Below are 144,179 nucleotides of genomic sequence, written 5' to 3'. Positions count from 1 at the left end.
TATTTTGTTACTCCCGGGTGTTCTTGTTTCCGCTTCCTGTCTCCTCTCCAGCTTAACAGGCAACGCAGCTGGCGCTCATCTCCTCATCTGTCCTTCCATGGATATATTCCCTCCGACGCCAGCTCCGTTTGCCAGATGGTTGCTTCTTGCTCCGTTTTAAAACGTATGTGTTCTCTCTTTCCTCCCTGATCTTTTCCAGATTCTCCCTGCGCACTTGAATTTATTTTCAGCCGTATCCTTAGTTCCGTGTTCTTCCTCGCTCCCCTTTTGTTTTATTCCCTGACTCCATTCATTCCACGCGTGAGCTGTTATTTAAAGTCTCACTTTTTAGTTATATCTCCGAAAAGTTTTCTCCTCGTGTGTGTGTGTATATCCCCATCACCGAGTGCTTTCAGTTTATTGCCACCTCGTGAGCTTAACTCCGAGCGTGTTTTCTGTTCTCCCAGTTTTAGGCTTGCAATTGTAATTCGCCACTCTTGTGTTTCAAATTCTTCTCCAGTGCCTGCGTGTTGTTTCTAGTCCGCATTTTTGTCCCGGTGTCCTGAATTATTGTTACTTGTCTGTTAATTTATTGCTTATTAAATCAATTAAATGTTGTAAACTACTCTCGTGTCCCATGCCTTTTGTCGACCAACACATCCTACACTTTGGTCCATTCATCCGCCATGATGACATTTAAAGTATTACAATTCATTGCTTCAATTTCATTGTGGACTTGAACTGTTCATCCTCATTTTAAAAGTCTTAGTTTGTACAAAGAACACCCCTCCTCCCTTGCTTTAATATGTCGATTAGTCGTATTTACATCTGTACTGTATCTTGTTATCCTGTTCTTATTTCATAGGCCCATTTAACCGTTTACAGCATTGCCTTAGCAGAGTCCACAAAATCAGCATCAACCAAGGAGTATTTAAAAAAAAAAGAAAATCAAATTGGCAGTTCAGCATTTGCAAAGAATATTGTGGGTCACTCCTGCTAAACATTTGTACGTGTTCCGTTGGCATTTTCTCGCTCATGCAAAAGATGAAACGTTGGCTTTACTCTTCATTTGCGTCAAAAGTGTCTGCATGATATTTCCCTTCATTACTAGCAGCAAGCCCTTAACATCATTTAACAAGAAGGTGAACCTGTGACCCCAGCTGTCAGGAGAGAAGTATTTCCACACCTTTTATCCACGGCTCAACCTCATAACCCTCCATCATGCCTCCACAGCAGAGTCAACGTCTCTTCTTCTACAGGCTCTGAACTGAGCAGCCCATTTTAAGAACCAAGCTGGAGTGTATCCATCACATCTCCGGTGTGGGATGAGGTATGGCCCACCGTGCATCAAACTAATAGTCTCAGCCGTCACCGGTGGTACGAGTTCAGGTCTCCCCCACTTGAGAACAGTCCAGGCTAAATGCTCAGGAAAGTGATGGAGAACCGTTGTGTGCAAATGCATGCCATGCCTAATGCTCAGCACCGCATCAGAATCTACCCATCCGTCATTTCCTGGCTGTCATCGAGGTGGAGAAGGTGAAGAGTTGTCCTATCAAATCTCATCCAATTACACCACTATCACCTTCATGATTGCGCCCAATACTATTTGCTGAAAGACGTCAGGTATTGAGACAGGTAGTTCAGGGACATTATTCTTTTCTTTCTTTCTTTCTTTCTATTTTTCTGGAAGGAGAGACATCTTCAACCAGCTTCGCTAATGTCTCGGACATTGATGTTCTTTTAACAAATTAAAAGAAGCCCCACATTTATGTTACTTTTTGTTCACCAGTGCCTTGGTATTTAACAAGATAGATCCTTGAATTCTAAAGAATTCAGGTCCGACTGAAATGAAAACACAGTCTTCAGTATGGCCGATCTGTTCACCCATCCCATCAGACATTTTCATTTGGTTTCACACCACATTACTGAACTATTCCCAAAAAATGTTACAGTCCACAGTGGAAATGCAAACTCCAGACTGTCACCTGGATTCCCCTTATGGTCTTTTCTGATGGAACCAGAAGTAGGTTGATGGCAGAAGTAGGTTTTACTTTGTACCACTGCCCAAGTCATTGCTACTAGCCTCTGAGAAGCACACTTGAGTTCTTTTTGAATCCCCTTTCCACTGAGGCAGCTCTTCAATGCCGACGTATGTTTGTAACTCTACTTCACGCCACTTTAAAGGCCATATACCTACAGCCATAATATAACATTTCTGCCTTGAATATACCACAGTTGCTATCTCACTATGGTAATATATTCCTACCATCGGAAAGGCTGACCAGAAACTTACTATTGCTGTGGCACAAGTCCTTGGATTTCCACTTTCCCCAACACAAGGAATTGGAAATGTACTCCAAAGTGAATGCTCCATCCATTCTGTCATTTTCAATGACACTTGTGTTGATAACACTTTGCAACCACTTGGTATAACTCTGGCCTTTAAAGTGGCTTGTTGCAAGTCTGCCTTGAAGTCCCCAGAATACATTCATGACACAGATATTGGAGAAGCATGACACAGAGCTCTATGGGTCTTCATTATGCCATTGCAAAGAATCTAACTGTCAAAGTAGTCAAAATATGTTCACTTAACTGCCCTCTTGCTTGACCGCCTGCTCTCTGCAGTCCCTTACCCATGACATCTTAACACATGAAAACACTTTGTCTGCACACGCAGAGTGATGCTGCATACTCTTTTTACATGAAGCATGCAGCGATTGGATTGAGACAAGGCAGCAACTTGACAACGTAAATCTGATTTGCTGGAATTGAAAGATTACTCTTGGTGGCAGATGGAAACGAGGGACTGGACCGCTGTGTCAACGCGTCAGCTGCGATAATTTCATCTGAATCCAATTCTAAATGACAGCTTTTCATGAAGTAGGGAGTTTAAAATCATTGCAGTGCTAGTCTTCAAAGGGCAATACGCACCAGTCAACGTTTGAGTTAATGTGTCAGTGACTATGTTTCCATGACAGCTGAGAAGACCAAATTGTTGTACGACAATTTCGGAGTGATGTTAAAACCAAATCAGAATAAAAGTAAACAGATTCATATAGCAGATTGCATCGGCTATATGATGGTCCCTTAGTAGTACTGTGCATGAAACACTTTTCAATGAGACGCCATATTTGGACCTCCTCCGAAGAACTAGCTTTTTATTTAGGTAAAGTTAAAGAAAGGAAACAAACAGAGCACACTAATAAAACAATGTTGGACAATACATCAGCAGGGATGCAGAAAAATGCAGTACCAAAAAAACAACATTCTTAGGTAACCAAACCAGACATCAAAAGCACAATATTAAAAAATTCGGTGTTGACTGAAGTAAGAGGTGCACATTCTGATGTGTTTAGGGAGCGTGTTTAAACTATCTTATCTGTAGGGCAGACCTCTTATACATTATACCACAGGCTCAGCACCGGCACATCTCGAGGAAAACCATGGCATATTTTCACCCGAGCCATGGCACTGAAAGGTACAACTGAGAAGGAAACGATTGAACCCACCACAGCTTTGTGTTGGATGCTGTGTTCATTTACACATTGATTGTGTATACGACACTTGCATCCGGCAACTATCGAAAACAAGGTCCAGAATGGGAAGTTTAAACGACGATGCCAGTCTGTTTTGTCTGGTCCACTGCAGACGGTGCTGGTGTTGAAGAGTTTGTTAATCCATGTCAATCTTCCTGTACCTGCACAGCATTTCAAGATGTAAGCAATAAACTGAGTTGAAGTACTGTAACAGAGTGTTGATACTCCACCGCTGCTAAGAAGGATTCATTTTCATTCATGCGGGGATTTGGAAAAACATTTTGATTTAATGTCATGACTATGAGGCATGTAACTACTTGAGTAATGAGAGAGAACAATGCTTTATTATTTTTTCACGTATTTATTTTTATTATTATTTTAATAAAGACTCATATAAAGTAGCCCAGTATGCCAGTACAACTCTGTCAACAATCCCAGGGTGCCAGTACCTCACTGAACTGTACTCTTGCCTTCTATTAGTTGTAATCCGTGGTGTCTGAAGATGCTATGGTCAGTACATGGCTGTGACACAGAGCTGGAACTCCTTGCTGCTCAGTTAAGGTCCTCATAATTATTTACACTTGTAAGTTAAAATCACATGCAGCAAAAGTCTCACTTTCCTCGCCATCCAATTGAACTGACGTATGTGATCTTCTCGCCTTCTATGTTGTGTATTCTGGCATGAATATACGCAGAGCCACAACTTCGATGCTGCATGCACAGTGTGCTGCCTGCAGTGACTTCAATAAAAACACACTGCCACTCAACAACCAGGCAGAGTTACCACAGTACAGCGGCATCACACATTTTCACCAGAATCAGTGAGGTACAGTGTTGCAGTGTAAATGGTGGCATGGAGAACATTTCCACAAATGTGGTTGATGAACATGTCTGAAAGTTTTTACCAGATTTCCATTTCATGCTGTCCCTTTATACTACAAGACAAAAGAACACAAGGATGTTCTACTGAGTGCAAGTGTGAAATTGAGTGTGCCTTTGTAGTTGTTTGCTACAGTGAGGCATCACCACTTACAGGCATGGTTCCACTGGTTCTGGCTGTCAGAAAGTGTACAGTCCAGACAAAGTTAATAAAAACAGAAGCTATCAAATTTGTGTGCGTGTGTGTGTGTATATATATATATATATATATATATATATATATATATATATATATATATATATATATATATATATATATATATATATATATATATATATATATATATATATATATATATATATATTATAATTAACAAATTTTAAGTAAAAAAAAAAAGTGGGACACCAACGGTGCATTTTGAAGAGCAATCACACCATAACTTAAAGTATTCTGGGGGAAAATAAATGCAATCAAAGATTCTTACACAGCATCACTTTTGTGCTTTTCTTGTTTCTTATGTCTCTTCTGAGCTTGTCGCCCACCAGCACTCTTATTGTCGAGGGAAATTAAAGCTCGCCAAACAGATTAGATGTCACTGCGCTCAAAACGCAATTCTTCATCTTTACCCACCACTAATCTCAAAGGGAGAAGGGGGATCTTTAAACACGGGATAAAACACATGAACTAGTTTGTGTGTGTGTGTGCGTGTGTGTGTGTGTGTAGGGGAATGTGTGTCAGCAGAGTATTAGGTGGCTATAGAACGAAAACTACAGTTGTTTTCCTCGTCACTGTCAATGACTGTCATGGTTGCTCGAAGGGGTGGGGGGCACATGAAGCTTATAGCCTGGATGTGACACTGTGTGTTGGTCCTGTGTGTGAGAGATGAGCTATATCTGAAGGGAAGTATAACACATACTGTCCGGATACATCTTTGGGGAGGCGGAGGAAATATGGCTCACCATGGATAAGCCTCGCTGTCACTCACCGTTGACGGCTATTAGACCTGGCAATTCTGGTAGGCTTTTCCGGCATGCCTCCTCCTTGTCACCACGCAGTGACGGCGGGCGGGAGCTTGTCCAGTGGGGTAGAAAAGATGCATATTGATTTCACCAGTTTTATATGTGGCTTGACCTGAGGGACAAGCTCTTAAGGTTGCTGGTGAGAGACTGTCTGCTGTTGCTACTGAAGCCATCTGCTTGTAAATACAGTTTAGAATCAATGAATATTTACTCACCCATGCTTTGCAGATGTAACTTTTTTTTCTTTTTTCCAATAAATCTCCCATCAAGTTATTCTCTATCAGGGCTATTGTGTTACTGACTTCCTTCATGAGTCAAACAGAAATTCAATTCTCAATGTAAGTAACAAAGTGATCGAGTCAGCCTCAAAACAATAAAGAACATGACTCACTATGGACCACAGGACTTATTGAGAGCAGACCAACTGCAACATTTGGCCCTCCATTTTATCAGTGTCAAAAAAACACCCTTTAATAACCCTAATGCTGGACCAACCTCTAGCTTGATCTGGGATGTCATTTGTGTCCTGTTGGAAAAGGCTGACATTGAACGCCTTGATTTTTTTACGTGCTTTTTATATATATATTTTAAGCCACACCATTGATACAAAATGTCTTTAAGCCTCATAGGTTACCTTGGTTTTGTCCTCTATTCAGTTTGTATTATGCGCCATTGGATCACTCTGTTGCTCCCACACTGTTGAGAAATTAAGAAAACCCAAACAGGTGCAGCACCTGTTTTGGAGAGAGTACAAATATCCAGCCCACATTTGTGAACTCCTTCATAGCTGCTGCCACAGCAGCACAAGCCATAGAGCACATAAATCAGTCCAGAGACCACATCCATCTGTCGCATGGGCACGGATCCCTGCATGCAGTAGCCCCAAGCTTTTGGCACCGCCTGTGTTGTCTCTCATTACTTCTGCCCGTTTTGACGGTGTTACCAATAAGGCAGGCTGGAGAGAGGAAGTGACAAACCTGGAAAGATTCTGGATGTACTGACAAGGGATATCTGTTTGGTGGTCAGGTCACTGGTCCAAAGTAGGATTGACAAACGCACACACATGTAGTATCAATACTAAAGTCACTGAATGTTTATTATTATCATTAGACATACTATTATTATACCAACATCTCTGCTTTTACTCTACATAGCGATGGACAAACTCTCCCTCGCAAGGCAATGCATCCTCACTTCTATGGCATGATATACTGAAGATTTAAGTTGCAGGTGTCCATCATTTGCATGAAGTTGTAACAATGTAGTAGTAGTGTGATGTTCATGTGATTTGGTCTAAAGGATTACATTGGCTCATTATTACTGTCTTTGTTTCGGTTGCATATACATTGTAAGAGCCAATGTAACATCGTTTTGTATTGTGCATTGTTTACACAATTGGTGCTTTTGTTTCTTTCGTGTATATGCATACTGATTCATTTGAAAGCCATTGCTGTGGTAGTGGTTGACAACATTGTGTAAAGAGTCTTTGGATGTTCAAGGACAAGAATAGATAGATAGATAGATACTTTATTAATCTCCCAAGAGAAATTCCCAAACGCAAGATTTTGAGCGTAAAATTTGTAACATTTGTGATATTCATGAGACCCTGAGAGTGTGCGGATTACAATGAAGAAGACTTACAAGTTCCACTGTACAGGCTTGAGTTTGACTTATTGTTGGATTCCTGACAGAGAGAAGCTTGAGGGAAAGGTTCACACAGCTGTACTGTTGACCGCAACCGAACAAAAAGTGATAAAGTTAGTACTGTCAAACATTCAGAACAGGTCAGAGACAAATCATCGTCCTCAACAACAAGGGTGGAAACTATGGGAGTTTATCATGGCACATATGCATCTGTTTGGGGGTCATCCGAGATGCGTAGGTCAATCCCAAGAGACAGAACTAAAGAAAAGCAAATAAAGTAAACTAGCGCCATGACGTTCACGCTACCGCGTACCATCACGTGTGAAACATAATCCCAGTTCATATCAGTCTGATTTCAAATGGCCGGAAATATTTCACTGATCAGATTCGACTAGCTCAGTCTTTGAGACAGAACTTTCATACAAGCTCGACTTCTTAGTAGCAACCATGTTTTTGAGTGACTCCTATTTATAAATAAAAAGAAATAGACATTTAAACAACAAAGATATCGGAAATCATTTGACCAATGTCAGATAACTGCTTGAAAGGCATGAAAATACCAATAAGACAAGTGCATCATGTGAATATGAACATGTTATTCCCATATCATTCAGCAATCACATAGGAGGTGACTTGTCAATTTTGTCTATGTCATGTTTCATATAAGCAAGTGCTGGTGGTGTATGCACAAACACATGGCAGGAACTCATTGTATTGCTGCTTATGGTGCCAAAATATCAAAAGAAAACAATGTCCAAGTTTATTCAAAGCTTTCATGTTTTCACTTTTCTAAATTCAGTGTATTATTAAAGTGACTGCCAGCGTCTTATGATAAAGTATTTCTCCTGAAGTAGATGTTACTGAGGGAAAGGTCACACCAGCAAGTATGTAGCAGGTATCGGAATTCCGGAGCACTTCATCTAGCCCAGGAGCATCCGTTGGAAGATTAATGAGCTGTTTGGGCAGAGTTCAGCTATTTTACATGCAAGGGGTTCACATTAGTGATCAGATGAATTCCACAACATTGAGGTGTTGACATCCCATGATAGCACGCCACGCCACTCAGACAAGCATCCTGTAATTAAATAGCTCCAAAATAAAACATGAAAGGTAAAATAAATTAAAAAAATAAATAAGCTGCAGGGAATTCTCTGCCGCAGAAGTCAATATCCCCAAGCTGTTGGACATCTTTACATGACTTTAGCTTTGTCTAGAAAGCCTTAATTGGATGAATATTGATTTCAGTGTGTGCCGGACAGAAATTCTACTTTCTCACACGGGAAACCAAACACGGAATATAAACACTATGGAATCACTCTTTGTCAGGTGCGTTTAAGTGCAGGTTGCAAAGCCCGCATCACATCAACGTACACCAGTGACACAGAGGAAGGTGTTATGCAAATCCTCTCCCACATATCGCACAGACAACCTTGACTGCTCAGCTTTCATGCACTCCGGGATTTAACTTGGAATCGATGAAGATGAATAGAATGACTAATTCAAAGTTTGTTGTTTCATGTTTCACAAAATGCCACGGGAACTTTTTTGCATTTATTCCAGGTTGGAATGTATTTGTTTATTTTTTTCAACAGCTACTGTACATGGCAGCCAGTGCACCATCACGAGTTTAGAATTCCTGAAGCAACAGCTGTGTGTTGACCTGCACACATGTATACGTATTTGAAGAATGTGCCACCTATGCTTGGTGTGAACAGCCCACGCAGGATTGGCAGTGTGCAAAGCTTCCCACTGTGTTAATACCACTCTCTATCATAGCGTGATCCAAACATCACAAAAATGTTTTCATTTGTAATTTTTGCACTGTTTTTCCATACTTCGACAGATACAAATGTTTGCTATTCAAATGGATTAAATATTGTTCTTTATCTCTCGATGAAAAACATGGACATTGTTTACTAAACTGGCTTCATGAGGTTGTTTTTTTCCTTTTTTTTCTTTCTTTTCAGGTGAATTGAGTCATACAATGACACAATGTTTTCATGTCCTATTTGGTAATGGGGTTGCCGTCAAGGCCAGACTGTTGAGTTTCAGCTCCACAATTCGCCCTGGCTTGAAGGCACGCGCACGAAGGTTAGCCGAACGCAAATAGACATGTTTTGTCTGCAAAATGTTTTTGATTACATTTTTTGTTGGGTTTTTCTGTCATTGTATTTCATTAGCAATGTATCCCACTAAATGTAGTACTGTAGGCCCCTGGTCTGAAATGAGGAAATGTTCATCTCAGTTGCTCTATTATTTCTAGAAATAGAAATAATAGTCGTAATAAGCCTGCTTTCTGTAGTAGCTGTGATTAACAACCAGCTGTTATTTCCAAGGCAAATTGCACTGGAGCGTGTACACCTGACACACACATGACACATGTAACACCTACATTCATTGTAAATCTGAAACATGACTGAAAGTCTTAGTATCTATAGCTTAATGGAGACAGAATATTAGGTCTGGAAAAAGAAAAAAGTGTCCTTCAGCCCCACAATCTACACCAATTACAATAGTAATGTCACAAACCCCCTCCGTCTAGTCATATTGTTTTGGACTGCTTCCTGCTTCCGCCTTCCTCCTCTGGTCCAGGATCTTCTTCCCACCATGCAGGTGTCACACACACACACCTGATATTGTGCATGAATCCTCTCCTGACCGTGGACCGTGGAGTTTTTCCTGATCCATCTCCTTTGTTTTTTCATTGTGTCTGTGCCCGTTCTTCGTGGCGTACGATGTGACTAAGCAGTGGAGGCAGCAGGGGTGTTCACCTTCCCACCATAAACTACAACAATGGTGCCCAGCCATCATCATCAATGTTGTTGCTTGGGAGATGAGGAAGGGTATTATCAGTGGACCAGATTTCTTTTGCCTGACACGTTGCCCATGGCATCAAGACAGGATGGATGAGACTCCAGAAGTAATGTAAAATAAACGGCTCAGCGTTTCATCCTGAACACACCCTAGCAAGTTACTGTCAAAATTTGTAATCGATTTGCATTAAATCCAATTTGCGAAACATGGCTCTCATCATATCAGCATCAACTTTTGACTGATCAAAGATTAGTTATTGCTCGTTCAGACTACAGAATTGTCATGTAAACAGAGCGAACCGGAAGAAGTAGTTGACTATGTTACTGCATTTTGAATTCTGCAGCATCTCGGCAGCAGAGTTTGTTCTCAATGATCGATGTCCCTGTGGAGAACAAGGGCTGGTCCTAATTCTGTTCCTAAATCTATTAAATTGTTCATTTGGGTTGGACACAAGTGACTGTGCATTCTGTTGGTTTAAATTTTCCAGGACTGAGTATTGTGTTTTCAGAAACAGAAAGATACAGGAGTCTGAAAACTGGAATGAATTCATCACATTTATTGGTGTCCTCCATCTCCATCTGCTCGGCACGCAATGTCTCCTACCTTTCCTGCACTATTTTTACCTACGCCTGGATACCGTCTCCCTGCAGGTGACGTCAGTGCCTGAAGTGGGAAAGAGTTGTTCTGCTTTGTCTACAGTGAGGTCTGATTCTCTCAATGCTCCCTCATGCTAATCTGCATCAGATGGAAAACTGAGACATGTACAGTACTCATGGAGGATGGATCACAAGACTCAAGCTTTAATGCTCCATTTGCAAATGGGCTTGTTAGAACATAGTGTATGTCCCATAAATCATTTAACAAATGCAAATAAACGCTTAACAGTGGCTTAAAGAAGGGTGTAACACCCCTTTCATTGCACGCAGCCTATCTCTAGACTGACTTTCATATTTTAAATTGAATATATTCATAAATGCAAATACTTGAATGCAATGTTTGCTTCATATCCCGTCAGTGTCATGAGGTGCAGAAACCCTGAACGCTGCTGTGAGGTATAAGAGCTCACTGTCCAAGAACTCGGGGCCTCTTTGTCAGTTCTGATGTGATGCCGATATTGCAGCCCAGAGAATCGTCAGGTACCAATTTCATTCCTATAAGATCTCAGCACTAACTTAGCCTACTTTCACCACTTATTCTGTGGTGTGAAATGTTCTGAGCGAATACTATACATAGTCATTACCAATGTGAGAAAATCAGAATCAGAATCAGAATCAGAATTTAATTTATTGCCATGGTCAGTGGGGAGCCTACCAACTAGGGAAGTGTTTTGGAATAAAGTGCTGACAAAAAAAATAAAAATAAAAATAAAAAATAATAACAAATAAAATAAAAATTAAATAAATAAATAAATAAAATAACAACAAGGCTGTTCACGAATTCAACACTCTGACGGCCGAGGGGAAGAAGCGGTTCCTGTGACGGGAGGTTCTGGTCTGGATGGACCGTAGCCTCCTGCCAGAGGGAAGAGGAACAAACAGTCCACGTCTCTGGGTCCTAGAGACATACAGGTCCTGAAGAGGTGGCAGGCTGCAACCGATCACCTTCTCAGCAGAACGTACGATGCGCTGCAGTCGGCTCTTGTCCCTGGAGGTGGCGCTGTTGTACCAGACGGTGATAGAGGAGGTGAGGATGGACTGGATGATGGCCGTGTAGAACTCCACCAGCAACTTTGTTGGTAGTCGTAGTTTCCGTAGCTGCCTTAGGAAGAACATGCTCTTTGCTGGGCCTTCCTGATGAGAGACCTGATGGTTGGCTCCTATTTGAGGTCCTCAGTGATGGTGGTTCCTAGGAAGCAGAAGGAGTCCACAATAGGAATGGGTAAAGCCAGCCAGTCAACATGAGAGGGGACAGGAAACTGTTACTCTCCTGAAGTCTATGACCATCTCCACTGTCTTCCGGGCGTTGAGCTCCAGGTTGACCATTTATTCTAAACATGCAGGTTATATGAATGAATTATTAGATATACGAATGTACTGATTAAAAAGTCAAAACCTAAATAAAGTTATTAAAAGCAAATAGAATGAAGAATGAAGTTCTTGTTTTATATCTTCATTGTACGCTCCATCATTTAAGTGTATAATGTTATGCCCCAAGAAAAGGGAAAGGTGGACACAACACCATTTCCTCAATTTCACACTTAACTCAGCACTGGCCACACGCATCATTCACACATTGCAGAGGAGGCAAAACTGCATTCTTTGTTTCCCTCGCCAACACAGCCATTATGATCACGTGTTCTGCGACAGCCATTGGAGTGTGTATATCCAGGATTTTAGACAAAGCAGGATATAATCTGATACTGATCTTGTTCACAATATCAGACCGGTATTCGATATTAATCGGATCGAGACACCCCTCTGTGGAACTCGGGGACAAATGAGCGGGAAGACGGCTAGGCAGCCCCATATCCGGTAAAAACAATCCTGCTCTTAAAACACGGTGTCAACCCACCTCTTAACATGCATTATTCTTTACTCCAACCAATATCTTGAATTTTGTTGGCTGGTCTCTGTGCAGAATGAGATTCATAGACTATGCATTTGTCTTTTTTTTTTTTTTACTTCCAAAAGCAAATAAAAAACAAAATCATCCATTTTACAACTTCTTGGTGTCGCGCACCATTACAACAAGGTTCTCATCACTGCTGTTTCTGTAATTCCAATGGCATTTTACGGGTGCTTGTGAAAAGTTCTTCAGAAAGAATGAGATTCTGTTCTCACTCATCATCTCAACAGTGTCAGAGACTGAAAAAGAACAATGCTATTTTGATCTGCTGTAAAGGCCACATGACAGCCATGACATTTATTTCATGTCGCCAACACAGTTTGAAACTTTCAGGCATAAATTCAATAAAATAAGTTCCCAAGAAAAGACTCACCCAGGGAACGACTTGACTGATGAATCATCAATTGTTGAGACAAGTTAGAAGCCCAGTGTGTAATTAAGTGAGCTGCTTTTTGTATGCAGGCCCACATGTTTGTCTTTAAACAGTGTGAAAGCCTCTTTTGTCTTTGAGCGTGCTGGCTGCTTTATTTATTTATTTTGACTTCAGCTCAGCCCGGTGCTCGCCGCCTGCACACAACATAAACGCTCAACCTTTTCCAAGGTTAATCTGTCACTCTTGCTGTATATTCACATTTATTCTTATCTGCACCACGCCACTCAAGTCTATCTGCCCTGGTCTGGTCAAACTTAATCGCCTTTGTACATTATAGATGAGCCTCCAAAAAAAGCTGTCCCAGAGCAATCTCCCACCGTGGGTGAGACACTGCTTCTTATTCAAAAACACACCTATGACACCGATTCCCTGGCTGTCAATGTTTGCTTTTATATTTTTGTCTTTGAGCCATTAAGTTGGTTACATCTCAGAAATAGAATAATAAATATATATTCACGGCTGCGTGCGCAGTATCTCTGCTTCCCTAGGCGGCACGAGCTTAACACTCCTGCAGAAGCAGCACAGGATTGAAACTTCCATAACTGGGGTAGTTGTTTCTCCACCTTAAGACACAAAATCTTCACTCTTAATTAATGTCTCAGAGTTTTTCCTGCGTTTGTAATTATAGATGAGGATGAGACTTTGCGAACACACAGTATCGATTTCTTCCCCCTGCTTTCTGTTTACACGGCACAAAGAAGGCTTCAAGAAAAATGTATAACCAACCAAAATAGCTGCACTTTAGACTCTCTTTTCAGACCATATTGGATTGTACTCTTAACTGCGTAGTGAAGACACATATTGCTGCTGACCTCTATACTAGTAGCCAGGGTTTCCTCCTGATTTTTATTACATCTTTTACAGAATATTTCTTTGATTCTTCCCATTATTGCATGGCCACTTTTGCTGCCTCTTTATTAGTCACTGCAGATACCTTCTTCCCTTAGTGTAAATGACATTTTATTTATTTCTTTTGTAAAGCCTGTGTTACTGTTCAATACACAAAATCCATACTGATATCAGCAAATATATATGGACGACACCTGATCAAGCGCGATGTCTATCTAACAAGAGTTGTCTCTGTATCAGTTTCCAACGTACACCAGGCTGAAAAAAAAACAAACAAAACAACAAATCGCAATAAATAAGCCAAATACTTGGGAGAGGGTGAATGTTCTGAGAAAGAAGGGGGCAACTGCCGCTGAAGCGAAATACATGCTACAGAGATACAGAGAGAAAATTTCAAGAAATGGTCAGTCAGGGGAAACAGGTGCATCGTGGCTGGAGCCTTCGGAATCACTAGGTCTTTGACAGTCAATGACAAGTGCAGAGCTATCAGAGGATGGAGCACAACACCCCGGAGCAAGAGGAAACCTGTCAATGTCTTTGTTATTTTGACAGTACGGACGTACTGCTTACTTAGTGTATATGCATTTCGAGTTCAGTCTGTGATCATGTGGATTGTCATTGGCATTTTTATTTATGCATTTCAAAGCCATTGGTTTGTCTTTTTCTTTTTAACACAACTCAAAAATCTTGATTCAATACGGGAGGAATTTGGAATAACTGATGACATTTTTGGTTGAATCTGTTGGTTTGTATGGATGATTTGTCTCCATTTTTTTATACCACCTGCAGCACAAAATAATTGTTTAAATAAATCAACATTCACAACTCATTCTTACTCCTGAGACGTCAATCATCGACTATTCTCAAGAGGACTTTAGTGTACAGTAGGGATGTAGAAGCCAACAGACCACATTGCATGTTGATGCCCAGGTGTTTCATTGGAGTGAAAAGTGACATTCAAATTCACTAGGTGAAATGAGCGGCTTGGCTGCAGTGGCAGAACATATAAATGGAATTTGGCCGGCTCCTTAAAAACTCAAGAAGGCTCATTGTTATGAGTGCTCACATCTATAGGTGTTTGGGGACTTATCATCATAAGCCAATTGACAGTCTACCACAAATTCAACGTCTCCAATTGTGGCATCAGAGTTGGCAGGTCCGAATCAGTGCTTCAATGAAAGAAAAAAAAAAAGGTTTCACATTCTAGTTTTCCTTTTTCTTCCACCCTCTACACAATAATGTGTTGTTCCACTTCCACATGTGTGCACTGCATTCCACAATCCACAATCCAAGTTGTGGCATGAAGGCATGACTGGTTGTTCCCCAGAATGCACCTGGAGGACAAGTCAGCGATCCACTAGTGCGGCTCTTTTCCCAGTTTCATGCGTCTCTTCACCAAACTTTGTCATTCCCTAAACTAAACGTATGGCATGTGTTTCACCTGTTATTCATTGTCCTTACATGTTTGTAGGATGTGGCTCTTTTCAGCAACAAAGTAAAACAATGTGGCTCTTAGCCTCTGACTGGTTGGCCACCCCTGCACTAGTAAAAGGCTACTAAGTTAAAAAAGCCAGTCTTATCGCACAACATTGCATTCAACAGAGCACTCTATATAATGGTTGGCAAAGATGACTGAACTTTCATTGAAATGGTTGTTCAAATTCAATAATCTCAGAGCCTTCTAGTCGACTCTTTAATGTCATGGGTTCATGAAGCCACATAAGCTCGTCCCTAACTGCCACTGCTGGGTGAAAGTATGCGCTGTCCCAGTGCTATTCTTGTCAAAAAACGCCACTACTAAGCATGGTATTGAGCAAGCCAAGTAATTATCACTGACAGGTTTTGCTCCACTTTTAATGTCTCATCAGTGTCAAGGACAATCACCTTGCATTTTCTTTTATAGGAGCTGGATCCCAAAGGAACAATTTTCTGGTCAGAAATAATATTAGGTCTCAATCAAAAATAATCCTGAATGATAGATTTTAGAAAGACTTGTTAGCCAGACTGAAAGTATGTCTGAAGTTTTTTATTTAAAAACATTCACGCTCAGGCAGCTGGTCGCACAGGTGAAAAGATAAATAAATAAATAAATAAAGTGACATAAATAAAAGCAAAATAAACTCTTACTTCCTCAAACTTGGAACACTTTTACTTAAAATCAAGAGTACTTTATTAAAGGAAGGGATTCTTGTCACATTCATTATTCAACATCACTTTAAGAAGAAACGTCATCCCACAGGAATTACCATCTGAGCAGTCCTCTGAGGAAACTTGCCCATGTGTTTTGTACACAACAACGCGAAAACCCTTTTGCAACTTCTTACCTTTCAGCTTGTTTGCTTACAAATGTTTGTACAAATCTTTAGAAGCTCACATTATGCATCATTACCGCTGTCTTGGGACTCAATTCACGTGCCAGGAAAAACATGGTTTGAAAAGACAGTGGTTTGTTTTCTTGTCAAAGTCTTATACCGAGCACAAGTATGGTGCATTTGATCTATTGTTCATCCCAGTGAATGTTTATACATTTTTATTTCAGTGCCACTAGCTGAGAAGTATGCAGCGGTAGTATTAAGCTAAGTTAGCTTAAGCTACTATTTAAAATCACCCGTCATCTGGATGTGGAAAAGAGAGGAGACACAGCCTGTGAGATAGTGATTGTGTAAGGTGGACTACGCCTGGACAAGCTAAACAATCATAGTTAAGTCGTTTTGCTTGCGGGTCTGGAAGCTGACAGAACTAGGAGAGATGCATACTTCTTTACATGGACTTCATAGTTGACCCCCTAGTGTCTGTGTCCCTCTTGTCACGGATCATTCGCGGAGGATTGCCTCTGACTGCTGCTGACTGTCGCTGTCCATGGTCCTACACTCTCCAGTGTCAGGCTGGTTCATGTCCAAACATTGGCCAGAGACCTGGTTTTAGTACGTAGCGACCTGCTTGTGAAGCACTTTCTAAGTCTCCGGTTGCCATTGAGATTGTTGAGTCCACAGTGGGATCTTCGGTTTTTGCTGGATCCTGTCAAGGGTCCCTGTTTCAAACCCAGCGAGCAGGTTTCTTCAACAAGTTGTCTTATTAGGTGGCCCTGCTGTTGCCTCTTATGTGCAGGCGCGCTGTGCTCACTGTCCACCAGCCCTGACGGTTTGGTGTAGAGGAATCCTCTGTCACTCTGCAAAGCAATGTCTTCTCCTCAGTCATATGTGAGGAGCTTTAACTCCAGGCATTCTACCCGCCTCCTCATCCTTTGGGACTGGCACAAGTGGCTCTGCAGTGCCCATTTTGGGCTCTCACACATTATCTGACAAATGTTTCGGAGATTAGGCGACACAGACAGAGTTTTTGTGTTTTTTGGTCTGGGCCACTTGAGGGTTGGTTTGCTCAGGGCTGCTGTGTTGACAGCATCTTAGGCGGCTGGTCACTTTTCCCCCCTGTCCACGTTGTCACACCGCCCACAGTGTTGTAGCCTCTGCAACACTCTGTAAAGATTCCTGCTGACAATATATCTGCTGCCACCTCCAGGTCATCCATTCTGTAGTTCCCTAGTCTGTATCCCCTGATTCTGCTCAGGCAGTGTTGGGCAACCAGAAGTTCAGGTACCTGTGACCCCACATGGATCAAGTGGAGACCTTGATTTGAGCCAAGGCCTCTAGGCCAGCAAATGAATTGGTTCTCTAACCCTGGATTCCCAGTTGTCCTGAGGCTTTTGATACATCTACTGAGTACCTTAAGGTTCTCCATAAGTCTTGTTGTAGTTCAACTGTATTTAATGGATTCATTACTTCATGACGCCATACAAAAGTTTGTATTTCTCTTAAGTCAATTAAAATGTCTAGGGGCATTTTTTTTTATAATCCTTGTTTGTCCTTTCAGCATTCTCAATTAATATTGTCAGATCATCGTCATATTTAATAAGATTTGTGTCATCTAGAATGATAGTTCATTAGAGCATTCTACACCTCACCACTTTTAATATAGCACTTAAAAATATACCAAATGGGATCCCAGTTTTGGGCCATGTGCAACTCCACTGTCTGTTCTGATTCTAAATCTTCAGCTTGCACATATAGTTAAAAAGTTGTAGTTACTGCTCCTCTGATCGCATACGGTCCTGGGGTCAACATGCAATGGTGTAATGGTGACAGAATTTAATAATTATTTGGTTTCAATTGGTTGAGATATGAATCTATGATACTGAAAAGTTGGGAAAAATGTAACATTAGAATCATCTTCATTAAAACAGCTTATATATATATATATATATATATATATATATATATATATATATATATATATATATATATATATATATATATATATATATATATAACCTGGATTCTAACCTGGACTCAAAATATGAGTAGTAGAATTAAACAAAATCAACTAAATTCTTACCTTGCTTTCATTCCAATGTGGTGGGGACAAACAAGCAAAAGCAAATGATGTGGTGTACTGTGGGCAAATTATTAAAATGGAATGATTGAAAATGTCGGACTGTAAAATGATGATGGACTTGCAGAAGCAGCCTCACAAAGTTATGCGTCACATCAAAACTTAGAAAAGTCCCCTCACCAAATGATCTCCATCAATAAGTTCCCAGTTTTGATCAAGGATGAAGTACAGAACCGTGGAACAATGGTAGTGATGTCTATGGGGACATAAAGGGCGTCGGTTCAGTGCCTCAAGTGGACAGATTGACTGATTGACAGTCCTTGTGGTTTTTTTTTTTTTTCCTGTGCAGTTATGTGTGCGGTTGACTCGCTCACCGTTGGGTGTCATCTTTCTCTCTGTCCAGTCCACGCTTCACTCCCCTCGTGTCCAGCACTAGTGACATCTTGACAGATTAAAAAGCAGTGCGCCAGTGTTCCTCTGTTGGGCCTGCTGATAAACCGTGGGGACCCCTCTGTGAATCAATACTAAAAAATGCTCTCATGGAGTCTTGCTCACCAGCCCGCCATTCTGTTCAGTCCTTGTAAAGAGAAAAAAACATTCGCGTCCAAATACAAAGCAGAACACATTTCAAGAAAAAAGAGTGTGAATTGTACAAAAAAACAGATCATCGAAGTTTAAATAGTCAACATCTTACATCAAGGTGTTTCAAAATGCCTCAATATATGTGTACTTTCTTCACTACTGCAGGCTTGAATAACACAGCTAGTTATCTCTTTCAAGAGCAGGACACGAAACCGCAAGCAAGGTTTCTGTTTATTTCAAATATTCAGCCTATGAAATTTTAATTTGCAGTGGGTGTTGATCTGAATTCAGAGGTTGGAAATGCGTTGCTAAGCCATAAAACACTTGACGTGTAATTTCATTTGTTTAGTGTGTTTTCAAGCTTTAAATGAATGGGGTGCTTGATGTGCAGTGGTTTCAATTTTTAATTGTATTCTTTGAGTGGGTGACGTTCAAACAAAATACATGTTTTTGTTTTTTTTTTTTTGTTGAGGATTTTAATATGCCTTTGCTGAATCATCAAACCAGTTTCACCAACAATCATTGTTCAGCGTGTGAGATAGAAAATTCAAATAAATGATTTAGGCTCAGCCCAAACAAGTGCTACAGTCAGGCCCGTGTTGCATATTCCGTATTAAATATTCAAATTGTGTTAATCGTGGCTTGTACTTTACAAAATCCCCATTCATTCATTTTCAACTCTTAGTCTCTTGAGCTGTGCAGAAACACATTTCCGTCTGATGTTGATCTGATGAAGAATTTAAGTTGATGTTCTATTATGTAACAGATGACGTTTTTTTATGGTTTTAAATGCCCCAATATTGGTCCGCAGCCTTCAATGAGAGATGGCCTGGTCACTACATTGACAGAAACATTGGCTGATACCACAGTCATTGCATTCTATAGGACCAGAATATCCAGACTCCAGTTAAGGACTAAAGGAAAGGAGATCTTGTTCATAGAGAAGCCGTACTGGTAACAGCCGGAATACGGTGCGAGTGCAGTGCTTCTGTCTGCACCGTAGAAAGGTCAGTGGTGCAGCAGGCTTAAAAATGCAGGATCACTCCTAAATTAGTTTTGAAAACATGGTTCAGCATTGAGACTGTCTCATGAAACAAACTTGGCGATGTTCTGAACTTGAATCATGAACCAGTCATTTGTCTTTTATTGATCTTCAAAATGTGCTGTTTCACCATGGCCGGTCTCAGCTGCAGCTTCTTGTCTCTGATCCACCAGGAGATCAGCTCTTTTGGGCGAGCAGTGGACATGCAGGTGGAAACTGCTCATTTTTGAGTGCTTTAAGGTAAATAAAACGCCTGTGATTTCTTCGGTTTGATGTGACAAGGCTCAATATTTTGGCAGCATGACGCTCTTTATCTTGTCTCACCAGTCTGAAGATTCCGCACCCTAAACTGTTAACAGAAACTAGTTTTGCTGGGACTGCACCACATTCGCGGGATATGATGTGTAAAACCATTTCAATTCCACAAATGAGTCGCTTCAAATTTATTTTCTGAGCCATGATCTGTCCTGGTGAACGTCCCAAAAAGTACTTAAGAGAAAAAATACAGAAAACAGTGTGATTCCCTGCTTTGTTTTGCAATGTATTTCTATTGTTCATACTTGTTTTTATAGATAGATATCTAAATGGATCACAATTTTTAGGCCATAGTGTTGCAAAACACAATATGCACTGAAATATAATAGAACATATTGGAAAATTCTGAAAAATATGTGACGCCATTCCATGTTGGAAAACAGGGATTTTACAATATGCTTTCCAGATTACTTCTGAGTGATTTTGTCAAAGCAAAAGTCCAAATAAAAAAAAAAAAAAAAAGTTTCTGAATTATCTTTCAACATTGCTCGGAGCAGACAGCAGGAAATCAACGTAGCATTTCTTTGAGTTCAAGTAAACAGGGAAAGTGTACAGTCAGCACTTGACTTATTTATTTTCATTCATTCAGAATGGCTTTTTCTTTTGTCCCATAATCTCCCGGCTGAAAACCAAAGTCAAATACTGCCTCGTGATTGTTGTGGTTCTTCTGGCAGTCCCCAAAATACCACACTTAATATACTACTACCCCAACGCCTGAGTGCCGGTGATAGAGAAGCAGCTGTCTCTGTTTTTTTTTTTAATGCATTTTTATTTCCATTGTAATATTTGGCCAACACTACCAGCACACAACGAGAGTGCTCTACAAAATGTCTCACCGTGGATGTTGTCTTTGTTGATTCTGCGTTCCTACCTGAATTTGATTAGGAAAATGAAACTCAAGCCTGCTGACACAACTCAGGGCCAGAGGTAATTTAACGTCCAGATGAAGTCGAGAGATCCATCCCGAAGGGGAAGAGGCTCACTCTGACACTGCGTGGGCTCCAGCGATTACCATTGGCAAAGTGCAACTCAATAACAAAACCTCGAAAATGAAGGAAGCGCTTGCTCAGCTTTCCTCCCTGCGACTGCAGAAGCTGTGATCGTCATTTCAGAAGCCACCAGGAAAGCAGGCCAGCGGTGAGAGCAAGACCTTTACCCATTAAAAGTCCACAGAGTGATGGGTGGAAATCAGTTGGAAGTGACGTGTGTGCTATCATTAAATACATTTGACCATATTAATAACTCAATTAGCAAATGTGCGTGCTTCACCATATGTTGTTCGGCGGAGCAGAGAGGCCGCTTGGGCTTTGAAGGCTTTTTTTCTACACCTGTTCTGAGTTCGCTTACCAAATATGGATACTTCCGGCAGCATTGCTTTTCCACAGTGATATTTGTGAGGAATAATGGCAGGCGCTAAAAGCTAGATGCATCAAATCTGCTGTTATGTATTCACGTATTTACATGCCGTGTCCTCCTCATTAGTCTATGCCCTCTTCTGAATGCTTGTGTTTGATGTAGGAAAGGCTTTGTCCATGTGTTGCAGCTTGTAGTAATGAATGTTTCATGCAGGTCGGGCACAAATGATCCATCCATCCCTATTATTTTCCATTTGCATCAGCGTAAACACATTTAAATGAATCCGTTTTCAGTCAGATCAGGGGCAGACCTTGTTGGTTACACTATTTACCATAAACCTCAAGTGTTTATGTTGCAATGGAAGACAAAAAAAACGGAGATAAATCTGTACTATTTGGTTTGCACAGTCTTCATGTTTCATTTTAGTCAATTAGCTAAGTGCTCTTCAATCTTGCATCTTCATCAACTTGGCTGCAGCTGCCAGTTCCAATTTAGATCCCTTGAATGAGGCAGGGAGAGGTCCCCCCCCTCCTCTCAAGGTTCCTCACATTTTATATAGCTATATCTGAGTGCTGATCAGGACAGGTACCCTTTTGGTGACCCTGTACTGTGACAGTATTGGTACCTTCTCTTTTTCATGACCAGGAAAGAATTGTACACCAGGGAGAGGTGAAATTAAAGAATTTAAAAAATGACTCAAATACATAGGTTATACTCAATACTCATTGGCCTCAAAGGTTGGGTTCACTTGCCCTGAAGAATAAGGGTGTTTTCACACGACGGACTCGGTCTCGAGACAGAGTGCGTTCAGCTCAAAAGTCCGAGATGTGAACACAGCTGGATCTCAGCTGGAGAGCTGCACTTTGTCTCGGGAAATTCTCCACAAGGGGGTGAGCTTCTCACCTCAGGCAACTCAGCGCTAGGTACCAGGAACTACGTGTACGGCGTGACTCCATACAAACATAATAAATGCCGGGCAGCAAAGGGTCTGATCGCTGAGATGTGCAGCTGGGAGCTGTGGGACACTGGTGCTGTGGAGGAGTGCAGCACCGCCAACTCAGGAGAGAAAAAAAGGACATCGCCTAAGGCGCGGAGGTGCGAGGCTGCACAAGCGAATCAGACTCAGGCCACCCGAGACAGAACCTGCAGTGTGAAACCGCCCTACTTCCCTGTGCAACTCCTCGAGTCTTCGCAAACCCTGAACAATCTGTGAAGGTGGGATGAAGTCAAATTCTTCTCAAGCAGATCTGTACTAGGATGTGACAAAGAGACATTAGGGTGGATTGGACTTCCAACACCTCCACCTTCGAATGGTGGCCAGCAACCAGTCAGCAACAAAACTAATGATTGACATTGAAATAAAATCATGAATTATTTTAGTACAAATCTGACAGTACATTTATGATGGTCAGTTTTCGGGGAGACCCACGACCCCAAACCACAGAGTAACAACAAACATTGGCCTGTTTCAGAGCCAGATGTGTCATGTTTCTGTTGGCTTTCTGTTTCACATTAAAATTTAGGAACATAATAAGAATCTCATTAACACCTGGAGCGTCTCATGATTTTGTAGACGATTTATAGAACTGACTGTTAATTCTATGATATGTGAAGAAGTATTGCCATTGGACATATTCAAAGTCAAAGTAGTGGTACATCGTAGCTGGGAATGTATTATGTGACTGATGTGAGAACTCAAAGCCACACAAAGGATCAGTTTCTATTTAGTCAAAACAACAATGCAGCCACTCAGGGTGATATATTTCCATGTCAGGTGGGGGTTGGCAAGAACAAAAAAAAAAATAAATATATGCATGTAAATCATCTGACCTGTGAAGGCATTTCCTATTATCTGTCAAATCAGCCTGTGGCAACCTGGCACCTGCTCAAGCTACAGGTGCACCTTAGTACCACTGAAAGCGTCTACAGAAGCACTGCAGCTCTTCCGCACTCATAGCCTGGCACCATGACAAGCGTGTCAGAGTCCTGCATCTCTGCCGTGGTTGGATTCTCTGGTTGCAGGTGATAGCAAGGGCACTGACGGGAGCAACAAACTAGCAAAAATCGCTTCAAAATGGGCAGCCATTTACTGATGGAAACTATATCTGATCTCTTACACACACACAAAAAAAAAATACAGTGGTACCTCGGTTCTTGACCACAATCCGTTCCAGACGGCCATTCGAGAAGCAAATTGTTCAAAATCTGAATCGATTTTTCCCATTACAATGAATGGAAAAAGAAATAATGCGTTCCAAGCCTTAAAATAGGCTTTTGTAGGAGTGAATGTAGAGTGTCTGCTGCAGGTGCGCTGTTCCTCTATGTGTGTGGCCGCTGCATGTGGGAGGGGTTGCCGAGTGAGTGACGTCTCTCCAGAAGTGAAGAGGTGCCCGGTGCGTGTCCAGCTCTGAATGTGCGCTTCTGTGCAGTTTGGCTGTGACAAAGTCATAAACCAAGTAACGCTCTGTCCCAGACTCGCCTCATCCCTGTCCCAGCTCCAGCCCACAACAGGACATCAAACCCTGGAGTGAGCGCTCCAGCCTCGGAGGTGTGGAGAGCGAGCACCTCCCCTGTGACACTCTACCACGGTCCAGTGCGGAGACAGGAAAGGTTTTACACCTCAATATGAAGAAGAAACAGTCGGTAAATGTTGCTAACAGGACACGTCTGCATACAGAGGCTGCGTTATACACAATAACAAAGCGCGTCGTGGGTCACCTGATCGGTCAGCGCACGTTATGTTTTTTTGGCTTATTTCGAGGGCGTTCGAGTTCTGAATTTTCGTTCAAAATCCGAAGCAAAAAAAATCTAGAAATGTTTGTTCAAATTCCAAGACGTTCGAACTAACCAATATTGTCTTGAAGACAAATGTGTTATATTTAGAGGTGAATTTTGGATGAAAAATCTCCATTGGCTGTCTTAAATTGCAATTGACAAACACCTCAACATAGATTCCAAGATGCTATGCAGTGGAATTGAAGGCGCTATTGTCATTTGATAAACCAAGGAACACAAGGGTCAGCAGCGTTCAGCACGATTGCAAAGAGTCTCACGCCGTAAACACTCACCAAGGAAATACATCAAAATATCTCCCCTGCTCTCTGTGATGCTGCGGGGCACACAAGGTGAGGAGGAATTGGGTCGACTTCCATGTTTTCAGACCAGACGCTGCCCCCCCTAATTGGATATCATCTGACTCTCTTCCACTAATTAGTGCGGCGTTGCTTTATGAACTGATATTAAGATGCCGGGGAAATAGTCATTAGCTAAAGGTTATTACCAGCCGGGGGCACATGGACAAGGAGCACGCTGGGCAGTGTAACGACTACACACGCGTTGTTTATTTTGGCTTATGGTTCACCATGGCTGTGGCTACTGACTTGCCACAACAGAATTTTTTTTTTATGGTACTTATTAATATTGCTACCGTGGAACTGCCACAGTCATTACTTCTCCTTCTAGAAGTGTGTGTTTATGACAAACAAGGGCACTAAACCCACTACACTGTGTGTAAACTGTTATATGAATGGAGAAGATGAAATAAAAGTCACATTTAGCTGAGTTCAATACACATTTAGAAGTGTTTCTGTCAAGAAAGACAAATACACTGCGAAATGACAGCATTCTGGAGCCAATAACACAGTGGGATCTCCAGCTACCTGGTCAAACCCATTGAGTGGCCCAATATTTTACTGAAATATGTGATGTCATCGTGCACGGTTCATGCAGTCATCACATTCTTTCAGTTGTGGAATTGGCCCATGAATGAAATCTTGATCTCAATGTTTCACTCATCATCAATGTAGGTATTTTTTGAATTTATTTCTCGATTGTGTTCAGAGTAAATCGCCAGAAAATGAATGTACAAGGAAGCACGAGGAAGACGAAATAAAAACTGCGCTGAACAGGCCCTTTTTGTGCTCTCATGAGTGTTCAGCAAGGTTCACTTTAATAACCTGAAAGTCCAACTAACCGTCTCTGCCCTGCTGCAGCGAAAAGAGAAAGGAGATTTCTGAAAATGTTCATATGTAAGTTTCCATTGACTTGGCCTCAAAATGGCCTTCTCTTACATGAACAAATAATAATAATAATGATGATAATAAGAGCTCAGTCTGGATTGTCAATTGCACTAAATATTCTTTAGTTTTTCAAATTTGGCACATTGATATTCGCAGTTTATCTTGCTGTGTGATAACAGGACATGAAATGCAATTCGAAATGTCTTCACTATGTAACTGAGGATTCATGTGCTAGTCTAAAATGCATAGTTTTCCATTGGCAAAATTTGAAACAATTCACAAGTGTCAATAAAAAATTGTCATGAGCATCTGACACTCCAATGTAATTTTGAAATATAATATAATACATAAATGTATTATGAAAACACTCAATTATAGATGGAATTACATTTTTAAGACACACATCATGGTGATCTGGAAAACATCATGATTATAGTGAATAGAATAATGTGCTGGAGAGCACATATTCAGTTCAGACCCAAAGCAAACAAATGTACATAGGCTTGAAATGGTCTTTGAAATATTATGCTCTTGCAAGTCTTGTCCATACACACTTATTCCAAATAGGCATTGTGAGGGCAATGTTGAAAGGGAGGGAGCATTTCAGGCAATGGAGAATATATTAATACCCGGGACCATGATATTCTTCTCTGGAAAAAAAAATGAAATTAATGGTGCATCTCTTCTTCTGCCTAAACCAATCAGATTGACATTGACAAGATCTGGAATTCATCAAATCAACCCTCAGGCACAACACTTCACACAGATCTCTCTTGAGCCATTAAGAAAAAAATACTGAGGAAAAAAGAAAAACAAATGTTGAATATCTGATGAATTTTCCACTTTTCCTGGCTCAACAAATCTAATTTTCCATTCCTGTAGAATATGCGTTTTCAGGATGCTGAACAGTGCTTCACCCTCAGTCACCTGTTCAATTCCAGATGCCTTTTTTTCTGGGTGAATCTGTGAGTAGAGTAGAAGTGAGTAGTGATTCACAATGATACAGGACTAAAATAAAATAAATAGAATAGAATAAAAAGCAGTAAATGGTTGGTTGCTTTGGTAATACTCTCGAGAAGAAATGTTTGCTTCCATTAGTCAGTTGACTAACAGCTTCATGTGGAAGAAATGGCTTGTCACAACCATAATGTGGCATGGTCGTGAAATAATTTCTTTAGCCAGGTCATGACCCAACAGCCCACTATCCGCAGCCTGTCTCACTGACCTTGCCTCGTCTGTAGTATATATTTATTTCCACAATTATTATTATATATTATTTATATTTTATATTTATTGTGTTCATGTATCGTTTTCATTTCTTCACATATGATACATACAGCTTTTAAATACATGTGTAATATGAGGAGGGATCACCATTACCTATTGGATCAGCGGTGAACGGTGTCCTGGTCTTCAGAGGCACCTCGATGGCTCCGTCGGCTGTTTGGTTTTGAACAACCGTTCCAATGAAACTTCAGGAGGGCATTATTTACTGGCCATTGAAAATGAGCACTCTGTTTCATGAAACCTCATCTACCATTCAGTACTGTTGCATGATTCCTTATCTACCCGTTACCAGAGCACACTAGGTGGCACTCTCTGCTTTTTGGCTTCATAATACTGTTCTGTTGAAACCCCATATAAATTTCAAGCTGAAAGTGTTGTACTCTCCTCCAAAGAGACACTGGTTTATCAGTTAATTTAGTTATAGTTTGTGGAGTTGGCTGGAGTGTTGAACTTTGGAAGTGGCATTGTTATTTGATAAAATAAATCGGTCGGAATGTAGCGCCCAAAAACCCATTCCAAAAGGGGTAAGCAGACTATGGAACACAACATGTTCTATCAAAGCACTTGCAAAGGTAATGCCTTTTCAAAAACACACCAGTCACACTTGTATGGCTCTGAAGCGTGCAGTATTCTCATCCTCCAAAAGAGGACAGTGTGGAACGCTCCAGGGACAAACATACTGGCAGACCCTGACACCATCGAAGTCTCTATGCAGCCTGTGTGCGACCTAAATGACAAACAAAAGCCACTTTGAAAGCTGGAGTATTGTTTCATTGTTTGCCTCTATTCGATTAAAAATAAATTACAAAAAAAAAAAAAAAAAAAATAGAAGAAAAAAGAAAAAAAAATCAACAAGCCCTCGTCTGAAAGAAAAAAAATATGCAAGTCAAAATTGGACAAAACATCAGTCAATGTCATTTTCCATTATCTTCTGCTGAAGCCTTGACCATCCTCCTCCTCACCAGCTGGATGGAATTAGTGAGCCCAGCTAGGAAACATGATAACAATAGCATGTCAGTCTGTCCTGCATATTCAGCAGGCAGAAAATAACTCGGAGGTGAATGTGTGGAGAGGAAGGAAGCAGGGGGCTCTCAGGAAAAAAAAAGATAGATGCAATGCAAAGAGAGAGAGAATGATTCCAATAGACAAAGTGGGAGAGAGGAGAGGCGCTGGAGAAAGCGAAACAGACAGCTTTGTGAGGCTCAAAGGAAGAGGCAGCAGCCAGGGGAGACATGTTGCATGCTGGGGACATGAGCCGTTCTGACACATGGGTAGCAGAGCGAGAATGGCCGACACCACGGGAGGAGGCAAGGAGTGCAGGAAATGCATTATGATTTACAGTAAGGATAGCCCCACTTCAGGTTGACTGGAGCTCTGGAACCAAAACTCAGTGGGACTCATGAATTTGAATGAAGCTGCCACCTCGCTGGAGTTGGCGCCAACACCCCCAGAGGAAGTGTAACATGAATAAGGCGTAGAAATAAATGACTGATGAGAAGTGGTCAGTCACAAATAAGTAAAAGAGATGATTACCTCACTACTCCAGAAGCAGACCGTGACTTCCAGCTCTTCCTTGAGCAGACTGCATCCACTTGCAGCGGAAACTGGAATGTTCACTTCTGAATCATCGTCTGAGTGGTTATGAGCATAAAGGCTTTTCCTCACGTGGAGAAAGATCAAACCTGAAGTCTTCTTTTTATGCGAAGTAACAGGAAATGAGACTGACAGAATCGGGGCACTGTTGAGTATGAGTTTATGCTGCCTTACATCCATATACGGCCAAGAGCTCTCAGTAACCACCCAAGATCAGGGAAACATATAGCAAAAGACTGTTTCCTCGGAGGGTGGCCCAGTCAGGGATGACGAAAACGAAATGTTTTAGTGGTCCTGTTATGGCAGTCCTGCCTTCTGCTTTTTCACAAACCCTCAGCAGAGTTCAGATCACTGAATGATCAAAGACAAAGAAACAAACCCTCAAATGGTGTCAATGAGACGGAAAACATGACTTATCAATTGAAAAGTTGCGCTGACTACATATGATCAATATCCCATCACGATTATCAGACTTGGCTGAAATAATGTGAGGCATTGGTTCAACATCCTAATTTTGACTGTAGAAATTGTGAAGAATTAAGAGTCAAGTTCTGCGTGGTTTAAGCGCTCGCACCAACATAGATCCTGCATGTCCCATAGAGCTTGTATTTATAGGTTTCACCAGGTCCCTGTCCGTCATCCCAGTGGGTGTAAAGTTAGTTTTATATGAACGTAACCAGTTGGAAAATGTTTTGTTATGATTTGAATGTTACCGTCCCATGTCAGTGTTACTTTAACAAAGTTATAGATGTCACCGTGTCATATGCGTGTGTTGCGTCATTGCGTCAGTCTGAGCGGCCTGCAGCGAACGAGTGCTGAAGTCTACATCGGTGTGTTCAGTATTTTGCCATCCTGCATTAGAGGAAAATGTAAGTGTTTAATATGTGTAAACGCTGCTGTATTTTAGGTGTTGGACAAAATATTAATGGTCATGTTTAGGTATAAGTAGTTTCGGGGTGCAGATGCGTGACGCACATGTATATGGGGGATACGGTGTTTGGATAAGATGGTTTTGTTTTGTTCCTGTTTGCTGTGTGCAATTGAGTGTTTACGTGCGTGTTCAACTTTGTTACCTGTAATGTTACGTGTCGTCATGTTTATGTCGTGTGTTTTGATTTAACAGTGTGGACGGGAGCAGACACACGTGTGTGATTATAAGAGCGGTTCAGACGAAAGAGAAGTAGGTTAGCGGTCCATATGTTCATATCTTCTTTGTTCCGTGTGTAATGTGGTATTGTGTTGTTTTCATTTGCAGAAGTGTCCTCTGCAATACCACTACCGGTTTGTTTAAGTGTGACAGGTTCATTCTGGATCTAATAGATCAGCAAACGTTCTTTGTCGTCCAGTTCTGTCTTTTTGGCCGACATGAAATGTGTATCTAGCCAGTTTCCAGTGACTGAATTTATTAATAACACGCTGATGATTGATCAATGAGTCAAACAACTGACTGTCTCTTCATTTAAATTATGCTCAATTATTTATGTTTTTTCATTTTTTCTTTTTTTTTATTTGAACCAAAAAATATTTGCTCTGAATCTGGAGGAAAGTTAGTATAATACCATGGCATTGGTGGATTCAATTCAGAAAGGATTAAATTACATTAAATTAAATTAAAGGATTAAAAAAAAATAAAAATAAAAAATGACAATGATCTCAAAATTCCACTCACTCCCAATACGGACCAAAGTCCAACTTTGATGAAAGAAAACAGCACTGTCATTGCTACCAATTGCAAATGAATGGTCGGGCACAAGTCTTCAAAAATCAGCCCTGAAGACTGTGACTTATACCAGCGCATCAATTGAAATGTATAGAGATGGGTAAAGTGAGTCAAAAACAAAACAAAACAAAAAAAAACTTAGACCTGGGGTGGAAGGTGCTTGACCTATCATTCCGAGACGCGTGATGTGGCAAACAAACAACAGTGAGTGAATCAGGCGAGCCAGCAGCTGGCGGTCTGAGAACAGTGCTGATGTAGCTGCAACTATTTATACAGCTGGTGCTTTTGGCAGACAAGTCAAGTGTTCATAATGCTACATCATGCCGTTATCAGTGGCCTTTCAAAGACTCATCAAGCAATTAAAGGCATCTCTGGCAAAGTGTACTGTCGCTATGGCAACACCGAGCCCACAGTGGATGAAGATGATCCTCAGTGTCCTCAGAGAAATCAATGTGTCTCTAATCTGACGTTTCTACACAGCCTTCCTGAAGTCTGGCTGCATTATTGAGTTATCGGCCCCTGTTAATTACTCAGTGTGACCCGGAGCCACAGAAGTGGACTGCCACGATGTCTGCAAGGTTTTGGTCAGGGAGGTGCTGCAAGATGGACAAAAATAAATAAATTAAATGAAATATAAAATCTCAATGAATGGCAGTTTATTGGAATAAGAATATTTGCCATATTTCTCAGTTTGAATGAATGTGGTCTATGACTGGATCAAATGATGGACCCATACATACAGTGAAACAACAAAATATTGTCTATTTTGCATCAGTTTGACAATAAATCACGATGGTGGCTATGTTCAAGTTTTTATATCACCTTATTTAATTTAACACTCTTTTAATGTGTTGAAAATATTTATATAAGAATTTCAGTTTTATAAGAATTTCAAATACTGTACATTCAGAGTAGTGGAAACCCTGGTCATTGTGTAGTGAAAAACATCCCCGAACAAAAGCAAACAGATGCTTTTGTTTGCTTTTGTTCGGGGATTCCTCCATGTTTGTTGTTGTTGTTATCATCCTAGCTGCCACGTCTCTTGTGCATCAGTGTGGTCAGTGGACCAGGACCATGTATATATATATATATATATGTCAACACCCAGGAAGTTATACTTCAATGCGGTGCATAACAAAGATCAAGAGTGCATGGAAATCAGACACAAACACAGGATGCTCCTGATGATCACAGCGAGATTGAAAAGTTGCAGTTTAACTGATGGATTCATAGGTTTTTGTGAAACATTGCTCAAATGACTTCCACTGAGAGCAACCCGTATATGAACTACTGCAGAGATCTGTAACTATTGACTGCACTCACATGTATAGGAGAGTTCCCTGTGTGATTTTATGATTTATCATGTGATGCCAAATTGACATTTTGAAGCTAATGCATGTGTTGAAAGTGAGATATATTAGGCCAACACAATGTCTGTGATTCTTTATTGTCGACTTCAACTAATAATCATAGACTGATATTTTTATGAATTCATATAACTGAACTTATATAACTGAGGAGATGTACAGCTGTTTAACAGAAGAAAGGAAGAGAGCAGACCCAGTTTCTGTGGATGAATGAGCCCAGGAAAAGTCCATATTTAACTATGAGTGTCGTAGATGGCTCTTTATTACACAGCACTTTCCACGAAGGCTCTTTACACCAAGTCGCACGCTCATACACTGATGTCAGTTCATGACGGTACGATCCACCGTCTGAACCAGCAGGAGCAAACAGGGGTGAAGTTTCTTCTCAGGGATACAACGACACAAACACATCAGGTGATCAGATCTGTTGCTGAATCACTATAGTTCTACAGTACTGTTCACTGATATGAATTTCCACTCAAAGGTAAATGCTGAACTTGCTGAACTGAAATTCTTCACCCCAGTAGTTACAAACATAACATCATGTACTGCAGTGAGTCAGAGAAACGCAACTGAGAAATGGATATGATGAGGTCACCAATCTAGACACCCAACCAAGGCCTGCTGATGTCAAATGATGCAAAAGAAGTGTATAAAAACTCCCGGTCCACTCCACTTTGTAAGGCCTTCTGAACCACGCATTTGATGTGTATTTTGAGATGTGCACCCACATCTGTTTGGTCTGCAATTCTTTCAACACGTTCTTTAACTGCCAACTTTGGCTCGTTTTTTACTTTTCCTCTTCCAGTAACAGAACCTTTTTTGGAAGTGCAGAAGTGGACAAGTTTTTTAGCAGATCGAACCAGTAGCCTTTCTGTCACATTATGCAAGATACTGCAGAACGTAAGTGCATAGGTTAAGCGACGAACCAACAAACATCACCAGCAATTTTTACATATGGAAAATTTAAAAATAAAATATTTACCAGAACACAAAATGCAGGAGGTTGTCAACACATTTAGAGAAGAAAAAAAGTAGCAAGTCAAGCAAGCACTTGTTAGTCTATGACTAGCTCAATGTCTCACCCTTCTCCCTAATGCTGGAAAAGTTTGATCGACAGCAGGGTATTATTTGTCAATCTCTGGATTTGTCAGCTCCCTGCTGTGCAAAGCAATAACTCACACCACTACCTTTGAAAAGTGATGGGCTAATCGGGATTCATAAAGAGGGTGATCATTTTTAGAGTTCACTAAGTGGCACTCCAGAAAATAAAAGCTAGAACAATAATCAAACTGGTGAAAGGCAACTGGCAAAAATTGGATACGTTTCGGTCAGAAGGAGCATGAACTCCCAAATACAGTGGTACCTCGGTTTTCGAACGTCCCGGAATTCAAACAAAAATTTCAAGATTTTTTTGCTTCGGATTTCGAACGAAAATCCAGAACTCGCACGCCCCGAAAAAAGCCGGAAAAAACATAAAAAACCCGCTTTGTTATTGTGTATAACGCAGCCTCTGTATGCAGACGTGTCCTGTTAGCTCCATTTACTGTTTTTTCTTCATATTGAGGTGTAAAACCTTTCCTGTCTCCGCACTGGACCGTGGTAGAGTGTCACAGGGGAGGTGCTCGCTCTCCACACCTGTGAGGCTGGAGCACACACTCCAGGGTTTGATGTCCTGTTGTGGGCTGGAGCTGGGACAGGGATGAGGAGAGTCTCAGACAGAGCGTTACTTGGTTTATGACTTTGTCACAGCCAAACTGCACAGAAGCGCACATTCAGAGCTGGACACGCACCGGGCACCTCTTCACTTCTGGAGAGACGTCACTCACTCAGCAACCCCTCCCGCATGCAGCGGCCACACACATAGACGAACAGTGCACCTGCAGAAGACACTCTACATTCACTCTTGGTTTTTTTTTTTTTTTTACATCAAGGAGTGACGGAAATGGACTCCTATTACTGTAAGATTCAGAGGCAAGGCTGCATTTTCCAATTTCATCCTGTGACCCTGCAATGACAATGAAGACGCTGGTCTATTCTCGTTCCATACAATTCATAGTGTCACCTGTCAACATCACCTGGGTGAGACTATCAGGGCATTTGAAAAGAGTCCACTGGGGGTCCACCCAGAAAGCAAGTTTATCAAGCTGTTAGTCTTCCTTCTGTTTTATCACATATTTCCCTCAACATAATGACTGACCCCTGCTGAATATACTGATACACATCTGTTGGTAGCAATATATTTCACACATTCTGGCACCAAATAAGAAAAACGAATAGGCGTCTTTCCAAGAGCTCCATTGAAAGAAGGCTTATTATTTCGTTTGAAATACATCAATGCATCAAAATAGCTCAACTTTGTTAAAGGGCTGATATTGAGTCTGTCGACGACCATGGATTTCAGCGACTTTGAAATAATCTTTCACCTGTGATAAAGTGCGACGCCAGTGTTGAGTTCAGGTACATATTCAAGCAGAATAGATCTGCAGGAAATGAGATGTTTACGGTAAATGCGGGCTCCAAGCAGCGCCTGCAGTGCTCAATATTGATTCAGTGAATTGGATTTGTAAATATGAGGAGTAGCATTGGTTTTCCTCTCTGCTACACATCCACATAAAGCAGCAGTTAGAAAAGATCATTACATCACTGAGAAGAATATATTCTTTGGAGAGATTGAGTCATTTATTTATTATACGCAGAAATATCTCTCTATCTATATATATATATAAATATATATTCAGTTTGTCCTCAAATACATGGTGCTACATAATATATTTGTTTTCATAGTGTGGCAAGTTAAACATGATAATCTTGTCCAAAACTAGCGATTCGTTTTTCAAATTTTAAGTCTGAATACACTCTTCTCCAGAAATGATGACACTATTTCATGAAGCCTGAACAGGGAAAAGAGAATATCTAGTCAGGAAAAACCTGCAAAAAAAAAAAAGAATGAATGAAATAAGCTTTCTACCTGTGGCAAGTGGAAACACATTATAAAAACAATAGACTGGGCCATGAATAGAATGCATGTTATGAACTCCGGCGGTCATAGATGAAACCCTGCCAGGTCAAACACTACAGTCAGAAACACTCCACTGCTTGTGTCACTGGGCTCATTTTCAGTCTTATTTCCTCGCCATTCTTCGCAGGATGAGACGAGGAGTCGTTTAAAATTTTAATTGCCACCCTTTTGCAAGCGCATGATCCATTCAAAATGTTTAATTAACAACTGCCTTTGAATTGAGCACCTGATGAGGTTGGACTGTAAAATTGCGTCACTGTGTGCATCTTTTGTTGCATGAAGCCTATTGCTCATATCGGGTGCCATAAATTTTTAGTCATAATGGTCAATGGGGGTTCTAACACTGGCGACATTATCATATTGATCTCTATTTTCAGTGAAGTGAAGTGAATGAAGCAGTTTGTCTAAATGTAACTGAGTGTAGTTTTTCAGAGGATGAAAGCAGTTTCACCCCAAGGTGTCCTGTTGGGGTTCGCTTTTATGTTTGGACTACTTTATTCCCAATCATTTCCTCCTTGAAAAACGTGTACTTTGTACTGTATATGTACTTCAAATTACTGGTATGATGATCAGCATTTTGCGTTACATTCCTTGTAACTTAAATATTATGTGAATCACATTTTCCCCTCATGAGGCCAAGAGCCACTGATCGAATGCACAAAAATGATGAAGCCTTAATAAAGTGAATAAAAAAATAGCTGGACATCAGAGACGTTACGTCTCATTTGTCATGCATTGTCTGTCTGTATCACAAGATACACAGACAATGCGCTAAGCTCTGAAGTTACCTTATATGAGGGAGTCCATTGCATACATGATGAAAGCAATTTTTGAAGAGTTGAAACGCCAAAGCAATTTCTGTGACATTCCTGAGAAACACAACCCATTCTCAATCTCATTGCTCAAATGTGTACTTTGCCTTCCTATGCAGATGTCGAAGGCAGGCACCCGCATTGTATGTCGGTAGGTTTTCAACTGAAACATGTTCTGCTGTCCATAGCAAATCCTGACGCCATGGGCAGTGTGTTAAAAAAAAAAAAAAAAAAAAAAAAAACGGGGTTGGGGTTAGGTAAGCCATGGGATGGCACTCCTTTAGTTCTACATGAAACAACGTGTCAATTGCTATTGAAAGCTCCTCTCCTTCAGAAAGGAGGAGAGTCATGTAACACGTTATAAATAACAACAGACGCCTATGTACTTCAATGAAGACAGCTACCGTATGTCCACTTGCACCTTGCGCTCCCCCTCGCACACAATGCTCTTTGCGCTCCCTCACACGGGAAGGAAAATGCCAATCCATGAACATGAAACGCGAAAGGCTGCCTTTGAAGGCAGCAGAGGAGGCAAAACTCCACTTTCCTATTGTCAATATATTTTGCTACTGAGGTGACAATGCGTTATCATGTGATGTAACAAATGGATTGTGGCAAAGCATCAACATTTACACAGAAATAAACCTATTAAGCTCATTTCCACCCAGCGACATAGTTAAGTCAGTAGTGATGCGGTGCAGAGGTTTCATGAAACACTGTCCCGTCTTCCAGTGGTCAATTGTGGGCACGATTACTGTGAGCAGAGTGGTCATATGGTCTCTGAAATTGAGGACACTTTATGAAAACCTCATCAGTTGATCAGGTGAGAATTGCATGATTCTTAAATAAACAAAAAAAAACCTCACTTTTCACTTTTCAAGACTAGAAAAGCGAGTTCTTCCTCTACGTTGTTCTGAAGTACCTTCTCTTGCATTTGCCTGCCAGACTTTCACCAGCCCGTCATTTTCAGTTGCAGTAGCTGTCAGACAGACAATACAATGCAACTTATTTACGCCTCACGGAGTAGAGGATGATTTAGCATGGCATCCAGGAAACCCTTGCCTTCCATTCAGAACCACAGGCCTGCAGCCTTAACAGTTAAGGTTCCACATCTGGGTTTGACGGCAACATAAACCTGTCTTTAGCTCCTCCCACTCAGTTCCATAAGGACCCGTCAATCGAGTAATTAATGGTAATTCATGAACCACTGTCATCGACAGTAAAAATGACAACAGCCAATGAAAGATCATTGTGTTACATTATTTGGACCTATGACATCTATCATATAAATTCCATACACAGGCACCTGTTCACTTACACATGCATTTCCCTGATCTGGAGGCGTCCAACCAGGGATCGAAGTCACGTCAAATGAAGTGAATATTCCGGCAGTTACATGGTGCAAATGGGTGACTGAGCTCCGAGGCATGATCGAAGTTACTAGTTTAAGTGAAGCAGTACATAGTTGTTCTATTCAATTATGTGATGTTACGTTCTACTTCAACAGTGAGTGGAGCGTTTTTGTGGGGTTTAAGTAGATCAACATGCATCAAAGTTTAAAGCAGGCTCACACAGAGACACAGGCCTTGTGTGAAGTACATGTGCTATAGTCAAGAGTCTTCTTAATACGTCGCATCCTTGTGCCATCACATTTGCGGTGAACAGTGCTGCTCCACAAGGAGAGCACAGAATGAGAAAATTGCACTTTGACGCATACAGTTGAGCCAGGAGGATTCTACAACTTTGCTGAAAACAGAAAGTTACACCGTCTTTCGATGACACATGCTGAGATTAGCCGGGGAGATAAACGGTATAGTGAAAGTACAGTTTAATATACAGGGAGTGAACATGCATTTATCTGGTCTACAACGCTCCCATAGAGTACAGTGAATTTCAGGAACCAAAATCAGTACCGTCCTGAGGGGATGTGATAATGACACTCAAATTCCTCCCAATTTTTCACCGCCAGCAGGATCTTCATTACCCAACGGAAAATAAATGACCTTTCACCAGTTGCCCTGGCATATGATTTATATCATGATTCACCGCCATATCCTAATTCACCTAAAGAGATATTGATATAGCTTTGGAAAGATTTGGCTCTGACTGTTGGGCATGGCTGTTTCCACTTTGAATGAAGAGACGACATGGAGCAGTTTAAGTGATTTTTATGATATTAAACAAAACATACTCTTTTTTCTAGGTATTAATCAAACAAATTAACTGAATTGTTTTCTCACTGAGGGGTGTTCATTGTCTTGGCAGCTTAAATAGAATACAAGCACTGTAGTTACAAACTAGTGTGGGGGCGAGGCAGAGACAAAAGATACCCGATTGAAAAGGGAAAAAAAAGAACACGAGAAACCAGCTTACAACATCACTGTGAGAAAAGGAGCCAAGTCTTTGAAGGCGAATCCAAGTTGCCTTCACGGTGGAAACTGGGCCGTGGGTTCAAGCTTGTTAGGTGGTGCTTTTCTAACCTTCCAATCCCTTATTTCCCGTTTGCTGCTGTAGTCTCTCCTCCATTGTCTCTAACATCATTTTGGTTCAATTAATCTTTCATGAAGTGCCCGTGGCTGTGTCCACAATACCAGAGGTGGACCTATAGAGGTTCCCGCGGAAAGTCCTTGCAACAAATGGATCTGAGTTTTGGCTGCTTGTTCTTTCCTGTGTAGGGCTTGCTGGAAGCATGGGACACATCAGGGATATGGAATATCTGAATGTGGTCCAGCGGACATGATTCTGTAATGTCAATTTAATGCTCTAATGTCTGAGCCAATGGACACTGTTGCTCCAGCTAGAGCTTTTTGGTGTGTGGCACATATGCTGTCCAATTTGTCCATTTGTTGATCAAAGCTGGTGTGATGCATAATTCAACATTGGACAGCGCTTCATCGAAAGTTGTCAAATTTGTCATAGAATGCTCACGCTGTGGTTACTGCAGCATAACCTTACCAAGTTTCCTTTCCCTTGAATCATTACAAGTGGATCACGGCAGACTCAGAGTCAAAGATCATATTTAAAAATAACAGAGGTTTTATGCAAAGAATGAAAAATGAAGGAGCTTTAGTTTGAAGAACGAATGGTGTATAATAAAACTCTAAAAAAAAAAAAGCCAAAAAAGACTGAGTTGAATGATAACCAGTGGACTAATACACATAATCCAACACAACATTTTTAAAATTCAAAGTTAAAGATCAGGGCCACAATTGTTTGTATTAACCGATAGCATCAATCCAAATCCCCACTCCCTGCATTGCCTTCCAATATCTACTGGAATTCAAAACTTCCCTTTTTAGCCACAAAAGGATCGGGACCAGCAAACGTCCAGGTAATGGTTTAAGCTTAACACCTCAGGCCATCCAGTCCACTCAGCAAAAAATATACCAAATGTCTAAATGCTGTCTCAAAGATGCCTTAGTAATTGTCACATGTTCAGACCTGTACCAAAGTATTTCTAGAACAACATCAGCAAGTATTCAAAACCGAGTATCTTAACTAGACGCGAAGATACTGCATATAAAACCAACCCAACCTCACTGCAATGGCGTAATATACTGACGTTGGGAAAGGGGATTTTGTCGTCCTATACTGATGACTGATGATGAAGGCAGCCCTCCACGTTCCATATTGACACACAGGTGCTTTAATGGAGTAAAAATAGTGTTGTTTGTGACTCTATGATTTAAAACCATTGTTGTATGTTGAACAAAGCACCATCCCATGTATTATCCAACCCCCAAGACATGTGCTGTAATTGCACGTTTAACACGTCAGAAAGCAACACTGAAGGCTGTATAAGACGCAAAAGTCCCCTTTCCCAATGCCAATGAATGACACCATGGGAGTGAGGAAGGGTTGATCAAACTGACGCACATAGCTGAAAGTATGTTGGTGGAAGTCAGGTCCATGTTTTCATTCCAAATACAGTGGTATCACGGTTCTGGACCACAATCTGTTCCAGACGGCCGTTCGAAATCTGAATCAATTTCTGTCATTACAATGAATGGAGAAAGAAATAATGCGTTCCAAGCCTTAAAATAGGCTTTTGTAGGAGTGAATGTAGAGTGTCTGCTACAGGTGCACTGTTCGTCTATGTGTGTGGCCGCTGCATGTAGGAGGGGTTGCCGAGTGAGTGAGGTCTCTCCAGAAGTGAAGAGGTGCCCGGTGCGTGTCCAGCTCTGAATGTGCGCTTCTGTGCAGTTTGGCTGTGACAAAGTCATAAACCAAGTCACGCTCTGTCCCAGACTCGCCTCATCCCTGTCCCAGCTCCAGCCCACAACAGGACATCAAACCCTGGAGTGAGCGCTCCAGCCTCGGAGGTGTGGAGAGAGAGCACCTCCCCTGTGACACTCTACCAGGGTCCAGTGCGGAGACAGGAAAGGTTTTACACCTCAATATGAAGAAGAAACAGTCAGTAAATGTAGCTAACGGGACACGTCTGCATCCAGAGGCTGCGTTATACACAATAACAAAGCACGTCATGGGTCAGCCGATCGGTCCACGCACGTTCTGGTTTCTCTGGCTTTTTTCAGGGGCGTTCGAGTTCTGGATTTTCGTTCGAAATCCGGAGCAAAAAAATCGCGAAATTTTTGTTTGAACTCCGATTTGTTCGAAGTCACTATACACGAAGACCCAAAACATCTTTTAAGGATTATTCAAACACATTATTGTGTTATTTCCACATTCTTTTTGCACAGATAGGGGGAAATGTGCTGTAATAAATAAAATGTATCCCAGAACTATATTACCAGTAAAATAAAAAGTGCTTAGGAAAATCACACAACAATATTTACACATAAAAACACAGAAGAATAAATAAACAACAGCGCAATATTGAAAGTATTATTAAAAGTCAGTCGAAACCATCCTTTTTTGTAACCCTCCTTTTATTTGACCATACTTTGAGTATGGGCTCGTATTTTTGCACTGCCTGTCCAGCACTGTCTGCAAGCTAAACCTTTCAATTCCAGCAATGTTGTGTATGACAGTCATTCCATGTGAAGGCTGTGGACGGAAGGCACTCAGAAGCATGCTAGGAGGGGGGTGGGTGGTTTGGGCTCTGCCGCTGTACGCTCCAAGCGCTCACCCTTGTTAGCCTTTACCAGTTAGACAATGCCCTGATGAAACATGACAGGACAAGCTTTCATAGCCATGTTGGGGCTAACACTTTCAAATGCAAGGAACTGCACTGTTTTGTAACGCTTTGCAGCAAAGGAGAATTTTAAATAGCTGCACTCTAATGTTTTATTTGCCAAGAATAACAACAAGCGGAAAAAAATGGAGATTTGTTGCCAATGCAAGAATGAGTGACAAACTGGCAGACAGACATTTGATTGTAGACACATACAGCAGATCTTTTTATGCACATTGCTCCTTAAATTTTACATTTTATTGCTGTTTTTCTATTTTAAGCTGAAGTGACGCGTTGTGGGGTTGGTAGCCTTTTAGAACCCAACCAGATTCACAGATTCACTGTTGTTTGTGAAACTCGTGCTGGCATGTTACATGAGGGAAAATGAAATTAGACTGGTGTTAGAGTTTCATTTGTAGTGTTTTGTTGAGGAAAGATTCCTGTGAGTGACCCTGAGTCAGAGAGCATGGGCCACGAGGCCGACCTGAGTGAAAGGCAGCTGTAAACTTAATCAGAACTGGTGAAACCATGATGTCTTGTCGGTAAAAGATGATTGATTCAAAGGACACAAGGGTGAGCTCTTAAACATATATTCACAGCAGCTGGAGCAATTGGGATTGACAGATATTGCTAAACATTTTTTTTTTTTTTTTTTGTTTTCCGACTCAGTTATTAAGAAAAAGCAATCAAACTGGGACGACCAACACCTGGCTGGTGTAACCCCTTTTTGAGGGACTCAATAGTCCACCAGGAACTCAGAGTTTGACCAGCTGAGGGTGTAAGTCATTTTGGAAGACAGTGTGCATGAATCGTTTCGTACTATTTGAAGTGTCACAAAGAAAGCACAGAAGTGCTTCAGTACCTCTTAAGATTTAGTCACACAATAGAATGTAGTTGAGACTGTGTAATGAAAAAAAAAATGCGCAAATGAACAGAGAGAAAAAAAATCACATGAAAGTAAATACACTGATAGTGTTCTAAACGGTGGTTGGCTGGGCTCCTTAAAACACCCCGACCCTCAGTATTTGAAAATGCTTATCCATAATGCTAGCAAACTGATGGATTCTATTCAATAAGTGAGATCATCTCGGTAACAGTGCAGCTGCCTGATATCATAAGCAAACCACAGTCTGAACTCTCCCCCTGCACCACATGAAAGGGAGGATTAACTGAAGATGGGTTGCACTGCGGCACACACCAGGAGTGCATCAGGGGAGATCAGATGAGGAAATAATAGAGCGTGGTCCTTCACTGTGAGGCAGCGAGGACCGGCAGCTTATAAGATGCAGAAAAGTTTGGGGAGATAGAACGATCAGTTCAAGTGAGTTCCAAATCCACCCAAGGATCGCCGTCTCGATCGCAGAGACAGATAATTTAAATAGAAAAATGGCATCAACAACGTAAGGTAAAGTCTCTTGCTTCCAAGTTCTTTGAAGTTGCAATATAAATTGTAAAAGATTCCAAGAATACCAAAAGAAAACGTTCCATCCACTCGAATAATTTCGCCGACATGATTTGTGTCGGCCATCCAGGAAGGAAAATCACGACTATGCATTTTGGAGATTAGGCTGCGATATTCAATTGATCTACCGAGACACTGTGTTCCACATCCATCAGCCCACAAAGGGACGGCACGCAGACACTCTAATGTGGCATTTAGAATGGATTGCTTCATCCGGGAAGCGCTCGCTGACATCATCCTGAATAAACAAGTGTTTGTTGAATCTATCTTATTATTTTCTGCCTGATTTGCTGCAGAACTGGATTCATTTCTCTCTACCATACATTATGCTAATACTTTTGGCACTAATATATATATATATATATATATATATATATATATATATATATATATATATATATATATATATATATATATATATATATATATATATATATATATATATATATATATATATATATATATATATATATATATACACAGTCTTCTGTGGACACCGACTTAACTGAACTTTACCACTTCATCTGAAAATATACTGACAGACCAGATCTTTTTCCATGATTCAAACAGCCTTCTTCTTCAAACTTCTCATGCCATGACGACATCCGTTTTCCTGTTGCCGCTTGTTTTCAACATTTTCAAAAAAAATTCCCCGTCCATTTCCATTTAACTAAATTTAAAAAAAAGTACTGGGCAAAAGGTTTTCACAAATTGTTAGCTGATGAAATGCTGTCAATTTTTTTCTAAAACACCCTGGTAATGTTCTTCTGAGCAACAGTTCTTCTGCTGCACGTCTCAGTCAGCACATGTTTCAACCATGTATAAATACATGAAGACTTATATTGATCACAAAACACATATTAAAATCAATGCTCCCACTTTACATTTCGGAACATTTATTACCCTAAATAAACTAAATATCTGTAGGTGTATTTGCAGCTTGTTATTTAGCAATAAATGATAATAAAGTACGGATTAATGTCTGGTTAAGAGTGACTAGTGTTTACCCTGCAATTGTCACAACACCACCATAATTCCAATGTAAACCGTACAAGTACCTTGTATATTCATCTAATAGTATATAAGTGTTCCACAAAGATAAATGTTACCAAATTATATGTAAAGGAAGCCAAAGAGAGAAGCCACACTTGTGTGCTTTGATGCTACAGGTAGTTTAGGACGACATGAAGCACTGCACGGGTACAGAGGGTTTCATGGTCAACCATACCTAAGTACATTGTTGGATGTTTTATTTTGGTTAATATTTTTGAGGAGTAACAGAAATATAGTGGGAATGGTGACAGACGCAGCTTGAAATCCTTATGAGGCATCACATCCCTAGATCATAGTGTACCATTCCCTCTCTTCAGCACTGTTTAACAGAAAATATTCATGTGTTTAATGTTCCCTGGAGGGTCACCAAGACATGACAGACACCACCTCCATACCACTAATTGGCTGTGGGGAGCATTCAAGCAAAGTTCAGACCGATTTTTGCAAAGGGTGAGAACATTACCGTTCACATTACATAGCTCGGGCTAAGTCACACATTAAAAGAATGTGGCACTACGGCCCGGTTGCAGTAATAATCCAAAATAATGCACCACACTGGTTTTCAATTATGGGAAGCCACTGTGGAAAATGTCCCTCTGCAGTTGTCGTTTTGTGATTGAAATTTGATAGTAATGACAGTACGAGTCAGCGGTGCGTGTTTGTTTATAAACTAGCAATGGGAGACTTGATCTATCCATGTCCTCGTGTACATTTGTGCCATTTTCAAGCAGCTTCTACGTGAGGCATATCAGCCTGCAGCTGTCCTCCGCTGAGCGAGCCCATTTCTCACAACTAAAATTCAAAACTGAGCGTAGCCTTGCCCCTGAATAATTCGCAGGACTTTATATTCATATTGCTCTTTTCCGTCAAATGGTCGTCTGTTGGTGCGTGTCACATTGCAAGCAACGGCTTCCGCTTCATTCCAACAATGCCGACCTAAAATACGGCAGCTCAGGCTTGTGCTACGGACTCCACTCTGAGCAATGTTGGAACATGCAAGGTTATATCTGCTGTTTGTTGCCATCCCACCATGTGAATGGACATTTTCCACAGTCGAGGGGGTATGTGCTCTGACCAAAAGACTTTTCCTAGTATTCCTGGAGTGCATTCATTGGCACGGTTAAAGGAGTACTCCTACCGTAAATGTGAAGCAGAATGTAGGGTGCTAAGCCTACCAGATAACTGAGGCCATTCTTTGCAGTCCCTGCCATTTCACAGGATGGGCCCTATATATGGAATAAGGTTCGTAACACCCTCAGCCAGCCAAACAGCTGTCCACATACTGTACTCAGTAGTGACAACTTGACTCAACTGCTACTTCTGATACCAATCTATTCAGCTCAGTCCAGGCATGAGCGATGAACGATGCATGGACTATAATATTCCTGCAAAAGTGTTGAATAAATCCTTGTCAATTGGATTACAATGAACCACACTGGACCCGGTGTGGTGTCATCAGCAGTCCAGGATAAGTTTTCTAGTCCTGATCAATTTATTAGGTCTGTCTGTTTATGGATATCTATGTTTCATGTGCATTAAAATCTCCCCCAAATCATTCATTTAAAGTGTCATTTAATAATGAAAGTTCCCCACGCAAAACCACATGACGTTAGCAGACAGTGGCAGCCTAGAAACATCCTGTGTCATTGTCTTGCCACATGTAGTTTTCAACCATGTGCTTATGCACTTGTATAGTATGCGGAGCTGTCCATATGCTACTTAGTGAATAAATAACATTTGTCTTGAAAACAAAAACAAGACTTCTTTACACTTGCATGCATCAAAATTCCTGTCAGCTTCTTTGGAACTGTCACACAAGTCGGGCATCATCCTCCTTTTTTCAACAGTCTTTCATACTTGTTGATTCAATGGGCTACAGTTGAAGAAGTGATCTTGAAGCTTGAGCTTGAAGAGCTAAAACATTTTTTTAGAATGTTTTGACAATCTGTGATTTCTTTGAGCACTTTCCTCCCTTCAAGTGAGGGACCTGGGAGCATGCATTGCGACCAGAAAGGACTGGTGCCCGTTTGACGAGGGGGAAGAAAACACTTTTGACAGGTATGTGTACCTCCGTAACAACCCCAAAGACTCCTGAGGTCATATTGGAAGTATCTACTCTCTGACAGCAGCAGGAGTGCTAGCTGCAGGTCAGACCTACGAAATGAATTATTAACCCAGGACACTTGTTTTCAAATCAGTTTAACTCAGGCACAAAGGAAATCTGCAATTACATGGACGCATGATTTAAAGAGGCATGTAAAAGAGGCAAAACCTACATTTCGAATCAAACAATTATTACATTATAATTGTGTTATTATTTTGCGGGAACATTGAACTAGTAGTCAACCACTTGTTGGCTACAGTTGAGACAAAAATAAAATAAAATAAAAAATAAATATTGGATCTGAGTTCAGAGGCAATTCAGTGGGCATGTAACCAGAGGTTGTGGCTATCCAGGTGGTAGTTTGAGAATGCTCGATCTGTCTGCAGGCAGCCCAAACCCTCACGCTGCTGGCTGAACTCTATCAACATCTCCCACTTCCCTATGGTTCTGTAGATTTTCTCAGTTCCTGATGGAAACACAACTGTTCTACAGCAGTAGACCACTTTAGCAAGCTGGCACGCTTTGTACAGTACCCCTCTAGAAGTTCAGGAAGGCACAGCTAGTCTGGTTGCTCTCCATGGTTGGCCTGTCGATGTGGTTTCCAACCGCCTTCACCTTCATCTTCTTCTGCCGCTTCTTCTGAAATCCTTATCTGTCTGAAAGTCACATTTAGACCATGGCCTGGACTCTGAACCAGCCCTGGAGGAAGATCTGACTGGCAGGGAAGCTCCAGCGTCTGATGGTGAAAATAAGGATGCAGATACTTGCTCGGAAAATTTCATTTATTTGCCAAAGTTCTGATGTTGAAAACATGGTTTCAACAAGTACTGGGTCCCGCAGCAAAAAAAGGCAGTGATGAAAAATCTTATCTGGCACTTATAATTTTTGTAGTTCAGCCTGTGTGACTGCTTTTGACATGCACAAAGAAGGTTTTCACTTTCACTGAGACTGAAGTGTTCCAGATGAATGCAGGTTTTCAGTTTTGTTTGGTGCTTAAACATGGCCCCAGGCAATGATACAGAACATAAAAAAGTGGAATAAAAGTAGTGTGTGATGCATGGTGGGGTGTATTCAATTATCTGCAGTTCAGCCGTCGTTTGAAATAAAACCTTCAACCCAGATTGAGTTCTGCTACTGTTGTAACACACGTCCCTGTGTGAGTCAGACAACATTGTCTGTCTTATTGCCTCAAGAAAGAGTTCCAATTAAATAACATCTGTTTCTTTGTAATTATGTGTACCAGCTTGCTTAAATTAGGCTGAAACCCATTACAGACTGCGGAGTTGAAAGTGGGGCAGAAGTGTGTCACAGCATTTCCACTCAGTTGTGACACCGGAGGGGGTAATACAGTGTAAGTGGGCTGGGGAGGTGTCAAGATGCCCGGCTGACTGGAGGAGACGCGGCCCCTGGAGTCGCTGGTGCTTCCTTCACAACACTCCGGTCAAGATGCCTCAGACAGCCTCAAAGCTGGCGCGTCAACAAACAAACACTCCTTGTTTTCTACTCATTAGTGCACTTTTGTGAAAGAGCGAAAACCTACCCGAGAGAGCCAGGAGGACATGACATGTCAACTCCTGTTACGCATTTTGCCTTCTTATTGTAGTGGCTCCCCGGGGCATGGATGGAGAATAAAAGGGAACATAAAATACATGCTTGGCAGCGGATGTGTGAGCAGTGCCTTGATGTCCCTGCGTGAACCAGTCATTCTGACCTTCAAGCATCTTGACTGTCCAGCTCATCCCGTGATATACAGTTAATGAGATTAGGACTCTTGGATATTCATAGATCTCATTCACATTCACTGTGAACCCTCAGATTGTTATTGTGCGCAGGAAACGCCGCAGCAAACACAATTTAAATACTGATTAAGGGATTGAATAAAGGTCAACATTTCCTTCGGCTTCAGTCATATGAATTCCACCGACGTGACTTGGACTTGCAACCCTCACGGGGGAGGCATCCAGGAGGCTTCTTGGCAAGACGCACAAAACCACCTCATTCGGCTTCTCTCAAAATGTACTGAATTCCTTTTGACAGGGAGCCTCTGCCTGAGTCAGCTCTTGGTCAATAACAGAGATCTCACGGAATCTAGTAAGCACACTGGTCTCCTACTGACATGACTCCGCCCCCTGTGTACCAACTTAGTTTTTGACCACCTTATCAATCACCTAGTGGCCAAAAGGGCGTCTATATATATATATATATATATATATATATATATATATATATATATATATATATAATTTTTTTTTTTTTTTTTTTTTTTTTTTTTTTTTAGGAGGTCCAGCAAGTCGTACCATTGGAGTAGCTCCACATTAAACACAATTATAAATGCTTATATTTATCAAGTTATATTTCTTCGAAACTCTGAACATAATGGCAGGCCAATGAAGTTAAAATGTTATGAGCGAAAAGGACTGTGCACTGACAAGATCAAACTATCCCTATACATTTGTTGGGACTCTGCTACGGTTTCCGATCCTCATCGCACCTAAGCACCGCATGACTTTATTTATTTATTTATTCTTTTTTTTCTGCTCCAGTTTGTGTCTGCATCTCACCACACAAAGTGTGACACAAGAGTGGGGCCACCAACAGATCATTTGTCAATACACACACATTTTCACAGCAATTTCATTTTTAACATACAATACAATACGCATACTGTCATTTTTATTATGTCACTATCATTTCAAACACTAACTAGCTGAACAAAAAGATGAGGGTGAAAAGCTCCAAATATGTGAAAAATATAATTAAACAAATGCAAATAATTGTAATAAATTGTAATGATACAATGACATAATTAATCCAAACTCCAATCCTAAAACAGAAATAACTCAACTAAAAGGAAAATAGCAGAGATGCAAGGCTTTATTTTTATTAAAAACAAATGGTAAGTCCCCAGATGGAAATATTGACATATTAATCATTGAAAATAAAGCATTTAGCTTGCCAAAAAAATTAAAATAATAACATTGCAGTAATGTCATTCATTTTGAAAACCACATTTCAAGCAACTCTACACTGTGGATTGTAAGGATATCAGCCCTTTCGCAAAAGTGTCTTAAGTCATCATTTTGTTGTTTGGTTGTTTTGTTCGCCTAAGCTTTCCTTATTCAGCATTCCATGTGAAAATTCAGAAGAACAAGCCACATGTGAGACAAGCATGCAAAAATATATTCACAAATCTTTCACCAGTGTTTCTCATTTTTAGGTTCCAAACACAATTACTTCCTGTTGTCATTGGAGGACGACCGTTGGGATAGAATGGATGATAATATTGGTATTTCCTGAATGTCTTGAGAGGAACACAATGAAAAAAACACAATGAATTAAAAATTATATTTTTGTGCCCACAAATGTTTTGTTCACTCTGAATCCCAACTGTCAATTGTTGAAAATGTATCCTGACTTGAGGAAATTATTACAGCACATATTGCCACATTCTGTGAAAGTAATTAGTCATTGTTACCTGACTCTTTACTATCAATGCACCCAGCTGCTTTCAACCTTCATGTTTCATGACGGGACTCTTAATGTGTTGTGCGAGTGAATAGTATGGGTTCAAGTGGCCTAAAATGAAAACTCTCATTTATTTTCTAAACTGAATACAATTGCAAGCTGAACATGGCATTACATTGTGACAGAACTCCTTTTTATTATGCATGAATTAAACTCCATTTCCATTAACTAGCCCCAATACAAATTCAGACAAGTATAGAACCTGAGTCAAGATCTAATTGGTGTCATAGTGTATGGTGGTTCTGGTGATGATACGAGTCCCACGAGTTCTGGAACAGAACCCATGGGACCAAAACTATCAAAATGGGACCAATTGGCAAATAAAACAAAAAACATTGATCCATCCAACAACCAAATTTATTATTAAATAAAAACAACATGACAACTGTCAAAAGGGTCTTTATCACAAAGAAATGCACACGTTACAAACCCGACCCCACAGTCCTGTCCTTCCTTCCATGAAATAGTCCATTAAAAAATGCAAAACAGGATATCCCAAAAAAGTCCAGTTCATAATCTACCCAGAAATATGACAAAAAATAATCCAACACATGAAGAGGGCAGAAACTGTTGTAGTGCAGCCATAAATCCAAAAGAAAAAGGTTCTCACCGGTCCCATGTGCAAGGCAGTCTTAGATTATTTAATCCAGCAATAGATTCTTCTGAACCCCAGAGGCCACACGCCGACCTCACCTGGCCACAGGTGAATTTTCTACCAGACTGAACCACCCCGAGGTTTGACCCAAAGAAACCGATAAATACATATTCACAAATAACCAGAAATTTATGGAGTTTAGGAAGGGACTTTTTGACTTTTTGGGCTGAGACTGTTAGATATTGCGGAAGTGAATTTAACCTTATAGCCACAGACATGATTTGATATTTTAAAATGCTCTCCGGTGGTGTTTATCGTTTGTAGACAATTCAAAGATGAAAACTGGGCCTTTGCACCTCTACAACTGTTATTATCATGGTAAAATAAATAGAAAAAACACAGTCATGAAGTAAAATCCAATGAAAGCAGAACAACGTCCTATGATATATATATTCGTTGTGTGATTATGCTATTACTCTGTTAGAAAATGAGTATTTTAGTGGCTTGGGAAGTTCTGTTTCACTTTTTTTTTTCTATTCCAAGTCAAAATAATGTTGCAGCTGTCAGTGAGACCGAAAACACCAGTGTGGCTGCACACAGCTAAAACTCATTGTACTCAATTGGTAGAAAAAGTGAAACACAGACGTTTCAGACGTCTTCTTTCACACGTTGTTTTACCCCAGTAGGCTTGTTAAAACTTCACTGCCTAGATTTGGCTTGTCCTCTGCTTGTTTGTTGCAAGTGCCCCAGCATGCCAACATGCACTACAAGTGCTCTGAAGCAGCCAAATCCTCCAATATATTGTTGCGGTAAGTATTTCAGTAAACCTGCAACTTAATTGAACAGTCAAAAAGAGCCTGTCATAAAGAAAGCCTGTCTACACTTTAGATTATTGTTTAATTACTGTTTCCTCTCCTTGTCAGCTTTTTTTTTGTTTGTTTGTTTACAAAGTTAAACAGAATCATAATGTAAAGCGGCCTACCCACAATGTTTTGAATCCATTTATGTTTATACTGTTAATTAAATCCTTGAACTTGTCACTGTTCGTGTTTTGCTACCTGACAATGTTTATTTTCATGTTTGCATCGCTATTAATGAGGAAGAAGATCCTGCGTCCCTCTTTTGACGCACCAGTCTGCATTTTGTTTGTCAACACGTCCATTCTCAAGTAGGTGACTTTTTTGTGTTCAAATAACTTGACGTAATTTGAAGAATGGAGATAGAAATCGGATTAACATGGAAAGGGAAACCTCAGTGCTGCAGCGTTCATTTCATATATATATATATATATATATATATATATATATATATATATATATATAAGAAATGTGAATGCTCCGGCCTTATCTTCCTTATCTTCCTTGTTTCTCCGTCAGATCGCTTATTTAATCACAGCATTCCGTTCCTCGTCCCAGTTGATCCCACTTGATCTACTTTCCCAGTAAACACATCTTTTTCTTCACGTCACTGATTCCAAACAGACAAGCATTGGCTGAAATGGCATCTGATTTTGGACAACTGTCAGCTCGGAGAGGGCGGTGCAGTGGACCAGAAATCTGACTGGTCATTTTGAATGCCTGTGTCAGACTTCACAGAATGGGAGGAGTGTGTCTGCCTGTCACTTTTGATTGACAAGTCTCACAGAGACAGGGACACATTGGAGACTGAAAGTGATGCTGCGACTTCCTTTTGATTGTCCAGTTCAATCATGATTCTATTCTGTCACGTTTCTCTTCAGTGATCTATTTTTTGCACCCATATTAATATGACTATTGGTATTTTTAATACCAAGATTAGACACTGAACCATCACTCAATACAGGCCAAATCGAAATATTGTGCCTGTAGTCTGTGGATAGTGTCCAACATGAGCTCGGCCACGTGCCAGAGTTCTCCATCATGAGATGCATGTCCCCACGTTTACATGCAATGACCCATGGCTCATGACCAATGACGGTCCATGCGGACCAAACGATCAGGGCTGGTATTCACAATTTCATCTCTACAGATGTAGATGAGGTCAGTTAAGGAGAGAAAGCTTTATTTTGACTCTGGTTATGTCAGTTCTCGTGATGTTTAGCGAGCAGCAAAGCAGAAGTGCAGTTGGTGCGCTTTTGCTTGTCGAGCTTCATTTTAAAGGAAAGTGAGCTTGTCTCATAGAATACGAATGCACATCAGTAACAAGGTCACCAAGCAAATGCTTCATACACGTCTGAACAATGCAGTACTTTCTTCAGAAAGCGGTCTCTTCCTCAACGTTGCATTTGGACAGCATTTCTGTTTTACTGTGATCTGTTTCTGGTGCTTTTGTTTTGGAGAGCTGAACCTGTTTACATGGCTTACCCTCTGAACGGAAACCAAAGATCACAGCCTTTGATACTTTTTCAGCAAAGCCTGAAGAGACCTGTTTCAACTAGCCTCCTCTAATCTCAGTTCATGCCCTTTTGCATGACACCAGTTTCGACTGTAACCAGAGGTTTCGCCCTCTGGGTTGCAGAGTTGCTGCATGTTCTGACCTTTAGTCTGCATTGACTATAAAATCACTAAATATCAAGTGATGTATTTATTTGCCTCATCTCCGACACAGCACAGCGACACGTCCTCTCTCTGCTCCCAAGCCACAGCTACTAGGTTACGGGACAGGAGCAGTATCACTGCCTGATCCACCACTTTGTTTCCTCCCCAGTATTCTGTCTGATGAGTCAAGCCTGTCAGGGGGAAACTTATGGAAAGCGGCACTGTAAATATTCGTCCTTTTCTGATGGAAAAAAAAAAAAAGACGACGGTGAGCGCCTTTGATCACAGTGACATAAGAGAGTGAAATGAGGAGGAAATGGAGAGATGGAAATTGGGACAAATCACTTCTAAAATTGAACATGACAAGCCTCTGATTGTAATCTCCATGCAGACCTTTAGGGGATTGAGTGTCTATGATGACAGCGAATATGAATGAATATGGAACCGGTTTAAAACAGATCTAGATGCAGTTTCATGCAGTATGATGTATGGTCAAAAATCCACATGCAGATTGGAATCTCTGTAAAGGTTGCGTTTGATGACAGCCTTGGAAGAAAGATGCAAGACTTGTCCATGCATATTTGTAGTCACTGACATATTTTTGTTTTATCTTCTAAATCTCTAAAATTAACTTGAAATCCTACATTTTTAGGGCATGGACTTTAAGAGATTGGTTTTGACTAACACATCATAACAGTCGTTTTTTGATTCCTATTTTTCTTTGGGAGCGACACATCCTTTTGTCCTTTTGTGACAAAGGTTGCTGACCCCACCACTTGCCTTGAAGAATAGTACTATCTACAGTATAGAGTATGGTATTCATTTAGAAGTGCTCTTCAATGTCCTGTACTTCACTGACACTGTGTGACGATACTCTCTTGAGAATGGTGTCAGATAAAGGTGTGTTTTGAAGCTTCCAGTAGTTCAATCGTCAGTTCTGTAAAACACTTGGATAAGGCATTTTATTTCACGGCAGGAAAACACGATGATTTGTCTTGGTGAGTCCAGTGTGGACTGTGGGATATTATTATGATATTAAAACTTGACCATCCGGCAACTTCAGCGTCGGCATCAACAAAAAGAAATTGATAAGTTGAAAAATTTTGAAAAGAAACAAGGGAGGAAAGTATCAAGGCGGAACTAAAAAAAACATTCAGTGGAGATCTCATCTCTGATAGATAAAACAATCAAAAGAGTGAGAGGTTGTTGATAAATACAAGGCCTCAAAGATCTCAACCGATGGCTATGAGGACAGAATTGCCCACTTGAAAGCCACAGTACAAAGTAAGAGCCAAGTACATGATGTACTCAGTAGATATACTCAGTGCCGGAAGACATGGAAGCGGATGATCTCAGGCTCTTCACAGAGAACAACATGGGCTACAATGAGGACTTTGTGATCGATGCAGCAAAGAGTAGTGGCGCCAGGCCACAGCCCAAACTTGTGACATTGCAACATTAAAGGCCCTCAAGGCGTCACAACAATGACCATACCAGGACTATATTTGACGACGGTTATACATGAAATATTTCAAACCACAGGAAGAAGAAAGTGGCAATAAGGAAGAGGTTCCTGGAAAAGAAGGCAGAACCACACATTCTCTTGCCAGTGAAGCTGAGAGTTAAGTCCCAAGAGGGTCGTGTGGTGAACTACAATATCTAATAATGGAGAATTAAACTTTCAGTAACTTTCTGAATTCAAGAAAAAATGGTCACGTTATGTTGACTTTATCACCAAACACAATAAGGCATTGAAAACAAGCGTATTTGATAATTCTACAGTGAGCTAGGAAGGGGGGAAAGAGCTCAATATTTTGCATCCACCAATTAAAACCTATTCCCACAGTCACCACATCTCAAATGCATATCGCTGAACACACACTTTGTTGTGAATTAAGTTCTTTTTTTTTCTCCTTTTCCCCGTTTCTGTGAAGACTTTGTTCCTTTGTCTTTTATTCCCTCTCCCTCCTCCTGATTTATAAAACTAGATGGGCGTTTTTGAAGTACAAATGGTGAGCTGTTCAAAGGCTAATTTCCCAAAAATACAAATAAGTGGATTTCAACGATAATTTCAAAGGCGAAAACGAGACAAAGTTCCTCCTGTTTAGTTCCGATTAAGCCTGGCACGGGTATACATTCTGAATAATAATGATTTTTTTTCTGTGTTGCCAAATATTTTGCTTCATATGAATTCATAGCTTTTTAGATTCCATGGTTTTGTTGAATGCAGAAGTGCTGTGACTCTTTTCTATCACAAATATATCGTCCAGTATCATATAGAGGATGACATCAATAATTCAAATTTATGAATTCTGACGCAGCAATGTCAAAGCTTTTGACTCTGCCTGAGGGTGGTAAGACACAATGTAGAATTCCTGCTGGGCTCCTTGGCACACTGCCACACATATTGCAACAAGGGGGGAAATATACTTATTTCTTGGAGGTTTGTTGGAACATTTAACATTTTAAACTGTTAACCTTACAGAGACATCTAAACTCATCCAATGTTTGGCTCATCTTGTGTCTCCTCATATCGAATGTGAAATCACATTGATGAGAAACTAAAGCCCCGTGAGCTCAGTGGTTTTAATATAAACATCTGAGTCGTGCTGGATGCTGATGATGTTGATCAGGCTAATACCGTTGACCAAACTGCACCCAGAAAGACCTGTGATAACTGTCATTCGGACTTCTCATGGGGGAGAAGTCTCTGGCAGCATGTTATTACTGCAGTCCAGATGTTGACAGAGGGTCAGCTGGTTCTTTAATGTTGGTGTCCTTATTCCTATCGCCACTCCATCTTCCTCCGTTAAAGGCCTCGCTCTAGTTCTGTGTGGATTTCACATCTATTTAGCAAGGCAGATCTTCCAGGAAGACGATTTGGGAAAATCTGTTTGTGTCTTTCAATTGGTATCAGATAAGGTAAAATTGGTTCTCTGTGGTTCAGCTAGTGTCGTTTCCAATTGCCTGGACTGACACTTGGATGTCCATGCTCCATTTGGCTGAGCGGTTTTAGCCCGTCCTTGTTCCCTGTCATTTAACAGGTAAGCAGCATTTCACATCTGCTCGGATGACCACTCTAAGCAGCAAAGGCCTTTTGCACCAGATGATATTATCATGAAAAATAATTTCGAAGAATGGGATGTATTTGGCAAGACTTTGCTGACTCACATGCCCATCAATGTGAGTATCTGCAAAACAGCAAACAAGATTGGTGGTTCGTTTAGCAATGTTCACAGGGAAAGAACACCCGGACAACTTGTGAAGTTCGGGGCCGTTGATCTGATAGATTCATTGATTGATTTTGTCTCTGAAAAGTGCCCTGAACCAGTCAAAGGCCCAAAGGAAAGGCGAGTAGTGATAAACTAAAGGAGCCACCAGTAATTCAGAAAACATTCGCACAGTATAGATGACATTCTCCTGGATCATATTCACACAAACAGGACTTTTTAGACTTCGCGGCAAATATTACTTAACACCTACAGCCACGACTAGCTCGACCTTGCAATGAATCCAGCCTGGAAAATATACCTGGACCACAGCTGTGCTTCATCTTTGAGTAGTGTTAGCCTGTCGCCATAGATAAAGAACAACAAGAAAAATGAGCTTGGCACAGCCGGGTTCAGTATGTATCCTGTCCATTGGTCAGCTAAGGACGAAGGAGTTTGCCATATTTCATATCAATAGAACATCTGGACCATCCCTGCTAATAGTCTGGTATCTGGACCCTGCTATAACTGGGGATGAGAAAACATACTTGCCCAAAGCTCACTAAAATCATGTTCTATTTGTATCTGCTAAACCTTTTCAAGTGATTGTTTATAGCAGTCAAATCGAACATCACTGTCGAACCGCTGAGCCGTAGTGCTAACTAGCCCTGGTGTGGTGTAGCGGGTTAAACACTTGAGTGATGTGATAGTTTGAAGGCTTGGTTTAATGAAACAATTGTGTGCTTCATCTGCTGTTATGACTTTGTATTTTTTGTTTTCTGCTGTCATCTGTTGCGTTTGTTTAATCGCCGCTTGGGCAACCGCCAACACTGGCTTTAACATAACATTCTCCTCTGTGACAGCTCTTTGTCAGCAGAACTACTTAAAAAAATGATTGACCTTTCTTATAAACAAGGTCACCGGGGATTGAGAACATCATCAGATGCCAATCCTTCTCTGCCAGTGGGGTCTAAATAGTCAATCGTGTTACCCTGGCAGGTCACGAACCTTTGTGAGTTGATCTCGATCAAATTCAAACTGCCCCATTCCATGTGTTGCATTTCCATGATACTGTACTGACGGATGAGGTGAATTTGTCGCGGTCAAGTCTGTTGAACGACCAAAATCATGAGTTAATTCCTCTCGTGAGTCCTCAGAAGTCTGCTGCACAGTGGGCATGAGCCACGTATACACAATCTCAGTCGCACACAGTGAACAAGCGTATCTTCAAATCGTTGTAAAGTCGATGATCCTCTTGCTTGACCGCACGGCATCACCACCATGGGGGAGCGATAGAGGGTTCCTTGTCCAGCATCAGTTCAATATTCACATCCTTATTTAAGCTTCTCTGTGAAGCACTTTCTCATCCGTCTTCTGGAAGGCGCCATATAAAGTTGAATCATTCTGTCCTATTGTCACCGTCTACAATATGCACATGATACTAAACATGATATTTGATAAAAGTGTGATTGTGGTTTCTCATTGTCACAGAGTGACTCATCAAAATGCTGTCACGCTCACTTAAATGCACAAAACACCTGCTGCTCAATGTATACTGCCAGTTATTTTTAATTACTGCGCATGGGGCAGATTTTCCGAGAGGTTTGCGCATTCATACAATTGACACAATGAAAATGCAATGTGTAATGTTTACACTGAACTGAGCGTCTGCTTGAGAAAAAGCAAAATTAATTTCATTGGAATTGTACAGCTCTTCTCCTCAGCTAAACACCTACAGCTGCCAGGATTTTCTTGCACCGCTCTTCCCTGGCTTCCTTTTATGCTGTGACAGATTAACTTGGTTCTCGGGAAGCATTGAATTGTAGCTTCAGAGCTGGGAGAATGAGTCGGTGGGCATGTAGGAACCCACTATAGCTCCCTCTCAAAGGTCTCCTGTCCAGCTAAAGAAGAAAAGGAGTCCAGTGTTCAGTCAGTTTCCATCCAGGTCACCTCATTACGCTTGTCTCCATGTCTCATATTCTCTGTGTGGCAGAACGCACATAAAAGGAATCATTTTGGAGGACAGATGCAACACAAACAATAAGAGACACTCAACCTCCCCTAATTTCATCTAACAACAGATGGCAAAATGTTACCTATGGTCTTCACAGATTGCAGTTTTGGTGAAGCCCTCCAGCACTTGGTGAAAAAACGGAGGAAGCAGGCTGATGCGGTGGAGAGGAAATAAATGGCAATGGCAGAATAGAAAAGAGAACGTTGGTGGAAGCTTCACACAAGGCTGGATATTTAAGGGGTAATGGAAGAAATCTGCAACTTCATTTATTATTATTTTTATTTTTTCCTGTAATAAAGACGTAATGAAATAGCTGTGACACATCTAAAGATAATCAAGCATCTGAGCGTCGGGGTCAAAGAGGAATGAGAGCGGAGTCAGGAGAAATGTCAGAAAGCTTGAAAGTCCAACGTGCCGCTAAATCAGACCGAAGCTGAAGTGAGATGAGAGGAGCGGCAGGAAAACAATGATGATGAGCAGGATTCTCTGATCACTTGTCATCTCTGATGCTGATGACAGGACAAGAGAATGACTATTCATTAGGCGTGAAATATCACCTGCATCGCTGCTTTGTTGGGATAACATGACAGGGTTCTCGTGGTGGTGCGGAGGAGGAGTAAAATTAGAAAAACACACTTCTTTCATTTATTAATAAAGTACCCACTTTTTTTTTTCTGCTCACACTCAATGTGCTGCTTCTCAGGAAGGGCATCCACTTCTGGTTGAAAATTCAACTAATAGATTAGAATATAAAACTTTAGGTATTTATTTATTCATCTGTTTGTTTTTCTTACATTGTTTGATAATTTGACATTAATTTAATTTGTTTAAATATGGAATAGGTGTTATTATTTGTGTACGTATTTGATTCTGTGTGTATTTACTGTTTTTCATATATTTATTATGTTTGTCTTTAAATGTTGCTGCTGTGACACATTAAATTTCCCCACTGTGGTACAAATAAAGGACTTAATATAATATAATATAATATAATATAATATAATATAATATAATATAATATAATATAATATAATATAATATAATATAATATAATATTCCACAAACATCATCCATTGTGGGGAGAATAAAGGCAGTCTAATCGAGTCTATTGTGATTTCACTGATATTGTGAGGACAGCAAAATAAACCATTCATTCAGGACTACTACAACTACAACTAACAATAATAATTATTATTATTACTACTACTACTACTACTAATAATAATAATAATAATCATAATAATAATAATAAAATGTGGGTTACTACAGAATAGTATTGAAGTCATCAGATTTTACAGTTCATATTCTAAAAAAGAAAACTTTTGCATCCCAACTTTTGCATACCCTATCATAGCTCTTTCAGAGCTACACATGAAGTATGCATTTTTTTCACTGCCGAGCGAAACGTGTCTTGAGTGTCACTTTTAATGGCTGTTGCTATAACTCGTCGCATCGCGCACATGATCTACTGAATACAAGGCTGAGATGAGCAGAGGGAATATATGGTTACTGAGAGACGACCGCGTGTTCTAGGTTTTCGGTTTGGTCAATGTCACTCTTTCTTCACTTTGGAAACACACTATAATCAAAACGAGTATGTCAGTTTCCTTTACCAGAGAATCTCATCCTTGCAGCAACACCAAGCCAAAAACAGCAAGCCACAGCTGACCAGTTTTTCCAGAGTAGGTGTTCATTCTTCCATGTCAAGGATTTAAATAAGGAAATTGACTTGAAATGTGAAAATGTTAGTGACATCAACTTCAGTGCTGTGTCTCTAGTTAAGCATTCCTCCGCTGATGTCAGGTCTGAGAAAGTAATAAACAAACTTGAGGCTCCATCGTCTTAAAGGGACTGTTCTGCTCTTCCAACTTCCCTGACTTGCGCATATGCTTCACATGTAGAGGTTTTCCTACATGATGCAGTGAGGCCCACATCATGGTGCTGCTCTGTTTTGAATTTATTGTTGAATCAATTTCTTTTCGTGATCAAGAGGTTACAAGAGTGGTGATATGAGGTCTGTTTTAGGAAAGAAAAATGAGAAAAAAATTGAGAAAAAATAAAGAAACATTGTAAAGATTTTTCAAAGAAAATAACAGTACAGAAAGAAAAATAAGTTTGTTAAGAAAAATAATCTTTCAAATAAAAAAAAATGAAAAATGGAATTTCATGATTTGTTTTTCAAAAGGATTCATTCAACAACTCATTTTTCAACGTTACATTTTTTTAACAGAAAACAGAAAAACAAAATGTAAATCACAATCAGACTGCAGATTTACATGGAATATTTTATTTCCTATAAACTGATTCATAGTGAAAGTGCTTGGATCATTGTAGCTGCACAATACCGGTGTCAGAGCCTCCTTAAATACAAGACTTACCCCAACAAACAAAGGAAAACTTTTATCCATTTGTTGTCAGGTCAACCACGAATGATGACATCAATCTGCAATATGTTTAGATTAGATGAACTGTCCGTTATTTGTCCATATTTTAGTTAACAATCAAAAAGGCTAAAATCCACATCAGGTGTTTGCCCGCACCTAAACAGAAAGAAAAAATACAAATCAATAGTGGAGTTTGTTCTCAGCCGGTTTGGCTGTCACTGTGGAGGGAGAGGAAATCATCACTCAACAAAATGCACCACTTTTGGATTCAAAGATGATTAAGTGACATTTCTATTCAGTAAGAATGGAGTGAAATATGTTCTCGAAGCCAGCTGAGCACATCCACTCCTTAAACCGGACAATGTGACATCACATTGTGATTGCCAGTTCTGCCTCCACTACCCGCCATGAGTCAGCCCACCATCCACCGTTCAGGCATGTCGTCTACATCGGCTCAGAACAGCGATCGACACATGACTGAGTTAGGAAGTTCAGTGTTAGACGTTGTTGTGTCAGGTTTGATGTGTATGTCTGTGAAAACACCAGCCTCCCATTCAGTCTACCAGAACATAAAACCTACTGCGATGATGGTTCTATGGTGCTTCTCTTGAAAGTGGCATGTCTTTCCAAAACATTTGTTTTGTTTCTTTGGTAGTCACCAGTTACAGCTATATGGCCTGAGAAGAGTGGGCAGGGATTATGTACCCTTTCAATTTCAAACACGCCAGCATACAGAGGCTGCGTTGTACACAATAACAAAGCGTGTCGTGGGTTAGCTGATCGCTCTGCGCACATTATGTTTTTTCGGACTGTTTTCGGGGGTGTTCGAGTTCTAGATTTTCGTTCGAAATAAACAAAACAATCTCGAAATTTTTGCTCGAACTCCGATTTGTTCAAAATCTGGGATGTTCGAAATGCGAGGTACCACTGTATAGAGAGCTACTGCAGTTTTCCATTGGGGTGCTGTGTCATTTGAAAATCCACAATTGGGTCCCTTCAAGTTTCACATCTTTAGTCCAACTGATAGCGCACTCCCTGTTATTGTGATGATTTCAGCTCACCTATAGAATATTATGTCTAAAAACCTTGCAGCACATTCCCCAGCAGCTCCTTAATGAGCTTTTTATGCCATTTTAATGTACCTTCCATTAGATTCTCAGGGCTCCGCAGCCATGACAGTATCTCTCAAGAATAAATCCCATCTTGAATTACTTCAAAGTACGGATTATATCTTACAAACCACACTGGAAACACACAATGCTCTGCCCTTGCCTGCGTGCGAACGTGAATCACTGAAAGTGGAGGATGCTGTCACCTCAGTTTTCTTACATGGAATAGTGCTTTAATCCTCTTTTGAGGCTCTCAAAGACAAACAGTGGGCTGATCCGCTGTCAATGACTGTAGGACATTTTTTGGCTCTTGTTTATTCTTGTTATCTGAAGCAGTATTGAACATCTCTTAAGGGCTTCCTAAAGATGCAAGCACACAGGGTGGGATGCAGACAAGTCGTTTCTTCACAAACACACTTGGTGACTTCCAAACTGCTGTGAGCAATCTTGAAAGGAGCACAGTTTCTTCAGTAATCGATGGCATTGTGCTGTGCTGTTCATAGTTCACAACTGCAAGAGTGGAGTCGCTGAACCCAAATGAATGATCTAGAGCCCACGAACTCTGAGTGAAGCATTTGAATGAAATAGCAATAAACCTTATAAAAAGCAAAACAAATGATCAACTCTTTACATAATAAAAAAACAAGATATTTTCATTGTTCGATCATTTGAGATTCGTTTAAATATGGAATAGGTGTTATTATTATACAGATGCTTTGTGTACATATTTGATTCTGTGTGTATTTACTGTTTTTAATATATTTATCAGCTTTATTGTCTTGAAATGTTGCTGCTGTGACACATTCAATTTCCCCACTGTGGTACAAATAAAGGACATCTAATATAATATAATATAATATAATATAATATAATATTCCACAACAACCATCCATTTTGTGGAGAATAAAAGCAGTCTAATCTCTTTAAAAGCTCTTTAAACAATAAAAAACAAAACATATTTTTAAAAACAATATTTGTCAGTTTCAATATGTTGATTGTTAACTAATTAAACTAATAAATATATTTGTTTTGCTGGCATGTTCTAAAGTGCTCCTAAAGCAGTTGTGTCCAGACCAGTCCTCAAGGTCTGCAGTAGACGCAGGTTTTCTGTTTTTGTTGCACACGCAGCTTCACCAATCCGGTGAAAACTGGTGAAAACTCAGTTAGGACAACAAACAGCACCCACTGCGTCCCATTCTGGAACAGTTGGGACACCCCTGCCTCAGAGTTAAGAGTCCCTGCCTAGCTCGGTGGACTCATATTTGTAGTGGTGTATGATTTTAGAGAATAAAGTAATACTGCAGAGAAAAGCAGCATTGAGACCCAGAACTCTTCGAAATCCAAACGATAGTCTTTGAAAGGTTACTATATTTAGACGTTTGTCTCAGGCCTGACTCTGACCCTCTATAAGTTGTTTTCTTCACACTGCAAATGATTAACCTAGTAACCTCCATGTTTCCTCCATGAAACGAAATAGATAAATAAAACCGCAAGTGGTTTGTTTTCTGCAAATGTAATTCTAATATTCTGTTTTAGCTTAAGTTGTTTTTTGTGCTGCGTAACAAAAACAATCTATAAACAGTATGTGTGTGAGAGAGACCGTTTCCTCTATTGGTTTGATTTGCTCCAATAAATATCCATATATGAAAGAGTTCATAGCCCAACTTAACAAAACATTTCCAGTGTTGCCAGTTGTTTTCTCCCTCAAAGAATATTGATTTTCCAGTCATGAGCAGATGAAGCGGGCAGACGTTGTGTTTGTACAATAGACCTCTCCAGGAAAGTTTATGAGTGATTGCTGCATGTCTGATCAATACAGCAGCCCCTGCATTCCATTAGGTTAGCGATTAGCTGTTGCCGAAAAGTTATGTATTATTTTTCTGAGCTTGATTCAGCCAGCTCAAGTACATAAATCATCTTTAGCTGCTTAAATTGTCCTCTTAAAGCATGTAGGTGCCACTTTTACAAGATGCTGGGTCACCAAAGTAGGACAGAAACAGAGCCACGGATCTCATATGTTTTACTATCTATCTATCTATCTATCTATCTATCTATCTATCTATCTATCTGTCTGTCTATCTATCTGTCTGTCTGTCTGTCTGTCTGTCTGTCTGTCTGTCTATCTATCTATCTATCTATCTATCTATCTGTCTATCTATCTGTCTATCTATCTGTCTGTCTGTCTGTCTGTCTGTCTATCTATCTATCTATCTATCTATCTATCTATCTATCTATCTATCTGTCTGTCTGTCTGTCTGTCTGTCTATCTATCTATCTGTCTGTCTCTCTGTCTGTCTGTCTGTCTATCTATCTATCTATCTATCTGTCTATCTATCTGTCTATCTATCTGTCTGTCTGTCTGTCTGTCTGTCTGTCTGTCTGTCTGTCTATCTATCTATCTATCTATCTGTCTGTCTGTCTGTCTGTCTGTCTATCTATCTATCTATCTATCTATCTATCTATCTGTCTGTCTGTCTGTCTGTCTGTCTGTCTATCTATCTATCTATCTATCTGTCTGTCTGTCTGTCTGTCTGTCTATCTATCTATCTATCTATCTGTCTGTCTGTCTGTCTGTCTGTCTGTCTGTCTATCTATCTATCTATCTATCTGTCTGTCTGTCTGTCTGTCTGTCTATCTATCTATCTATCTATCTATCTATCGATCTGTCTGTCTGTCTGTCTGTCTGTCTGTCTGTCTGTCTGTCTGTCTATCTATCTATCTATCTATCTATCTATCTATCTATCTATCTATCTGTGCTCTGTTTCGATCCCCCAAGGTTGGTCATGACAATTCGCACACACTGAAAAGATCAAGAAAAAAACATAAATTAACAAACAGGGAGATACAAATTGGCAGCGAGAAATGGAAAACATTGCTTCTGACTCACTTATTTATGAATAGATTACAACAAGTTTTTCAAGTATTGCTGATATTTGGATACATTTTGTATGTGATCTGGTGCAGGTGAATAATTGAAAACATTGAAATAAAGCGTCCCGAAGTTTGCTCATAGCATGTATATATATTTTAACATTAATTTGTTTATAATTTAGAATTTTTATGTTTATTTATTGCACTGTATATCCAAAATTGTGTTTAATGTTGTAATTATATTTGCTCTACATCCTTTCTTTGTATTTCAACAAACACTTGCAAAACACTTGACCACTTTCCATGCTGTATCCAAGAAGGCAAATGATTTTCACTTGCTCATTAAAGTGAACATGCTTTGCTGTCTTGTCTTGCCCGATGTGTTCAATATAATCTTGGTGTCAATAGCACCACGACTTTTCTCATAAGGGTGACATTACTGGAAAAGTGACATGCCATGAGCGACATCTAAATGTATTATTTTGTTCCGCATCAGTCATCACCAAAAACGATTGGCACTTTCTTCTTTACCCATTTGAAACAACTGCATTAACCATATCCAAATGAAACTCGCCCCTTAAGGTTATGGGAAATACATGACTATTCTTGTGGATGGAGACATGAGCACTTTTGAATTCTACATAATAATGGATGGGAAGTGTCAGTTAGATGTGGTCAAATTTGAACTGAAGCGCGGTCAATTGTGTCCCAAACGATTAGCACACAATCCATCCCATCTCGATCAGTGGCGCCCAAACAGTCAATCTCGAATCCCCAGTAGATAGTAGACTTACTTTGAGGTCTGAGAAGTCAGCACAGTCGAATCAAACCAATCTCTGTGCTGCAGTTGTATGCTACTGCACTGACAGATGAGAATTGGGCATGTTTTTGTCACTTCTTCCAACAAAGTCATTGAAACACTTTTGAAACAATTCCTCAGATATTGGACTCCCCTTCTCTCTGCACATGCATCATGTGCATGCCTCATTTGCATGTAGGCAGAGACAGTGGATGTCAACAAGTCGATGTAAAGCTGCACTTCAAATTGTTTTTAAACTGATGCTCCTCTAACTCGACTACACACCTTCAACCTGCATGGCAGAATCACACATTGTTCGTTGTTTTACCTAAAGACTCTTCTTCACTGAGCCAATGACCAGCATTTTATTTCATTTGAAATCTTTATTTATATAAATAAAAATGCATGTCCACAAAGAAAATAATTGATTCGGTTTTATGCAGCCAGCTGTTGACATGAATCTAAAGGAAACTAAGAAGTAATGATGCGGACGAAGGTAAGTTTAAGAGAAAATACTAAAATTGGCGTCAAGCAACCGACAAGTAGACCGATTAAAAATTTAGGTAGGTTTGTGGCTGTATCAGTTGTGCGTGCATGATTATTAAATCGATGAAAAACGTCGCTTTGGATGGTGCGGTGAACCGGTAGATTGACAGACAAGAAGCAAAAAAAGTGGTTCCCCAGTTCAAAAAAGGATTCCTGCTATGTAAATCCGACCAGTCGGCTCTGGTGATGTTTTCTTAAGTGTTTCACGGCAGGGATCAATACACCCTTGTGTGTTTTCTGTTATTGTTGTTCTGCACTTCCTTAAAGCTGTTTTACAATCAATTACGCAGAAAGTCACACACACACACACACACACACACACACACACACACACACACACACACACACACATATATATGTAAATATATATATATATATATATATATATATATATATATATATATATATATATATATATATCTTGCACTCAGCTGTGAAAACATAGCACAAATAAGCAATTGGAGTCAAAAAAGAAATGATGGAATCAATTTATAGACCAAAATGTATTCTAAACTGTTGAAAAAGTATGAACCCAAGATTTCAAATTTGGATTCATCAGTCCATAATATCTTTTTCAGTCTTCAGTAGTCCAATGGCAGTGTTTCTTGGCCCAGGCAAGCCTCTTTGTCTTATTCTGATGTCTTAGCGAAGGTTTTCTTGCTGCAACTCCTCCAGTCAAATCTTTGGTTCATCACGCAGGATGTTTGTACGGCGTAGAGTGGGTGAAAGGATGCTTCCACAGCGTGTGGCTTCAACTGTCAAACATGGAGGAGCAAGTGTGATGGTCTGGGGTTGTTTTGCTGGATCCAGGGTTGGTCATCCTGCAGCACCATGCAATACCCTCTGGCATGCGTTTAGTTGGTCAGGGGTTCATCTTACAGCAAGACAATGACCCAAAACATAAGTCCACGCTATACCAGAACTATCTTGCGAAAAAAGAACAAGCTGGTAAACTTGAAAACATGGAGTGGCCAGCACCGTCTCCAGACTTAAACCCCATTGAGCTGGTTTGGGATGAAATGGACATAAGACTGAAAGCAAAGCAACCCACAAGTGCCTCACATTTATGGGAACTTCTGCAACAGACATGGGAAGAACTTTCTGAAAGATATTGGATTTTATATTTTATATAGCTGTTATATCTGCCAAAGGTGGCTACTTTGATGAGTCAACAGTTTAGAATACATTTTGGTCTATAAATTGCTTCGATATGTGTGTCCACTTGTATGGCTGTACTTTGGCGACCAACTGGAAACACACAAACTGGGAAGTAACTGGAGGTTACTTCCCAGTTTGAGGAGTAAAACCTCAAAATAATTGTGTCACTGTAATTTAAATCAAGATTGGTTTCGGCCCTAGTTAAGGTTAGCCGTCTGTTTTGGGTGGTTAGGTTTACAATGAGAGGCTGGGGAAAGCATGATGTCAATGAGAGGTCCCCACAAAACATAAAAACATAATGCATGCACATGTGTGTAATAATAATCATTTTCTTTCTTAAATATGTATTTTATACAGCCCTTACTGTTTCAGTTGAGGTGTTGTGTCCTTTAATTCATCACTGCTTTTATTTCAACGATGAAAGTGGGGAGAAAACAGCTCAAGTGACACAGATGCCCTGCTGATGCCCGCCTTTTCTTCTGCTCTCCTGCTAGTATCCTGTAAAATCCCGCTGACTTAATTTGAGGGAAAAGCTGAACCTGAACTAAGCGGATAGAATTATTATTATTTTTTTTTTTCCCCTCTTTTTTCTAATTTAGCGTTCTGATTTCTCCAAAGCCTGTTTACAGGCAGCAAATGATGGGCCTTTAACTGCGGCGCACGCCCAAATCTGCTTACGGTTGCCTAAAACTATTATCAGCGCTCCACCTTATAGCCACTCACTGACTCTGCGTAACGTGTGTGTGTGTATAGTTGTGTGTCAGCAGGCGCACACCTTTCTCCATGATGACACGAGCATCATCAGAGGCTAGCTGCGGCAAATAAAGAGCAAGGCTTAAAACATGTTATGCAAGTAAACACATTTTCCAGGTGCACAAATATAAAGGACTAATTCATCTGGCTGATTCAATAGCGTCACCTTGAGGTCTCAGCAATTTTATAAACACAAATGAGTTCATTAATTCCTGAACTCATTTTCAGATTCCTTCTCTGCCAGCATTTATGATAATTAATATTATTATTATTTTTGTTTTGTTTTGTTTATCAGAATGGTTTTCAAGCAGTGAATAATCATAAAATCAAATTTTTATTTTTTTATTTTTATTTTTTCTATTTTTTAATACATGCAGATGTCTTTTGTTTTCAGCATTTGTAACTCAGAAGTGTTGAGTGTGAGTCACCATTTTTTGAATTCATCTCGAGTCACAGTTCCTCGCATCACTAATAAAACAAATTACCCTAAGGAAATGTTCAATTCATTACTTCCCTCCCAGCCCCATTTATTGCCACACAACATTTTACGAAATAGCAGTGAGGGACGGCGGCTGCCCTGTTTTCTTTACATCGCATGTTCATTGCTTCTGGCAAATGCCAGAGGCCAGCAATGGAATCCTGATTGGCTTGTGGCAGCCCCACCTGAGCAAGTGTGGGTTTTCACAGAATTGCATTCAGCTCATATTCTACTAGTTGGGTATTTGTTTAGCAACCGGCAGCAAATGGCGATGTTAGATGAATTTTCCAGATGATAACCTCACGTTAAATTGCATTTCTATATGGTGAACATGCAGTATTCTCTAGCACAAACCGCTTTGTTGACATTGTTACAAACAAGAAGAAGATTGATTACATTTTCTGATAAAAATATATATATTTTGACATAAAATGATAAATTATGTCACGATGTAAACAAGTGATTTTGAGCAATTTCTCAATGCCTTTTGAGGAAGAAGAAAGCATGGCATCCATATTCATATAATCCACACCGTTCTATGATCAACACAATTTTAAGTTAGCTCAGTGTTTCACTTTGTTATGACTCAAACTAAACTTGCATTATGGAATCTGCCATGAAGTCAACTCTCTAGACAGCGGTGTCACCTCAACGCACACACATATAGCTGTCATCACACTCAGATATTGGCAAGTCCAGACTTCACCCAGACTAGGTAGAATCCAATAAAACTCGGCTCTGTTTTCATATCACTTGGCATTGCCATTAATACATTGCATACAATTCTAACAATGTTCCTTCTTACATGATACAGATGTTGAAAATGTGTGAAGGACAGTTCTTGTAATGTCTGCCCTTTAATCCCACTTTTTATGCACCATTGGTTGTGTGAAAATATGTGTGAAGTTGTGTATGTGTGTGGGGTGGGTGGGGAAGGGGGAGTGGAGTGTGGACATTTTTTAGATGGCTAAAACATCAGTCATAGAAGTTTATTATAATTGGGTGTAAATTTGGTTCAGAGTCCTGTCTGAGGTTAGATATTCATTTTGGACGGTGAAGTGATGGGTGAGACGCATTATGTCAAAGAGAGGTCTACATTTTCCCTTCTACTTTTGTGGTGTACATTTGTCTGTGTGTGGTTCTAACATCTGGTTGGTAGCAGTTCCCTCTTCTCTGCTCCTCCTCATCAGGAGTTAGTTTACATGGTGTTTATAGATGATCCGGTAGGTGTCCATCTCTGTCTCTCAACAGGACCAGCAGTGGTTGGAAAGGGTTGGATGATGCAGATCCACGCATGACTCATGACATACACACCAGCAATGAGCGATGTATAGTCATCAACCTTGTGGGAAAAAAAATAAAAAAAATGTCAAACTGTAGTAGATGAAAACTATAAAATATAATACAAGGAAGAGCAGCTGCAGGAAATCATGAATACTATATCATTCAATTACCACTACTCTTGTTTATAGTTTTCTATGACACTTCATTTAGGTTATTGACTTAGACGACAATAAAATGATACAATTCCAAAAACATAACAGAACAATTTAAAGGCGGAATCCGCGTGTAAAAGGAAACAATAAAAAAATAAACTACAGATTTCATGATTTATGTTAATTCTTCAGAGTCGTTTCTCCTCTGAAAAGTGGGTTTGAAATAAACTTTTTCATACAATGGAGCCCCAACAACATTCAGCTGTCATTCCAATCCTTACTCGGAACTGGTGTAAAACAGAAAATCAATTTTCAAGTTTTTATTCAGTTCAGGTACATAAAACTGTGTGGTTCAAAGAGCTGTTTGAGAATTAATTGAAGATGCTTAAAAACATCTTTTATTTTTCTTAGATTCTTTTTTTTTTTGTCTTGTGACTAAAATGTCAGACGCATTCTGAGTTCATCAATTTAAAGTTAAAGTGGTTACCACTCTTGCCTTTTAGCTTAAAGGCTGCGGGTTTGATTCCCAAGTCAGATTGGAGGCATGGAGTTTGAATGTTCTCCCTGTGTGCCTGCATGAGTTTTCTCCGAGTCCTCCGGTTGAGTCCCTCGCCCCAAAGATATGCTCAAAAGGTTCATTGGCCACTCTAGGTGTGTGTGACTGGTGTGTGTGCCCTGCGATGGACTGGTGACTTATCCAGGGTTCTATTCCTGCCCCTCACCCAGTGCCCGCTGGGATCGGCTTCAGCACTCCCCACAACCCTGAACAGAACTAAGCTGGTTAACTGGAGACTGGTAAATAAAGCAGCCAATTAATTTTTTGTCTCTGTGACTGTCGATCATCACTATCTGCGAACATCTGCCACTGATCTGTCAGAAGTACGGTGTATTGTGTGCTATTTTATAGGTTGATTCAAAGGACGAGTGATGAAAAATTTGAAGCAACACATTTTCCCAAGCACTGACCGCTTCATTCAGCAGGTAGCTGACAAGAGACGCCTCACTGTTTGTCCAGATTTAATCCCTGACCTATTCTTGACATTTTCACACAGCGGATCACAAACTCAAGATTTTTGCAGACAGTGATATCATCTGTAATATTCTCAGAGTACCAGAGCCAGGTCATGCATTTCTTCATGTAAATGAAGATTGATTTAAATAGAAATTGACTATTTAAAAACTGCGTGCTCTTGAAGTGCCAGGAATTGTGTTATATCATTTAGTGCTTGTGAATCTTGTCATGGATGGAGACTTGTCTCATATTTGACTCTCCACTGCGGAATGAATGACCATCCTGTACCTGTCAACTCTTCTGGCAAAAAAAGACTCAAGAATCATCTGCACAATGTCATGGTTATTAATGCCAATAGAATATATGCAGCCAAAAATCCCAAAATGAGAACAGTCTGCAACATGAAGCCCTAAAAAAAAGTGGGGTTTCATCATCAAGCTGTTGGAGAGAGATTGAGGCGATATGGATTAATTGAAAGGTTCTAGTCTCTTGGCAGGGTTACTGCTTCTCTGATTAGAGATAGATTTAATAGACCTCGGAGGCGAAAGGCAATCCACCCACCGAGCACCTTTGCCTCTTACTGCAACCTGCCTCTGCCCTTTGACATCTCTCGTAACCTTCATCTTAAATTGGTCACAGAGCAAAAGCACTCCCAACAGTTCTTTTCCGTTTTATCCGACAACAGAGACGTTGAAATTCCTCCACCATAAAGACCCACACACCTTTTCCCTATCATGATCAGATTTATCCCTCACTCTTCCAAGTTTTCTCCTCCGTTTTCGCCAACATTCAGTTCCAGTAATGTCAACGTTTTCCTCCTAAAAGACAAAGACAGCGTCATGAATAAGTTCTCAAAACATTGATATGTACTCACTAATTCTTGCCTACAGAGTTTATTTGAAACTAGATTTTTGAACTTAATACTTCAGGCCTTAATGCTTCAATGCCAACCTCTCTTTCTTCACTTGATTCTTGCACTCGCCCTTCTCTTGCTTGAGTTATGTGCATGTAACGCATGATGCTACTGCAATTCAGCTACAGACGTGTGTTTGCAAGAAAATGTAACCAATAGACTACATAGGCAAGGATGCATCCTGGAGAAGACACCTTCTACTGACAGTACTTTTAATGTGATCAGACAACGTGTCAGATAAACCTGAGAAAAACAGACAGCATCTGTGCTGAATCATAAATCTTAACAATGAAGGCGTAGATCAGTGATATTCAAAGTTTTTACGCGACAGCTGATGACGTCACACATGTATGTGTGCTTGTACCCGGAAAAAACACTGAAAGTTATACATAATTAAAAACATGTTTTGGATCAATAATAATAATAATAATAATAATAATAATAATAATAATAATAATAATAATAATAATAATAATAATAATAATAATAATAATAATTAAATACACTAAACATTAAAGACATACCAGTCAAACATTGAGTATTTAATAGAACCAGTATATCAGAAGGACAGCACATGTCAGGTGTTTAGGAGACAAAGTCAGAGAGGCTAGATTGAGATGGTTTGGACATATACAGAGGAGAGATAGTGAGTACATCGGTAGGAAGATGTTGAGGTTGGAACTACCAGGCAGAAGGTGGAGAAGAAGGCCAAAGAGGAGATTGATGGAGGTGGTGAAGGAGGACATGAGGTTTGTCGGTTTGAGAGAAGAGGAAGCAGAGGACAGGGTGAGATGGAGGAAGATGATACCCTGAATAGAGAAGCCGAAAGAAGAAAGAAAGAAAGAAAGAAAGAAAGTGTATTTCATGCATGTAATTCAAGTTAAAATTAGACAAATAAATACACGTTAATGAATAAATAACAGTAATAACACAATAATACTGGTCTTGAAGTGTCTTTAACCATCCTGGTTTCAATCTGTTGAAACAATTTTGTTATTTTTCTGGGCGAAGCTATTATTTCATTAAGTCCTGTATGCATGTGTGAATTGCATGAAAACATAGAGATCATACTTTTACATTTTTTATTACAATACAGAATTATTACAATACAGAACATAAGTTTGACAGACGTATTTAACAGTACATGAACTCGCTGTTGCAGTAATAAGTAAGATCTGTGAGAGAGCTCAGTTATCTGGTTCATCTCATCACTTCCAGTAGCTTCAGCTCCACCCTGTAAAACAATAACTTCAGTTATCAGAAGTTAATAGTGAGCACAACATTGCAGCATCAGGCCCACAATATTAACAATAAAACCATGTGATTGGTGAATGCAGAAAACAGATGGAAGATGCCCTTTCGAATTATGGATACCTTTTTTTCCATAAAGGAAGAAAGTGGATGGAGATGAGAATGTCCAGATGTGGAGGGACATTGCCGTTGGTTTGTGGCAGCGGCAGGACTTAATTTGAGTTGGATCCGGCATCTCTTAATATTGGCCTGTCTGTATTCCAGAGCTTATATGGGTCGATCTGGCACGACTCATAAAGAGTGCTTTGCATTGCAAGCAGCACCCACCATAAACCGCTACTTTTTCCTCACGGTGAGATCCCTGTACTTCTTAAATTTAGTGGGTGCGGCTTATACTGCACCCTGTAGTCCGGAAATGACGTTTAAGTTTAAGAATAATCATAATAAAGATTGGTAGACTCGTCCCATCAGACCTATGAACCAGACATTTCATTTACATACAAATGCTCATCGCATTGTTTCCGTCCAAAGCACCAGAAGCAGAGCAGCTGTGCTCCAGACACGTGGGAAAACCGCCGATTCATTTTTATGTCCATAAAACACCTGTGTTTTCGTCGGTCAGGCGTAATGGGGCTCAATAATTTATATCAGTTTGAAGCGTGTTGATTGTAAAAATCCATATATTATCTGCATCATTGCATAAGCCACCAGATATTTGACCATAAGAAAGAAGTAGCAGCTCTTTCTTACATGTAAAACATCAACAAGAAACTAAGCATTACTTACACCTGAAAGTGAAATTCACGTGCAAAGTGATTGCAAGACTAATAGCCAACCCTGGAATTTGAACCTGGATCTGAAGGTTCAGCTCACCGCTCCACCAACAGAGCTACTTGACCACAGTACAGCATTTGCATGTTGGCATTTTTTATATACGTTCTGGGACCTCTGCCTGACTCATCCCATCGGCGCTGTCTGTCACATCAGCTTTGCGCTCTAATACCTAATGATTTACAAATGAAGCGACGGGCATTGGTGACTCAGAAACTCAAGCGATTTTCATTCAGCCATATACAATGCTGTTCTGAACAGGTAGATCGACTTCTGATCTGGTGTGGTCACAACCCTGAAGACAACATCCATTGTCATCTGTTCAACTTAGACACAAATGAACGTGTTCTCAAGTAAGGATATTGTTGCCTGAAAATAGCAGAAGTGACGTTAGTTTGTCCTTGTTCTTGTTCAAACTCATTGTTAAGAACTGTTTCATCGATAAGAGAAGGTGAAGAAAGCATTTTAGCTATCTGTGCGATACTGTGTTTGTCAGTGCTTTTCAACAAAAGAAGCCAGAATGGTTGTTATGGCATCTGCTCCTGTTGGAAAGGAGAAAGGATGCAGTAGAGAGATTACATCTCCTATGATCACTATTTTTTACTGCATATGAAAAACATAAAAGAAATGGATTTTTTCCATCCCTATAGAGATATATTCATATAAATCATCGGCTCACACCTTCAACCAATTCCCTCTTTCGATGAAGAAAAGAGAGAGAGCGCTCCCTCTAGTTGTCTTTCTTTTGTCTCCTGAAAAAGATTTGATGTCAGTTCAAATAAAAGTCTGATGCATTCTCAGTACATTCATAAGACATCATAATGCGTTTATAAGACCTTATGGAAGATGCTATTAATGCTTATAAGTCAGGATGTCCCAACACCAATACCAGCATCAGTACCGGCACCGACACTGGCCGATTTTGCTGTACTCATACTCGCCAAAAACTCACTCATGACACCACATCTACGATGGTATTCCCTCGCTATATTTTTCGGATTCAGTGCCTCATGAGTTTCGACAGGGCTGTCGACTCTCAGGCAAATGAGGGTGGCCGCAGGTAAATTTGGTCGGCAGGTAGTCACTCCTCAATGTGTGGCGCAGTGCCGGACCTTCACTCACTTCAAATCGGTGGAGGTACTATTTTTTACAAAGCCCCACACCACCGAGGATCATTCTGACCAGAAATGTGGCCCAGAAAAAATGACGTGAATCTGGGAAAATGTCATCATTAAGCACTGTGTGGGGGTGCTATTTGCATTTTACTGTCAAAGCGCAACCTTAACATGAGGACATGGACTACTGCTAGGTGCTGTGCGTGCTAGAGTTCATGGTCCCAGTTTTAATAGTACTTCCAACACAAGAAACTTAACAGTCTACACTATTGATTTGATGGGATCCACCCGTGTGTCTGGCCCAATGAGATTGCAGTCATGGATGAGCTGACTTATGACCTGCTGCAAGAGAAATGACTCAGATGCTGGATGGTTTTTTTTTTTGTTTGTTTTGTTGTAGTTTTAAAGTTGTCTCAAGACAGCCCCAGTGTGGTGCCTTTTGAATCTATAAAACCTTTCACTTTACAAACCTAGTCATACCTGACCATAAAGCATATGAAGCATAAAGCTCACCATAAAGCTTTGCAGATGCATTATTAAGGTCTTTGGAATGTTCTGATAATGTGTCATACATGAGTCATTACGGTAAAGTGTTACCCAAATCTAACCTAAACAGGGCCTCGGAAGCAAACAGCTGAACCCCACCTGATGTTAATACTTTGGTTGGAGAAATGATTTTATCACATAAATGCCCAAATGTATCAATCCACGTTTGCAGCACGATACAGGAATCTCTCACTGTGAACAGAGCAAGGTGGTTTATCTCAAATGTTTCATCAGTAGCATTTGGTTTCTACAACATGTTGGTATGATTGGAGTTCATGTTACAAAAATGGGTTTAGAGAGCTGCTACATTTTATAACAGATCTGAAATTCATGCGTTGAGATTCGTGTTTCAGAGTGTTTTAGCATTAAACTCTTTATTGCTCATCTGCCGAATGGAGTTTGCACAGGAATAGTGGAACAAGCCTGCAGGAAGTGCAAAAAAAAAAAAGAGTGTTTTTGGAATTCACCTTCATTGTAATTCTGGTCTTGTATCCTCCGAGTTTCTCTTTTCCAGTTTTTAGTTTTGGGTGTTTCATGCTCAACTTGTTACCCGCATCAGCAAGCCGAAATAATCCCGCCTGATAGAAATCAACAAGCCAACAAGCGCAACATCTGCATGCAACAATAACTCCAATCTATTGGTGATTAGGTGTGTGTACACAGCTGAGCTCGCGACAGCACGCGTGCAGGCGCTTGTGTACCAGCAGTTCTACGCAGGGTCCGTTGTGAATTGAGTCACCTTCAAATCCCCAATTTCATTCACAGTGTGCACACGGCAATCTCATTGGAAATTCACCGCTATTCAGTTACCCAATTAGTTCACTTAGTTCCTTCATGAGGAGCCATCGATCTTCATTCCTACAGGGAGTTTATCAGGGGGCTTTAATATCGCTACAGGTTCAATTATAGAGTCCTATTGTGTCACTTTTCCCACCCCTGTGCACAACCTCTGGAAAATAAATGAATTTTGCCTCCAGAAAGATCTGCAGCTGAACACATGATCAGATTTCCCCAGAAAGGCTCAGTCGCGCTGCTGTCTCGAGTGCAGGCGCTCTTTATTATTTTCTACACCTGTGCGATTCCATTGGATGTGAGGATGATCAAAGGGAAGCCTGGCTCACTCGTCTCTGCGCCGCCAAGAGAAAATGGCACTGTGCATGATCAGTGAGCTTGAATGCCGCCTCAGCACTATCCCTTTTTCTGAGCCTCTCTCTTGTCTCCTCACCAGTGATTCTCGCTAACTGACAGCTACAAGAGAGAAGAGTGGGAGCAGTTGAGATGCATCTTCTGCCATCGTTGCCTCCTTCCTCTGCTTTCCTGTCTGTTTTCTCCCCCGGCTACATCGCTGTCCATCGTTTACTCCTTTGATGTGGACTTCTTTAGAAATACATAAGCAAGCCTGGTCGTTTTGTGACGCGGATGAGATTAGAAAATGTACATTTTATTTTCACGCCTGAATTGTCCAGAAAGGTTTCCATTTGCTTACACCAACAACTGCTTTCAAGAAGGAACATCCTTATTTATTGCGGTAGCTTGATTTTTCTGCAACTTTACCAGGACCAACCATGGTGAATTTCTGTCTATCTTGTCTTATCTTATCAAACCGAATTGGCAAAAACAACCAGCTTTAATTCCTTTCGTTTGAGTCAAAAAAAGGTGCAGCAATATCCTGAAAATCAAAATACTCATAAAAAGACATCTTAAAGTATACACCAACTTTGCAAAAGCTTTTAGTGACAATACATGATTCAACACTAGCAGAAAATAATTACAAGATGATTTTCAAAAGTCACAATCCTCTCATTACTCTCTGTAGAATAGACCTGTCTGGGAACTATAAAATAGCTGCATGCTGTGCCTTGGAACCCTTTTCGCTGCCTTCAACATGGAGACATGAACATTATGGTGACTAGTACAGTATAGGCATGTACAGTCATGAAAATGCTGAACCAAAATAATAATAAAAAGCTACAAATAGGTTCACTTAATTTACTTTCTGCTTAAATATGTTCACGTTGTTTTGTTTGACTTTCATGTTGAAGAAATCCATATATTGCTATGTTTTATTTTATTTTTTTACTGAATTGATTTAAATTCATGTGGTAAACACAAAAAATAATTTAGCAATGACATGAGGCAGAGAATAAATAAACTCTTTCACAGTGATATTGCAAAATAACGAAAACACCACAAAGAAAGACTGACACATACCGGTGTTGAAAACACAAAGGTGAATACACATTTACATTTATTATCATTCAATCGGTGAATGCAAATTTCCACCAAGTCATTCTTTTTCTTTCTTACCTTTTCTTTATTTATTTATTTATTCGTTTTTGTTGACAAAGCAGCAAGCTAAATGGCAGACTTAGTTACTGTATGATCATCATGTTTGACTCAAGACTAAGTTTTCATCACCAAATGGCGTTTGGTCTACAGGGTGTCTGCGCTCTCCCTAAGGAATCAGGCAAGAAGATCAGGAGGTGTTCAAAGTAAAGCTGCGCTGCTTCTCCGAGAGAATCCAGCTGTCTCCTCATGTCTCCCAACTGAGGGGTTCTACTGTCCCGATGGGAGGACAAACCAAAGAAGCACAGAAGTGATCATGGCTTGGGGATGTCCCTGGTTTTCCCCAGGAGAGTACATTTCTGGTAGAGAGAAGTCCAAACCTGAGGTTTGATTCTGAAAGGGATAACAGTCAGACTGGTTCTGCCAGTAAAATCCTCTTGCAATGAGCCATAAATATTGCCTCTCATGTCAGCTATACATGTTGTCCATGACTGCGCTGCATAGTTTGCAGCTACAGCGCTAACTTAACTCTTTTACTTTTCTTCTACATCAGCATTTTGTGAACAATAAATCAGATCTTTACCGACTTTAACTAACCTAGAAAGCATTGAGTCATCATTTGATGTCACACGGCAAAATAAGTCATGTCATTGGTAGCAGGCGATCGGGCAATAGAATGAACGTGCTTTTATTCATACAAGTGAAACAAGAAAACAAATTCATCTCACTGGATTTGCTGTTGCACGATGTTATGATTTGTGTTCTCTCCCTCACATCCAGGCAGGTAACGGCAAACAAAAACTGATATACGGCCAATACGTCATCCGAGAAAACAAATCAGAGAGCAGCATAAACAGAACTGTACAAATACTGTGGCCACTGAAGCAATGTAGATGTAGAACGCTGACTCAGCACCTTGCTGTTTAATTACTGTTCACCTGGGCCAAAGGCCTAATGGAAGACTTGGCTGCAGGCCCAGACAAACAATGTCCCACTCTGCTACAAGAAAATCTTTGGTCTGAATAATGCAGTCTTCGTTGAGAGATCTTCAGGTAGCTTTAGAATGTGAATGCAAAAGGAAATTTGAATGGTAAGATATTGATTGTGATAGTGGGGGGTGTGAGTTGGTGGGAATAGAGCAATGAAGCTTAGTAGATGTGAGACAGAATACATGTGTAATTGGAGAGCGGCATCAGGATGGGTGAGGTATTACAAAATAAAAGTTGTGAGTTGAAGTATCAGGGATCGGTCAAAAAGTGCGCCTAGATCAACTGAGGTGAAGAGGAGAGTGCAGGCAGGGTGGAGTGGATTCCTGCCATGAGACAGTAGCTACGACAGAGACCATAATTTCAGTAGGAAGTGGCAGAGTTGAAGACAATCATTTTGTTTCATTGCAAGTGACTTGGATGGTCAAGATCGGTACCAGTACCCTATGTAAGAGAATAGTGGAGAGTGGGGACCTGTTACATACCTGACAAATATTGCGAAATAAGAAAAGGAAGACAGCCATGGTGTGAAAAGGAGAAAAGGAAAAGCCAAAAAAAGGAAAAGGAGGACATGACAAAGATGGGTGTGACTGGGGAAGAGAAGAAGAACAAGAAGAACAAGAAGAAATAGACCATTGTGTAGACAGCTCAAGAATGTTGGTGCGATCAAATGGCAGATCATTGGACTTAAATCTGACATGGCCAAGTGATTCTTTGGGGACAAGAAATAGCAGGAAAAGTGACATGCATGTGAAATTGAGATCCATGGACGCACTTTCCTTCACCCTTCAATTTCTGGCAGCGTTCCTGTCAAAACTTTCATTTGGCTTGATTTTGGACATAAGGCCTCATACAACATGCATATTTCTTTTCTCAGTACTGTACATGTGGCATTCATTTTTTTTTTTTTTAATTTAGTTGCAGATGGTTTTTTTTTCTTGCTGTTATGACAAATTATTTGCCTGTGAATGATATGGACACTGTCTTTGAAGTGTGAACACCTGAACGCTACCAAACTCACCCACCCTTCCTGCTGTTCTGTCAGGATTCCTAATAGCTCAGGAACAACCTTGAGCCAGACGAGCTTTAGGTGTTTTTTTTTGGGAGCAATATGGTCAAGAGCAGATTGTAATTATATTTAAATTATCCTCTAGATCAGCAGATGAAGGGAGACTTGGCAAAGACAATTAGTCTACTTACGCTACACAAGGTCACGGAGAAGCAGGCGTGAATTCCAGCGAGAATCACCCTGCACTTTTAACAAACCAGTCACACACTAATATATACACAGAGGCCCTAAAAAACATTACCGGCTATTACAACCGATCATACTTTGTAAACGACTTTATATACTGCAATAGAATCTGTGCACGGAAGTGTTGCACTGATCGGGTACAATGGTATGTGTAAAGCACTGTCAACCAAAAGTCACTGTGTCCCCAATGTGGGGATGTTCGGCAGTACTGTAGCGGGTTGGCAGGGAAGTGAGAAATGCGATGGGTGCTGTAAGTGCACGAGCTGCCAGATGGTGCGCACAGAAGCGTGATGATTTGGCATTTTTTCACAATCAGCTCAGTGGGGAACGTGGTGGTGAGTGTAGCGGGAAATGACTGGATGCAGATGCCCCTCCTGTATTCCATTCCCCTCTCATTCTTTACCTTCCAGCCAAGCGTTTTGCCCTCCAACTCAGCGGGGCAAGCTTCAACTGTTTGTCTTGTTTCCCATCAAGACAGCGTTTGATTCCACGGTGTAGGCCTCAGTCACAGTAACATCCGTCCCGTATGATATGTGGCCTCCCGTCTCTTCTCTGAATCAAAGCTAATTGGCTTGGCGTACATTATTTACACGTTGTTCTCAAGCGGTGCCAGCAGGGCAAGCAAATCTCATCTGGTACCCAATTGGTAAACACTTTAAAGCTAAAGCCATGGCTACGTGCCGCGGGTGTGTGTGTGTGTCAAGGGGCGCAGCACGCTGCGTCTGCCTTTGCATATTTGACTGAGCACCTGACTGGGAAATGGCTGGGTTGATGCCAGTCCCGGGCTGCTTTATCTGTGCTCATGCGAGCGTGGTGGCTATAAGCCGCCGCTGCTTGGGAAACGGATGCCCTCACGCAATATTGCTGCAGGGCTTTTTCAACCCACAGGTGGTTCACTTGATTCATATGTGGCAACTGTCGATTAGACTCACAATTACCCCAGAAAGTGGAACACGTTGATCAGGCTTGACATAAGTCCAACAGTCTTCTGTTAACAATAATAGACAAATGCATTTAGGAACCTTGGTGCTATCACTGTTTTATAAATCCAAATTTCATGCTGGTCACAACTTGATTTTTTCTCATAACAATTGTGTCAGAACTGAATCGGCTGTATCACCATATGCACAGTTCACCCACCGACGCATGTTGGTGACCATATTCAACAAGGAATGCTATATTGTATAACACATCAACTGTTAGTGAACAACCCAAGAAAACAAGAACAGTAATCTATTATTAGTATACAAGGGTTTCTCTGTGGAAGATTGTTGGTCTCCTAAATCACAACAGTATTTCTTGGAAAGCATATCATATTTGCAGCAGTCACAAAATAGCCAAAGGGAAAAGCTTGGACATGGCAAAAGTCGTGGGCACTGTGAGTTGCTGGTACCATATATACCAGGTGACACACAGGATTAATCAGAAGCACCAGAAGGACATCCAAGTTTTTGTTGCAGCCAATCAAGAGGACACCAACATCTGATAGGTGACTCCTATATGTGCTTGCTGGGTTTGAACAAAAACTTGCCTGCGGCCCTTTGAAGATCGGTTTGAAAACCCTGCTGTAGAACGAGTTCTTCCTTGTCAAAAATGTGAACAACATTGGGTCTGTAACATTTGATTTTTTCTCCGACGAATGCCAGCCTTCAATCATCATCAGTGCACTATAACGCCATTCACCTGACAAAAACAGAATACAGTGGTACCTCGGTTTTTGAACGTCCCGGAATTCGAACAAATCCGAGTTTGAACAAAAATTTTGAGATTTTTTTGCTTTGGACTTTGAACGAAAATCCGGAACTCGAACGCCCCCGAAAAAAGCCGGAAAAAACATGACATGCATGGACTGACCAGCTGACCCACGACGTGCTTTGTTATTGTGTATAACGCAGCCTCTGTATGCAGACATGTCCCGTTAGCTACATTTACTGACTGTTTTTTTCTTCATATTGAGGTGTAAAACCTTTCCTGTCTCCGCACTGGACCGTGGTAGAGTGTCACAGGGGAGGTGCTCGCTCTCCACACCTCCAGGGTTTGATGTCCTGTTGTCGGCTGGAGCTCAGACAGGGATGAGGTGAGTCTGGGACAGAGCGTTACTTGGTTTATGACTTTGTCACAGCCAAACTGCAATGAAGCGCACATTCAGAGCTGGACACGCACCGGGCACCTCTTCACTTCTGGAGAGACGTCACTCACTCAGCAACCCCTCCCACATGCAGCGGCCACACACATAGAGGAACAGTGCACCTGCAGCAGACACTCTACATTCACTCCGACAAAAGCCTATTTTAAGGCTTGGAACGCATTATTTCTTATTCCATTCATTGTAATGGAAAAAAAATCTATTCAGTTTTTTAACAAATCGCCTCTCGAACGGCCGTCTGGAATAGATTGCGGTCGAGAACCGAGGTACCACTGTTCCTAGAGGAAGGCGTGTGGAAATTCTGGAGCACCTTCCTGTCATAATGTGCGACGTGCGTCGAATTTCAGACACGAGTGACATTCCTAAAAGTCGGAGATCACAATTCAGCGCAATCAAATGTACTTTTACACACATTTTTACAGTGTAATAATGTATTAAAGTACATTTGATTGTAATATACATACACATATATATAAAAAAAAAAAAAAAATTGACAAAAATTGGCTTTGATTGACAATGCACCACTGCGCGAGTCTTTACCAGATACAAAGACTGCAAAACCAAATACGAGTGGAAGTCTTGACCTATGCATTAGTAAGCAATGCAGACCTTAATTACAGAACTAGGGCAGCGTTACACAGTGGGACACCGCGCCAGCTTCCCGTGCTGCGCCTCAAGGTAACAGCATTCACTACAAAGACGTGATGGCGTTCTTTGTCGGCTACCCTTTAAAAGAAGGAAATAAAAGAGCAATGATGAACAGAATATTCAGTGTGAGAGTGCCTTTCTTGCTCAAGGCTCCACTCACATTCTCTCTTCCAATTATCATTAATATATGCCTTATGGTTAATCATCTGCAAAGCTCCCTACACTCGCTGCAATCTTCTCTGGCCTCATTTTTTTGTATCAACTGCATGGCCTTAAGTAGGGAGAAGAGGTCAGGGTCCAGAAAAGCAATTCTCTCCAGGCTATAATTAGTGCCATGTAATAAGCAGCAACAAAGACCAGGAAAATAACTCCACAACAACTCTATGCTAAGATGGTGTCCGAGTGGCCGAAGCAATGAAGAAGCCAAGACTACAGTTTTCGCAAGTATACAATGTATTTGTGAGTTGTTAGTATTCTTTTGTTTTCAGCCAGGGTTTGCAACACACCGCTGTTAGTTATTCAGATTGAATGCACTTGCAGTGAATTCCACTTTGTGGTTAAAGAGGGCCATCGGAAGCACTTGGGAAAAGAACCAAAGACTCAATTCGGGGAACTTAATCCTGTTAATGGGCATATACAAATTCAATAAAAAAGCTGAATATGCTGAAGATGAATTATGAAAAGCGATTAATGAATGCTCCAGTAAGTGCAGTCATCATTTTCCAGATAAATACCTGCATGCATAGTCACTTTCTCAGCAGCACTGCATTCCACCAGGCACATGCGCAGACAATTTGGTGGTCAGGTGCTCAAGCCGAGGCTTAAAATAGGCTGAAAAATAAATAAATAAATAATAAAAAAATGTGTGATGTTCAAGTGAGATACATATACGTGAGATTTCTGTGGCACAGTTTAGAGACTGGATACAGATTTGCATCCAATGCTTGCCTTGTAAATTTAAATGCATTTTACCATGAGAAAATTCAAAATACCGCATTGACTAACAAGTCCAACTTGTTTGTGTTTTAATTACCACATTATCAGTTTAGTACAATCCATCCTCAGTCACATGGTGTAAGATATTGACCTTGGGAAAGTGGACTTTTGCGATCAATACTGACGACAAAGCCTCCCATCCGTGTTGCATGTTGATGCAGAAACGTTTCAGTGGAGTTAAAAAAAATGTTTTCCTTCCCATGTAGCGTTCCAGGTGAGGGCATGAATTTGTGTGAGGGGCGGTGGGAGGGGTCATATGGACTTCCTCAGGTCGTCAAAAAAAAAAGTCTTGTCAGGGAAATTTCATTCTTTCATTTCAGAATGAAGGAAAAAGGCACTCTTAAAACACACATTATTTATTTATTTATACAGGTGAAAAAAGCGGGATCTGTCTCAAGCATGTCTGCGTCCCCCACTAAACTTCCTTATTGTTAAGTGTGTCACCAAATAAATGACAGAAGAAAATGGCACCTTACTGTGCACAGAGTTATCAGTAACGGAAACAGACTCCATCATAGATTTCTCTTCGTAGTCGGTTCACTGTGTGAACGGTCTCACTGTTTTCAGGAAGTAATGATATGATATAAAGTCGATTCAGAAATTGATTTCCGTTATTTGGCCTCTGGCTAATGTAAATCCACACACAAGCACAGTGGATTCACCAGGCAACTTACAGTTACATGCTGGTTTGCCTTGTTTACGACATAATTCAAATCAAATTATTGCTATGGAGATTGAGGTGTGACCCCCATTAAAGTCATAGAATGAGCCAAATTGCTTGGATCATCACTGAGGAATACATTTTCAACCTTGTTGCAGGAGAGATAACATAAGAGTGTTGTGACGCAAGTGACCCATTTATATTTTTTGCTTGGTCATCGTTGGCCATTTCAGCCTGTCGTCTTCACCTCAGTGGCTGAAGGTTACTCACGGACTGGGCAGAGCAGCGGTTGCTAACAAACAGTGTTGCTCACATAAGTCATCCTCGCAGAAGAAGACACGACAAACCCTCAAGAGAGAACACTGATAGTGGGCAGCAGCAACCACAAGGCATTTACAAATTGTCTTCTTGGTTTGAACATTGCTTCCGATCATAATTATTTCTCCCTGTCATTGGGGCCTCTGCACACTGCCGGTCCCCTGCTAATGCTGTAAGCACGCCAAGCAACTCCAGAGCTGTTTCTGTGCTCAGGCAGCCAAGGAAATCTCTCGCTGCAGCTAAAAGCCAATTATTTCCTCATAGATCGGCAGGGCCATTTGCCCCGATAATTACTCCTATACAACCTTTTTACAGGAGGAAATTGAAATAACACAGAGGCATTCATGAAAAGGGATAATTTTGCACTGAGAATTTGTTGTGCCTGCTTATTTTCCGACGGCCGAGTCATCAAAATAAATGGCATACCACCAGAAAACACCTGCAGTTGTGGAAAACAGGAGCTAATCCTGAACCTGACTCGTGAGCTCTGCTAACTTGGACTCTTGGACTAGTGGAGTACGAACCAACTGCCACCTTGACGTACTAATTCACTATAATTTCACATATTACTCTACAATAATGTGCATATCCATACATATCCATATTCATGGTCAGGTCTATCTCCCCTCATGCAAGAGTTACAGCAGCTGAGTGACACTCCTGTAATTTGCCAGCCAGAGCCGTTCCACACCTGTCCCCAGTTTAATGCACAGCTTTCATACAGAGCCTTTTACACTGATTCTCAGCCACATGATCGAGTTGTCATCCTTATTGGTTATCCAGTGTACCTTTGTCTGATTATTGACCCCATTTTGTGACCTATTGACCCTGTGATCTGACTAGACCCTGCGTGGGGACTTTGCTTAGACAGCTAGTCTGGGATCGAACAGCCTTCTGAAAATGAGAAATAGTTTGGATACAGACGGTCTCCAAGCTGCCTCATGTGTGGTTTTGGAGGAGGGGTCTCGCCATCTAAAGGGCTAAGCTTGTTGACGGTGTCAGATCAGGATCTGGTTGTTCACTATGTCAAGAACAAAGCTCAAGAGGGATGACCACAGCGGAAAGGATAACCACACAGGGTCCATTTACTGCTCTGACAGGCAGATGCTATACAATAACGTGAAAAAAACAAAAGAAAAATTGAAGGGAATGGAAATAGAGAGACCAGTCTGAAGTTCCTAATTTTGAAATGGATCATGCGGAGCATTCTTTCGAAGAGGGGTCAATTCTCTTGCTTCTCTGAGTGGGACATAGTGGGAAATACCTGTTTGAGAAGGTGGAGTTGAGTTGGGTGATGATAGAACTAATGTCAGGAGCAATGGCCAGCAGGAGACGGGGTGGTTTAGGTGAGGTGTAAAGTGGAAGGACGGGCAGAGTTGAGAACATTGAAGTAATATTGAACTTTCAGGCACTGGGGTCATTGATACAAGGGTTTTTATAATCATTTAAAAGATAGGCCAGTGGGTAAAACCCTACCATGAGTTTCAACAGTGAACAGTGCGTATGACATCATGTAAAACATTCACAGATACAGAGATACAAAATGTCTCTCCCCAGACTTGGGACTGTCGACTATTATCAAATATATATTTTAATCTCCAAAATATGCAACGAGGTCAGTCTGGTTGAATGCATGACATGATTCCAAAGCAGATGGTGCAAAATAATAACACCCTTCCAAGCTCCTCTGCTATAGTTTGAGAACAAAGATTATACAGACAAACAATGATTATACAATAACATAATAGCATAAAACTTTTGCTACACTCGTCATTTACAGCAACAGATGGCTGAACTTAACAGCCTGCCATCCTTGTCCTGAATTGGCCTGCACATACTTCAGACAGTATCTAGTCCTCGACCAACACAAGGGAGTTAGAGGATGAACAGGGGAGATAGAAATGAACATAATCTATGACTCCAAATCCTTTTAGCCCTCAAAGTAGAAGATATAAATAGACCAAGATTAGCATGCCAAGTTCTATCATCTTGAGATTTATTATGTGATCATTGAGGTACACGGAAGAATAAAAAGGACATTTTTTTCTTGATTTCTGAGACCATGCATACTCAGTCAGCTTTGACATTTAGTAGTTTTTAAAAAAATGGAATTGGAATTGGAATGTTTAGGTCTGCCTATGACTGGACCAGCCTGCTGTCAGTATTAAAATAAACCAATGGGCTGGTGTCTTTGTCAAATGAGGGATCATTCGAGGCCTGCTAGAGTGCATTTATAAATTGAGGAGGAATGAAAGTGTGGTGTGAGTGCACGTGTCATTTGAGCGAGTCCCACACAGTTTGCAGGCCTGCTACATTCACAAACCTCCCACACAAACACTTTTACCAATGGGGATAGAGAATGAAGTCATACAACGGAGCTCTAAATGTCATGTGGCCACTGAATGTGCCAGTGCCAATTATTTTTCAATGAAATATTCAATTTCAATATCACCATTTCTAAAGGCAGTATCTTAAAAACTGTTAGAGATGAAATGATTCTGTGAAAGAGGACGGCAGTGTGACCCACAGTTTGGGATGGAATTAAATTCACTCATCTAATGCGTGTGTTATGACATCACCAGGCGCTGGCCAGAGTGAGTTATTAATGTTAACACTAGTGACATACTTTGTCATCTCTTAAGCAACAATGATGATCACGGATGGGCAACGCCACCGTTTTTTTACAGCGGACTGTGAACACCACGACTGCTGCATGCACCACTATTCACATTGCATTTTCTCCTGCACCTTGCACTGTGTCAGCGGCTATTTCTACATTTTCTTTTTACATTCACTCTACTTCTGTCACCATGAATCGACTCCAGTATGTGCTTCCTGCGGAGCTGTCATGGTGAACAGACACACGGTCACTTCACACAGAAGCAGTGCTGCCACCATCACTTTCTGTCCCACTGTAGGATCTTCGTCACCACGCTAATGCTACTCTTCTGAATCTAATTCACCCTCAATGCTTGGTTTTTCTATGCCCTCGTCTCTGTGACCAGGGTCTGTTTTCAAAGTCCTCTTTCTCCAAAACTTTGATTGACACATGCCCTCGATTGCTGCTCTAGCTGAAGATACAGGAGGAGCTGCAGAAATACATGCTGCAGTCAGGGTACCAATAAATTCACAGTCAGTTGCACTATGTTCAAGAAGGTATTGAAAACTTAAAAAAATCATGTCCCCATCTTCATCGGCAGTCAAAGAGGATGCTGACTAACTAACACGTTTAGCCACCAAGGGCAGATCTGGCTTGCCAAACGGTTACAGAGTGAGACGTTAAGCCCACTCAAAGCAAGATAACAGAGTTGGCCGGATACCAAGCCTGAATGCAAATGTGCATGTGGCTGGTAGATGAAACTGATGTTCCTCGGGAATACAAATCTCCAATGAATAATGGAAAACCGACGAAGAACTTGAGAACTGCTGCGGATGCAAAATTTTGGGTTTGCCACTCCAGTTGAGTCTGTGTGCTGATGTAAACCTGCATGCGAGCGTTTCTGCTGAGAAAAATCGGTCTTTTTTCAATGTGCCTTTGTGGGCAATCTCAGCTCCAGCTTGACGGATGGCTTCATTAGAGATCCACTCTTACAGTTGACTTATTATATAGAAATGAGCAAGCTGTCATCACTATGTAGCAGATCAATCCTCTCCTTCCAGCAGAGCCGTCACCAGGTGCTGCATTCCAACGCAAGTCCCTGTTGTGAATCTGGGGAGGTGTTTAAAGGGGTATTTTAATCAACAACAAGATGATAAAAGAGCCAAATGGATTCAGATCAAGATCTCATCAAGCATCTCCTCTGCTTGAGCGACTCCATTTGGCATTCAAGTTTACAGCCCCTGCCTGGAGTCATGGACATGATTTATGACAGATGTACACATCAGACGTGGCTCGTATTATTCGTGCATCCATCACTTGAATGGTGTAGTGTGGCTGGTAGCATTTAGGCTTGTTTTGTCACACGATGGGATCCCCGCTGGAGCGCTGCAGTGGTTGGGACGGTGTTGATTTTTGATCCATCCTCCTGGTTTGGACAGACGGGATTGTGCGCTGCGGTGGCAGCCGTTCAAGCTGGATGTGCCCTCAGGAGGTAGGGTCCTCCAGCTTAGGAGGGGACACCGCAGCAGATGTTTCCTCTCCATGTCGTGACAGGCCCATGGGGAGCTTTTGGAGACAGGAACGAGCGGATGAGTGACCTCTCCGCCATCCTTTCTCACACTCTCCTCTGCCGACATGTGTCAGTCAGTGCCAGGTCAATATGGTGGCCCAGTGCGCCTGCCGATACGCCATGTGCTTCCAAGGCAGGAACTGGCAGCGCTGCACAGCACCACACACTAGCGTAAGTCATTTTCGCCTGATCCACCTGCCAAGTGTGCTGGGACTACAAAATAAATACAGCCTTGGAAATTTGCTAATTGAAAATGTTGAATTACTTTTCACGGCAACACACTTTTGTGTTGGCATGCAACATGTCTTCAAAGTATTTTACTAATAAATGAACTAAGAAGTTGAGGGAAACCTTCGATCTGTCAGCCTGCAAGGGAATTTTACTCTCTAGAAAAACTTTTTTTGTTTTGTTTTGTTCAAAACATCCACCAAAAACAAACATGTTCAAGTGGCCATTGGTTCCAAAGCAGGGTCTTTCAACTCCCAAACTCTTAAGTCAGACTGTTTGAGAGTCACAGACAAATTACGATGTTCCTGTGACACCTCAGTGGGCGTGTTCTGAGGGCCTTGAGAGAGAGAGAGCAGAGTAGTCGGACGGGGCAGCAGTGAATTGTTTATTGTTGTATTTGGCATGAGTTGCAGCCTGAGTTTTGTCGGAGTAAACAGTAGGACACTTAGCGCCTGGAAACATGGTGTGATGGAGGGACATGCAGCCAGGGAAGGCTGGTGAGGCACCGTGGGAGGATAAACAATGAAAAAATAAATAAACACATTTATTCAGGAACCATTACTATAGGGTCATTTTTTTCATTTAACAGTTTCGTTCTGTTTTTCTTTCCTCAGAATTTCATTCACAGTTTGGAGAGGTGTGCAGAGAGGCACCAGCCAGCCTCACCTCACCATTGCACAATAACTGAGCTGCATGCGCTGCTGAAGGATCGTATTGCTGTGTCTTCCCTCTGTTTGCTGCAAAGTGGCATTGTGCAGTTTAACAATATTTGTTCTTAGCAGACCCACTGGGGAAAAAAAAGTGTCATTGCAAAGTGTTGTAAAGATGCCTGGGTCCCAGTTGCCACCCCCACCCTATTTGTTTATGAGGAAGGACAGCTGCAAAACAGGTAAAAAATGTAATGATAAGATTACAGAACACTGTCAAGCTTATACTTGCAAAGGGAAGTCTAGAAACATCTTTCCATCATTCAACATCAGGAATCGAACCTCATCATTCCCACCCAATGAGGAAAGCCTGGATCCAACAAGATGCTGAAGAAGGTGCGACACCAACCTTCTTTCGACTGCACGTTTCTGAATGAAGCGAAGCGGAAGGTTTTGACACTTACCGAATTGGTGACAATAAAAAGTTTTTATAGTTTTCGCTCTCTAATCTGCATTTGTTTTCACCCGGTCATTGTGTTGTTTCGTTAAGGATTCTTCAAATGCCAAAAACCATCATGTTCATCGACACCTCCTTGATGTGTTAGGTGCCATCCATCAGTTCAAATGTTTCCACTTCATTTATATACGTTTGAAAAAAGACAGCAATCAAAGTGTGAACACCAAAACGTCCGCTCACACTTTTATTTTGAGTTGAGATCGACGTCAGAGCAAGAAACTAGTCTTCTCCAAAGAGTTCTAGAACAATTGCGAGGGATGTTGAAATTTTCCTCCTCTTCAGTTCTCCCCTGGGTGTGAATGTAACTGCTGTCTTCACACTGGTCTAGGCTTTTGGTCGGTAGGTTTTTGTCTTCCTGGACACGCCCATGGTCGGGTCGCCCAGAGAAAGTTATATTGTCTAGAACTTCATTTTACTAATAGCTAGAGGGCCAGACTCTGATTTAGAAATGGTCAATATGGAGTCTACCATCACAGAGAATATGGAAATGATATATTTATGTCAAAATATTATCTCTTGTCTCTTTAAGAAAACATTCAAGACATTTTCAGGGAGGTTATCAAAGAAACAATATTGCTAGATGAAAAAAACTACATTTGAAGAAGGGCATGGATGTGGTAAGAAGAGTGTTGATGATGTCCGGAAACTTGGCTGACCAGCTGGACCCACCTGGTGAGGTGCAGGTGGTTTAGCGCCCAATGTGACAGCTACAATGTGGAGAAGGAGTTTTTGGTGGCCAAAAGGCTGCCACTGGTACAGCTCGTATCAGTGACGGTGGTGCTCACTTTAAAGGTGACACAGAGTGTGTGCACAAAGTGTCTGCATTACCACTGCTTCAGTTACCAGCAGTTACCAGTTTACCAGTCAACTTTATAAACAGCATCAGCTCGAAGGAGCAAACAACATGGTGACCTGCTACTTCACACAGAAATCCGTTGCCTCAGCAGGGGACACGTTCTTCTTGTTTGTTGTATCTTTTGGGTGAAGTCAAGGAGTTCACACAGCCCAGAGGGGAAGACACCACACTGCTGGAGGACGCAGACTGGACACTTGACCTTGCATTTTTAACAGATATTACTGGGAAACTGAACAGTTTGAACTGTGAGCTGCAAGGCAAAGGTAAGGCTCTTGCTGATAAGATAGGTTCTTTAAATGCATTTAAAGCCAGGATGAACATTTTGTCTGTGAAGTTACAGAGAAAAAAAGGTGATGCACTCTCCCTCTGCGCAGATGATTCTGAAATCCAAGCTTATGCATTTGAGGCTTTTGACCAAGTTGCAGAAATGTACAGTCTGATTATAAACAGACTTGGGCAAGCTTTTGAGAACAGGTTTTGTGACCTGGATCAGCTCGAGCCATGTGTGTCATTCATTTCTAATCATTCAATGAACATGGGCATATCATGCACTGCAGAGCAGTTTAGGACAACGTTCAACTCGGATGCTGGACAGATGCACAGCAGCAATGAATGTTGTTTGGTTCGACCTCTGATCTCTGTGAATCTGCCTTTTCTGGCATGAACTTTGTTAAGAACAAACACAGAATATGCCTCACTGATGCACATCTGCAAGACTCACTCATAGTTGTGATGTCAAGTTACACACCAGAGTGCACCACACTGGTGAACAGCACGTAATGCAAAGTTTCCCACGACTTATGACCAGTTGGTCGGAACCGATCCAACTAATAAGTCGGATGTTCCTTGTATATGATGTTTCTTTTGGGATATTTTTCCCCGAATAACACCCGAAAACCGACACATTCAATAAGTTTTTATACGTACGATCACATGAGATTTAATCATTAAAAACAGATCCCTTTTCTGATGGCGTGGCGGCTCTCACGTAAGCCGTGTTGCACCGCCAGTTTCTACTTAGTGGAAGCCCTGTTGTACACTCATTTGCAAAGTCTCAGTTTTGTATCACAAAGACCCCAAGACGGCACAAGAAACATGTCAGAATAGAATCACACAGCTGGACCAGTGCGCCTCTTCATAGACATGTTAAAGTGAACATAATAAATATCTCAAACGTTTGCACTCACCAAGCGCTAAGCCTGCGGTAGCCGATTGGAAGTGGTTCTCTCGGCAGTTCGCCTGGTTCTCTCGGCAGTGTGGCTGCAGATTCCAGGGAAATGCAGGGGCGATGCGCGCTGGAATGTCACCAAATATGTGTGGTTTCAATGCTCTGAGGCTTGTTTGCCCATAAAAGTCCGTATATGTTAAAGCCAAAGGATTCCTTGAGCCAAAAAAAGTATCGGTTGAGGGAACAGGATGCGTACAGTCCCGTTCAACGTTCGCTGTGCCCAACTCGTGATTTGATTGGCTATCGCAACTATACATCAACAACATGTGGTCGTTCACTCTGAGGACACCTGCTCCCGCACTGTTGCTGCTGAAGGCCTTGGACTGATCTCATCCAACATGACCACCCAAGCCATCTCAATTCTGATTGGATAAACACTCTAACCTCGAAAAACAACACTAGGATATACTATGACATGAGTATGATTATCATATATAATATACATAATATATTTTGACATTAAAAAATCACTTTCAGTTTCTGTGTTCACTGCTGGCTTTATTTGAGTGAGGACTTATTTTTTGATGTGTCGTAAAAAATGCCCAGCATTAACATCAAGCGATCCAACACAACGTTATCAGCGTTTGATATTCATGATGAACATCTCTCCATGTGACAGCTGCAGCAGCTGGACCTCCATCTGCGGCTGTGTGTCTTTAATGTGCTGTGAAAAAAAATATATCTATGATACACTGAGGGACAAATCGGTGGAGTTTGAAAATGCAGAGGGCAGCCTCGCACTGTCGCATATAAACAGGAGAGAGTTTCGAAGTGCACGCCCATAACGGCAGTTTGCTCACTGTTAGCACCCTCTTTAGGTCCAGGCTATGTTGGAAGACACTGTACTCCGATGTACTCAGATTATTCACGGCAGGTCAGAGCTTGGTGCCGGTGCTCCATGACCATTAGCGGTGAATTCTGGCTCCAGCGCTGTAGGAGCATATGAAGAAGCCAAAACAATAGTAGCCAAGGGTGTTAGCTGGGTGTTCTCTTTCAGACACTATATGGCTCAAAATGGAATTGCAGTCGTCTCGGTCATTTTTCCGTCGCACTGAAGAATGGCATTTTCTGACCAAAGGAGAAGCCGTATTTGTTTTGAGCAACTGTGGATTGTTTATTCATTGCCAAGTGAGATATGTCACCGTTTAAAACTGACATGAGGGACCACAAAGGAGCATCACACACACTCATATATATATATATATATATATATATATATATATATATATATATATATATATATATATATATATATATATATATATATATATATATGTTTCTCAATAATAAATGAATTTGCCAATTTCTACCATGAATTTGAGATGACTTAACATTGGGAAAAGGTGTATTCATATTGTTCTCACAAACTGCTGCCCCTTGGCAAAAATTATAAAAGCATGATGTCTTGCGTCAACATGATTTGTATCTTAAAAAATAATAACTCCAAATACTGATTGGAGATTGTACATATTTCATATCAAACGTTGGTCCCTTGCAATAATAATCCACTGGATTTCAAAGTAAAATATGGTTTTCAGCATTACCATAAGAATCAGACGCATAATAAAGAAAAGCGATGCCTAAGTGAGCCTTCTCTTTTTTCTCGCCGCTGTCTCCCTACAGCACTCACTCCCACTCCCACTCCCTGTCTTCACAGAGAAGTGTTATCCTTGTCTGACAACTCCCCTCTGAGTGAGAGGAGGAGGAGAGTTGGAAGAGAGGAGACTAAGTGGACTGAATGCCAAGAGGAATTAGGCGAGGCCTTTTGGCCTGACAAAGCTGGGCGGGCTTGGGAGCGATCTAATCATCACCTGTTATGAGTCTGCACTGACCTGAATAGTGAAAGGGAGAGAAAAAGGGCTCAGAAAGTTGCAGCAATAGACTCTTGGAAACAATATTGTTCTCACCTAACTACATTTTTTTTCTTTCCAGAAATGAATACAGTCAATATTTTCTTATCAGTAATTTAATTTCGTGGCCTTGGCTGGTGCACTTTTACAGATTAGTCTCGACAATACGGTTCGTGGAGGTCAGGCAGCAACCGGTCCATAAAGAAGTTGTACAATGAAGCTTAAGTGGCTTAATACAGAGCCATTGTCTGGATGAAATTGCTTTTGCAACACCATTGACTATAAAAAATAAATAAATATGAAATGAAATGAAATAAAATCGCTCAAATTTATATAGCAGTCACAGGCAAATCAAAATGACATTGAATTCCATCCTTTATTTATACCACCCGCTTTACAAAAGATGGGCCTGGAAATTACTGTTTGTCAAAGGTCGACCTTAGCCATCTTGGATGATCACACAACCAAAGCGAATTCACTCCTTATTGGTCGTCTTTACGACATTTTCTTAATTTAAGTGACTCACAACAGGTGACATATGTATCATAGCTTGTATTCTAAAGATGCTGCTTAACATTACACCGCAATTCTGTGGCATTTTAATTTTGAAACAGCAAAAGCCATTGACATTACAGCAGGCTGTAAGAGCAGCTGTCAATATTTTTCAAGAAGCAGATTTATTTATCACACCATACTCAGCTGAACACAGAGGAAGTCCAGCTTGATTCCGCACATTACCGTGACCACATTACACTGTGCATAGCCACCATGAACAGTAGGTAGATTGATGAATCATCCTTATGAATCATCATTTTGAATCAGCCTTTTGGTCTTAACTATATCATATCTACAGCATTTGCCGAGTTCCATGACCGTTTGCAGGACACCATACATGCAACTACCAACAGCCAGGACTCACTCATCAACCAGAACAAGTCTTTCTGACACCAACGCCAAATTTGATTGACTGAAGTTCATGTTTTTCTTTTGGACGTCTGGCACAACAATCGTCTCAGATGTTGTACTATGATTTGTCGATACTCATCACAGCCTTTTAACCAGAGATATTTTCATCTCACGATTCACACTGCTCTCTCCAAAGGTCACCAACGCGGGATTGGCCGTCTTCTCTCCACAGCATTTAGATCTATTTTCTCCAGACAAATGTTTAGCTGTTGGTGTTTTTTTTTTTTTTTTTTTTTGGACCAAAACAATCTATCACTTGCACTCTATTCTGTCTATTCTGTTGGGTTGTGGCATCTTTGGGGGGTCTGCTCATTGCCATAGTGCTTTGCCTAACCTCTGATCCTTAAACTCAACTAAACCTAACTTAACTTAACCAAGATGTTGAAGCAAACTAATTATAATAACCTTGTTGTTTTGAAGTCCTCACCCTCAAAATGAGGCTCCAGCAAAAGAGTCCCTCAAAGACATAAAGGAGGAGATGTTGTTTTTTTTTCGCAAAATCGGTGCTCACTAGAATACAGGTGCTTAAACATACACACACAGACTCTGTTTTGTGGGGACATTCCATTGACTTTCATGCCTTCTCCAGCCTCCCACTCTTAACAATACAAAATGCCTGTGATGCCAAAATGCCTCACCTGAACCTGGACATAAACCAAAGTTCATTTCAATTGTCATGACCCAGTTTTAGAAAGTTTTACTTCTCAAATATGAGTCTTATCCTCGTGGTGTCTGGCAAAAGGTCCACACAAATGCACAAGGTCTCCAGAACTAGGTGTTTTTCCAAGAAGTGGTTCCCAGAAGTTTAGCTATACAAGTTCACACACAAACTTACACATTTGTGTTTAGCTGGTTTTATGAGGACCTCTCATTGACATAATGCTTTCACCTTAACCATCCAAAATAAATGGCAAAACTGAACCAGAACTTTTCACTTGACTTAAACCTAATCATAATGACCTAGTTTGTTGAAGTCTTCACCTTTAAATTGAGAAGGAAGGAGGTGTTTTCCCTCACTAGGATAGATATGCTTAAACACACCGCACACACAGAGAGGTCAAGCACTTTGCAGCAGAACCAAGCAGATTTGTTCCTGCCTTTTTCTTGCAGTCACAATGGGTCACTTGCAAGATAGTGACTCAAATCAAATTCAAAGAGAATGAAGGAAGGTGTTGCGTTAAAGAAAGGTATGACTCACACGAACACGAACCCAAATCAATGTTCATTGTAACTAAAAGGAAAAACCAGCACTGGGTTTTAAGAAGAAAAAAAAAAGAACACAGAAAAAATGCCACTGCAAATTAAGCGTTTCCCTTTTTGAGAAACAAACATTTGCTCACTAAACTCAGCAGGGAATTAAGTGAGGGGCAACTGAAGGTCCTGTCTGGAGGGGACTGGTCAGACTCACCCACTGTTCAGGGAATCTAGTCAGTTTTGTCTTCCCTAAGAGGAGATTGAAGGAGAAACTCGGAAGCCACAAAGCTGCTCCCCAGCTGGTGCTGCAGAGACCGCTTCCTGGAGATTAGAGAGTCAGTAAATGAGTCTTAATAGGGGGGCTAAGCGTAGCGGGGGGGCGGTATTTGGGGAGTCATAGCTTGGGGTATTATGTACTCCACGTTTGTGGTGCACTCATCCAGTGGATCTTGAGTTCTATATAACCACTGCGAATGAACATGACAGTCTTTCCACTAAATGAATGTTGTTCAATAAGGCACTTAGGGAGCGACTGAATATTTCACATTAAAACACCAAACACAGTCTTAGATGAAGGCAGGAAATGCCAGGGAAAAGGTTAATTTCTCAACTGCTCATTAGTAGCTGGGTCTCAGCGGTGAAAGTCGCTACAAGCGGAACGGGGTTCCAAGGAAAATGATCATGCAATACTTTCAGCTAGCTCCTTTATTGCTCTGAAAACCTGGATAAAACCTGTCTAATCTATTTGGTGAGCTCTGTAACACACCTGAACCTATTCCATTCATCACCTTTCCATTGATAGAAATGCAGCTCTTGGAAGGGGCAGAGTGCAACGCTCCTCATGCTTCCAGAGAAACGGAAATTTCCCTGTTTAGGTGCTTGGAGGATGACTCTTCCCTGCACACGTGTGTTAGCATTTTGACGCTTCCATCCATGCCCTTTTCTTTAATTCAAGACCCCTGAATGCTTTGAAATTTTGACTGAACTTTGAATGATTATAGTTTCAAACGGTAAACTCACGCAAGTTAAGGGCTTACACTACATCCCTCGCTCAATTTGAAACAAAGAAATAAATACAAATAATTTATAAATAAATAAATATATAGGCAGTGATAGCATTACAAGGAGTAATCAATTTCAGAGGTTGAATCTCAAGAGAATTATTTGGAAAGAGGACTGACATTACATTCCATCGAAGACTGCAAAGCCAGACATCATATTAATGCAGGTCTTGGTGTGAGGAAAGTGAGAAGCATTATCTTTCCGAGCATCCATCCTTACTGTCTCCTGTGGTCTTGTCTGTCAGGGTTAGATGAAAGATGAGTAGAATCAAACATATTTCCCTTTTCCGCTGTGGTTCTGGGATGCTCGATGATATATGGGTCAGTTACATCTATTGACCCTGCAGACTCAGTCGCTTTAGGCCTCGGGGCGCTGATGGCAGATGTTGTCTCGCAGTGCACTCTCTCATACTGTGGAGGAGCGACTCCTAAAATATACAGCAAGGCAGCAGACAAACGACGAGGTCTGCCTCATACATTCCGAGTCAACACTGACTGTATATTCAAAAGAACATTCTTGAGTTCCACATGAGTGTGAGGCCACATTCACTTTACCCTGTGTGTTTATTGCTGTCACTCAAACTAGTCAGCTCCTGCTTCATAAAGAGCCACTAAAAATGATGTGCAATTATAATCGACCTCAGACAAAAAACAACAAAAACAAAACAAACAATAAATGAATAAATAATAGAAATTATCATTGGAACTGTTCACAAAAAATATTTTTGCATTAATAATAATAGTAATAATAATAATAGTAACATAAAAGTTAATCTTCTTGTTTTTTGTCTGATATTTTTAACTCATGAAAAATATATTGACAGGAAATGATGTGCTTAATCATGTGATCATTTCTACATATTCAAATATTGCCATTTACAAAGGCAGAGAAGGGGTTGAGTGGATTCATACATGAACCAGCCAATGAGTACAAATGTGACTTGAAGAAAACACAGGTTTACAAGAAAAGCCAACCATCCAGATTAACAACTGAATGGATTTTTTTTTTTTTTTTAATGTTTCAGTCACAATTTGACGTTTTAATCTGCAAAGATATCCTCCATAAACGATGCTTTCGCGTCTGTCTGACTGCAACTCTAATTTCCCATCGGAACAATAACCCATCCCCTGATGAAAGCATTGATGTGATGAAAATGCAATTGTGAGTATTGTGCGACTGGGTAATGGCTGTGCAACTCTCTCTTATGAGCCGCATGCAGATAGTTAATACAGTTTTGCAGGTGAAGATTAATACGTAGGAAGTGTGTATTGCTTCTGCGTTTCAGTTTTTAAATGTGGAACTCTGAGTGTTATTATTTCGATGAGTATACGGAGAGCAGTTGCTCTCTCTAGTCAAGTACGGCGATTCACATCTTGTTCTGGATATACACCCCGCGACATGCACGGTTGTCCCTCAACACTGCTTTATTCAGTGTCTGAACAACTTTATCTGTAAACATAGTTAAGCCTTTAGTTTGTCAAACTGGCTGGGAAGTTTCAGGGTAGCAGATGTTTCACCCCACTGTGCCAATACCGTATATATAAATGGACGATACAAGACATGAGATGAGTCCCACACTACTATTTAAAGATGAACACTTGTGATCTTAAAACTTCATTTGTCATACTATGTTATTCCATGCGACATTACTTGTTTATCTTATGTGATTCCTCCTTGAAAAAACGAATAAATAAAAACGTATCAAAAACCATGTGCGGGATATCATGGAGAGTCGAGGTCATTTCACCACTCTGGCTCTGTCATATTTCTGGAAGTTTTGCCTGACTGATACTATACTCTACATAAAAAAGTAATGTAAAGAACAGAACCCTATGTAGATACAACGTATACAGTCGAGTGTAAGACAGGAGAACAAGGGTCTTGGATGTCTCTGCAGCCACACTCCTGCATATGAGGACGCTGAGCGAATGCAGACCTGGTGGCTCTCTGTACTGTTAATTCACTTATACGGCTGCTCTGAAAAAGCAATGGGACTTAATGAAATGTCTCACCTAGAGCAGCGCGGGATCATGTTGCCACTAAATCCAGTATGAGGTAATGCCTTACTTTATTGTGACAATCAGTGCTTCCCCAGGGCTTCAATTACAGCGGAATCTAATTGAAGAGGAACCTTGCAACAGTGCTGCCCAGGCCACCTGTCCCTTCCACTGCCTTGTTCTTCTGAGTCCAAGTCTGCAGTGTTTGTCCTGAGTCATATTACCGTGAGCAAGCGCAACTGTTTTTGACTCTGGCTGATGGTAGCTGGCACTACCAGTAAAACACTTCAACAGTAATGACTGTGTCATGACTGTATCGCTTGTTTGATCTCACCTAAAAAGTTGGTGCAAAAAACCCTTCAACTTCTCGTATGGTCAGATTAAATTGATAAATAATTGTGGCAGGTAAGAAGACTGACACAGATGATAAATAAAACTGTTCTTTTCTTGTTTTTTGGTTTTTTTTTTTATAAACATTAAATTAGATTTTGAGCGCCAGGCAAAATGCGTTTGATAATCCACAAAATAAATCATAAAAAGAATAAATCAAATTGGTGGTCTGTCTAAAGGAGAAATAACACATTTCTGAGCACTGAACACTGGACTGAACCTGCTGTTGTTGTGTTAGATAATTCAATAAACTGAGTGAATCACTTCTAGTAGCCTTCAGAGGACATGCCAATGATCAGTGCCAGTCAGATTTATACCTGTGTGACAACCGGCACCTCGTCCTGATGTAGTGCTCATTCATAATTTCATAACTTTCTGTTGCCTTAGAAGGCAGTAGAGGGCGCTGTAGAGGTTTATTCATCATCATCACAATAATGTTTGAACCCCTTGTTTTGAATGAGTATGCCGTTGCATCTGCAGCAAAAACACACCCATCTGCCAACGTATGTGAATGCGGTTGTGGAAGTGGCTTTGTACTTGTAATCTAATGTTGACTCTGAGAGTTTGCTGCCCTGCCCACCACGAGCTTGTTGTAGCGGCCTGCTTAAAAGTAGTGACGTCACATGCACGTACTAACCCCAGTCTGTCCATATGGAACGTCACAAGAGAGGGAAAAGATTTCTTTCTAGTCAAACTCCTATGCCTCTATATTCACTTTGGCATCAACATTGTGTGCAAAAGGTCCTGTTGAAAATAATTGCTATTTGACCCTTCGAAGTGAGAATGAGATGGTGCATGGTGACAAAATGTGCTCTCCTATTTAATGTCACTTAAATAATAATATTATACATAAAAAAAGATGAATTTCTCATTATTCAAAAGTAAACATCAATATTTTAAAAAGGTTTGTTAAAACCCAAAGACAAATGACAAATGCAGGCAGTAAGAAAGTTAAAAAAAAAAAAAAGCATGGTAATGGAATATTTGTCCCACACAGGGTTTTTGAGGCCACATTCACATCAGCCATGCACCCGCTCCCATTTTCATTGTTAGAGTTAAGACAGCATTTGTTTTTTATTCAAAAATTGAAAGCATGATGGATTGGATCTGACACTAAATTGATCTACACACACACACACGCACACAAACACATCAAAAATAGAGAAATAAACACATTTCAAAGGATTTTTCTCAAGTGGGATTCAGTCATTAAAAAGACAGAGAGCTCTGATTTCCTCTTCTCTTTGTCTAAGCTGGCATCGAGTGCTAATCGGAATTGACAGATCCCGCTTTGCAAATCTCCCGCACTGAGGAAGCAGGCTTCACATTACCTTCATTGTTCGTACCATACCAAGTTAAACAAATAAACAGTAAGCAATTTGCAGGCGAGACAAAGGAAAGAAACCCTAATGAGACAAAACAGGAAGAGTGCAACATCTTACTCCCCGGAGACGGATATGAAAGTGAACGTGTTAATGAAAGGCTTTTAATTAATTGTCAGCTCCAGAATCAAACTTGGATCAACGTTAAAGAAGAAAAGCCTTGAAAACAGTCTTTTGAAAAAAAGAGATGAAACCTAGAGTTAGACTGCTATTTTGTTGGTACCGTTTCTTTTTTCTGACATTGTGGACCAAGTCAAAAATGATTTCCTCTTTTCTGTCAGGAACATGCCCTTACGAATGAGTAGGATCCAGATCTTGTTAACACACTGACTACTGTGAAGGAAAGGCCCCTGAAAGTAACAGTGGTTTAACTGAACGCTAGTGTTTGTTACGGTGGGGTAACTATACCACAAATCAAAATGTACCATCAGTCTGACATGTAGAAGCGTGCGTACAAAAACACATGGACGATAAGAATAACAATTGTATGTGGAAGAGAACGGGCACCTGGGGAGACAGTCCAGTCCAAGACTTGCTCTGGTCATCGTCCGCCCAGAACAGAGGAGGAAGACAGTGGAAAATGCTATAACAATGACTCCACGGCAACACTCTACCCAACACTACGTGTCGATGACTTCAGTGCTCTCTATTTTATGAACATCAGTTTACATTGAAACGGAGAAGTGCATTTGGAGACACCTGGACAGAACAGGACCTGGTAGGTCTTGGCACCGACTGTATATGGCTATATTGTTTCTCGCAGGTGTATATCACTCAAGTAGGCTTCAAAAATTCTGTGGCATGTTGAGTCTGACAGGTCCACATACTTTTGGATTTATATCACTGTTGGATACTAAAAACCAAGTTACTATGAAGTCTTCATCCTCAAATTGAGTCTTGTCAAAAGTTACTAAATAAGCAACATGTCCTCACAAGGTGGTGTGCTGCCAATTGGTCCTCATAATTTTTTTTTGTGAAGTCAAGAGCATTTGAAACACAACCAGATTTGACCTGGAACAGCAAAGGTGGGAGTTCAGGGGGTGTACTGGAGAGGTTTGGTGCTGTCCTTGGTGCTGAAGTCAAGTCTGCTTCATGTGCCAGAGGACTTCATGCAGCCACAAGTAAAACTACAAATGGCAAACCATAACAATTTAAAAGAAAACTTTTATTGTTGAAACAATTCCAGGGGGAATGGTGAAACTGGAAATTGATCTAAAAGTGTCTCATAGGTGTGGCACTTTTATATGAAGACAAAATGACTTTGCAATTTAGTTTGTAATTAGTTTTAGTTTGTGAGGAGAAATGATCTAAGGCTCAAATGAAAATTCCAGTACAATAGAAAAGCTCCATGTGCAACACGGACGTTTGTTCATTCGTTCGGAAAACCACAGCTAAATAAGCAGTTGACTTTAAGATTCAGCAGGAGTCCAATCAAGAGGCCAGTCACACATTCTGTGGTGATCTCTCCCTTTAGGCTTCTCCCGCAGCCACCGGAGAACACAATGTGCGGTGAATAGCAATAGACAGTGAGTTAATGGTGGGCTTCCCTTGTCTGCTATCATTGCTTTTACTGAACTTTTTGTGTTCTGTGATAGAGTACTGTCCATCGCACTCAAGATAACATCACCATTATTACTTCATTTGCGAATGATGCGAGAGAGAATGTCAGAGGAATTCTTCCTACATTGTTTTATTTATTTATTTATTTATTTTTAACAAAAATAAATAAATAAAAACTGTCTTCCACATAAAAAAATAAAATTAATTATATATATATATATATATATATATATATAATTTTTTGTTTTGTTTTGTTTTGTTTTGTTTTCATTTAAGGTTTCTTTAATGGTAGTTTTATAGTAATATAAGTGGAGGTTTGAATGCCATATGACCTAAGGAAAACAACCCAGTCAGGAGCTCATGTGCTTGAAACTACTTGTGTGTTCACATCTTACCAAAACAGGTTTACAAGTGAATTCAACATAATATACAGTATAATGGCTATTACAATATAATTCAAAATTGTTGCTACATTCTTTTCAGTAAACACATACTGCAACTCATAACATTAAATAACAGTCCATCCATAGTTATGTCCATGACTGCCACTCCAGGGTCAATCTGTGCTGGCACTGGCCAAGTTGTCAGTTAATTCTATGGCCAAGAGGGAAACACAACCCCTGAAAACCCTGACATTACTGAAGATTCGATCGAAGAGGTTTACAGACGACAGGTTTGCTCTCAGGGGCATTGGACGCCAGATTACCGACTTGAGGCTTTACTAATGCCCATTCAGTGACATAGAGTCAACTAATATAGCAGTGTGACAGTGATGTGTACTGCTCATCTACATCCTCTTTGACTGCTACAGTACATAGGTTTTGGGATATTGATCTCTAATGTTGGGTACTGGTCAATACCTGGTGGCTGTCGCACATTTGTACTCCTGAAAACGGGAGGAAGAATTTTCCAGTAGATGCCGACATCTTTGCTGCAGCTTCTTGCAGTAGGTGCAACCCCTGATGGTCAAGGAAAAGAATCTTCACAGGAAGGTCAGACAGAGGAAGCGTGATCACACGAGCTGAAACAGCACCGCGCCCAGTCATCTTGTTCTGACTGTTGCACTACAACTGTTTGAATTACTGGTGAATTTGATTTGTGCATGTTTTCCTACTTGATAATGTCACAAAAAAGTTCTGTATATCCGTGTATTGAGCTGGATGTGTTCTTCCAAACCTTGACTTAGTTAGATTTAAACAAACCAGGCTCTAAATTGCATGTGCACAAAATGCTCATTGGTCTGTTTGTAATTCAAATGGGCACAAGGGAATTGAATTACGCAAAGCTCAAGTATGAAGCCGAAATCAGTCAGTGTAGACTAGTTTTGGGCGACAGTGGCTCAGGTGGTTGAGTGGGTCATCCAATTGCAAATCGAATCCCTCTCCGTCCCCGACACCTAGGCCACCTTGCCTCACGTGTATGTGTGTGAATGATCATGGCGCTGGTCAGAAGGGCCATTGTGCACAAATTGACAGCCACACTTCTGTCCGTCTGCCAGAGCTGTGCCTACAGGTGTCGCTTACCACCACTGGTGTGGCTGAGAAACAAATGAATCATGATCTATGTTTAGATAGTGCTTTTTACTCCAAGCTATAATAATAATAAACACATTGCTTAACTGAAAAGTTTGGCTTATTCCCTGTCATTCCCCGGAAATTCCGATCCATCCATTCAGTTTTAGTTTAAAAACTGAACTGATATTTTTTAGTGTTTTTAACCTGAGTAAGGACCTGGTGTTCTCCACAACCATCTGTTCTCTTCAGTAATGAGCACACCAGTTCTTATAGCAATGCTGCCACAGTGCCTGTAAGATACTGGTGCTTAACTTTGCATTTTAGTAACTACGTAAGGCACATGGAAGGCCGAGCCTAAATCGTGGCAAGCCTCTAGAGCCACAGATATTTCAACTCGTCCCACTTTTTTCATTACAAGATCAAAAATATACCAGCAGTACATTATCATGATTTTAATTTGGGAAACTAAGTTTATGAGTCTATAAAGAGCTTGACTCGAATTGGCTCAACTATTATTTTGCTAGTCACTAATAGGGTAGTTTTTCTTACTTTTCCAATCTGATGAGTGACTTTTACTGTCTTTCAATTGCTTTGCTTCCCACTGTCGAGACTAATGATAACACAGTGTTACATGTTGCAATGTGAACAAAACATTAGAACAGAATCTATTCTCTCAGACACGATCTTACCTTGAAGTATTTTTTTTTTAATTTTTCCTTATTCAATTTTAAAGCATTCAGCTATTTAAATGAAGCTGAAACACATTCAATTTAATTTGTTGAAATTCTTGTGGATTCAGATTCAGAAGGCACGACTTAATGATAATTTTCTTCCCGAAGAAGCCTGGTTTCCTCATTCTAAATCTGCTCAGTTAAGTTGCACTTTAGCTGAACTTGTGTCATGGTGAGGGGTCCCTGTGTGGGTTGGAAAGGATGGCGCACAGACACTCAGCAGATGGACCTCGTTCAGTACAGCGACAGGGTGACTGCTGAGGGGAAAAAGCCAACTCCGACATGCTTCGAGACTACACATATCTCTGGCGTTGGCGAGAATTTGCACATACAGCATTCACACACAACTCTGTCCCCTGTCTTGTCGGCACCAGTGAAGAAACTTTCTCCTCAATCTTAGCGAATGCAGGACAGGTGGCACGTACAGTGGAAGGATACAAAAATCTAGCAGCCCACAAGGAGATATTTGGGAATGAGATTGTTTGCTCAGCCCAGTGACAGGTTAACCCAGAGGTGAGGGTCCACGCTGGGGCCAGGTGGTACAGTGACACTTGTCAGATGTACCATGTCGAAGACGATGGTATTTTCCCAGTCACACTTGGTGTGACACCTTTATATTCAGCTGTCCACTGGTTTAGTTGTTAACCATGAATGCTAAAGCAAAGACGACCAGACGAGTGCATTAAACAATCAATTGAGCATTATTCCACAACCAACTGACAGTCTTCATGCCACACCTGCAGAAGCACACAGGACACAGCAAAGGGCAGTGGCATTGGGCTAGAGACAAATTCTCTAAATATAATCAGAGCGCCTCAGACTTTTTGTAAAAATCGAATACAGCTACAGCTGACCTCCACGGACCAAACTCTGCGGATTGCAGCCATGCCTTAAACTTCTGCAGGCGCCCACCCTGATAATTGGTCATATGGGATGGGGGCTGGTATTGCTCTGGCAAAGCAACTTGATATATCGCTGAACAGACCACGAACACAGTCGGTGCCATCTGCCCTGCTGACTCAAACTCCATCAAGTTTTGTGCATCAGGCGTACTCCAATGGAAGACGGTTATTTCAAGAAGAATGAATCAGTCGTTGCAAACTTTATTTGACATGATGAAAGGAGAATGTAAACATTACAGGAGGAGGTACAAGCGAAGATAAAATCGAAACCTATTAACATTTAATGTACCCAGATCATGACAGGTGCAATATAAAAAAAAAAAACAACAAAAAAAAAACAGTAAAACTGTTCATGAAAGCACCTGTTGAAGCAGTTTTGAAAATTAATTGGAACGTTTTAAGGCAATATTTTCATTCACACTTTCCTTATATCTTCTTCGGAATTTAAATAAAATATATTGTTTTTAGTTTATGTATTTTATATATTTTATTCATTTTTTCCAGTTCCCTCAACATTTTGCGTCAAGTGTATTTTTTGTCTTTTTTTCTTCAGTAAATTTGATGAACATGACTTTCACCTGGTTCTACTGCTGGCTGGACTTTTCTCTCACAAACATCTCTGCGGTGATCACATGGTTTAATGTCATTTCACAAGGTTTTGGCTTGTTCATGTGTGGGTAGATTAAATATGGTTTTTGATCACAAATGAATCAATTCTATGGAATGGGCCCTTGGCACATTTGTTCTGGGAAATGGTGGGACTGAGATCAAAAAGGTTAAGAATCACTGCACTAGAGCACATTTAGCATCACGGTGCTCATGACAACCCAGAAAAAAAGACAAATGCAAAGAGAACTATTACTCAAATTTGAAAACTTTTTTTTTCAAAATATCACTGCAATGTTTTGGAAAAGTGACCTTGAGTAACAGAGTACGTTAAGACATTCTCCTCAGTTGTGCCATTAACCTGAATTATAATTGTGCATGTGCATAAAATATTTATAAATTTCAAAACACTGTTTTGAAACAAAGTAGTAGTAGGTTTGTCCAAACACTTATTTTTTTCAATTTCCAAGGAGGGTTAGGATTGACACATTTTCAAAGGCTCTCTGGATTAACAGGTCCCATTTTATTTTATATGTCGTGATCCATTAACTAACCATTGGAAACCAAACATTAACATTCTCTAATTTTGAACCCAAACCAACTGACTTTTAATAGTTATGGTAGGTTTCTGCTGATATAAAAAGCATATTTGTTAAACTGCCGCTTTCACTGGCGAGTCTGTCTGCTTTCATTTTGTCCTTTCACTTCCTATTGTTGCGAGCGTTCCTGATGTTGACTGGGGAGTTTGGCTGGCTGCGGCATCTGCAGGTGGAGGTCATTAGACAGAATGTTTTTAAGGCATCAGGGCCTCTGGACAGGCTCCAGATCATGGCTCTTTATTCCTCAATGTGCTGTCACTGAATCACGGATGTTCTCTTGTTTTGGCTTGCTCTTTGTTCTCTCTCTTCTCTCCGCTGGTCTGCCTGTTATCCCTTTTTGTTCCAAGCGAGTGTTCTAATTTTACCACGCACGCTGACTTGTTAGCTCCTCTTCAAAAGACTCACAATGTTTCTAGTCATTACTCAATGTAGCCACAGTTCAAGATCTTCCTCAAGTGATGGGCAACCTACTACTTTTTGAGTTTTGCCCCAGACTTGCTTTGCTGTTGACTCATTAGACGGCACATTGCTCCATATGGACGCTAAGCATGGTATTTAAACATGGCGTCAGCATCTTAATCATGGAAACAATTATCATTGTCATTGATGTAGCATTTTGTTTTGGTGGTTAGACTCGGCTTTGCATCATTAAAAGTAAAATATATGGCTCAGTACAATCTGCTGTTGCCTGCCTAACCGTTATTTCCACCCACACTGTTATGGCTCTCGTCAAATCATGCGAATATATATTCAACACATTATGCTTCACAACAGCAGGGTTGTTGTGGCATAGGGGTTTTATCACCTGGTTATAAATATATGAATGCTTGTCGAGAATGGGGGAGGAACTTTGGAAAACCTGCCAAAAAGTTTGACTTATCATGATCGCTGCCGAAGCTATAGGAGCTGAGGGTAAAACCTTGTTATTAATATTGAAAATATCCCATACCAGGCCATTTTGGCTGTACTTATTGTAGTGTCCTACACGACTATCACATTTGCTCGTATCGAGCTGACCTTACCCCATGTCGACGATTATTAACTCCATATTGTAAAGTGTGGGTGTCAATCACCTCGGAAGGTTCCTAAAATTGGAGCCCGATCCAAATAAAAATAGCCGTCCCTATTCTGCACTTCCATCGTGCTGACTGCTTCCTGTGGGTGAAACACTGGCAGCATTTTCCAACCAAGTTAGGCTGATTGGATGAGATAAGATGTCAGCGCAGTTTGGCAAAATGAGTGTGTCCCCAGTGTGCGCTTCATAGTTTGTGACTTCCGATCGGAAAAGTTAAGCACAAGTCATTAAACTGTGCTGCTGTGGAGTCACTCCCATATGAGCAACTGTTGAAACTACTTTTCATGGCGATGACATGTGACCTGGCCAGTAAGAGCATGTGTGAATGATGCATGACTGAAGGATAACGTCAAGGGGTTCAGGTTGTGTCCTCCATGTTTAAAGTAATATAAATAATGGGAAGAACTGATCTCTACCAAAGGTATCATGTTACTGAAAATATGGTCACCATCATGTTGGGTTTTCCTCGCCCGCTTTAGGGCCTCAACTCTCCACATCTAGATGTCCGATTCCTCCTGCCACATTTGGATACAACGATAGTCGATGGAAGTTGGTGGCTTATAGTCCACTTTACCGATGGAGTCTGTACTCGTAAGTCTCAAGTTACCTAACCAAGATAGTTGTGATCTGTGCGCAGAAACAATAACAAAAAAAGCAGGGACTGAAGGTGTCTTTGAACCAATGAGCTCCATGCTCAAAACAGTCTTCAAATGCTTTGACATGAAAACTGGCGTTAAGGTTATGAGCTAACGGGGGAATAGGCAAAGAAAACGTTTCTGAGAGGATGGAGTGTTGTGTTGCAGACAGAAAATGAAACAGCAATACTCACCACACAGAAATGACTATCATGTCTTTTGCGGTACTTCAACTGATGCAAATATTTGTTAAAATAAATAGGAACGCTATCATTTCCGTAGATTGGAATCATTTATTTTAGAGGAAATGAGTGGTAGAGTTACTTGGAATGTCAGAATATCTTAAATAGTATCGTCGTATCGGCGCAGGTTCTGTGCCTCCACCTTTCAGCCATCGCATCAGATTTCAGACTTTTTTGAAACTGGGTCTCAGAGTGAATACATCTAAACGGATACAGATCCGCTTGTCCGTATTGGCAGTGGATCTGGAAACTTTTGAAAAAGATGACTTCATGGCCCCATCTGCCTTGACTCTCTCCCTGACTGTCTCCCCCTCAGAACAACACCAGGGAACAAGAGAGTAGCAAACACTCTGCAGGTTATTGTTAATATTAACATGAAATATTCACCTACTCTGTCATTATAATGAGCAGAAGATCATTGTACAGATGTGCTGCAGATATGTGAGCAGAACACACTCTACAGAGAAACCAGTCCCAAACACAAGAGCAATATTTCTAGCAAACACTTGTTTACCATAACAAAACAAGAAGGTGTGGAACTGAAATTCAAGTTCATTTCTCCCTGTGATGTCAATGAAGCACGAAGCATATGACCACAGCGCTGCTAAAAACACTAGAAACAAGTGTCCCCGCCCACTCTCCCACGGCTCGGACGTCTCCAATCAGAACTCAACTGTGTTGTCGGTAAGCACCAAAGCCTTTCATCGATCGATTTGTTTATGCTATCCAGTGCAAGTTTGTTGCTCGACCATGACAGCGCCTCTACAGTCTTGACACACACATATTCGGATAGGAAAATGTGCGGCTCTGTGTGGATGTAGCCAAAGTAAATGTTTCTACCTCGGAATCTCATCAGCACCTTAAGTCTTTCTACATGTTGTGAGTGAGAAGGTGCAACACCACCAACTGCATACAGATGTAAAATTACATTTCCCCTGATCATGGCTGCCAGAGCCAGCTGAGAGTGTTCTCCCTTCACTTACAAGCTCATACAAATACCCCAACAGATTCCACCAAGCTTAAACAGAATTGGAAATGAAGACAGGAGCGGCTGTCTAGACTGACTAAAAGCAGCATTTTATCATTTTGGTTATCCGTCGATCGGTCATGCCCGTCTGCAGAGCCCATCAATAGAAAATTACCATCTAATACATTTCTCTTTTGTCTGATTTAAGTGAAGGTTGGACAGCAGGACGATTGATCTGCTTCGTCCGTCAATAGCACACCAACAGGATACTCAGCACTTTTGGGAAGCAGGCCGTGTTTCCCTTTTAATGTCCAAGCTAGAAAGCTGAGAAGGAGCATTTGGATTCCGGCATCTGGATGCTGCGCCCCAGGACTATGAATAGAAATAAATAAAAAAAACATAAATAAATATTGAATTTGTCGTCAATTGCTTGAGAAACAGCACACTTTGCTGTCGTTGGCAGAAGGTGGAAATGTTAATCCTGTGATCAATCACTTCCCCTGCTTTATTTAGATGGTTGGGGAAGACAAAAGGAAATACATTGATCTCCATGCAGTGCTGTTTATTGGTGTAGTCAGCACATGTTGCTCTAAAGTAAATAACACTGAGCTTGGATTATTTTACATGTACATTGCATGTATTCATGCTGCTGTTGTTTTCTGTAGGGCCGGGGGGATATTCACTCGGTGCATGGTGGGTCTGCGTCATCGCAAATGTCATTTGTCAAGTTGCTCTATCTGAGGTCATGATGAGAGAACTTGTCTAATGTTTGTTGTATCATGTCCTGCTTCTTGAACCAAGCGAAATTCCACGCCTTTTGCTTGTGACTTTGCGGTGGAAGTCTCTAGCAAAATCCACCTCATGTCCGGAGTCAATGCCGGATATATATATATATATATATATATATATATATATATATATATATATATATATATATATATATATATATATATATATATATATATATATATATATATAGCAGTGTCGCCATCTTGGCTGATAGTTGCTGCTGGTGATTTTCAAACCACCTTGTTGACTCTTACTTAGAATCACAACGGGTGACAAATTTAGCGACTTTCTTAAGGTCCTGAATTCCATGAAAATGCCCATCTTTCTGCAAGCGGCGGCGATTGCCGTGAGCGCAGGCATTGGTCTCACACACGGAAGTGTCGCCAACGGCAACCATCCTTTCTGAGAAATTGGCAACGCTGACAAGCTGCAACCTGGTGACCCAACCCCCTAAATGACCTCAGTGCCAGGTCCCTTATTGACCAGGTAAACACTCAGCCACCAGTGGCATTTCATTCATCATAAAGAGCCTCTGGACCTGCCCACATCGGTGACCTGCAACTGAGCAGGTAACAGATAATATGCTCACAAGTAAGCAAAAAGGAGAGGTGGAATACATCTTGATATAATTCATGAAACCGTGCTCATGTCTGAAAGCTTCATTATTGCCACCCATGACATACATATGAATCAAGACGGCAGTGTGAATAATTCTATGATTCGGGGGAAATTAACAAGCAGGCCTTAACATGTATAACATATGCATTCAATGAGATGTGTTTAATTGAGATGTGTTTAATTGCTTATGGCTCCCAAGTGAACATGGAGCCAGTGAACTTGTAGTCAATGAAAACCGGTTATATATTTATCTTGTTCTTCAATATAGCATCTGTTTTGGACCAAGACTACATTTAAAATGAATGTGATGTGCTTACCCAGGAGCACGATGGAGCTGGCAGACCCCAGCTGTTGCAACTGAGCGCGAGCCAAACCAAAATACCTGCCCAGAGTCTCAGACCAAGGCTCTACTTCAGTGATCTGATTGATGCACCATTGGGGGTCATGGATCAGAGTGTCCGTGTTTCCTTCTGGCTGGCTGGTGGTAGAGATAGCGAGGCTAGTCTCTCCTTGGCACGAGCACAGTGGGCGAGAGGGTCCACCCCCCCCCTCGTGTGTGGGGAGGGAGTCGGCTCATTAATTCCACCACCCGCCGAGTGAGTCCATACCGATATATTCTGTGAGGGTCTCTTTAAACCTTTTTTTCTTTTTTCTCTTGTCTTGTTCAAATTTTATTTTGCTGGACACCTCTACTATTTGGACCACCTAATATAGTTAGGACTTGCAGAGATGAATCTCAGTGGGATTAAGGACATAAAATGTCTGGCAGGGTGTCTTATGTGCCCTCTTCTCATTTGAAGCCAATAAATCTGCACTCGGGCAGAAAAGGAACGGCTGAAACACGAGTGATTTACAGGTGAAAAAGACGCCCCGCTTCTTTAAAAAAACACTTTCAAATAGTGGTGATACTGATTTGAATGTTGGCTCTCATGAGAATAAAAGTGTTGATTCTCCAGTCTGAACTCCATCCAAATAAAATGTACACAGCAGCTACCCACCATGTTTTGTTAAAGGTGTTTTGGAGGAAGCAAATGAAAGTTCCGCTTTCCTGCCAAAATGCTGCTGTTTTGATTTCTGTTGTTGTTTGTGGTGACAGCACAGTGTCAACTCCTGGAGCCATATTGGCCAACATCACACGTCTTTTCCCTCACAATTGCACATTGAAATCCGGTCCAGATTCCACTGACTAACCAGGTCCTATTTGTTCTCTGCATCCAAGAGTTTGGCCTTTGACTTTCCATTACCAAATCCCATGTAGTGCAAGGCTCACTGTTGTCATGTGCAAACAAATTAAATGATACAGTTAGGATAATTCAATGATTTTGCCGAAGATGCCCGTGTGGCTCGACCATATGCATGACCCAGTTACTTTAGAAAAAAAAAAAAAAAAAAAAGGCAACATTAAACACAGAGCTCAGCAGATTACAGACACTCATATACTTCCCTCAAGGGCATGAACAATAGCACACAGGAGAGCGAGCTGTGAGGAGCTCAGTGGCATATTGCTGGGACTAATTTACCGGCAGCTAGGGGGAAGTGCTGAGTGGACACAGCTTGGCGGCTGATCTGGGGCCAGGGCCGCGGCCCCTCGGCGACAGACAGACACCGCCAAGGAGCTGATGCAGCAGCTAAGTCTGCCATACACACAAACACTTTAAATGCACATTCACACATACTCTCCTTTGCTTTCACACTCTTGTCTCCGACTTCCACATCAAGGAAAAAGGAGGAGGGGAGCATGTCAAGGAGATGCCACCCTCTGCTGCCAGCTGCAGCTTCTGTTCGCACCGCTACTTTTTCTGAATGTTTTTTTTCTTTCTTTCTTTTTTCTTGCTTTGTCATTATGGCATCTGTCGACGTGCTCCTGTTGTATGTCCATGCTGTGTCCCCCTCAATGACAAGGGCATCCCACCGCGCCAGATGGACCTCCCACCCTGCCAAGTTACACTCCTTTAGAAAAGTTGAGCAGTGATTGTTTGAAAGAAAAACAATATGTACATATATATTGATATTTATATATATATATATATATATATATCTCCAGCAACTTCTCACACACATGCTGGTCATGCTTTGAATTTTCAGGCATCCGTGCTCTGCAGGTACCTTGCGACAAGTCTCCACAACACAGCATGTGTTCCAGTTGGAATCAGCAACCACTCCACGTATCCTGAGGCGACACGACTTTGACAAACTTTCTGTGTATATTTTGGAAATCTGTGCTGATTACTACTGTGGTTATTAGTTGGGCATCCATTTGGGCAAACTTGCTTTCAGTTATATATTTGTTCTCTTTGTCTTAATGTGTAATTTTGTACCCTAACAATCTCAACACAGCCCTGTATCTTGGTAGTATACCAAGATACAGTCCCACCACCGATCAAGCAACGGTCCTCCAAGCAAGGAATCTCATGTGATCATTCCATGATAAAGCAGAGAAAAAAAACAGTAACCAGTAAACACACAGACCTTCAGACTACGTGAGAGATAAGTAAGTGCTGCTTTGTGCTTCATTGACTTGTAAAACACACTCACTGTGCACATTTTGACAACTATATGTTGTACTTCTTTTTGCTGTTTCTTATGTGGTTAATCTTCAATTTGAGGATGGAAAATTTTAAATAACTTCATCATTATCATCAGGTTTCAATTTGGTTTGGTGTTGTGGTTAAGGTTAGTTATTTGTTTTGGAAGGTTTGGTTTAGAGTGAGAGCCTGAGGAAAGCATGAAAGTGAATGAAATATCCTAACGAAGATAGTGATACAAGTGTGTTTCTGCATGTGTGTTGATGTTTAACCACAAACTGGGGACAGAAATTGGCATTTTAGAATGGAAAGTATGAATAAACAAGATTGGAAAAAGACCATGTTTGTTGCTGTTTCAGAAGTAATGCCACGAACAACAGCTTAATAACACTACTCCACTTGAGATTTATTTGGAGTTTATTGAATTTTTTTTTTTTTTTTTTTTTTTTTTTTTAACAGCTTGAGTGCATGGCATGCTTTAATGAAAGTATGTATTCTGCTGCTGCACAGGTTTGTCATATACAATGGCCAATGTTGTGCCAAAAATGATGCTGTCAAAAAGTGATGACCATTAGTAGCGCCTGAGTTTATCATCATCTCACTGGAATTCACGGAAGGAGCAGTTTCATGTCCCTTACGTATGTGACAATGGGGCGTTTACCTCAATTTATGTCCATTCAAATGTGATATTTCAAGCCAAACGGAATGCTAGGAATTTATTGTGGAGGTATGCTCAATGAGCAACATGGAGTTTGTTTTAGAGCAACAAAACAGTGGGCCTTTAAATTTCAATTGTTGAGGTCTAGACGTTGTTTTTGACAGCATGGAAAGAGTTGTAAGTTTCAAGCTGTCTAGTAAAAAGTATTAGTCTCTAAAGTGCGATTAGAGTTGGCGACGCAACCTGCTAAAAGGCTTTTTAATGCAAATCACACCTAGCCACAATCCTTGAGCACAATAAGGTTCATTTTTTTTGGTAATAGCGAAACAACAATTGCGAGTGAGAGCTTTCGAAATAACTGAATATGCTTGTTAATGGCGTTTTAAAGTGTGCACTTTCTCAAATAAATGACACCATTAGCCCATCACTCATGTAGGAAAATAATGTCTAAATGGGTTCGAAGAACAAAATTCTTCATGAAGAAGACAGATGTGAGGAATTGACATCAATGAAACTGTATTTGTCTTGAGAATAAAGTCAGGTCCAGAAAGTGTGGCTCCAAAACTGACATTCTAACAAGGGAAAAAAATGTTCAAAACAAGACATCAGGCAAGTTCAAGGAAACTTTTGGTCTCTTTGAGTTATGTTTGTATTTTGACAATGGGTTTTGTTCGTCCTTTGCTTCTTATAGATATTGACACACAGGTGAAACCGAAGTGCAGTCAATGCAGTGCAGAGGTCCCTTCAAACCTCTTCAGGAGGTGGACCTGGATATCCTTTCCTTGAAGACTGCTTTTCTGCAAGCATTTTCTTCTGCTAAGAGGGTCAGCAACTTGTGTGGCCTTTCTGTCAACCCGCACTGCATTTCGTTTTGGGTTGACATTTCGTCCGTGACTGTCAGACCTATCCCGACTTGCAGACGAAGGTTCTCTCGGCTTCTTTCAGGTCCAGATGCTTCGTGCTGAGAGCCTTCTTTCCTCCTCATGACAAAACCTCTCAGGAGAGCCTTCACACTCCATTTCCAGTTAGAGCCCTGGTGTGCTACATGAATCGAGTTGAAACCTTGAGATGTTCCCAGAATCTCCTCATCGCCGTTAACCAGGATCTCTCTTCTCAATGAGTCTCCACTTGGTTCAGGTTGGATGGAAAGATATTGATCAATCCACTGTCAGTCTCCACTGAACACCTTTGTCACGCCCCCAGATCAGTGCCAACATGTCGGCAGACATTCCGAGAGTTATCCTATTTGGTTTTGAAAATGTCCACTCTCAGTCCAAAAGGTGGAGTGCAAGACCTGCGGCGCTGACAGTCATGGACACCAAGGCAGCAACTGACCCAAAGCGGTCTAGTTCAAATTTGTATGAGTGAGCAACAGAGGAGTAACTGAGCAACATGATCTGCTGGCCAACTTATTATGTTTGTCTTTTATTAATTAAATAATCGATGGCAATGAACATTATGTGAAAAAATATATATCAGCAATATTTAACAGAGTATAGCAAGACCAGACAAATCCCAGGCAAACGGACGGACAACGGGTTTTCGAATCAAGTGCCGAAAGAAAGCTTGTACTTGACGTGACCTATGATTGGACTTGCCCAAGAGGAAACTGACTTGGGACTTGAGATTTGAAGGTGAAGACTCGAGACTTGCTTGAGACTCGCATGTGTGACTTGCTCCCATGTCTGCCCTGGGGTGACACCTGTCTTACAGAAGATACAGGATAATGTTGGAGATCAGCTTCCGGTTCTCTCTTTTGTTCATCTTTAACTCACCCACACTTTATTCCTCCCCTCTCAGGACGGGCTCATGACAGGACTTTAGTGGAGAGTTTCCACAATTCCCACTGTTCTCGGGACCTTCCCTCTTGGACCATTTGCACATTCTCCGAAGTGTGCGACGCCCTCTCAAGCTTTCGCCAGCCAGAAGCCAGAAGTAGATAGTAGTGGGTGCTGGGTGATGTGTTCATAACTCTTCAGTGTAGAGCAGGGAGCTATCCAAAGCACATTTGAGGGTTTTCACACGCAGACCATTTTTGGAAGACAAAACTTTAAATTGAGAAATTGATTTTGTGTAAGTGTGTTTAGCGAGGAAGTTTAAATGTGATTTAAAGATGAATCTAGATAAATTAGGTTGCAGGGTCTAGAAGAAGTGATTTCTATTAATAGTTTATTCTTATTTCGCTCATCTCAAGGTATTTGACTTCATTACTATTCATCGTTTCATATTTTCCATCTTTGATGACCTGATTTCTTCACTACACACTAATCTTCAGACTAAGCATGAAGGCACAATGAAGAAACACTGTGTGCCAGTCAGTGCTTCATTCTGGCATGAAGACCAGATTTTAAGTCACAACTTTCATATGTTTACATGTATTTAACTCTCATAAATGCCCGACTCAATGAAATGGTTCTCTCAATGTGGAGAACTGTCCTGATGCAGAAATGGCAACTGAAGCTGGCTGGAGCTCACATGAGCTGGCGAGTGTTCATACTTGTGGTTTACAAGGTGGCCAGTTCGTACCTGTTGTGGATATGTTTTTAATTCAAACTAATGGATTTTACAAATATACAAAGTAAATAACAAGGCCTTTTACTCTGTGTTTTTTAACAACCAACAGTCCAATAGTATCCTAATAAAACCCCAATTTCTCTCAGTATTGTGTTAGTTAACATCAAGAGTCTGAACACTGCCTAAAATTCCTGGGGCAATGTTTCCGCCTGTCATGCTGCCCTGAAAACCTTGAGTTTCACTACTTCCATCTGGTATTAAACCGAGATTGGCCAAGGACTTGGACTTGGTCAGCTGTGCTGTGTCATTAATAAATCTGTCTTTGTATCTCACCTTCTACTTCCAACTGTTGGAAGGTGACAAGACACAGTGTGTGTAAGATGTTGCGTGGAAATATGCAACTAATCTATGTAGCCACGTTCGCCGTTTCCAGCCAGAGATGCCAACGTCAGCAAATACCACTGGCACAAGCTAAACCAACCTAACCGTAATAGTAGTTCCTTAACTATAATATATGACTCTGTACACTCGCGAAGGATCCTGTTGAGGCCATGGGAAACCTGGGTACACTATACATCTCACAGCGACTCCAGACGTTATACCTACAGTGTGGAATGAAAGCAAAGCTAACAGAAGTGTAGAAGACCGGAACAAGAATGCAGTGAGTAATTTCATTATGTGCGCGAGATGACGAAGAGAACACTTTGCTTGTCTCCAGTGATGCAAAAGTAGATCGTCCATTACATAAGAATTCAGGATGTTAACCGTTGTATTGAATCGTGGTATCAAATTAACGTAAGCATAATACAATGGAATCATAGGCAGGAGAATAGAGTCGAGACCAATGAAGATGCACAGTCCGAGCAGCAACCTCATCAATCAGCTTATTCAAAACACAGTAGTCCAATATATTTAATCCAGAGTAGCGTTGGATGACAACAGAGAGGAAACTTGTGGGCGAAGCAGAATCAGAGATCGAGAAGGACCACAAGAGTCTGGGGAGGACTGGAGACATGCACATCGGCAGCACCAGAAAAAAAAAAAAAATAAGGAGAATAAGAGCCACTTATCAACTTAAAACACTGACAATGTCAGGGAAATCCACACATGAGTTATCGTGGAACGAAGAACAATAAACAGCAGTAGCAGCGGCGGCCAGTGCCAGGTCTGAAGACGTGAACTCTTGCATGCATTCTGGGGCGCTGTTTTTTGGGTTTTTTTCAGAGCTGCCGCAGGGATGATTGTAAATTGCCTCCAGCCATTCACACCAAGTTCTGTGGAGATAAAGAAAAAAAAAACATGGATGGGGATGTTGATAAACAAAATTAAACAGGAAACATATTTACAGAATGAGACATATACAGGACGGGGGTCAAATTTTGCTCTTGTGTTTTGGATCATTCTCCTGTGACAGATCCTAAGTTCTCTTCAGCAGCATAATTCAAGATCCCATTGATCTCCACCAGTCTTCCAGTTCCTGAAGCAGCAAGCAGCCCCAGACCATCTATATATATATGTGGATCTATGGACCTACAGGTACCTGTTTCAGACACACCGGTGTCCAAAAAGACGTCACCAGAATCACATTCTCGGTTTTCAAACTAATTGGCTCACATTTACGCAATGACCTACTGGCAAAGTGGCCTTGTCAGCTACCCTCAGCTACCAACTCCTCCAGTGGGACTTGATTGTGGTGGGCGGCATCCTGCCCCAAACCCTCAAACACAGCATGTTAACCTTTCCCTCTGAGGAACAGACTGCTGCTGAATGCACAAAAGTGGGCTTGACATTAAGGAGAGTGAATCTGCTGGCATTGAAAAGACGCCTAGGTGTGTTACTACAAAGACCTTTAGCAGAAGAATGCGTCAGCAGAAGTTCGTATATCCAAGACCCTGGAGGCCTGGGGATAATTCCACTTCCCCAGCTCTGACTTTTATTCACCAAGTATAGAGATCAGATACCAACTGGGAGTCCACCTGGTTCAGAGCACAGCTTAGGTGGGACTATATATGGCAGTTCTTATATGGGCTTAGACAGCAATTAAATGACTAGCTCTCCTGAATTGCTGCTGAATCTACGCAACTTGCATGGACAAAATAGTGAAGTGATACATCTTTGGCTGGTGCGAGGAATGGAAACTATACAGTATGTATTGTTGTGGAATTTCTTGACTTCCAAAAAGAGAGATTTGTCTTCTGTGAATATTCACTGAAGAATCATTGCAAAGAGAGTGAGAAGACAAGTTCACAGTAAGTTAGAGTTAGTGTGAACAGTGTCACTTTTCATTACTCTGAAGTAACACTTACAGTAACAATTATTTTCCCATCACAGAATCTATAGACACAAAGCCAATTTGAGGACACAAACTTTCGTATTATATTGTCAGGATTGCAGCCTAGGATCATTTTCTCTGATTCATTGGCCTAGGAGAGAACTTGAAGCAGGTATCTGAAGCAGATACCTGTTACATGCCTAATTTGGTTGGTGTCCATCCAAGCCACCCCTTATGATTAGAGAAAACATGCTATTGAAAAGATTCGGACTCTGTGTGTCACGTTGCATGAAAACATTCTCAGCTCATATGCTTGGCTTCTCATATAAATGATCTATTTTATGTTGGTTCGTCTGTGGTTTAAACATTGAGATCAAAACATGGTGTCAGGAATAGCTGCGGAATGTTGAAGTTCAGTTCAATAAATGATGGAAAATACACCTGGATTTCATGATACCATGCTCTATAACATCCGCAAACATCATGGTTCTTAGACAGGGAACAGGAAGGGGCTGAAACGTTGATCCCTCATTTCTACCGCACACTGTCTCACTCTCGTCATGCAGTACAGTACATGTCCCACACAATATTCCCATACTATGTTTCCCCATTGCTCCTGACTTTCCCATGTCTCCATCCTCTTCTGGAACTCGGTGGTTGGCTTCACAAAACATCAACATTTGTCTTTTTCTTTCCTGGCATGAATCAATACTGGAGCTCACTCAGTTGATTCAACTTTTTTTCAGCATAGCTTTATCAACTCATTCCCTCGCCTTCATCCAACGCATCACTCCCATGGCATCATGAATTGGCGTTAAGACAGTAGACTTTTGCATCCTGAATTGACGACAAAGGCAGCAATCTGTGTTGCATGTTGACACCGAGATGTTTCAGTGTGGGATGGCTTCAGAGTTGTGCAACCCATGTAGCATTCCAGGCAGAATTGCACACTCGTGGTGGGGAGTGCAAAGCACAGAGAACCGCTCTTCACTGAATTATATTGGATACTAGTTGGTACTAGTAGTTATGTATCACTCCTTGCATGTCTCTCCTTCTTACTGAGGGCCTTTAAATAGCAATTCTAAGTTTCTTATGGCTAGAACGAAAGGAGCGCCACCCCATGCATTGCCTAATCCCTACTACCTTCATCTTTCTTTTATGTGACACAACGCGGAATATGTGCTCAATTGAAAGCATCTGCATCAACGTGCAACGCCCTTTGGACAATACACAATATATATTATGCCACGAGAATGAGGATGTATTGCTTCATCACTAGTACTTAATACACTTGATACATATTTAGAAATTGATGAATTAGTCAGCAAGTATTTGACTCTTTGAGAATAGATGGGACCCTGAATAAGGTATGGTTTTATACAAGAGAAATGTGTCCGTGCACTAGTTGACCTCTGAAAAGTTTTACCCATAAATAACAAAAAAACAAAAGAAAAAAAAAAAAAAAAAAAAAAAAAAAAAAAAAATATATATATATATATATATATATATATATATATATATATAAACAATCAAAAGACAAATACACGCACGTTACGTACGTTACATCATCAACTTCTAGTGACTATGTAGATGCTGCAAACACCCATCACACATATGTGGGCCACATGGGACACCATCTCACGATATTTAATCTTAAGAATGGCACAAGTACCTCTGAGCAGTGACCGGCATACAACCCTCTACTATTGTAAAAAAAAGGTTAAGAGTGGTCTGATGGGAAAAATGAAATCCAAATGAAGACATATCTGCAGAGACAAGGCTCAGTAAATCAATTATGCAAGAAACCGCAGGAAGTGAGGAGCAAAAAATGGCAGCAGGTGCTCTGGAGTAATGATTCAATATTTGAAATATTTGGCTGTGGCAGACGGCCTTTTTTTTTTAACCAATAGGCATGTGAGGAGTGCAATAATGAGGAAACGGTGAGGCACAATGTGGAGACCTGGCAAAGAAATCCATTCAGAAGCTCACCATTATCTCTCTTGAACTTAACATACATAACTTTGAACATGCAGCAAATCATAATTTAACAGTATTTTTTTTTTTCAAAAGATTTGACGCACTTTTAACACGCAAATAGAGCTTCTACACATCACTGTGAATTGACATATTATTACAAACCATTGCGCTGTTTAATAAATTCTGCCAGGTAATTGAATTTTCACTTCCGTTCCTAAAACTTGACAAGTCTTGACTTAACTTGAGTTGAGACGGTGACTCCACATGATGGGACACAACTAGACACGACTTGACGTGGAGACTTGACGGGGCAAAACAAGAACGATGACTTGACTGGATGAGACGGGTCGATCAGACTGTTACTTGACATGGAGACTTGACTCTACTTGACAAGACGATGACTTGACTAGACAGGTCCTTGACTAGATGTGGTAACTTGACAAGAAGACGATGGAATGACGTTGACTTGACGAGTCGAGACACACAGACAGGGGGACAGAGAAACAGAAGGACACGAAGCAAGACACAAGGTGAAGGGATCAGAGGGAGTTAAATTCATTTCAGAGGAAATTATATATATATATATATATATATATATATATATATATATATATATATATATATATATATATATATATATATATATATATATATATAACCCTCTTCCCAGCAGGCTTAGCCATCCATCTAAGATTCTCAATGTTGAAGCTGGAGGTCCTTTATTTCTGCCCAACATAAAACCTGATGAACAAAGGGTCAAAACATAGATTCCTCTGCTATTGACTCCAGGGTAAATAATGATTATGTAGACTTAGCATGTACCCATCTAAAATGTTTCAACATATACGAGATTCAAAGTAATGTCCGTCACTCAAAAAAGTCCAACGTTGTGCAATGTCAACTTACTTCAATGTTACTTTGCATCAAACGACGACATAAATGAAATGAATGGCTACATTTGGCCTCTCTCCTAACAGACAATTGGTGTGTACCTTGCAGACTCGGTGTTGAATCACCACCTGCTGTTCGTCCTCTAACTTGGAGAGGATACTTGTGAAAATTTAACACCATGACATTTCAAGAAATGCCTTGGATGTTTCCAGGCACCGAGTTCTTCAGTCAAACCATCGCTAAAACAATATATGGCATGTCCTGCCCAAAATGTTGACTGGCTGCTGCCAAACATTTAACAGTAGTGAGTAAGTTTAGACAATAAGTAATAAGTAAGTTTAGACAATAGTATTTGAATGACATGACATAGTATTCAGTAGAGATATCACTCTGGACTATGTGGGCTCCAGACATTTCACATTCACCAGCAAATGTGAGAAAGTGCAGGAAAAGTGCATGTGAGGGTAAACTTGAATCATGTCTCAAGCGGTTTCAGATATTGGACTTTGTCATTCATCCTGAATGACTGCAGAGCCCTCGCAAGGACTGCACAGACACCTTGGCATTGGAGGGGTTCTTCACCGATATTACACAGAAACAGCCCACTCTTTTCAACTGACAAAGTGTCCTTTCAATTTTGTTGTACTCGTTGAGTGGCAATAGAAGTGCTTCTCTACTGTAATTTTGGTGCAGACATCAGAACATTCTCCAGTGTTCAGCTCCATTGCCGGACAACACGGCAAGTGTTTGAAATATTATCAACGGAAGATGGAACTTTTCCCCAAGTGTCTATATCGTTGCACCAATGTACCATATTTGCTGTCAAGTACATTAGTGCTCTACTGCAACACAAATAGGTCCACAGCAGTTGAGAATTGTCCATGCTGGTCATAACAAAAGGCACGCATGAAAAGCTGCTGAAATGCAGACTAATAAAAACATGCTCTTTTTTGTATGTTAATGCAGAGCGGCAGGCATTGTTGCACTACCTTGTAAAGCTTGTTGGATTTTTAATTATCATGGCCAGCAATTACCACAGTTGGTACTCCAATTATAAGCTACCATCATGAGACAGTATTGCATCTGACCTCGCCTGTTTGTACCTCGGTCAGCTCCTCCAAACTACGATCAGCTATTTCTCTCGCCATCAAAGCAAAAATTCCTTTCATTAGAACCCAGTCCATGGTGAGTGTTTAAAGACTGAATGTGCCAGGGAGGCTACGGTGTCTGTGAAGACACACACAAGCGCGCCCGTCCATGGCCGTGCACGCTCACACACGTGTGCTACATATTGATAATCCTGCTCAAACAGGAGTTTGCTCAGTGGAACACTTAGAATCCGTGCAGCATCATTAGCGTGCTAGCTTGCCAGGGGCTATGGGAAAAGGGCTCCCGCACACAGCTCGGGCAGCTCAGTGTCTTCTGCAAAGCCCATGAGGTTCATTATAGAGACACAAGCTCCTGTAGCCAGCACATTGTGAACCAGAGGAAAGTTATAATGGCGATGATTCTGCTGCCTGTATCTTTCACTCAAAAGGGATTTCCATTTGCTGGCTTCCCTTGTCCGGATTAACTAATGGTACAGAGAGTCCTCCAGGCATTTGATCATTATCTTATTGGGAGAATTACCACCGGGATTGAGTACGCCCGTCTTTCTGAAAATGATTTTCTCCCATGATAGTTAAATAATGAGAAGCCGTATTTGCAAGGCTGTTTTATATCCAAACGCCAAGTTTAGGTCTAAAATGTGTGGCACCGGTGTCTTACCACATCCCTACCAAACCATACCATAATGGAATTCTAGAATTTGGAAGAGCAAATAAAAATAGGAGGGCGTGGATGTCGCCATTGGCCAATATATCGCCAGGCTACTGAGATGCAAGAATTGTGGCTCTGCTACAATGTTGATCTTTGTTGATATGGAAAGTATTTCTCCCCACTAACAGAATAGCTCATAGTTGTTCACCTTATAGCAAGATAATGCCCCAAATATTCTATATCACATCCCCTGGCTTAGCAATGGGATTGATGGCGGTAAAGGTAGCCTTGCAGTTTTTACAGCCAACCACTGTGTGCATCATGCTCTATATTACCGAAATGTATAAAGCAGATTTTAGATAAAATACAACACAACATCTGGAGCTTCAGCTTCATAAGCAAGTTTCTCCGACAGCGCAACATTTACTATTCAAGCAGCTGGGCTCTAACAAATTAAAGTTCCTGAAGTTTGGGAAAATTATCTTTTTTTTCTAGTTTCTTTCAGATGCAGCCACATCTGCATCTTTGTTCTGACAAGTTTCCAGGCCACCTTTTTTCCTCACATCGTAATCATGTTTGTCACAGCACGTAGGATCTGAGCTACAGATACTGTTAGAGGGACTGCTTGCTTTCCTTCCACAGGTGAAGGAGTGGTGAATTTGAGGGAGGTGCATCAGGTCTAACTGTCGATCCCTGGGAGTCGACTTCTGAGAATGTGTGGTGAGATGTGGTCATCGCGATCAGGCACACCGGAAACAGGAGCTTACTGTCACACCACCGACTTTAGCTTGCTCTGTGTCCTCCTCTGTCTGATATGGACGGTCATCATGTCCGTGACGGTGACAGCCAGGTGAAGATTCAGCAGCTTGAAAAATCCCATCAGTTTCGGAAGTAAGTCCAGTAATACCCGCTCTGCACTATATTTTTTGTCCGGCAAAGAGGCAACAGGAAATAAAAAAGTGGTTGTTTAGAGTGGCCAGACAGGCATCTGTGAACCCAGACAAGCAACACCCTCAGTCTAGTCAGAAAAACTGAACTTTACAATGTTGGTATGTTGTTCAGCCTGAAGGAGAGCCATGCTGTCGAAACATGGAATTACTTCCTGTAGGATCATGAAGGCTTGGATCATTTGAATCCAGCTATGACTCAATCTACATTGCCAACATACATTCAACATATTTTCTTTCATTAGAGTAACAAGTCTGAACATAATTATCTTCTATATCTCTAAAGACTCCATTGAAGTGAGAAGAAAAAATAAAATAAAATAGAACTACTGTTTGGGCTGAATGAAGGAGCAAAAAAAAAAAGAAAAAGCCTCATGCCAAATCGGCTCTCTCCTTCTCGCTTAACCCCTTTTAGAGTTTGTCGCCACCATCACCGCCCTCCCATCTTGGGAACGGTGTCACTTTCACAACTCTGATGCGAAAGTGCTGTCAATGCACGCCTGACGGTGCAGAGAAATTTCAGAAAGTGTCTCAAGTAACCCTAGACTTGTCAAGTGTAAGTGCAACATATCCGGAACAGAACATCCCCCGCAAGTCTAAAAACTGCCGCTAATTGAGCTTTTGCAGGATTTGAAGTGTCCAGTATCAAAAAACTTTCAAGTGGAAAAGGATCAGGTTGGACATATCAATGCTTTCAACTTCCTAGCCACACTGACAAACACCTTTTACTGCAGACCTTCAATGCAAAAAGATCCAACATGGTCTGCACCACGAGTCTCACAGAAGACCACTGTAGTCTGTTCCATTTAGCCAGTCACTTATGGGCTGGAATCATCATACAAAGAGCAAAGAGGTTTTCACTGATCGAACACCTACACTTGTGTCAACTCGAATGTAGCCATTTATCTCAAATCTCTGCGAGGTCATCACAGAGAGAACGCAGGTTTCCAGCTGTACTTTCTGTGGTATAAGTGTTGTGTTATTATAAATAATTCCAAAGTATTATTTAGAACTGATATTTATTGCATTAAACTCAACCTTCCCCCATCTTTTTATTTATTCATATTCATTTATAAAGACAACCTTTAAAATGTCATCTGCCAAGGATAAAGGCAATGCAGAGAAAAATTAAAAGGAGGGAGAGATATTCTTCTAACTGATAAATGCTCCTGAAAATTCACGGTAAATTTGAAGATAAAACGATAAATCTCAATATGGCTGTTAAATAGATCATAAGTATCAGATTAAATGCTATCAAGACAAATATCTAATTAATAAAAAAATAGTTGTATATCATAACAGACTTCAACAGGCTCCGTCCCAGATGAGCCGCCAATAGTAACATGTCCTAGATTTGGGAATAGGGAAGTAGCAAATGGCTAGAGCTGGGTCATTAAATTAAAGTTGTTGTCCCTAACAAAAATAAAGATGACAGTGATCAGCATAAACAAGAGGAGAAGCTCTGTTACCTCAAAAGGGGGAAGTCCGAGCTGGGAATGACGTCACAGCTGAGGTCAAAAGATGATAATGACATCTACGAAAGATAGTCTCACACATGCCATGTCAAGATAAACACCAGTTCTTGATAAATACACCCTCTTTTTGCAACTAGAAAACCTGCCGGATGGAGAGGATTCACAAATTTGCATAATGTCTTTGTTTCCGTTGGAGTATTTCAATGATTCATAATGTCGACTTTCAGGGAAGCCATCTTGGAGTGCGTACTCAGGGTGGTGACAATTTCTGACTGGGAAACCCTGCATCAAGTGATGCCCCTGAGAGTGCGGTTTAACTGGGACCTTCTCAGTTCCGAACACAGCTGGAATGCACCATATGGCTTTCCAAAACTCCAGCTCCAGCTGCTTGGTGGCAGAGGAACCAATGATGGCTTGTGGGAGGCCATAAGGAGACCCAGGTGGAATGGGTCACATGGTAAAAAAAAACACAGTATGAATGTAAAAGGAAGATAAATTTTGCTTTTCTGTGCCACTGGACGGGTCAGCAGTCTATTCCAGTTGCTCACCTGACTTCTTGAGCCGTGTGACTCCATGCACATGACAGAGATGATGATGAGTGACCAAGGTGCAGAATGTCTTAATGCTGTGCTTATTTCCACAAACTCTACTCCAGTTGGCTGCCTCTCCTCCCCAAATTAATTCCGCTCCCTCAAGGAAATGAAATGGGTTTCAGGATTCCTTCAGCATCTATGTCATCTCCACAGTCTTCAGTGATCATTAATTAGTCTGAGTGTTTTATGTATTTATGATTGTTTTGATGAAGTGCCAGCGAGTGAGTGAGTGGGGATAGCAGGAAATGTGTGCAGCACAGCAGAGGAGGGCAACACGTTTGGATAAATGATGTGCTAACATGCAATCTTGAGAGAGAGCGTGTGTATTATTTATGGTTGTTAACAGTCATGGCTCTGAAGCAACCAGGAATTGAGGAATGGAGACCCTGGGCATTCATAGCATAGTGGTGCCATTATGCCATTCAGGATTCAGGATTTTATGTCCCCTGCACAGGGAAGCAAACGGGACACTGACACAAGTCCCGTCAACACACATAAAAAACTCTCGTAAGAAATGCATAAATAAATAAACATTATTCATGCATTATACATCAACTATACGTGCACATACATGGTTAAATGAAGCCCTGGATTTTCCTGTAAATCTTCTTTTTCTAATGCAGATTTCACACCCCTATCGTCTCCTCACTTGAAACTGCCATGCCTTCCATCTTCAGCAAACACACAAGATGCAGACAGACAGTCAGGAGGCTGTCAAAGGAAAAGCCTGAAAGAGAGGTGCTTAGCGAGGAGAAAGAACATTTAAGTGAGCTTTTCATTTGACTGTAAATCTGTTGCTATTTTACTGGCGGTGGGAAAACTAATTAAAACGAGACGGAAAGGTCACTGTGGCAATTCTTCAGGCAAATGTCAGGGTAAATAGAAGCACGCCAAATCTCTCTGACACACGTATTTCACCCTGACTCTGCAGCACGCCGGGTGCCGTCTGCCTGCTAAACGCTTAAAAACGGCCCTCCCTCCCCACCGACTATTCTGTTCGCACATGCAATTCAGCCATTCGAACACACTCTCTATCCTGTTGCAATTTTCGGAGGTTATAGTCTGTTCCAGTCCCTGCGCTCCATTAAGCATCTCTAATACCACTTCTTTAACTCCCAGGCGCTGAAATAGGGGATGATGACTCCTTAAAGACCCCGCAGCTTCTGGAAAAAGCAGCTCTGAATGTTATATACTCCACAGACTGCCTTTTTTTTATTAGCTCTAGGTTCCAATTTCTGTGTTCCCCAGACATCCATCTCGGCTGCATTGCTCACTCTTGATATTTCACCGTAGCCAGATGCCACATTAGAGGAGGCATCGCTGTTCACCCTGCTAGCAACACTCGCTTTTGTCTCTGAGGACTGTGAACGCCAGGAAGGGAGGAGGATGAGCGTGGAGTCAAATGATCCGTAACGTATTATTTTGTCATTTGAAAATAGCATTATAAAGCCAAGCGTTTCAACCGGAGCCTAATTCACAGCATTTCTTCAGGCTCTGCCGTGGCATTTCCTGCACAATGCGTTTTCCCTGGCATTATTTAGTCAAGTGCGAGTACATGTGTGTACTCATTTGTATTTTTGTACAAAATGCCAGACTGGATTGAATAGTTTTCCCTGCAGCCTGCTGTCTTACTCAAGGACACTGGACACTGGTGGACAGCAACATTTTTTGTCCAGATCGATCGGGTGACCTTTTGGTAGGAAGAAAAAGCACGACTTGCCACCTGCCTCCCAACTACCGCCCTTATTTCACACTTCCATAAATGGCTGAGAAGGTGAACTTAAATGACATCTAATACCTTTAACATGATCCTATTACTCAACGCTACTCTGCTGGCCTGCTGACAATAATGCTGACAAATCTGTGTGAACTGTAGTTGCAGTGATCCCATTTGCACCAAGAAGATGGTGAAATCTTTAAGCATAATCCTTTTAATGGCATCGTTTTCATGTGGCAGGAGAGCAAGCGCCTGATCTCCCACGTCCAGCCGATCGATGCGCGCCCTCTGCGTATTATTACCAATCCCTACAAAATAATGCAGCTTTCTGAGCACACGAGCCTTCACATTGATTAGGAATGCAAGATAAACTTCAAAAGCAACTTTAAAGCTTCCCAGCCCAGAGAGATTGCTTTGTGGTTCGTCTAAATCCTGGAAACCTTTTCCCTCCCAGGCTGTTTCCAGTCATTTGTATGCGAGGAGCAGGGTCCTTCCCAGGCTTCATCCAACACTAATCGATGGAAAGACTGTGCCAGGATTTCTTGTCACTCTGCAAATTAGGGCCCTCTGTCAGCACTTTTTCTGTTGTACCTTTAAGACGTGTTTGAAGGAGTTAAGGGGGATGTAAAAAAAAAAAAAAAAAATACAGGGTGTAATAGTCCATTTCCATGCAAATTGGTCCACTATAAGTTTGCAACATGTACAAGACGGTGGAGGTTAGAGGAATGAAAGCTTGTCACACTTTCTGGCCTGGTAACTGGATATTGTGTTATCAAAGTCGACACATTGGATTTTTGTATTACCAGAATTTTGTTGACATTTTGGGAGCTGGTCCACCAAGAGAGGTAAAAATGGTATTGTTGCAAAAAAATCTTTATTGCTGTTGTTGGCTCAGTTAGTTTGAAATGACAAACATTCAGATGATGTTCCTATTCATTCCACCGTTGTATTGCGCTTTACCCTGATCTAAATGGGTGTGCTTTTTGGAAACGACACTGTATACTGGACAATCCAAAAATATTGTGGTAAAACATATCTAAAGGGAATTGCGTAAACTCTGTGTATATGTGATTCATGCTACAGGTAGGAGGAGCCATAGGACTGCCGCTCTATGAATCATGAAGTGAAGTGGGAGGGGCCTCTGCTGCAGGCTGAGCGTTGATGCAGATTTATGAATGCAGGTTAATAACATGGAAATGTTATTTTGATTCAAAGCTAGCCTGAAAGTATGTCAGATCTGCAGGAAAAAAAAGAAAAAAAACAAAAAAAGACCCCTTTAAGATTGTTAAACGGTTGTGCAGACTAGACTTAATACAAAATAGGCACAGTACAAAACAGGGATCAGGTGGAGACCAGACTTTATGACTCAGCTATTGTGTGTATTAAGTGACACAGGAGACTTTTTTTATTGCATGTTGATGCATTATGCGTTTTCAGTTGAAGCACATCCATTGTGGTTCTTGACTCTGTAGGCAGCACATCATACATAAAAAAAAAGATGGTAGTTGGATACTCAGGTTGTTCAGTTATATCACTGTGTATGTCATCACCGTGCAAAATAGCTATCACTGTATCATACTTTCAGGTGCATCGCTCATGTTGCCAAGGAGTATGCACCGTGAGTGGCAACATAAGGTTCAATGTAACATCATTTGTAAAAGAACAGTTAAACACACGAGTGTGACAAGCTGGTGATTCTGTTGACTCAGTTGATGGTGAAATAAGAGCAGTCCCAACTGCTCCCAACTACAAACTATTTTGGGAACATTCCAAATGAAGATCATGACTAACCCCATGTAAACCTTATACGTGGACCTATTATTGAGGATGTGGGTGAGGTGCGTGTTGCTGTGAAGCAGCAAGATGATGGAAGCAATGACTCTACGATATTGAACTGTCGCAGCACTCTTCGGGTCACAAAACATTCTGATACAGATCAACTTTCAAGAGCTGGCAAGGATTCTGAATTGACAAACACACAAACACAAAAAAAGAGGTTTGTCGCAATAAAACTCCCAAATAGAAGATACAAAAATAGATGCAGCGAAAGGTTAACTCTCTGAGAGAAAAAAAAAAAGCTTAGGCTCAGGCTCGCACTTGTGGCAGTAACTTTGCATAATAATACATAATAACAAAGAAAAACAAAACCATCATTTATGAAAATATTACATTGATCGAACAAGCTGAAACCTAAAATGGATTAAAACTATGATATTATTATAATTATTGATATTACTTAGTGGAATATGTGTGCAGGAGTGAATATACCCAAATGTTCATTTGGGCACACTTCAACGATGAGATGACTTCAGCCTACAAACAAATAAGTGCAACATTACTCTCATGGGAAAAGCTCACATTTAAATGAAAGGCAACAAAGTCATCTCGGGATTTATTGAATTCCTTCATGTTTAATACTCCAGATTCGTTTTAAAGTTTGTCCCCCAACAGGATTAGACAGAAAATGCCACAAAGTTTGTCTAAAATGGATTGTGTTGCTTGAAAATTATACTCATGATGAAATACTCTACTTGGAGAAGCCAAAGAATATATGAAATGAATGAGCAATTGCAGAATGAGTTGTTGTGAGGAAGAAGTTTAAAAAACATTTAAAAAAAAGTGCTTCCAATTAAATAAAACTAAGTCTGAAAAAGACAATTTGTTGCCCCGGAAAGTTAAAATAAACCTCTAAGTTCAATGAAATTTTTTTTTTTTTTTTTTTGACACAGCAAGTATTTGTCAAAACACAAACATAAACAACACACCATTTGTAAAATGGTATCATATTTAGATCAAAGTACTGTTGCGGAACCAAACGGTGCTGAAAAGAGAAATCACTCACTTGTGGAGGTCACTCAGGCCAGCTGTGTCTACACATGTGCATTTCCTCACACACTTGCATATCAGCAGCTATTCACACAGGTGACAAATCCAGTCCCCGGTGTATGTTTGGCGCTGAGATTTGCTCGGCCGTGGCTAATAGCATCAACTCTCGCTAGAGAGGGCTGATAGCATTTTGTCCTACTCTCTGTGCGCCGCCACTCTCCCGGGTGCTGCCCAGTGACCCATCTCTTTTGCTCCGTCACCCGGAGACAGAGAGGGCTGCTTTGATGCGGCATCAATCTGAAATCCTCTGACACTTATTGACAACAAAGGACAAGCAAGATGACGATGGCATTGCTAAGCATATACTCCGCACTCCTGATCCCGTCAACAGCAGTAATTACGGTCCAAATGAACTTTTTTGCATTTAGTTTGTGAGTCAACTTTGGGGCAGTGAGACATACGGCGCTCATTTGAACATATTTCCATACACATAAAGTAGCTCCAATTTACTGTTGTACTGAAACCGCATGAAACAAGAAACTGCCACTCTCTTTCTCATTCCAGTTGTATTTTGTAAGGGAGAGAAATGTGGGTTTTAAATTAATTCACATTGCCTACAATTTTTTTCACTACATAAGAACATTTTATTCGACTGTACTGCACTTACAGTCCCATCCAAATGCTGTTTTTTTTTTTTTTTCCATGTTTGATTGTGAATGAAAACACATTTAAATGGTATTCCACAATTGATGTTGAGCAGTTGGCAACTCATAGAGAGGAAATATGAATGCACTATTGATGTTGTTAATTACGATCAAAATAAATAAGATATAAATAACTTGTCTTTTGATAATGTGACATCAATATCATGAGCATATTGCCCTGAAGAATAATAAGAAAGTCATTTGTTCAGTTCACAGATGACATTTCTGCTCAATAAGTGATCCATCTTCTGTGAAGTCAATAGTAACAGAGCTAATTCCATATCAGTGTCTTTTCTTCAGAGGATTAAATACACATATTTAAACACCCTACCCTCAACGGATGTTTAAGTGAAACATTTTATTGCGTTGTATGAGTCAGTTTTTAATAACTATCCACTTTACACACAACAGAGACTTCTTGAAACATTTTAGTTTAAGACAAAATTCAATAGAGTGGGCTCCTGCAAGATGACTACACTGCCCCGATTCTCATTTTGCTTCGATGTCACTTTGCGGACGCGTCAGTGCCGTGATGTGGGAAAAGTTCTATGACGTGTGACTGAAAAGATGTGTGGATTCAATAGCCTCCCATTATCTTTTAACAAACACAACAGATGAACTGATCAATGCTCAGCTCATCATCGCCCCATTGTGTCCAGCTCCGTCTTGTCGACCTCATGCAGTTTCAGAACCTGGATGACCTGACCTGGCGGTGGTGTCAGCTGAAACTCTCGAAATCTCAAAAGTGGTTGTCAAGCTTCCCACTGGATGACAGGATGATTGCCCTTTTCATCACAACAGTGAGGTCTTAACATGAGGCGAGTTCTCTCCCCCAGAATCTCAGGAAACCAGGAGAGGAAAGTCTGACAGGATCAGGATAAATGACTGAATGATGATATAACTGTACGCATAAGGTAACCGAAAAAGGAATAGTAATAGAAACGGCCAATAAAGTTGGTGCATTTTGCTTTTGAGATGAGAACTGAGTGTTGCACGTATTGATAGAGATGTGAAAACAGTTATCAATAATAGAAGAAATATGTCAAACATATCTGGTTCCAGCAGACATCACCAAGTGGTAGCGTTGCACTGCACTGTCAACTTTAGAATCAACGCACATTTTTGATAACTTTCGAAGCTTGTCATGGGCGAGCACCCGAATACTGACCTCAAATGAGCCATCCAGGGCCCTCAGATCCTCGGGTGGGTCTTAGCTGGTTTCGAGGAGTTAAGACTTTAATCGAAGGGCGACCAAGCTTTCTCCGCCAGAGCACCTTCGCTCTATAGTTACGTGATAAACCATTTGCCTACTGCCTTTGCTGTTGTGTTATTCTATGAATGTGCCTGTGAAGACACTCTCTGCTACATATATTCTCATTTCTGCTCGAGTTTGACTGAAAAGTTCTTATCAACAGAATTCAGTGAAATGTTATTATTAATATGTTCACTACTCCTTTGTGGTCGGGGCAGGTTGGAGCCTACTCCAGGTATTTTGGGAAGGGAAACACCCGGATCACCACTGTATGTATCAACCATTCGCAACCACACATGTTATGTGGAGACATTTCATTGACTTCCATGCTTTCCCCAGTTTCTCAACATAACTCAACATAACCATTCAAAACAAAAGTCTAACAATAACCAGAACTCTCAATCAAAATGACTGATTTATGATGATTTATTGTTAATGATCCATTTATGATTATTTTGAAGTTGTAATACTCAAAATGAGGCTTGCAGTAACCTTGTGGGGACCTGCAAAAGGTCCCCCAAAATAGCTGACAGTCCCCTCAAGCAGGTGCGTTTCCAACAACTGATCCCCACAAATATAGATATACATGGACACACACACACACACACACACACACACACACACACAAACACACACACACAGACATACACACACACACACACACACACACACACAAACACACACACACACACACACACACACACACACACACACAGACATACACACACACACACACACACACACACACACACACACACACACACACACACACACACAGATGTGTGGGCAATTTGGATCAGCCACTCCATTTTTGGACAAGTAGATAAAACCATAGTACCCGGAGTGAACCCACATAAGCTCTGGCAGAACAGGAAGGACTCAACTAGCCTGCAACCCTCGTGATGTGAGGAGTTTGCCACGACCCCGGTGTGGACCCCATCATTATTATTACGATTATTAATAATATTATTAAATGAAAATGCAGCACATATTTTGATGGTGAAACAATGATGAAAAAATACATACTCTGAGTAGGTGCCCTTATAGTCTGATCATTCCCTGCCTTCTATCCAAACTCATCCAAGAGCCTCGGAGGGTCATCGATGATTGAAACTCATAGAAGGTGCATCAGTCTGACACTGTGTGATAGACAACAATGCCCCAATGCTGGTTAACATGGATGAAGTTCTTGCAAAACAGTGTCTTTGTTGCAATGAGTGGAAAGAGCATCTTTATCACACATGGACAAACATCCACCATTCGACCTCCGCCTGACCCTAGTTTCTGAATAAAATCCTCTGGCCGTAAACACAGACACAATGTTATTCGTAATTTCCTTAAAGAATGTGGGAGACCCAGGCAGAGAAACCTTTTCTTTTAATGTGTGCCAAGGCAAAACAAAACTGGAGACCTTCAAGAAAATTCACAAAGTTAAAAAAAAAATGGATTAAATGGACTTTGGAAATATTAAAGCAGCATCAAGTGTGTGTTGTGTCATTATCCTGGAATTGTGTCATGCTGGGTCCCAATTGTCAGCGTGGGACAAAAGCAGGAACACTGAAAGGTAGATGATGATGCATTTTCCACACTCAAAGTTAGGTTGCACAGGGGTCGAGGCGAAAGAAAAAAACAAAAAGCAAAACAACAATAAAAATGCCACCCAAGAAAACCGACAACCATGAATTATCTGTGACACCAAATCCCACCTCACTTCCTCTCCTCTGTTTGTCCTCGAATGGAGCATCATTAGCCGAGATTCCATCAGCGTCAGTAGATATTGCCGGCTGCCATCTGTTTGACTCGCTGTTATAGTCGGGATTAATGGTGAGGGTGAGTTGCAACCAAATCTCCACCATGCAACCCATTACTGCTAATCTACATTCTGATCCTCACCCACCACCACCACGCAGAAGCAAATTGATTTCCTTTGGAGTTTTTTTTTTTTTTTTTTTTTTTTTTTTTCCTTTGATCTGATAGATTTCTAATGATGAGCTGTTTGTGGCTGAAACGTTTGGTTTTTGGCACCCAGAGTTTTATTGGGCATTTTATTTATTTTTATTTTTTTTTAATTCACAAATGCGTGACATAGCAATTGAAGACACAGACTTGTGTGGCATTTTACAATGTCATTTGCTTGTGATTGAATCTCTCATTCTATCACTGATAAAAAAAAAAAAAAATTAATTAATTAAAAGTTGCTGGAAAAACCCTGCCACAAAAAGTTCTGTTCTGCGGCACGGTTGATGACGACATCAGGTTGCTTGTTTGGCAATGTGTAGTAAAATGTCACGGCAGATGGTGACCGATTGGTTGTTGACGGTGTTAAACATGTATCTTGTTCTTCAACAGCTGTATGAATGGAGGTATTGAGAAGGGTCTGTTGGTGATAAACCCAACTGAGTTTGTAGGTAATGGATCCCGATCAGAACTGAGTGCTGAGTAAAGGTGGTACCAACTCTCCACTGGAGTATTGAAAGACAATTAAACTGCGCACAAATAAAATTCTTCACATGCCAGACAACTTGGATCAATCACTGGAAATCGACCTTCAGGAGAACAAAGTACAAGACAAGTTACTTCGATTACACTTGGGTGCGATGGATTTCTCTCCCTAAATACCAACAACAACCAGTACAATTTACTATTGCAGTCACATTCCATTGACCTAACATTGCTGGAATGAGCCAAATATTGTGTTGTCATCCCCAATAGAGCAAAATGAATGGCTTCTGGCCAAAGAAAATTGTACACTTCCCCTGTAATATGAATACATTTAAGCATACATTGAAATATCTGATTTGCAAAGTCCAGTGCAATAGATCTCGCGGCTGCAGCAATTGACAGTGAACCTAATAGTGTGCTTTAGCCACACTTATAATTAAAAGACACATTGATCTCTTTTCCCATTGCATGGACCCTTACATTCCACATCCAGTTCCTATTTCCTGCAGGATTTATTTATCACCCGCAATGCCACTAGGGTGCTATCATTCACACTGTAAAGAGGAGAGAGAGCTCTAGGTACAAGTGGAGAGAACAGGGGAACTGGTGCTCTTTGTTCTCATACGTCACAGTCCAGATGGATGGGCCATTAGTGGACACCAGCGCACGGCCCAGCCTTGTTATGAACAGGTACGAGGGAGTGCGTCTCCTGAATTCTCAGTAAGGTTTAATTGTCACCAGAGAACATTCCTGAACGGCATTGCGCAACATTTTTTTCATCTACATGTAACAATATTGGAGTAGACACGAGCTAAAAACACTGAAGATCAGATTTTTCTAATATTTTATCTACATATCTAATATGTTTTAACTGAAAGAGGACTTGACTTATACAGATTCATATTTCCACCCATCGAAAATGCAGCGTTTTCAATGGGTGGGGCTTATGGACATTGTTTCAAGTATATATTTGAAATCTTTATTTTCAAAAGAGATCAGAAGTAATCATGTCAAGTCAGTATTCAGTCACTCAGTTGAACTGTCCTCTTTGCTTTCTGAAATATCAAAACACATTTGATGAAAACAGTTGAAGCCAATAAAAAGTGTCGTCTGCTGCTCTAAAAGAGAAAACATATATGACTGTGAGATAAAGCACTTTTATGACAAAAGGACAAAAGCAGCAGATCAATATGTACATAGCAGTTTGATATTTAGATAACTTGTGGTTGAGGATGGAAATTGAAAAACACTGAAGCCTGACAAAAAACTTTTCAGAAAATGTGATGCACTAAAACGCTGACAATAAAAAATATACTATTATAAAATTCAGTACCCCACTGACCATGGCAATAAATTTGATTCAGATTCTGATTCTGATTCTGAGTATCATCCTCGCAAACAGATCATGGTAAATTGAGGTTGCTCTGAGTCTCTGCTGGTGAAGTGTTTGTACGACTAATCCCCTCCGTTTTAAAGGTATAAGCACAACAGATCCAAAACAGCTTCAATTTTGAGAGGTCAGTTTCTTTGTAATGGCAGCAATGAGAAGATCCCCTTATTGGTGTGTCTTATAGCGCTATGCAGATAATCATTTAACAAACAAGGCCGCAGAATAAACGTAAAACAATAATTCAATAAAATCTATTGTGGCATATTCCAGCAAGGCCTGTGCAAATGCCACCTAAGTAATTCCAGTCACCTGAAGCATTACAGCAAGTCGATTAGCATGCAGGCAACTAATGCGTCGGGGGAGCTGCGGCGGCGTTCACAAAGACTTTCCTGGAAAACCTCAATATTACAAGCAATAGCCACTAATCGCCTAAATTCCTTTGCAAGGCACAAGGAGACAGTGCAAGTGAAAATCTTGATGGTAGTGAAGCCATGTATTTGACTGTACCGTTTACAGCGTGAGCTAAATAGATATAGTGAATTGTTTCATAAACACGGCCGTGTATATGTAGTGTAGCCAGAATGATTTATGTCTGACCAATACATGGCTCAAAATACTTTATTGATTTTAATCATTCTCTGCTCCTACTCCTAAGCAGGGTCACAGACACTATTGATCAATTATTGCTATTTTTCCCCTTTCTAATGGAGATAAATACACAGGCCGAATGCTGTTGATTGTATATTTCCCAAAAGACCCCTGTTTTTAGGCAGAATTTTGACCAATATTTACGTTGTTTAGCAACGTTTGTGCAAATAAAATGAAGCTTTATAATAGTAGCACATAAAAACAAGGAACATTCAATGTTATTTTGTTTACCTGTACCTGTTTCTAGAACAGTTTTTTTTTTAATTTTTTTTTTTTATGATGTCTAAAATTCTCTAACCAGTCAACAAATTGTTTGCAGAACTATCAGCTCTCAGAAAGTCTGCTTGTCATGTGATGAGTGCAAGCCTTGGCTTTGCCACAAACATTTCTACAAAGGTCCAGAAAGCATCTGAAAGCCCATCCATTTCACCTAAATATCCATCAGACTGGCACATATAAAATCAGGGCTTTGACTGAGTGGAGAATGAGTTTTTAATTTTTTAGTTTTTAGTGACATAGATGTACGTGTAGTTAACTGATAATTGAGATAATAGCAGAGCGGGACCCAAGAACAAACTGGCGAGCTGCAGGGACATACAGAAAATGGTCCAGATATGTGCAGAAGTGAAGGAAGAAAGGATGCAGATGGAAGTGGACACATAAGACCAATGAAGAACAATGAGAGGAAGTTGCCATGTCAAAGGAAGAAATGACCATAACGCATGACAACACACGCACATTGTCTCTCACCAGTGAAGGAGAATCTACAAATGGAGAAACCAAATCACATACTTCAACAGAACAAAGATATGGAGTCAGTGTACAAAATAGGGAAGAGTTTGTTGGGACTCAAAGACGCCACCTGCCACAAAGATCTGATGAAATTCAAGGTGCTAATGGTTGACAACAGGGTAGGAACATCACCACGGAAACCACGTAAAGATGGAAAGAAACACATGACAATACAATGTGGAACGAGAGGAAGATCCACACATTACCTTCCTGGCAAAGCCTTAGTTCAGTTTTATGATAGCACAGTGCCAAATCTACCAGATTTCAGAAGATGTGGATGGTGCTCATCGAAGCATAACCTATGGCCTACACAATAGGATGAAAGACAATGACCTTGTGTCCTCATGCTGCAGAAACAGTACTGAAATCCATCTATTGTTTTTGCCCAGTTGAAACAAAACATGACTCACATTCACTGAACAAGAACTGCTCTTCTGCCCGTACCTTTGTAATGTATTTGACATGATGAAAAGTCGTGACTGAAAGATATCAATGATGCAAAAACATGCGTTCCAAGTTACACCGTTACACTGGGAGCAACAACAACAATAGTCTTTAATGACCCAATGTGCAATCGTAAAAAATAACAAACAAAAAAAAACATCACAGTTAACATCAACCACTTTTATTGTCTCTCTTTTTCTTATTTTTTTTATGTTGCAAGCTTTGTCTCCAGAGGAAACGTCAGAGGTTCACATTCAGCCATAGTGAGACAAACAACTGTCTTTTCTGAACATCTGCACTTAGGTATCGGCCTATTAGTTACATGGATCATCGGCAAACACAGCTGTCACAGGGCAAAAAAAAGGCATCTGGATTTTAGTGAGCCAGAGGAATTTGCTGCATCACCACAACTTTGCAGCAAAATTGCACGTCTCACTGCTTGGCAAAGTCCCACTGAACCAAAGTGCTGTTTGGCTCATTTCCCCGTTGTTGTTTTCTTGTCCATTTATTATTCTTACATCTCAATTCTGAAGATTGATTGTGATGATAAATGATGGTGGAGAACTAGCTTGAAACTTTTGCAGTTTGTTTTTTGATTAAAGGCAAAACTATGATTTGTGGTCCACATATATGAGGAACACTGCTGCGGTGACCTTGTCAGAAGATGTCAACCTGTTGCAGTGTGTGTTACATTTGTTTAAAGCATTTGCACTCATTTAATTTGAAGTTATCAGTGCTCACTGAACCACTGCTGGTTCTATTCGAGTCTAATTCAATACAGGTACTACTCACTCCAAGATTTTGAGCCAATTCGTCACTCTGAACTGTTTTTGGTACTTTTGTACACCCACATCACATGACTCTAAAAATCGATTTGAGCCAGTCATATATATCCAATAAACTGGGAGTCAGTCTTCACCAGACACACCAAAAACAAATGGTATGCTTCACTCCAAATGTAAATGTTTTAACTGTGATGCGCCTTTTAAGGACATAAACCATTAACTGCTCTCAAATGAATGGTGAGAAAAACATTTTTGCCCGAGTTTCAGCACTGGGAACCGATGTGTCAGGCCCATAGAGGTCCAATTTTCATCCTGACTTGGGGGCTGGTTGAAACAAAAAGGTGTTCTGTGGAATGGTCAGGTGGTAACATCTTTTTTTTCCCCTCAAAAAATACATGATGTGATAGAAATTAAACAAAAACACGCATCCAAATCAAGTATGTCAGGATCTGGCTAGACAAATGTTGACATCATGGATGAAATCCACTTTATACTGAACAATTGGAGGCATCCGATCTGAGTCACTTACAGGGCTTAAGTATCTTTAAGTGAATGACTGTGTGGGTTTTGTGTCAGTGCAGCACACTTGGCAAGTTCCTCTGCATTCCACCCCACAGAAACAAAGGGGACACAAATAAAATAAATATATAAATATAAATATAAAACATAATAGTTATTAGTAGGAAAAGTCTGTGTGGTGTATTGTAGCACATGGTGTCACATCAACCAATAATGGTTGAAGGAAATAATCGTATGAGCAGAATCAATGCCGACATCCTGCCATATAACTGAAGGCGTGTGGAAAACACTTTCTTTACAATTAAACCTTCCAGACAAACTTGGTGTGACTAAAGTCACTCTTCATGCTTTTCCACTCAGAAATACCTGCCACCTAAAATGCCTGTGTGGCCCCAAGAGGGTCAACGATCAGTGGAACAGTCAAGAGACCGCATAATAATCACTTACCATTTCGGACAAGAAGGGATGCGGCAATCCAGAGGCCACTCTGCCACAGAGCGAGACAGAGTGGTTTGGATTGCAGCCCAGTCACAAAAGGTTACGCCGCTATAAATAGCTTGGATGGGGGTACTGATGAGCTCACGGGTGGTTTTAAGTGGACAATGGCGGTGAGCTGAGGTGTCCAGCCAGGGCCGCAGAAGATCAGACATGCCAATGATTGTGTTGCCTTTGCCTGTGTTATGTTTTTGACTTTGCAGGGTGTAGAAATCAGCACACTTCAGGACCTTGGCAGCAAAAGAAATGGTGGGGGGGAGCATGGTCAGAGATTCTGCCTGGATGGCAAGAACACGTGAATGAGTAATTTAGGAGAATACAGCGGTATATCATCATCATTATATTGTTTTTCTCTCTACCTTTCAGGTGGGAACATCAGGTGCCTTCATTTCAACTTCATATAATCCTTGACTTTACCTTTCCCTCACACAAATGATTCGAAGACATTCCACTGCCAAAACAGTAATACAGTGGTACCTTGGTTTATCGTCCCGGACTTCAAACAAATTGGTGTTTGAAGAGATTTATTTGCTTCTGATTTCGAACGAAAATCCAGAACTCGTACGCCCCACCAGAAAGCCGGAAAAAAAATAACGTGCGCGGGCCGATCAGGTGACCCACGACGCGCTTTGTTATTGTGTATAACGCAGCCTCTGGATGCAGACGTGTCCCGTTAGCTACATTTACTGACTGTTTCTTCTTCATATTGAGGTGTAAAACCTTTCCTGTCTCCCCACTGGACCGTGGTAGAGTGTCACAGGGGAGGTGCTCGCTCTCCACACCTCCGAGGCTGGAGCGCTCACTCCAGGGTTTGATGTCCTGTTGTGGGCTGGAGCTGGGACAGGGATGAGGCGAGTCTGGGACAGAGCGTTACTTGGTTTATGACTTTGTCACAGCCAAACTGCACAGAAGCGCACATTCAGAGCTGGACACGCACCGGGCACCTCTTCACTTCTGGAGAGACGTCACTCACTCAGCAACCCCTCCCACATGCAGCGGCCACACACATAGACGAACAGCGCACCTGCAGCAGACGCTCTACATTCACTACTACAAAAGACTATTTTAAGGCTTGGAACGCATTATTTCTTTTTCCATTCATTGTAATGGGAAATGTCTCCCCTGTGACACTCTATATATATATATAATATATATATATATATCTCCGGGACCTGTCTGTGCCTGGAAAAGCTTCATAGAAATGTGCATCCAGATATAATGACTGAATCACATCAGCTAACTCCTAAATGGTGAGGCTCAACTCTAACAGGACAGATGAAACTTATTTCAACTGCATATTTACTCTGTTCTTTGCGATCTAGAAGATGAGAGTAGGAAGCAACGATGGCAAGGAAATTACTGCACTTTTCATGGTGATGCACTTAAATAATTCACCATTCCATTCCGATGAAGGAAATGTGTCAGTATCATAAAGAAAAGTTTAAATGCTGTACCAAACAAGTCCAACATACTCTAAACAGGAGATGCAATAAACAAGTGTTGACTCCATCCCAACTGAAAAGGTTCCGAAGGCTTTGAAGTGTTTGTGCGATACCTCAATGTATACTGAACCGAAATAATCTAATTAGCATTAGCACGGCTCATTAGCGTGTCTACTGTTGCGACACCCATATTGTTTTCTACATCAGCCTGGTAATGTGAGCACACAAACACGAGTCTTGTGCACGTGCACACACAAAAACAAAGCAAGAGGGCTATCATTCAGGCAGCGTGGGATACTTTAATGAAGCCCCTTCAAGGGACTTCTGGGTAATGCAATATCCATTCAGAAGCGACCAGCCTAATAGAGTGTATTTCATCCGCCTTGCGTCAAGCGGATTCGCTCTCCGAATGTGACACCAGTGTTTGATATTTCATGTGCATAACTGCGCAGATAACCTTTCAGCCATGCTGACGCGGGGATTTTGGCGAAAGCGTCCGAGTGTTAATTGGACGTAGAGGCAGGCCTTATTTGAGGAGCGAGCCTTCACTGTTTGGTAATTGTTGCCATTATGACTTGACAACATCATCCGCAGCATTGAAAGCGATTCAAAGCCCTTGCTCAGTGGCATGAATATTCCACCTCGCTGTTCTCACCAAGCTGTCTCCAGAGACCCAGTGCTCATCAGCCCTGAATGGGCGTGTGTGCTCAGCCGTGGGAGCTGATGCCCATCACGCTGAAATGTGCACATTCTGGGCCTGAAATGCTATTCTCTTTAAGCATGAACTAGCTGCTCTAGCATGAAAGGAGCCAGATTTACCACCAGTAGGGAGGATCCCATATGAGTGGGTGACTTAACTCTTGGCAATGTGATGTATGTGCAGTTCACTTAATAATACCAGCACCTGAAAAAAAAAAAAGTTTTTTTACTCCCAGAAACATTATTTTAGATCATTTCCCCCAGGAAATCACATTCCGAACAAGTACCAACCGATGATATGGATGGCCAAAATCTCACAATATAGCCTTGAGTTTGTGCAGTTGAGCGAATAAGTCCAGTGGTTAAAGGCACAGTGGTCAGTTTGGTGCTGCTCGGTTGCCAGTTAGAGACCAGCTTGAGGCAGGTCTGGACTTCAAGCAAAGCAGGGTCCATTCTGTGAGGTGTTTCTCCGTGTGCTTAGGTGTCTTTCAGACATCTCTCGCATCCTCCCACAGTTAAAAAAAAGGAAAACTTGTGAGTTGTTTGTCTTAATGTGGATTGTGATATTATTCTATGACAACTACAGGCTGTCCCGGCTTCTCACTGTACGAAGCTGCTACTGTATAGTCACCAGCTCACTGCAACATTATTACAGAGGGAGGCACTGAACTAATGCTACACGCTAATAAGCTGACCACAGAAGCAGTCAGAATATCACCAACTGAACGATTTGAGGGAAGACCGAGAGAGACGTTGCTTCTCTTGAGATTGTTGTCCAATCCTCATAATACATTGACATAAACTGGTCATATAGGCGTTGTATTCTTGCACAGCCCCTGCTATTTTGAAATGAAAATATAATACATGTTAAGTAAATCATGACTTCAGCTTCCGAGAGTGCTGTGCATTTGAGCTCAGTGAGGCCAAACTTGACTGATTCGTGACTCTACCAACTTGTGGTCTCCTTCTGTTGTGGTCTCAAGGCCAACCTGCCAATTTATCTTCTCACTGTATTGATTGCACCACACCATGCTTCCATGCGTTATTCACATGGAAGCAAGGGAAGCCTTTGGCCTTGTTTTCTTCTACAGCCAATGAAATGGCTAAACAACGTATGAACCAAATTTACAGATGACAACTATACTTCTATTTACAAAATGAGAATCAAAACGAATGTGGAAGAGGTTGATGGGCATTGGCAGTGTGCACATCCGTATGCATGAAGACACAGACACGTTGTGCCAAGCTAAGTGTCTACCACTTTCATTTGAGGGAATAGACAGAGAAGAAAAGCAAGAAAAGTGTCTCCAGCGTCTGCCTCCTACACCACTCTGGCCTGGATTACCACACCCTTCCTCTCACTGTGTCTGGTGCAGTAGATCGAATGTTGCGTCCATATAGAGATGAGCCGATGAGGCCTCATGAAACAGCATCCTTCTTTTCAGAGCTCAGTTGGTGGCGCTTTTGCTTGAAAATGATGTGACGAATAATTGAAATGGTTGTTGAAATCCAAATATTTTGGAGCAGAGAGGGCCACCTGGTGTGTTGTGAAAATGTGGGTCCCCTCCAGGATTAAGAATCAATGCAATGATAACATATTGTAAATATGAATAATTAAATGTTGTGTTCAGAGGGTACTTATCTAAATGATTTCTGACTAGAAACAATCAATGATAATGTGTATACTCTCAACTCCGAATCAGCGAACCTTCACAGAGCATTTCCACAATATCATTTCCGTGGAAACACCATTTTCCCAAATTCACTGAAGTGGCTGAATTCATGATAGTTTCTACCCATCATCCACTTCATAACCTCACCACCATTTACTAGTGCTGTGTTTAACCACTTATTACCATTTCTAAGCACTAAGTAGAAGAGGATGGAAAAAAGAAGATAAACAGTGCAGCAGAGTGAGAGGAAGCTCGGCCAACACAACAAATCAGTATTACTCTGTATGCACAGTGCCACGGTGGTTATAAATTGACATGTGGCACTTGTCCAACGGTGCATTGCATTAGCTTGATGCCTGCAATGTAATAAAACGCAGTGGAAGGAAGGGAAGAGGGCGATAGGCAAGGTGCTTTCTGCAGATTGAGATCTTACAAGTGCAAAAGCTGCTGAACAATATATCTGTGCTGAAACTCAGACCACAGCAGTAATCAGAATCAGAAAAAAAAGCTTAACTGCCAATGTCATGTGAGGAACGCACAATGCACGGTAGTGGGCTTTTGTCCGTGGAGGTGGCGTTGTTTAACACACGGTGATGGAGAAGGTGAGGATAGACTCAATGATGGTGGTGTAGAGCTCCACCAGCATTTTGGTCGGCAGTTGGAGTTTTCTCAGCTGCCACGAGA

This window comes from Synchiropus splendidus, chromosome 3 (assembly GCF_027744825.2).
Source record: "Synchiropus splendidus isolate RoL2022-P1 chromosome 3, RoL_Sspl_1.0, whole genome shotgun sequence".
In the NCBI taxonomy this organism is placed as follows: domain Eukaryota; kingdom Metazoa; phylum Chordata; class Actinopteri; order Syngnathiformes; family Callionymidae; genus Synchiropus; species Synchiropus splendidus.
This window is presented reverse-complemented; position numbering follows the sequence as displayed.